The 111,600-nt window shown below is 37.8% G+C and overlaps 2 protein-coding genes and 1 long non-coding RNA gene across 4 annotated transcripts; 2 read left to right on the forward strand and 1 right to left on the reverse strand.

The window, feature by feature from the left end:
• Positions 1-1,138: 1,138 nt before the first annotated feature.
• On the reverse strand, positions 1,139-66,975 carry LOC105722369 (uncharacterized). Its single transcript, XR_010345112.1, has 5 exons — positions 66,884-66,975; positions 20,073-20,147; positions 16,159-16,283; positions 11,893-12,009; positions 1,139-2,054 (listed from the first exon to the last, which is right to left on the reverse strand). It is a non-coding gene; the product is annotated as an uncharacterized LOC105722369 (long non-coding RNA).
• Positions 24,076-24,632, forward strand: LOC135277434 (small ribosomal subunit protein eS10-like). The gene has a single exon (XM_064383471.1). It carries the CDS (start codon positions 24,078-24,080, stop codon positions 24,573-24,575), a length of 498 nt encoding a protein of 165 aa, XP_064239541.1. The 5' UTR covers positions 24,076-24,077; the 3' UTR covers positions 24,576-24,632.
• A 137-nt stretch (positions 66,976-67,112) lies between the features above and the next one.
• TSNAX (translin associated factor X) lies at positions 67,113-107,069 on the forward strand. 2 transcript variants are annotated; one of them, XR_002479654.2, is made up of 7 exons: positions 67,113-67,274; positions 67,707-67,811; positions 75,601-75,715; positions 81,116-81,246; positions 101,440-101,567; positions 103,665-103,829; positions 104,691-104,779. XR_002479654.2 is itself a non-coding variant. In XM_012459868.3 (6 exons), exons 1-6 carry the CDS (start codon positions 67,259-67,261, stop codon positions 105,066-105,068), a joined length of 873 nt encoding a protein of 290 aa, XP_012315291.1. In that variant the 5' UTR covers positions 67,113-67,258; the 3' UTR covers positions 105,069-107,069. The 2 variants fall into 2 exon arrangements, 1 of the variants encoding a protein (XP_012315291.1); XM_012459868.3 differs by lacking the exon at positions 103,665-103,829 and having other exon boundaries at positions 104,691-107,069.
• The last annotated feature ends 4,531 nt before the right edge of the window (positions 107,070-111,600 follow it).

Raw genomic sequence — 111,600 nt, forward strand, 5'->3', positions numbered from 1 at the left:
TTGAAGATGGGGAAAAAAAACCATGTTTGTCTGCTGAAAGGGAATCCTCATAAAAAGAATATCCAATATGACTTGTGAATTTCCTTGAAATGTTAGGATAACAGAAGAGGCAGGGGAAGGGAGTTAAAATGCAAGTCATCTCTTGAGGGTAGCCATAATTTGTGCTACAAAGGAACTGTGGTTGTGGTTGTGGTTGGTGATTGAGATTTCCCTTACAATTAATCACAAGTCATTTGTTAAAGAGCCTCAGTACACCATGTAATGTTTAATCTGCAGCTATTTCTTCTGTAGCTATAACACAAAGCAGAGATGCTAGTATTTCACCTACGGAGTTGTATATATTAGCAAGGTGGGTGATGTGTGTGTGTATGTGTGTGTGTGCATGCGCGTGCATATGTATATTCTTTTACATAAATACTTTTATATAGTCTGAGTATATTTATATAGGCATACCTCAGAGATATTGCATGTTCAGTTCCATACCACTACAATAAAGTGAATATCACAATATAGCAAGTCACACAATCTTTTTTTCATTTCCAGTGCATATAAAGTTACATTTACATATATTGTAGTATAGTAAAAGCATAATAGCATTATGTTCTTAAAAATATACATGTCTGTCCAGGAACAGTGGCTCACGCCTGTAATCCCAGCACTTTAGGAGGCCGAGGTGGGTGGATCACCTGGGGTCAGGAGTTCGAGACCAGCCTGGCAAACATGGTGAAACCCCCATCTGTACTAAAATCACAAATACTAGCCAGGCGTGGTGGTAGGTGCCTGTAATTCCAGCTACTTGGGAGGCTAAGACAGAAGAATCACTTGAACCCAGGAGGCAAAGGTTGCAATGAGCCAAGATCACGCCATTGCACTCCAGCATGGGCAACAAAAGGCAAAATTTTGTCTCAAAAAAAAAAAAAATTACATGCCTTAATTTTAAAATGCCTTATTGTTAAAAATGCTAATGATCATCTGAGACTACAGTATGCATGCAGATAGTTGAAAACCCACAATTCCTTTCAGCTCTAATAATCCTTGAGCTCATCACACCACCTAAAAGATACATGTTTCTTATTAAAGTGACAAATTGGAAAATACACAATATGCAGGAAATGGATTTTAAAAATGGTGTCAAAGAAGTAGACAAGGGCTAGATCATGTGGGGCTAACAAGTGATCACAGTACCTGTCATATAAGGAGTGCTACAATGACTTGTGCACATAGTTCTAGGGGCTTGCAGAAGAGTCACATCCAATCTACTTTGCAATGGTGCATGGTAGTAGCAATGGCTGGTAACAAGTGATCAAAGGGGGCTGCAGATTAAAGGGGGCTCCAGGTGGTAGCAAAGGCTGCTAACAAGTAATCAGAGGGGGCTCCTAGAAGGTCCAAAAGGTCAAATCTGTTGAGGAGAGAGTCTTGAAGAACAGTCAGGCACTAGTCAAGCTACCAAGAGTTCAACTCATGTCCAGTTCTTTGTAATGCCCTCCTGTCCTCCTGAATACTCTGTAGGTCAGACCACTCATATGTGGATCACTGGAGCTTTTTTTTTTTTTCAGTGTTTCAAACATGCTTCTTGGTCTGGAATGCAACTGACCTTCCCCATCTCTATCTAGACTATAGTAGCTATCTCCTGAATGGTCTTCCTGCTTTCAACATCTGTCTCCCACTTTCTTTTTAAATTCCTTCTGTTTGTTTTTACACTGCAATGTTAAAGGTTCAAATCTATCTCCCAATTTAAATCCACAATTCAAAACTACCATTTCAGAATTCTCTTTCTCAACACAGAAATTATACACTACTCCTGCTCTTATGACTAATAATAAACTTAGATGATTTCCCATTCACTGCTGCAGGATGAAGTTAAAATCCTTAGGGTGCCACACTGGAGCCTCTGCACACTGGCTCCACTCTGCTTTTCCAGTCTTAGCTCTTACCACCTCTCCCATTATCTTTGCATCTCCCATTATCTTTGCCACAAACAAGTGCATTTCTCTCATGCCTGTGTCTATAGTTTCATTCTTTATTCTTTCTGGATTCCTTTTACTTGTTTCTACCTGGAAGAAAGAGAGAGAGGAAGTGAGAGAGGGAGAGATTAATTAAATCGAAGGGTTTTAATAGAGTACAAAATGAGTACTTAATTGAAAACAAAACAAAACAAAAATTTTCAGCCTATCATAGAGAAGCCTACCATAGAATTCTACTAAGCATGTTATGAGGATTGGAAGAAATTCACAGATAGAGAAAATTAACAAATTTGGAGAAACTTAAACATAACCTGAACACTCTTCCTCTACAGGGGCTAAAAAAAAAGTAATTCCAGTAAACCATTCCTTACAGTAAAGAGATCTTGTGTTGATAAATGGAATACAGGACAGTTCAAGAAGTATATTCGTCCTCAATGTTCTTCCTGATTAAAGTCATGCTACATGCCATAGGGCCAAAGTTAAATTTGATCCAGAAAGTCTAGCCAACAATGTGGGAAATAACCCTGGACAAGAGTTTCTGTTTTTTTAAAAGACATATATCCTGGAAATGCAATTAAGAAAATTTTGGACTCCAGAAGATTTGAAAGTCTGGGAGTTTAGTTAACATTCTGGAGGAAAAACAAAATTTTAAAAATGTAATATTAAGAATAAATTAATAAACCAATAAACAAAAATATAAATATATCTGAAGAAGAGACGGGGTTAGGGATCCATGGGCTTGAAGCAGTCAGCCAAAACATGGTGAAATATCTGTTTGTCATGTTGAAACCAAGTTTGAATATTATGTAAAGAAATGGGACAAGATTTTGAAAAGACAAAAATTTACACAGATGTTAGCAGTAAGTATAAAGTATTCCATAAAACTGAAAAATATAAAAATATTCCCAATGAAGGTAGAAGTAATAAAGAGAAGGTAAAGTTTAAACAATTACTTGGGGGCCAAATCCAGCCCAACACATGTTCAGGATTTCTGAGCTTATGACATACAAGGCAATACTACTTTCATCTAGCGCTCTTTTTCTTTTCTTTTCTTTTCTTTTTATTGCATTTTAGGTTGTGGGGTACATGTGAAGAACATGCAAGATTGTTGCATACGTACACACGTGGCAGTTTGATTTGCTGCCTTCCTCCCCTTCACCTATATCTGGCATTTCTCCCCATGCTATCTCTCCCCAACTCCCCACCCCCCGCTATCCTTCCCCTATTTCCCCTCAACAGACCCCAGTGTGTAGTGCTCCCCTCCCTGTGTCCATGTGTTCTCATTGTTCAACACCCGCCTATGAGTGAGAACATGCGATGTTTGATTTTCTGCTCTTGTGTCAGTTTGCTGAGAATGATGGTTTCCAGCTTCATCCATGTCCCTACAAAGGACACAAACTCATCATTTTTGATGGCTGCATAATATTCCATGGTGTATATGTGCCATATTTTCCCTGTCGAGTCTATCATCGATGGGCATTTGGGTTGGTTCCAGGTCTTTGCTATTGTAAATTGTGCTACAATGAACATTTGTGTGCATGTGTCCTTATAGTAGAACGATTTATAATCCTTTGGATATATACCCAGTAATGGGATTGCTGGGTCAAATGGAATTTCTATTTCTAGGTCCTTGAGGAATCGCCACACTGTCTTCCACAATGGTTGAACTAATTTACCCTCCCACCAACAGTGTAAAACTGTTCCTATTTCTCCACATCCACTCCAGCATCTGTGGTCTCCAGATTTTTAATGATCGCCATTTTAACTGGTGTGAGATGGTATCTCAATGTAGTTTTGATTTGCATTTCTCTAATGACCAGTGATCATGAGCATTTTTTCATATGTTTGTTGGCCTCATGTATGTCTTCTTTCGTAAAGTATCTGTTCATATCCTTTGCCCACTTTTGAATGGGCTTGTTTGTTTTTTTCTTGTAAATCTGTTTTAGTTCTTTGTAAATTCTGGATATCAGCCCTTTGTTATATGGGTAAACTGCAAAAATTTTTTCCCATTCTGTTGGTTGCCGATTCACTCTAATGACTGTTTCTTTTGCTGTGCAGAAGCTGTGGAGTTTGATTAGGTCCCATTTGTCTATTTTGGCTTTTGTTGTCAACGCTTTTGGTGTTTTGGTCATGAAGTCCTTGCCTACGCCTATGTCCTGAATGGTTTTGCCTAGATTTTCTTCTAGGGTTTTTATGGTGTTAGGTCTTATGTTTAAGTCTTTAATCCATCTGGAGTTAATTTTAGTGTAAGGTGTCAGGAAGGGGTCCAGTTTCTGCTTTTTGCACATGGCTAGTCAGTTTTCCCAACACCATTTATTAAACAGGGAATCCTTTCCCCATTGCTTGTTTCTGTCAGGTTTGTCAAAGATTGGATGGTTGTAGATATGTGTTGTTGCCTCCGAGGCCTCTGTTCTGTTCCATTGGTCTATATCTCTGTTTTGGTACCAGTAGCATGCTGTTTTGATCACTGTAGCCTTGTAGTATAGTTTGAAGTCTGGTAGTGTGATGCCTCCCGCTTTGTTCTTTTTGCTTAGAATTCACTTGGCTATGCGGGCTCTCTTTTGGTTCCATATGAAGTTTAACGTGGTTTTTTCCAGTTCTGTGAAGAAGGTCATTGGTAGCTTGATGGGGATAGCGTTGAATCTGTAAATTACTTTGGGCAGTACGGCCATTTTCATGATATTGATTATTCCTAACCATGAACATGGAATGTTTCTCCATCTGTTTGTGTCCTCTTTTATTTCGTTGAGCAGTGGTTTGTAGTTCTCCTTGAACAGGTCTTTTACGTTCCTTGTTAGTTGTATTCTTAGGTATTTTATTCTCTTTGTAGCAATTGTGAATGGCAGTGTGTTCTTGATTTGGCTCTCTATAAGTCTGTTATTGGTGTATAGGAATGCTTGTGATTTCTGCACATTGATTTTGTATCCTGAGACTTTGCTGAAGTTGCTTATCAGTTTCAGGAGATTTTGGGCTGAGATGATGGGGTCTTTTAGATATACAATCATGTCATCTGCAAATAGAGACAATTTGACTTCCTCCTTTCCTATTTGAATACTCTTTATTTCTTTTTCTTGCCTGATTGCTCTGGCTAGAACTTCCAGTACTATGTTGAATAGGAGTGGTGAGAGAGGGCATCCTTGTCTAGTGCCAGATTTCAAAGGGAATGCTTCCAGTTTTTGCCCATTCAGTATGATATCGGCTGTTGGTTTGTCATAAATAGCTTTTATTATTTTGAGATACATTCCGTCAATACCTAGTTTTGAAGGTTTTTAGCATAAAGGGCTGTTGAATTTTGTCAAAGGCCTTCTCTGCATCAATTGAGATAATCATGTGGTTTTTGTCTTTGGTTCTGTTTATGTGGTGAATTATGTTTATAGACTTGCATATGTTGAACCAGCCTTGCATCCCCGGGATGAATCCTACTTGATCTTGGTGCATAAGCTTTTTGATGTGCTGTTGCAATCGGCTTGTCAGTATTTTATTGAAGATTTTTGCATCTATGTTCATCATGGATATTGGCCTGAAGTTTTCTTTTCTTGTTGAATCTCTGCTGGGTTTTGGTATCAGGATGATGTTGGTCTCATAAAATGATTTGGGAAGGATTCCCTCTTTTTGGATTATTTGGAATAGTTTCAGAAGGAATGGTACCAGTTCCTCTTTGTATGTCTGGTAGAATTCGGCTGTGAACCCATCTGGACCTGGGCTTTTTTTGGGTGGTAGGCTCTTAATTGCTGCCTCAACTTCAGACCTTGTTATTGGTCTATTCAGGTTTTCAACTTCTTCCTGGTTTAGGCTTGCGAGGAGGCAAGTGTCCAGGAATTTATCCATTTCTTCCAGGTTTCCTAGTTTATGTGCATAGAGTTGTTTGTAATAATCTCTGATGATGGTTTGAATTTCTGTGGAATTTGTGGTGATATCCCCTTTATCATTTTTTATTGCATCTATTTGGTTATTCTCTCTTTTCTTTTTTATTAACCTGGCTAGTGGTCTGTCTATTTTGTTGATCTTTTTGAAAATCAGTTCCTGTATTTATTGATTTTTTGAGAGGTTTTCTGTGTCTCTCTCTCTTTCAGTTCTGCTCTGATCTTAGTTATTTCTTGTCTTCTGCTAGGTTTTGAGTTTTGTTGATCTTGTTCCTCTAGCTCTTTCAATTTTGATGATAGGGTGTCAATTTTAGATCTCTCCTTGCTTCTCATGTGGGCACTTATTGCTATATATTTTCCTCTAGAGACTGCTTTAAATGTGTCCCAGAGATTCTGGTATGTGGTGTGTTCATTCTCATTGGTTTCGAAGAACATCTTTATTTCTGCCTTCATTTCATTGTTTATCTAGTCAACATTCAAGAGCCAGTTGTTCAGTTTCCATGAAGCTGTGTGGTTCTGAGTTAGTTTCTGAATTGGGTTCTGAGTTCTAACTGGATTGCACTGTGGTTTGTTATGATTTCTGTTCATTTGCTGAGGAGTGATTTACTTCCAATTATGTGGTCAATTTTGGAGTAGGTGTGATGTGGTGCTGAGAAGAATGTATATTCTGTGGATTTGGGGTGGAGAGTTCTGTAAATGTCTATTAGGTTTGCTTGTTCCAGGTCTGAGTTCAAGTCCTGGATATCCTTGTTAATTTTCTGTCTCGTTGATCTAATATTGACAATGGGGTGTTAAAGTCTCCCACTATTATTGTGTGGGAGTCTAAGTCTCTTTGTAAGTCATTAAGAACTGGCCTTATGCATCTGGGTGCTCCTGTATTGGGTGCATATATATTTAGGATCATTAGCTCTTCTTGTTGCATTGATCCTTTTACCATTATGTAATGTCCTTCTTTGTCTCTTTTGATCTTTGTTGCTTTAAAGTCTATTTTATCAGAGATGAGAATTGCAACTCCTGCTTTTTTTTCCTCTCCATTTGCTTGGTAAATCCTCCTCCATCCCTTTATTTTGAGCCTTTGTGTATCCTTGCAAGTGAGATGGGTTTCCTGAATACAGCACACCAATGGGTTTTGGCTTTTTATCCAATTTGCTAGTCTGTGTCTTTTGATCGGGGCATTTAGTCTATTTACATTTAGGGTTAATACTGTTATGTGTGAATTTGATACTGCCATTTTGATGCTAGCCGGCTGTTTTGCCCGTAAGTTGATGCAGATTCTTCATTGTGTTGATGCTCTTTACCATTTGGTATGTTTTTGGAGTGGCTGGTACTGGTTGTTCCTTTCTATGTGTAGTGCCTCTTTCAGGAGCTCTTGAAAAGCAGGCCTGGTGGGGATGAAATCTCTGAGTACTTGCTTGTTCGCAAGGAATTTTATTTTTTCTTCACTCGTGAAGCTTAGTTTGGCTGGATATGAAATTCTGGGTTGAAAGTTCTTTTCTTTAAGGATGTTGAATATTGGCCCCCACTCTCTTCTGGCTTGTAGGGTTTCTGCTGAGAGATCTGCTGTGAGTCTGATGGGCTTCCCTTTGTGGGTAACCCGACCTTTCTCTCTGGCTGCCCTTAGCATTTTCTCCTTCATTTGAACCCTGGTGAATCTGACAATTATGGGCCTTGGGGTTGCTCTTCTTGAGGAGTATCTTTGTGGTGTTCTCTGTATTTCCTGGACTTGAATATTGGCCTGCCTTCCTAGGTTGGAGAAGTTTTCCTGGATAATATCCTGAAGAGTATTTTCCAGCTTGGATTCATTCTCTTCATCACATTCAGGTACACCTATCAAACGTAGATTAGGTCTTTTCACATAGTCCCATATTTCTTGGAGACTTTGTTCATTCATTTTTACCCTTTTTTCTCTAATCTTGCCTTCTCATTATATTTCATTGAGTTGATCTTCAACCTCTGATATCCTTTCTTCTGCTTGGTCAATTTGGCTGTTGAAACTTGTGCATGCTTCACGAAGTTCTCGTGTTGTGTTTTTCAGCTCCATCAATTCATTTATATTCCTCTCTAAGTTGTCCATTCTCATTAGCATTTCATCAAATCTTTTTTCAAGGTTCTTAGCTTCTTTGCATTGGGTTAGAACATATTCTTTTAGCTCACGGAAGTTTCTTATTACTCACCTTCTGAAGCCTGATTCTGTCATTTCATCACACTCATTCTCCATCCAGTCTTATTCCTTTGCTGGTGAGGAGTTGTGATCCCTTGTAGGAGGAGAAGTGTTCTGATTTCGAGTGTTTTCATCCTTTTTGCTCTGGTTTCTTCCCATCTTTGTGGATTTATCCACCTGTTGTCTTTGTATTTGCTGACTTTCAGATTGGGTTTCTCAGTGGACGTCCAGTTTGTTGATGATGAAGTTATTTCTGTTTCTTAGTTTTCCTTCTAACGATCTGCTCCCTCTGTTGAAGGACTGCTGAGGTCCACTCCAGGCCCTGCTTGCCTGGGGATCACCTGCAGCAGCTGCAGATCAGTAAGGGTTGCTACCATTTTCTTCTTCTGCTATCTTTGTCCCAGAAGGATACCCACCAAATGTCAGTCTGATCTCTCCTTTATGAGGTGACTCTTTGGATATACGGTGGTCAGGGAGCTGCTTGAGGAGACAGTCTGTCCTTTAAAGGAGCTCAAGTGCTAAGCTGTGAGCTCTGTTGTTCATTCAGAGCTGCTGGGCAGGTACGTTTAAGTCTGCTGCAGCAGAACTCATAAACCCCTTTTTTTCCCCAGGTGCTCTGTCCCAGGGAATAAGGGCTTTATTTATGAGTTTCCATTGTGCTGCTGCCTTTTTTTTCAGGGCTTCCCTGCCCAGCAAGGAGGCAGCCTAGTCACTGTCTGCCTGCAGAGACTTTGCTGAGCTGCTGTGGGCTCCGCCCAGCTGCCGTGTGAACTTCCCTGCAATCTGTTTATATGGGTGTAGTTAGAACTGCCTCGGCAATGGTGGCCCACCTCTGTAAAGGTGGACTCTCTCTGTAATGGCAGGTTGCCTTGACAATGGCGGGTTGCCTTGGCAATGGCAGGCTGCCTCAGCAATGGCGGACTACCTCCGTAGTGGTGGAGTGCCTCGGTAATGGCAGACACCCCTCCCCCACAGAGCTGGACTGTCCAGGGTTCAGCTGTGCTTGCTGTGAAACTCTCAACTCAGAGCGTTTCCAATTGCTGTTTTTTTTGTGTGTGTGTTGGGGGGGATGGGACCAGCTGAGCCTGATCACCTGGCTCCCTGCCTCAGAGCCTTTTTTTTTTTAGTTGAATGGTCAATTCTCTCCCAGGCGTTCCAGTCACCTGTTGAAAAGGTGCCAGGATCTGTGTGATTTCCCATGCGGCGACCCACTGCACCGGCTGAAACAGCGGCGCTGAAATTCATGGTGCTTTTTCACCAGGGAATCTCCTGGCCTGGCTCCCTGTTTCAGTCCCTTTTTAATCAGATGAATGGGCAACTCTGCCTTCCCAGAGCTCCAATTGGCAGCTAAAAGGGCACCCAGACCAGTGTATTTTGTATGAAGAACCCCCACACCAGGGCGCCGGCAAAAGAGCCGTGCTGGCCAAAACAGCCGCGCTGGCGACCTGTGGGGCTCCTCCTCCTGGGAATCTCCTGGTCTGTGGGCAATAAAAATCCATCTGGAAATGCGGCGTCTACTCACCCTCTGTGCTTTCACCGGGAGCTGCAATCCTGAGCTGCTCCTAATCAGCCATCTTAGATCTTCCCTAGCACTCTTTTTCTTTTGGGATGAATGCTGTTGAATTTCAGTCACATGAGTAAGGGTTGACCTCAGGCCATGTGTAAGTGTTACAGCTAATAATCCAGGTGAGGTCTCAGCCGGAAGCCAGCATCAACAATACATGTGAGCAAGGAAAGTTTCAAGGCAACTCTAGCCCCAGTCTGACTGCATCAGAAATCCTGAATAAGAACCACCTGAGCTCAATCAAAGCTCCCCAACCATGAGAAATAGCAATAAAATGATAATTATTGTTTTTTTAAGCCATTAAGATTTGGGGTGATTAATTATGGAGGATATAGTGTGGAGCAGATTTTGGTAACTACAAGTGAGGTGCTGCCAAATAAAACATGGGAGCAAGTAGTGGGAGGAAGTTAGAAGTGCTTTGAGAATACTGTTAGCTGAAGTCTAATGGCCCTCAAGGAGGCTATTGGTAAGGGCTTAAAGAAAAGTGACAAAAATGTTATTCTAACATGTATCTGAGACAGATCTCTGTTTAAAAAAAAAAAAGTGTATTTTGCCAAGGTTAAGGGGATACCTGTGACACAGCCTCAGGAGGTCCTGATGACGTGTGCCCAAGGTGATCAGAGTACAGCTTGGTTTTATACATTTTAGAGAGACATGAGACATCAATCAATACATGTAAGATATACATTGGTTCAGGTTCAGTCTGGAAAGGTGGGACAGCTCAAAGTGAAGGCTTCCAGGTCATAAGTTTAAAATTTTTCTGATAGGCAATTGGTTGAAAGAGTTATTATCAATAGAAAGTAATGTCTGGGTTGCAAAAAGAGATGTGGAGACCTAGGTTTTATCATACAGATGAAGCCTCCAGGTAGCAGGTTTCAGAGAGAATAGATTGTCAATGTTTCTTATCAGACTTAAAGGGTCTGTTCTGTCAGTAATTCTGAAAGAAAGGAGGGTATAATGAGGCATGTCCAGCTCCCCCTTCCCATCATGGCCTGAACTAGTTTTTTCAGGTTAACTATGGAATGCCCTTGACTGAGAGGAGGGGTCCATTTGGATAGTTGGAGAGCCTTAGAATTTTATTTTTGGTTTACAGGAAGTTGGATGAAAGGAGATTGTTGTTATATAGTAATGGCAAGTTTGGTAGAGTTATTACCTGTGGAAACATGAAAAATGGATAATGTATCTATTGAACTGATGGATCCAGCTATTGAGATTTCCAGGCGGATGTCAAGTGTCACCTAGTTTCTTCAAGCTACTTATAATAAGGTATAGATAGAGATAAACAAAAGAAACACATTGGTACATATTAAGAATCAGCAAAATTTAAAATACAGCTGCAATATAATCCAGCAATTTCAGTTCTGGATATATATCCAAAAGAACTACAAACAGGATCTCAAAGAGATATTTGTCCACCAGTGTTCATTGCAGCATTATTCATAATATCCAGGAGGTAGAAGCAACCTAAATGTCTGCTGACAGATGAATGGATAAAACAAAATGCACTATATGCATACAATGGAATATTATTCAGTCTTAAAAAGGAAGGACATTCTGTCATGTTAGCAAGTAGACATATGTGCAATCAATCAGTCACAAAAAATACTACATTACTCAACTTATATGAGGTATCTAAAGTAGTCAAAATTATAGAAACAGAAAGTAGAGTGGTAGTTGCCAGAGGCTGGTGGAAGGAGGATGTCGGGAGTTTATTTGGCATATACAGAGTTTCAGTCATGCAAGATGGGGAGGTTTCTATTACAGTGGGCATCTAGTTGACAATATTACACTTGGAAATTGTTGGGAGGGTAAATTTTATAGTATGTGTTTCTTTACTACCATAGAAAATATATTAAAAATCAAGAACTTCCTAGGTTTCAACACAATGCTGTTTTTTATTTTCAAACTCTTCACATGAAAAACAATGTTAAAAATTAAGAAACGCTGATTTGCAGTAGCTTTGTAGGTAAAAAAATAAAAATTAAATTAAATTAAAACATTAAGAAATGGCTTTCAGACAGAGATCAAATCAAGAGCACTTTCAAGAAATTATGGTCTAGAGAGAAAGCCAAGAGTGTGACTGTACAACTCTTTAAGATCTCAGAAAGATTTGAAGGGTACATCACAGGCCTTTTTAAGTAGACAAAAGTCTTTATTAAAATCTTAAAAGCATGTCTTAAAGATCCTCTGAATTAAACAGTGAGACTTTTAAGAATCTTTTAATTGTCCTACAGCAACCTTACAGGGAGTCCAACATAAAAAGGGCTTATTTTTATTCTTATTTGTGAGGTGGCTTTTGTTGAATGAATCAAACCCCAATAAGAGTCTTAGGAAACTTACCACATTTTTAGAGAATTGCACTGATGAAAACATACTCAGCTTGGATTAAGAGGTACACAGACATTATAAAATGAAAGGCAGCCTTTGGATCTCTGAACTACTATGAGTAGACACAAGCTGAAAAAAAGAAAAAAAATGTACTCAGCTGCAAACACCAGCCATCTCTTATAGAAAAAAAAGAATGATTCACATAGAAGTTGCAAAAATGGTAGAGTTCCCAGGTACCCTTTACCCAGTCCCCAGTGATGATGTGTTATATAACCAAAGCACAATGATCAAAATCTGGAATTGACGTTGGTACATTGGTTTTTTTTTTTGAGATGGAGTCTCACTCTGTTGCCCGAACTGCAGTGGTGCGATCTCGGTTCATCACAACCTCTGCCTCACAGGTTCAAGTGATTCTCCTGCTTCAGTCTCCTGAGTAGCTGGGATTACAGGTGTGTCCTACCATGCCCAGCTAATTTTTTGTATTTTCAGTAGAGACAGGGTTTCACTGTGTTAGCTAGGATGATCTTGATCTCCTGACCTCATGATCTGCCCACCTTGGCCTCCCAAAGTGCTGGGATTACAGGCTTGAGACACCACACTCACCCAGTACAATATTATTGACTAAATTATGGACTTAGGTGTATTTCACCAGTCTTACATTTTTCATGGCATATCTTTTTAATCTCTCTGTAACTTTATATTTTAAGTGTATTTCTTATAGGCAACATATAGAGAAATCTTGCTTTTTGTCCGTCTAAAATCACTGTCTTTTAAATAAGTGCTTATTCCATTTATAATTAATGTAATTACTAATTGAATTAGTTTAAGTAACCTACCTTATTTGGTTTTTATAGTATTTTCTCTCATCTTTTTGTCTCTTCCTCTTTTGTGTAACTCATTATTTTGCGTGTATTATTTTTAATGTTTTGTTTTACCTCCTCTATTCACTTTTTAGTCATTCTTCTTTGTGTTAGTTTTAGAGTTTGCTCTAGAAATTTTAGTATTTTTCAGTTACCAAGTTCTGTCTTCAAATAATTTTCAACTTTATGAACAATGTAAGAACGTTACAACTACATACTTTTATTATCCACCTTCACCCTTTGTATTCTCATTATCTCATATTTTCCCTTCATATACACTATAAATCCTACAATTCATTGCCAATTTTTGTTTTAAAACATGAGTAATTTTAAAAGTAAAATTTTAAATAGATTTAAAAGATGAATATATTTTTGAACTTTTTCTTTGAACCACATATTACACTTTCTTCTTCTTGTCGTTTTTTTTTTTTTTGAGACAGAGTCTTACTCTGTCATTCAGGCTGGAGTACAGTGGCACAATCTCAGCCCACTGCAACCTCTTCCTCCTGGGTTTAAGAAATTATTGTGCCTCAGCCTCCCAAGCAGCTGAGATTACAGGCATGTGCCACGATGCCTGGCTAATTCTTATATTTTTTAATAGAGATGGGGTTTCACCACATTGGCCAGGCTGGTCTTGAACTCTTGACCTCAGGTGATCTGCCTGCCCCAGCCTCCCAACGTGCTGGGGTTACAGGAGTGAGCCACCATTCCTGGCCATATATCACACTTTCTAGCACCCTCTATTCTTTCCTGCTTATATTGGTTTCCATCTGGCATCATTTCTCTTCAGTCTGAAAAACTTGTAAGCTAACTCTGCTGAAGACAAATTCTCTCTGTTGTTTTTTGTTTGTTTGTTTGGTTTTTCTTGGAAAATGTCTTCATTTTGCCTTAGTTTCTGAAGGACATTTTCACTGGATATACAATTCTAGATTTAGTTTCTTTATTTCAGCATTTTGTCTTCTATTTTCTTTCATTGTTTCTGTGAAAAGTTATCCATTGTTTCCTGCATTTAGTATGTCAGTATGTCTTTTTTTCTCTCTCTCTTTCTAAGTGCTTTTTAAATTTACTTTTCTTTCTTTTTTTTTTTTTTTTTTTTGAGATGGAGTTTCACTCTTGTTGCCTACGCTGGAGTGCAATGGCACGACCTCGACTCACTGCAACATTTGCCTCCCAGGTTCAAGGGATTCTCCTGCCTCAGCCTCCCAAGTAGCTCAATTATAGGTGCACCCACCACGTCCAGCTAATTTTCTGTATTTTTAGTAGAAGTGGGGTTTTGCCATGTTAGCCAGGCTGGTCTTGAATGCCTGACCTCAGGTGATCCACCCACTTAAGCTTCCCAAAGTTCTGGGATTACAGGCATGAGCCACTGTGCCCAGCCTAAATTTACTCTTTATCTTTGTTTTTCAGCTCTTTGATTATGATGTGCCAGATATTTTTCTTTGGGGTTTGCTCAACTTCTTGGATTTATGAGTTGATAGCTTTCACTAATTTTTAGAGCCTAGCCAGTCATTATCTCTTCATTTTCCTCACTTGAATACTTTATATTTCCTGTATTTAAGTGTATTGATTATTTTTTCCCTTGTTATGTCCTGTTTGCTTTAAGGTCATCGAATAAACTCTTCTGATATCGTATATTTTATTTCTAATTTTTCCATTTGGTTCCTTTATTAAAAAAAATAGATTCAATGGCTGTGCTAAATTTCTATTCTTTGCATGCATGTTGTCCACCTTTTTCTACTAGATTGCCTAGCATTTAAAAATGGTTATTTTAAAGTTCTTGTCCAACCACTCTAATGTCAGGACCATTTCTGGGTCTGTTTCTATTGGGTGTTTTCTCTCTTATTTTTCCATCAGTTACATTTTCTTTCTTTTCCTTTTTTTTTTTTTTTTTGAGATGAGGTCTTGCTCTGTCACCCAGGCTGTACTGCAGTGGCATGATCACAGCTCACTACAGCCTCACCTCCCAGCCTCAAGTGATCCTGCTGCCTCAGCCTCCTGCATAGGAGGGATTACAGGCATGCACCATCATGCCTAGCTAATTTTTAAATTTTTTGTAGAGATGGAGTCTCACCATGTTGCCCAGGCTGGTCTTGAACTTCTGGCCTCAAGTAATCTTCCTGCCTTGGCCTCCAAAACATTTTCTTGCCTCTGTGTGTCTTGTGATTTTTGATTAATCTCTTGTGACTTTCTACATCCTAACAGGAAAAAGTCTGTAGCTTCCTTTCCTTCTTTATTATCAAAACAAACATTTTTCCATAGTATTATATATTCTTGCTAATCATCATTTTTAATGGTTGCAAAATATTTCATTTGATTATTCTTTCATTGTCAGACATTTAGTTGATTTCTCATTTTTCTCTCTGATTGCATACAGGATGATATGTATACAAATAGTAAAGAACAGGCCGGTCACGGTGGCTCATGCCTGTAATCCCAGCATTTTGGGAGGCCGAGGTGGGCAGATCACAAGGTCAAGAGATGGAGACCATCCTGGCCAACATGGTGAAACCCCATCTCTACTAAAAATACAAAAATTAGCTGGGTGTGGTGGTGTGTGCCTATAGTTCCAGCTACTCAGGAGGCTGAGGCAGGAGAATCACTTGAACAGGGAGTTGGAGGTTGCAGTGAGCCAAGATCACGCCACTGTACTCCAGCCTGGCGACAGAATGAGACTGTCTGAAAAAAAAAAAAATAGTAAAGAATAAAGTAAATGATATTTTTCGCTAGAAAACTGAATGTCCTTCCTTACGTCAGGCCACCAAAGCTGGGAACTGGATCAATCTATTCACTAGTTGAGCTGGATCAGGGCTTTGTTGCATCTTTAGTTCAACATGATTTCTTATATCTTTAGTTCACTATTGCCTCTAAATATTTTTATGGTAGAATTAAGACTTCCTTTTCTGCAGAGCTTGAGGTCTGAGCAATGGCAAGTTTCCAGAGATCTTTTTGTGCTTTATAGCTGGGTTATCAGTTCTTTAAGCAATGGGTGATCTTTTTCTCTGTTACAGCTTGGCCGCAGCTTTTGTGGTTATTGAGGAGTTATCTTTGTTCTCCAATACTGGCCCCAGCTTTCTATACCTCAGGAGATCTGTTTTACGTATTGCGACCAGTCTTTGCAGGACAGTTTCTTTCCACTCTGTGAAAACCTGGATTGTTTGAGCAAGATTTCTCTCAGCACTTTTTCTCTCCCTCTCCGCCCAGCATTTGGAACTGAAAGCTACAGGTATTTAAGTTGGACTTCTCTGAGCTCTCCTCCTCTGCCTCCCTCATTCCAAGGGCAGCTGCATTGCACTTAGAAGATGCTTTGCACACCTGAACAGATATCTGTCTCAGTGCTCCTATCCTGCCCAGTCATATGCATGCTATCCTCCAGCATTCTGTGAAAACTTAATGAAAGAGTTTGTGGGTGGGTACATACTCGCTATGTGGCTGGGAATCTTTTGAATTCTGATCTGTTGTGTCCAATCACATATGGCTATTATATTTGTTAACATTTTGGCTGGCTTCTCTTTGTCCACCAGGTAAGGCAGAGTCGTCTTCTTCCTGCCATTTCACCAGGGATAAGAGAAGATATTAACTCTTTCTCTTCTGTGAATACTCGTTGCCTTCTGAAGTTTAGCTTATTTAGGTTTCTTTGCATTCTCAGTTCTCTGAGAAATTTTAAAAATATTATTTTATAGCTTATCTGTCTTGCTTTTGGTGTTAGGATGAGAACGATGGTCTCTTGTGACTTTCTACATCCTAACAAGAAAAGGAAGTCTGCAGCCTCCTTTTGTTCACTTAACATCAAAACAAACACTTTCCCATATTCTTATAAACCCTTGCTAATAGTCATTTTTAATGGTTGCTAAATAGTTCATTGAATAGGTTAATCATTCTTTTGTTAGACATTTAGTTTCTAACATTGGTTTCCAATATCTCTTTTAAAAATGATGTTTCTGTAGACAATAAAAAGATTTTAAATGCCTACTCATGCATGATAGTGCATAATGAGAACTGAATTCTCATTAAAATTCAGTAACATACCTTGAGGTGGCAGGATGTGAGTGCTTAATAATACATTTTATTGGCTAGGTGTAGTGGCTCAGGCCTGTAATCCCAGCACTTTGGGAGGCCAAGGTAGGTGGATCACGAGGTCAGGCGTTCGAGACCAGCCTGACCAACAGGGTGAAACCCTGTCTCTACTAAAAATACAAAAATTAGCTGGACATGGTGGCATGTGCCTGTAATCCCAGCTACTCAGGAGGCTGAGGCAGGAGAATCACTTGAATCTGGGAGGTGGAAGTTGCAGTGAGCTGAGATTGCGCCACTGCATTCCAGCCTGGGTGACAGAGTGAGACTCCGTCTCAAAAAAAAAAAAAAAGGGAATTTATCAAAGCTTCTCTGAACAAAAATATTCATGATGGTGCTAACAAAGTACACTGTTGATTTTATCAATTTTATAGACATGCATTTAAAGTATAAAGCATTATATAAAGCATCTATTTTATTTGTCCACTAAGCGTCCTTCCTCCCTGCTTCTGGAGAAGGATGCTTAATGGACAAATAAAACAGGTGTTCCACTTGCAAAAGTCTATTAAAAATGTGTTTTCTAGGAGTAAAAATAATAGAACATGAAATGTAATCAGGGATTCATGTATGGATTTCAGAGGGTCCATATATTCCCTAAGAGATCACACATTATATGAGCATATTTTTATTTTTCTTAGAGATTTCATAACATTCACCAATTATCAAAGAAGTCCATGATCCTAATGTGGTAAAGAATCCCTGCCATGGAGCTGTTGCATTTAAACAGATTGTGAGCCCTTGCAGGTATCTTAAGAGCAATGACTTCACATATTTGAAAATAATTAAAGTACATTTCAACACTGAAAGTGTAGAACATGTAATATGTTATTAAGATAGCATGAACTAGCAGTTAGGCTAGGTTGGGATATTACATTCTTCATCAGTGGTTTTAAAGTCTATACAGCCAAGGCAAAACTGTCATTTTAAGTCTTCCTTCTTTTCCTTGCTTTCATATGCTTAGGCTCCAAGGTGTTGGTTTTTCCTAGGGCTAGGTTAGGATATGTGAGGGTCCTAACAATCTCATAATCTGCTGTTCATTCAATTGATACTGTTTAAGTATTATTCAATATTTGTTTAGTGTGGATATAAAGAAAGTATCATGTTCATCTTATAAACAATTTTTAGAAAGCAGATAACATCTTGAGAGGGATATGAAAACACAACTCTCTCATACCTAATAAACAGAATTACTTCATGCATTATTTGGTTCTACAACTTCTAATTGTAATTACAACTGCCAAGTTAATATGGTCATCAGGTGAGTGGTCTGGGAACTAGCATCCAGCCCCCAAGGTATGCTGTAAATTTGGCATGTGTTTATTGCAGAGATAATAGAGTTAGGCCTAGGCTGGTACAAACAAGAAATGCTTTACAATTTTTTTTTGTCTAGGAAGCTATCTCCTTTGATGAGAGCAATACTAGTTTATATTTTGCCAGTTATGGAAAAAACTGCTTGTAGAAACTTGGTGTAATTGACACAACAGTTCTAATTTTTTCCATTTTTCTTTTTTAGGCGGAGTCTCACTCTGTCACCCAGGCTGGAGTGCAGTGGCACGATTTCAGCTCACTGCAACCTCCTCCTCCCGGGTTCAAGCAATTCTCCTGCCTCAGCCTCTGGAGTAGCTGGGACTACTGGCGCGTGCCACCACGCCTGGCTAATTTTTTGTGTTTTTAGTAGAGATGGGGTTTCATCGTGTTAGTCAGGATGGTCTGACCTCGTGATCTGCCCACCTCGGCCTCCCAAAGTGCTGGGATTACAGGCATGAGCCACCGTGCCCAGCTCCAATGATGTTTTAACAAGGCTGTAGATTGAGGACCTAGGCAGCTGTCCTGCTGGTCTGCATCTCACTCCAGTTTCTACTTCAGAAAGTTCCCAGAAATAAATTATCTCCAATATTTATTAGTTTCAGTGCTCTAGTCTAAGTCCTCATTACTTCTGACTTGGATTATTTATCATAATAATAAAAGAGCTCTTTAAGATCCCCATCTCTGTGTATCCATCATGCATATCAATAGAATAATCTTAATATTAGTAATGTATTTGTTTTAATATTAGTTATTTGATTCATAAATTTAGTTTATAAATTGGCCTTTCCCACTAAACTGAGGTTCTTTGCTTTTTTTTTTTGAGACGGAGTTTCGCTCTTGTTACCCAGGCTGGAGAGCAATGGCGCGATCTCGGCTCACCGCAACCTCCGCCTCCTGGGTTCAGGCAATTCTCCCGCCTCAGCCTCCTGAGTAGCTGGGATTACAGGCACGCGCCACCATGCCCAGGTAATTTTTTGTATTTTTAGTAGAGACGGGGTTTTACCATGTTGACCGGGATGGTCTCGATCTCATGACCTCGTGATCCACCCGCCTCGGCCTCCCAAAGTGCTGGGATTACAGGCGTGAGCCACCGCGCCCGTCCCGGTTCTTTGCTTTTTATTTATCCATGTTTGCCTAAGACCTAGCACTGTGCTTAGTAAAATGACAGATGTTTAAAAATGTTTGTTGAATAATGAATGGATAAATTAATGGACCAATATTAAATAGTTGGTATCTATTTTGAAAAATTAAGGAAACAATATTACATAGTTGTATCTAATTTTGAAATGTTGGCAGACATCTTCCCTACTCCCTTTCTCTACTATACAAGCTAGTTTTCCTTTGTGTCTCACTAAAACCATAGACTTGGCTTTGTCTTACTTTCAGTATTCCAGAGTTAGAAACCATAACCCAGAGATAGAAGGTCATGGACAACTAATAGCCTGGATGGGGAGAAAGGCATAATCAGGAAAAGGGCACTGGCTTGACTCAGATCATCCACAAAATGAAAACCAACTTACAAGAAAGTAAAAATGAATTACACATAGTAAATTAATTTTTTTTTACTAAGTTCTGTAGTATCTTATTTTGACCTTTTTGGCTTTATTTATTCTTTATAATAGATAGCCATATTTTGGACTATTAAAAATAACCGATCTAGGATAACACCAGTGGGACTGTCAAAATTCACCATTTTATCTCTTAACTTTCCAGAATGGAATATAGCCAGGTTGCATTCCCTCACGTGGGATCCTGCAATATGCGCAGATTAGTCAATAAAATGTTTTCTGCCATTTATATCATCCACTCCAGAGTTAAGAACTCTATCTTACCAGTATTTTATTACAATAAAATATTTACAATATTACTTACACTATTTTAACTTACAATATTAATACCACCATTAATAGGAATAATAGCTTGGAACATATTAATATGCTTTTTTTCTCTTACTTTTCTGCCTTTGTGACCTTCTCCTTAGTCAGCTCAAGACATGATATGTAGGATGTCAGGGAATGGCAATTAGAACTGTTACAGAGGAATGCAAAAAGAAAACAAAGAGTTAATATTCAGCTTGTGACATTTAAGATGATATTTTACACAAAGGCAATAATCTTGCAGGACAGGCTTTGTCAAACAGAGGATTTTTCAAATTCCTTCATCTCCCCCTTAGCATATCTAGATCAAGGGCTGAGGAAAAGGCATCATAGAGTCTTAGGAAGGGGAAAGTAGAAGTGGCCTTTTGGTCTTGGGTATTGCGTAAAAAAAGAAAAAAAGAAGTAGGGAGATAGTGGGTTCTGACATCCCTTTTTCCACCTACCTGATCAAGGCCACAGCAGATTAAAATTGGTGGATGAGTTTGGAGACAGATAAAAGGCAGTTTTTAAACTTTCTTTAGCTACTCTTTGTTTCTGGATGCCTTGGGAAAAACTGAGACGTTCTTACAAGCCCCTAAGAGAGGACGTGGCAAGCAGTTAAGTTGAGAGCTAGTGGTCCTGCAACAGGGGGCTAATATGTAAAAAGCAGTCACAGCTGAGAAGTGGCCACCCTGGCCAGAATATAAAGGAAGACAGAGTAAAAATGCAGAAGAATCTTCAATATTAGTAAGGCAATGCAGAAGAATCTTCAATATTAGTAAGGCCAAATTATTCAGGGAGCTCTTTTAGCCTCTGACCCGGCTGAGAGATCCACAGCTACAAATTACTCTGACTGCAGACCCCAGGATGCTGCAAAGACAAGATGTACCCAGGAGGATGTGATTGTCATTGTGGAGGTCAGAGGAAAGAGTACAAGGACATTGTCGTTTCTGAGGAAGCTTTTCCTTTGTGGCCACAAGGCCACAGCCAGCATACATTTTTTTTTGTCTTGGAGAGAAGCAAGGAAAAAATAGAGAGGAAATCTAACATTGATTATTTTTATCTATAGAAATGAAAATTTACGGTTTAAGTTATTGTATCCGTTAACGACACTAGGCGAAAACTTAAGGTTTATGTCACATTACCCAGGCAATAGAGGCTGGTGAAGAACACCAAATCAGTTATAGAGAAAATTAAGCATTTTCTTTGTCCATGTGAGTTGTAGTGTGAATGAAATTTACAGACCCACCACACATGTCTACTTACACTTTAAAAGTTTTATAGTATACTCATCTTCTAAGCAAATAAGTAAACTATGAAAATAAATAAACCACACTATTTTTAAACATGACTTTTAGAATACAGGGCTCACAAGCCACAAGGCAACATGAAATAATGATAGTAGGTGGTAAAATCCAGTGTTCTAAGCACTTGAAGCTGGCCACTGTGAAGACAAGGATAGACTTTTATTTTTTTGAGATGGAGTTTTGCTCTGGTTGCCCAGGCTAGAGTGCAGTCACATGATCTTGGCTCACTGCAACCTCCGCGTCCTGGGTTCAAGCGATTCTACTGCCTCAGCCTCCAGAGTAGCTGGGACTACAGGTGTGCACCACCATGCCTGGCTAATTTTTTTATTTTTAGTAGAGATGGGGTTTCACCATGTTGGCCAAGATGTTCTTGATCTCCTGACCTTGTAATCCACCCACCTCAGCCTCCTAAAGTGCTGGGATTACAGGCGTGAGCCACCGCACCTGGCAAAGGGTAGACTTTTTCATGCTAAAGAATGGATTTTTTCACTTTGGGAAAAGAGCAGATATCAGTTATTTCCATAGACATTACAAATGCTTTTCCTCGAATTATCAAAACAAGTAACATTCTTTAATTTTGGGGAATTTTCAGTCTCTTCATTAGGCTCTTCATGAGTTTACAGACATTTGCTGGCGGAGGACAAGATTAAACAGGACCAGAATTTCTATTTCACATCAAGTCAATAATAATTCAAGAATTTATTACATGTAAGGTACAGGATCCAATAAAAAAAGACTCAATTTCTCTCTTAAAACAATAAAACTGATGCTATAAGGAAGCAGACAATTATTGTTAAAGGAATGCTATAGATAAAGAAGATAATAAAAGTTCCGAAAAGGGAATGCATCTTTAGCACTGAATATAGTCCTTAGCTCCTTTGCAACCGGTAAAGACTCAATTAACATTTATTGTTGAATAAATAAATGAGACTCACCTATGAGGTAGAGAAAAGATTATCTGAATAAGGTTGAATTTGAACAGGATTTTATAAGGCAGAAAGGACTTGAATATGAAAAATGAATGGGAAAGCCATTTGTAGGGGAAAGGTATATTTTCAAGGGGTAGAAGTACAGGGTATGTTTAATGAACAGTGATACAATTAGTTTAGATGGAAAAGGGACAACCTGAGTTGTGGGCAATACCAAGGAGCTTCAAATAACATGGGAATTTTCCTGGACCAGTGACTTCAAAGCTAACCTGAGGAGTTTAGACTCTCTATTACCAACATAGAAGCACTATAGAGACAATTGGATGGGTAATGTGATCAAAGGTGTATTTCAGGATAGTGAAACTACTAGCATAAGCAGAGTAGCAAGAGATGTAAGAAGTAGAGACCACTTATCGGGCTATTGCTATAGTATGTTCCATTCCTTTTATTGACCTTAAATTCCTTGTGGAGAGGAACCCCATTGCTGTCTTTTCAGCTCTTAACTGGATATCACAGGTACTAACTATATGTTCATTTATTCCTGATCTTGGGTAATGGTAATGGAAATGGAAAGAAGAGTGTATTAGTCCGTTCTCACATTGCTATTAAGAAATACCTGAGACTGATTTGCATTCTCTAATGACCAGTGATGATGAGCATTTTTTCATATGCTTGTTGGCCTCATGTATGTCTTCTTTTGTAAAGTATCTGTTCATATCCTTCGCCCATTTTTGAATGGGCTTGTTTGTTTTTTTCTTGTAAATCTGTTTTAGTTTGTTGTAAATTCTGGATATCAGCCCTTTGTCAGATGGGTAGGCTGCAAAAATTTTTTCCCATTCTGTTGGTTGCTGATTCACTCTTTTGACTGTTTCGCCGTGCAGAAGCTGTGGAGTTTGATTAGGTCCCATTTGTCTATTTTGGCTTTTGTTGCCAATGCTTTTGGTGTTTTGGTCATAAAGTCCTTGCCTACGCCTATGTCCTGAATGGTTTTGCCTAGGTTTCCTTCTAGGGTTTTTATGGTGTTAGGTCTTATGTTTAAGTCTTTAATCCATCGGATACCATCTCACGTCAGTTAGAATGGCGATCATTAAAAAATCTGGAGACAACAGAGGCTGGAGTGGATGTGGAGAAATAGGAACAGTTTTACACTGTTGGTGGGAGGGTAAATTAGTTCAACCATTGTGGAAGACAGTGTGGCGATTCCTCAAGGACCTAGAAATAGAAATTCCATTTGACCCAGCAATCCCATTACTGGGTATATATCCCAAGGATTATAAATCGTTCTACTATAAGGACACATGCACACGAATGTTCATTGCAGCACAGTTTACAATAGCAAAGACCTGGAACCAACCCAAATGCCCATCGATGATAGACTCGACAGGAAAAATGTGGCACATATACACCGTGGAATATTATGCAGCCATCAAAAACGATGAGTTCGCGTCCTTTGTAGGGACATGGATGAATCTGGAAACCATCATTCTCAGCAAACTGACACAAGAGCAGAAAATCAAACATCGCATGTTCTCACTCATAGATGGGTATTGAACAATGGGAACACATGGACACAGGGAGGGGAGCACTATACACTGGGGTCTGTTGGGGGGGAGTGTTGGGGACAGCAGGGGGTGGAGAGTTGGGGAGAGATAACATGGGGAGAAATGCCAGATATAGGTGAAGGGGAGGAAGGCAGCAAATCACACTGGCACGTATGCACCTATGCAACAACCTTGCATGTTTTTCACATGTACCCCAAAACCTAAAATGCAATTTAAAAAACAATAATAATAATAATAATAATTAAAAAAAAAAGAAGAAATACCTGAGACTGGAGTCCCAGCCCCGGACCCTACAGCTGCGGAGATGTTGATGCCTAAGAAGAACCAGATTGCCATTTATGAGCTCCTTTTTAAGGAGGGAGTCATGGTGGCCAAGAAGGATGTCCATATGCCTAAGCACCCAGAGCTGGCAGACAAGAACGTGCCCAACCTTCATGTCATGAAGGCCATGCAGTCTCTCAAGTCCCGAGGCTATGTGAAGGAACAGTTTCCCTGGAGACATTTCTACTGGTACCTTACCAATGAGGGTATCCAGTATCTCCGGGATTACCTCCATCTGCCCCCAGAGATCGTGCCTGCCACCCTACGCCGCAGCCGTCCAGAGACAGGCAGGCCTCGGCCTAAAGGTCTGGAAGGTGAGCGACCTGCAAGCCTCACAAGAGGGGAAGCTGACAGAGATACCTACAGACGGAGTGCTGTGCCACCTGGTGCCGACAAGAAAGCCGAGGCGGGGGCTGGGTCAGCAACCGAATTCCAGTTTAGAGGCGGATTTGGTCGTGGACGTGGTCAGCCACCTCAGTAAAATTGGAGAGGATTATTTTGCATTGAATAAACTTACAGCTAAAAAAAAAAAAAAAAAAAAAAAAAAAAAAAAAAAAATACCTGAGACTGGGTAATTTATAAAGAAAAGAGGTTTAATTGGCTCACGGTTTTGTTTTTTTTTTTTGAGATGGAGCCTTGCTCTGTTGCCCAGGCTGGAGTGCAGTGGTACAATCTCGGCTTATTGCAACCTCCACCTCCCAGTTTCAAGCGATTCTTTTGCCTCAGCCTCCCAAGTAACTGGGATGGCCGGCACAGCAACCCAAAGTGTCTGTCACTGGATGAATGGGTAAACCAAATGTGGTATATACATACCAGAGAATATTATTCAGCCTTACAAAGGAAGGAAATCTTGTCACATGCTACTAAGTGAAATAAGACAGCCACAAAGGATAAATGCTGCATAATTCCACTTATATGAGATAGAGAGGCCAGGCATGGTAGCTCACCCCTGTAATCCCAGCACTTTGGAAGGCCAAGGTAGATGGATTGCTTGAGCCCAGGAGTTCAAGACCGGTCTGGACAACATGGCAAAAGATCGTCTCTAATATATATATATATGTTTATATATATATATATATGTTTATATATCTATATATCTATATAGATATATGATAGAATAGTCAAATTTCTACAGACAGACAGCAGAATGGTGATTGCCAGGGACTGGGGAGAGGGGAAAATGTGGAATTGTTTAAAGATTATAAAAAAGTTCCAGAGATAGATTATACAACAATGTGAATATACTTAACACCACTGAACTCTACACTTAAAAATAGTTAAAACAGGCTGGGCATGGTGGCTCATGCCTCTAATCCCAGCACTTTGGGAGGCCGAGGCAGGTGGATCACCTGAGGTCGGGAGTTCAAGACCAGCCTGGCCAACATAGTGAAACCCTGTCTCTACTAAAAACACAAAAATTAGCCAGGCATGAGGCAGAATCCTGTAATCTCAGCTACTCGGGTGGCCAAGGTAGGGAGAATTGCTTGAAGCCGGGAGGCTAGTGACAGAGCGAGACTCGGTCTCAAAAAAATTGGCTGGGTGCGTTGGCTCATGCCTGTAATCCCAGCACTTTGGGAGGCCGAGGTGGGTGGATCATGAGGTCAGGAGTTCAAGATAAGCCTGGCCAAGATGGTGAAACCTTGTCTCTACTAAAAACACAAAAATTAGCCAGGTGTGGTGGTCGGTGCCTATAATCCCAGCTACTTGGGAGGCTGAGGCAGGAGAATCGCTTGAACCTGGACGGCAGAGATTGCAGTGAGCTAAGATTGTGCCACTGCACTCCAGCCTGAGCAACAGTGAGACTCTGTCTCAAAAAATATATTTAATAATAAATAAATAAAAATAAAAATAAAACAATAAAATAAAAAGTTAAAACTTTTTTTTCAAAAAAATTTGTATTATGTGTGTCTTACCGCAATAAATAATTATAATGACAAAAGAAACATGAAAGAATTTTGCAAATGTTTGTTAGTGTTGTTGGAGCTTTGCCAAATTTGGTTCCCCAAATAGCCCTCAGTAGGTGATAGTAGGGTTTCATAATAAAATCATGAATGTGATTTAACATCTTGGGGATTTCCAATGAGGTTCTAAGGAGAAACTTGCTTATATTAGATGACAAAACATGTATCTGACTTTTTCCACCTGTATATTCTCAAGTCACCTCTCCTTGAACAAGATGCTGGATTTTTTTTTTTTTTTTTTTTTTTTTTGAGACAGTGTCTTGCTCTGTCACCCAGGCTGGAGTGCAATGGCAGATCACAGTTCACTGTAACCTCCACCTCCCAGGTTCAAGCGATTCTCCTGCCTCAGCCTCCTACAGGTGCACACCACTGTGACTGCCTAATTTTTGTATTTTTTGTTTTTGGTGGAGACAGACTTTCATCATGTTAGGCAGATTGGTCTCAAACTCCTGGGCTCATGCGATCTGTCCACCTAGGCCTCCCAAAGTCCTGGGATTTCAGGTGCAAGCCAATGTGACAGGCCAAGATGTTGGATTTTTAAGTAGTGTTAACATTGTCCTGAATTCTGCTCTTCAATCTCTTGCAAGTTAAGGCAAGTAGGAAGGGGGGCATGGGTGACAACTCTCAACAGTTTACTATTGACTTTCTTTTCATGCCAGAAAAGCAGTGGATATACCAATATTTCAGATACTGATGTAAGGTCAAGGCCTTTCCTTTGAATATAGACCCACTGGTTACAATTCTATGTCATCTTTCTTGCACAAACTGCATTCCTAATTCATTTTTATTTCCAGTTTAAGTAATCCTACACAGGAATAAATTTAGGACAAATTTTATTATTTTATTTTATACATTTTTTATTTTTTACAATAATATAAATGGGATCTCATTATGCTGCCCAGGGTCATCTCAAACTACTGGGGTCAAGAGATCCTCCCACTTTGGCCTCCCAAAGTGTTGGGATTACAAGTTTAAGTCACTAAGCCTGGCCAACAAATTGTATTATACTGTCAAACTTTATCATACCATGTGTTTGCATATTTTCTCTGCTTATAAAACTAGTGAGACACATCACAGCAGAATTCCAGTTCTCTAAATATGGTGTAGCTGTTGTTATGTTAGAATGATAACATGATGACTAAAGCTGTGAGAACTGCCATCTCTGTTGCAGGGTCAGAGAAGTTTCCATAACATGTATTACATAAAGAAAGTGTAAACAGATCTTTTCCTTGTGGAAAATTCCACTGGGATGGTGACTTGTGCACACTGTGTCACCTCTTTCCAAAACCATGATTTTATTCATTCTTAAAGTGATTACTTTAAAAACCATTAAGTATTTGCATCAGACAGTCAGATTGGCTTACTCCAACAACTGAGTTCCCCAAACCAGAGCAAGCAAGCAATACATGGTGTTTTTAAATTTTTTTTGAACCATGTTCCAAAATGAATGTCTAAGTTCCATATCTGATGATAGCCAGATGGAGCTAAATGAGGTGGGGCGGGGAAGAAAAATGCTAGAAATTGGACTTACCTCCATGCCCTGAATTATACTTTTGCTACAGTTCAACAAAGACTCTGCCTGTGGAAGAGGCAACTGATGGGAGAGAATATGTTTGGAAAGCAGTAAAAGAGTAAAAGGATTACAAATTTAAGAAATCTTGGCTTGACCACTTATTAGTTATGTTAATTAAAGCAAGTTATTAAACTCTTCTAAACCTTATTTTCCTCATGAGTAAAATGATGATTCATTTACTTATTTATTCATTGACTTAACAGAATTGAGGTTCGGGGAGATGTTTACTGTGTACAGGAGTGTCTTGAGTGAAGCCACTTTTTCTTTTCCTGGTATCTAGAGCTCCTAGTCCCAGGAAACAGAGAAAGGCAGACATGCACGTATACACACAGTTTAAGTCTTCCAGGGAGAGTATAGTTAAATTAAATGTGAAACTCTTTGCTATATATAATCTTTTCACCCAAGTGATACTGATATACTTTTTTTCCATGACCTTCCACTTTAGATTTTTAATGCTGGAAAGGGGATAGTATATGAGACTAAGGAACGCACTTTTGAGTCCATCTGACAAAGATTCAAGTACCAGTACCAGTGTATTAAAGCAATGTGTGTTGCTATTGCAGATCAATCTCAAATTTTCAGTGGTTCAATACAATCAAAGCACCAACTTCTGTACTAGGCCCTGGAGCATATTAGCAAGCAAGACACATGTATCCCTATTCTCCAGTGCAATAATAATAACACTCATTTCATAAGGTTCAGTACAAAAATAAATAAAATGGCAATAATTGCTACAGTTATTGAGTGATCTCCATGTGCCAACTTTAAGTATTTTACGAAAATAATTTTTCAACCTCACACTAATCTTTTGAGATGGGTACTCTAATTACCCTCCTTTAGCAGATGTGGAAACTGAGGCAGAGAGTGGTTAAGTCACTTGCAGAGCTAATAAGTGGGAGACTGGGGATTTGAAACCAAGTAATTTAGCCCCAAAACCTGTTTTCTTACCTATGCTCAGGGTCAGATCCACAGGCATGTGACCTGTGCAGTCATACAGGGCTCTATACTTAGAAGTACTCTGCACTTAGCTTAATACTTTGCTGCTGCTGCCATCTTAAACTTATGAATGTTTTTTGAACATGGGGCTCTGTATTTCCATTTTGCACTGGGTTCTGCAAATTATGTAGCTGGTCCTGACTATGCTATGCTGTCATAGCAAAATAAAAATCAGGCATTTTAAAAGTTAGAACATGGAAGTTGTCAACTTTCAAAACTGTTCAGACATTATTTTATTTGTTTATTCCAATATTTTCTAATCTGTAATGTGCCATGAACAACAAAAGGCACAACAATCAAAAGATTACCTTTGTGTAGGCCCCAGACCAAAATGGTATGCTTTAGAACTTAACCAGAATCTCTCATTTGATCTTCCATAACAACCTTATATTAAAGGCAGCTTATATATTCTCGTTTTACAGTTGTGGAATTTGAAGCTTAAGTGATTTGCCCAAGGTCACATTGCTATTTAAAGTAAAATAGAGATTAGATTGCAGAAGATTTGACTCATGGTTGAGACCTTTCCCACCACTCTTTGTGGCTTCTAATTCTTGAAGTGTTATTATTGAGAACACTCAATAACTGTTAACAATTATTGCCATTATTTTATTTTTGTGCTGAGCCTTATGAGATAAGTGTTATTATTATTTCACTGGAGAATAGGGATGCATGTGTCTTGCTTACTAAAGAGCTAATGCAGCTTTATGAACAAGAAAACTATAGAGAAGTTTGATTTGCCAAAAATGTTATAGTAATTGTCATTATGAAGATTTGGATTTTATGGTACTTTGAGATGATGTAGTTTTCAATTATTCAAGGCATCTACAAAAGGAAAACCTCTTAACCACAGTTTACTGGGTAAAATACATTGAACAGGCTCATTTTTTTAATGGAACAATCCATGTTACGGCATCTGAAAGGGCAGGTTTGCAGAGACTGGCTCAGGAGAGTGGCTTAAGAAATGTGATTATATAAGAATTGCCAACCAATTATTACCTAGATGGTTGCTGGGTGGGGTTGTTGAGTGACATGGGAGGGACAACTTGAGGTTCTCAGAGAATCTTTCCTAGTGAGTTCCTGCTCAAGATATTCAGGGCTGATGCTGTGCAACTGGAGTCTAGGAGTTAGCCTTGAGCCTGTGACCATAGGATCAAAAGTGAGCAGGAGGATCTTGGACAAAGTCACTGTTTCTTAGGTAAGCTGAAGGACTTGGAGTTCCCACTTCCAGGATATACAGAATGGCACACATGCATTGTGCAGACACACAGACATTCAGGCTTCTGGGGAGCATACGATTAAGTAAAATGTTAAACCTGCTTCTGTATATTCTTATTGTCACAGTGAATCAGACACATTTTTTTCTTCATATATTTTTACTTTGGTCTTTTATTGTTGGAGACAGTATAGATTGCAGCTGAAAGTATGGCTCTTTGAGTTAGTCTGACACAGCTTCAAGGACCAGCATCAGTGTATTTTTTAATGTTAGCTGCTATTGAAAATAAATCTCAGGCTGGGTGTGGTGGCTCACACCGGTAATCCCAGCACTTTGGGAATCTGGGGTTGGTGAATCACCTGAGGTCAGGAGTTCGAGACTAGCCTGGCCAACATGGTGAAACCTTGTCTCTACTGAAAATACAAAAATTAGCCAAGTGTGGTGGTGGGAGCCTGTAATCCCAGCATCTCGGGAGGCTGGGGCAGGAGAAGAATTGCTTAAACCCAGAAGGCAGAGGTTGCAGTGAGCCAAGATGGCACCATTGCACTTCAGCCTAGGCAACAGAGTAATACTCCACCTCAAACAAAAAACAAAAAACAAAACTCAAAATTTTTGGAGGCTATAGAACAAGAAATCTTGTTTCTTGCTCATATCAGAGTCTAATGTTCCTGGTTAGGTGACTTTCCATATGGTCATTCAAGGACTCCTACCCCTAGGACACTGTGGCTTCGACCCTCCTCTAGGTCCTTGGTGTTCTCTCCATTCAGCTAGTGGATTACAAGAGAGAGAACACATGGGAAATCGTGAGGCATTTTTGTGGGCCAGTTCTAGCCAAGGTGTGCATTACTTCTCCATATGCTATTAGACAGAACTTAGTCACAGGGCTTCCCTGAGATGCAAAGGAGCCTGGCTTATGCAGTTTCTGGAGAGTGAGCCCTTTTTCAGCAATAGCTCCATACTATGCAAGCAAGCATGAGTCTATGGTGAACATTGTCATCTCTTCCACCACCACTTTGGCTGCTTAGCAACAATATGGCTTGGGTGAAGTTTCTCATCCTCCCTAAGCTTTAGTTTGGGATTTGTAAAGCAGGAATACAAATACAGTCTCAATGCTACATATCTGTTTCTGCAAGGCTAATTAGCCCATATGCAATTGATAAACGAGGACATGTTATCCATGAAAACAGAAGTGGCACTGCTTCATATTTGAGCTTTCTCCATACAGATTAACATTGTGTGCCACTGTATAATAGCAGCTGAATGCAAAGTCCACCAACACAGATGAGTCAGCCATGCATGTTTACCCCACATGCTTCCTCTGGGCTGAGTCCTCACCACATGGTCTATCTTGCAACTGCTTACTGCATTGTTTCCCTGACTTTTGCGCATTTTTACCTTGTCTTCATAACTCAGTAACAGCAAGCATTCCTTATATTCCCTTCTATTAAACTGTTTTAATTTTTTGACTTCTTATGAAATAATTACAGGCTGACAGAAAAGTTTCAATAACCAATACAAAAAGGTCTAATATATTCTTCACCTAGATCCCCTAAATGTTAACATGTTAGCACAATTGCTTTATCTTTATCTGTCTATATTGGTTTCTTTTCTGAGTTATTTGGATGAGTTACGTACATAAGACCCCATTAATGCATAATTCTTAGTTGTGTATTTCCTAAAAACCAGAACATTCTCTTATGTAACTACAGTATAATGACCAAAATCAGGAAACATACACTAATAATTGTATATATTTTGATATAATATTATTATTTAATCTATAGCCCTTATTTAAATTTAACAGTTTGTCCCAATAATGTCCTTTATAGCAAAGAAAAAATGTTTTTCCTGGTCCAGGATCACATGTTCCATTTAGCTGTTAGGTTTTTTTTTTTTTTAAATTAATAGAGTAGAAAGTACAGAGTTCCCAAATACCTCCCTCCTGTCTTCTCTCCATAGTTTGTCCTATTATTAACATCTGGCATTGGTGTGGCACATTTGTTATAATTGACGAGCCAATATTGACACATTGCTGTCTATTAAAGTCCAGAGTTTACATTACAATTCACTCTTTGTGTTATATATTCAGTGGGTTTTGACAAAGGTATAAGGACAAGCATCCACTATTACAGAACGATTTCACTCCTTGAAAATACCCTGTACTCCACTTCATCTTTCTCTCCCATAGAGCCTTTTTAGACTGGCCTATGCAATGTGTATTTAAGTTTCATCCATGTCTTTTTGTGGCATGAGAGCTCTTTTTACCTTTCTTGGCTGTGTATTTTTTGTCCCCTTTAATCTGAATGAGTTCCTTAGCCTTCCTTTGTCTTCTATGACTCTGACATTTTTGAAGAGTATAAGCCAGCCATTTCATAAAATATCCCTAGCTTCACTTTTTTGCCTCAAGTTAAAATGTCTTTATTTTTAGAAAGTCAAGGTGTCGTTTAAATTGTGATATTTTCATTATAATTGTTATCTAAGTACATTTGTTAATGTCCTAATTTATAAAGTTGCATTAGTTTTCAGCAACTTGTCTTAATCCTATTTTTTTCACATAAGTCTATTATTTTTTGTGTGCAGTTTTGCAGAAGGCAAATTTTTCTTTAAAAAGGATCAAAGAGAAAGTTGGGAACTGAAACTTTAAGATAGACAACAAGTAATAAATTTGTATTATTAAAGTTCCTGAAAAAGCAAACAACATAATGAAGCAGAACTAATATTTAAAACTATAATCCAAAAACCTTTCCAGAAATAGAAAGCTGAATCTATGCATTGAAAGAGCTCACTAGGTACATGAGAAAATGCACTCAGAATGAGTACTCAGTGCAATTTTACTATTATATGTCATAGAGGTAACTCTATGACATATAATAGTAAAATTAATAGGTCCAAAGATAGAGTCCTTAAAATCTCCAGGTAACAAGATCAAATATGCAAAGTCGAAAATTAGACTAGCATCAGACTTCAAAAAAACAATACAAAGTCAAACAACAACTGACAAACAATTTTTTAAGGCATTCACTCAAAGAAATTGTGAATTAAGAACTTTATTCAGCGAAGTTGTCCCTCAATATGAAGACTAGAGAAACAGCCTCAGTATACAAAAATGTAGAGAATTTTGTATCAGTAAGTCCTTTTTGAGGAATTTATTAGAGAATGTACTTTCTTCCAACCAGTAATGGCAGGGGAAACTTGAGTAAAAGAACTGATGCTAAGCATTTAATAATCTATGACTATACACATAATCTAAAACAAAGGTGGAGATGAGGATAAAACATTAACATACAAATGTTATATTTTATGATAAAGTAGAAAGAATGCATCTTAAAAGTGGGCAGTATAAGAAGAGAGAGAAAGGACAGTAGAAAAAGCTTATTATTTGAGGAGTAATAGGGATGTTAAGAGATACTGGAAAAAAAAAAACCAACCCTGATAAACCAGACAACAAAGGGTTAATTAACAAACAGGGGACCAAGACCACTGAAAATGATATAAACACAAAGGCAACCACTAAAATAAAAATATAAACTTTTCTAGAAAATTATAAATAAAATAGTAAAGAATACAAATCTCATAGAGAAACACAGGAAATATAACAAAATATAATAAAATGTTATGATTAATACCGAACATGTCAGTCATAGCAATGAATTTGAATAGGCTTAATTCTCCTATTAAGACAAAAAGATTCTCAGTTTGTCTCACAAAACTAAACCCCAGCTATATAGTAGATAGCAGACACACCTAAAACAAAAACATTCCGAAGTCTTTTTGTGAGCATAAAAGGATGAAAAAACCATATACCAGGCAAATGGAAATAAAGAGGGAGCAGGGCTAGCAATACCTACATCAGATAATGTCGACCTGGAAATATAAAAAACAAAAAACAAAAAAACAACTTCTTACTAAACAACTCTTGGCTGAAATAAGAAATACAAGCTGAAATACGTTATTTTAAACAAATAATAGTTAATAAAAACTACACATAAGAATCTATGGGATGTATTTAAAACAGTACTTAGAGAAGAATTCATTGCACTAAATACCCTTTCACTAAAAGTGAAAGGACAAACATAATGAATTGACTTTATAGTTTAAACAACTGAAAGAACAGTTTAAAGCAAAAGAAAATAGTAATGATAAAGGCAGAGAATAATGAAATAAAGTATAGAAAAACAGTAGCTCTAACAAGTCAAAATCTTGGGTTTTTGGAGGGGGAAAAATAAAATAGACAAACTACTAACTGAATAGATCAAAAACAAAGAAAGTATAATATGTAGAGTAAGAAGTGAAAAGGGAAAAATAACTTTTCAAACAAAAGAAAATTTAAAAGTCAGAAGAGACTACTTTGGTAACCTCTAGACAAATACATTGGAAAATCTGGATGAAGTGCATGATTTCTTACCGAAATATGTATTACCATAATTAGCTCTATTAGATTGACAAAATTTAACCTATTTCCATAGAAGAAATGAAGACAGTTATTAAGAAATGACCCCACAAAAAGACACTAGGCCCAGATGGTTTCACACGCAAATTCTACCAAGTTTTCAAAGACCAGAAAGTCCTAACAGCTTATAAATTATTTTAAAGCATGAAAAATGAAAGAAAATTTTCAAACTGTTTTTATGAAGCAGGAATAATATTAGTACCTAAATCAGACAAAAACAGTACAAAGTAAAAAAGACCCCTACATATATCTATATCACTTATGAATATCAATGAAAAAAAATTTAATTATTAGCAAAGAGAATCTAAAACCACACTAAGAAAATAGTACACCATTGCGAAGTGGGATTTATTTGGGGACTTAAAAGTTGGTTCAATATTAGAAACTCCATTAATACTCTTGCCCATTAGGGTTTTCTAGAGAAGCAGAACCAATTATATATATGAGTGTATATATACATGTGTATATACATATACATATATACACACAAACATATATATATACACATATATACATATATACATACACACATATATATACATAAATTCATGTGCCATATAATGTTTCTGTCAACAGAGGATTGCATATGACATTGGTCTTACAAGATTATAAACAACATTTTTTCCATACATTTTCTATATTTAGGTATGTTTAGATATACAAATATTTACCATTGTGTTACAGTTGCCTACAGTATTCAGTACGATAACATGTTGTACAGCTTTGTGGCCTAGGAGTAATAGGTTATGCCATATAGCCTAGATGCATAGCAGGCTATACCATCTATGTTGGTGTATGCATGCTCTATGATGTTTGCACAGTGGCAAAATTGCCTAACAACGCATTTCTCAGAACATATTCCCAGCATTAAGTGATGCATAACGGTATATATAAAGAGACTTCTCATAGGTTATTGGCTCCCATGACTGTGGAGGCTCAGAAGTCCCATAATCTGCCATCTGCAAGCTGGGACTGAGGAAAGCCAGTGGTATAGTTCCAGACTAAGTCTGAAGGTTTGAGAACCAAGAGACTCCATGGTGTAAGTTTTAGTCCAAATTTGAAGGCCTGGGTCCAATGTTCCAGCTCAAGCAGTCAGGCAGAGAGAGTGAATTCTCCCTTTCTCATCCATTTTGTTTTGTTTAGGCTCTCAACGGATTAGATGACACCCACCCACACTGAAGAGGGCCATCAGCTTTACTTAGCCTACCAATTAAAATGCTAATATTTTATGGAACACTTTTGCAGACACATCCAGAATCACATTTAACCAAATTTCTGGGCACCTAGTGGCCCGCTCAAATTGGCATATAAAATTGTCTCACAACCATATATCACATTAATAAATCCAAGGAAAAAACTCATGATTACATCTGTCAATGCTGAAAAAGCCTTTGACAAAAGTCAACACCCACTCATTACTTTAAAAAAGAAACACTCAAAATAGGAATTGAGACATACTTTCTTAATATGATATGGTATATATAGCTTAGTCTTTTAGTCAGTATCTTATTTAATGGGAAACCCTAGAGATGTTTCCATTAAGATTTTAATTTTTATTTTTTCTGGGTACATAGTAGGCATATATATTTATTGGAATTATGGTCTTTAAATTAAATTCAGCATGATTCTAAACTGTCATCTAATCTGGCTAGAATGAAATTCAGTGTGTCATTACTGCATTTCTACTATCAACTCTAACTGGCATCCGAGTGACTTGATTTGTTTCTATTAATATTTCTCAGAGAATAAACCTTGTATGTCCCTCCTAGGAATTCTGTATGGTTGTAGGTATGTTGAGGGGTAGGAAAAAGGAGGAAACTGAGAGGTCTTTCATACACACTTTCAACCCATCTTTCTATTTTTAGCCCTACACCTGACCTTCACTTTGCCCTGAAGTCTTAACCCTCTCTGTGATTTTGCAGAATGCCATCAACAAGCTCTCAGCTTGGTTCACTACCTCCTCTGTACACGTGATAAGTAGTGTCTTCCTCTACCATGCTAAATCAGTTATACTTACTTCCCTGTGCAGATTCTGAAAATCTGTTGAAATCTTGTATCTGCTACCATCTTCTTTCCTGATCTTTATTTTTTATGTTTATGAATTTTTATTCCTTTATTAATATTTTATCACTTTACTATTAATCTTAATTTTAATAAAGACTAAAGAAGGAAAGGAAATTTTTAAAAAATGTAGTCATTATCAACAGCTAGTGGTTATAACCATGATATAAATGTTAAGAAAATAATTCCTTGTTTCATCCAAGGAATTTAAATCATGAGAATACTCTTATTATGTATGACTATGAGGTTGGAAAAGAACAACCATCTTTGTTTCAAAATGACCAGAACATTTAGGTGATTTCCTCAAGGCCAAATTTATCTGTAAGATTTTTGTCCAAGAACAAAGAGTTTCTTTCCAGCTCTAATATTTTTGGGGAAAACCCCACAAGTTTTGTGCAAATAATAACATTTTTTAATTTTACGTAAGTTAATTGGTATGAGTCACTTCCTATCATGGATAGAATAAGTAAAGTCCCACTGGGATAACTGCTAGTATGTTCACTATGGTGTGTTAGCATAAACGTTTTGGAGAAAAAATGTGTGTCCTGACCTTGGTAAGGGAAATAAATTTGTCACATATAAGGTACCTCTATTCATTCTCAAGCAGTTGATTATTTCCTATTTTCACAGAAGTACTATCACTGTGATCCTCCCACCTAGATACTGACTTTATAGCTTTCCCATCTTTCACCATTCCCTCCTCCCTTCTCTCTGCCTGGAACATAAGACATTTCTTTCTGTTCTGTGAAATCACCAAGTTCCCTCCCACCTCTGGGTCCTTACATCTGCCTGAAATACTCTGACCTCTGGGGTCTTCTTTTGGTTTCCTCCACGTCCAAGATAGGATTGTTACTTCCCCCAGGGAATTTTTTTCTCAGCTCATTACAAAGAGAGTTAAGTGTTCCTATTGTACACCTTCATAGCTTTCAATATTTTTCCTAATGTAGGCTTTTCACGTTGTGTGTTGTGACTGGCTACTTATTTACCCATATCCTCTGATAAAATGTAAGCTCCAGAAGGCCCAAATCATGTCAATTTCCTCATAATATTATTCTAATATTTACTTTGTATTTATATATCTTACAATATAAACATATCTATATTACATATTTCTCTACAACCATGAGGTTGTTTATTCATGAGTAATAATTAAGACCATTTACTCAAACTATAGGCAGTCCTCCTTTTGGACAGTTCCAATACGCACAAATTCCATTTATTAGCTTAGTTAAATAACATCAGTTCTTCAACAATCTGGTTTAAATTTCAGTTACTATAAATATATTAACTGTGAGTAATTGCTTAAAATGCACACTTTGCTGCTAGTTCGTCAATCCTCAGATCACTAAGTAAATAACAGATGTACAGCATAATCATGATCAAATACATCACTTTTTTTCAAAGTCTATCAGAGGCTGTTCATATCGGTTACTGTGCATCTTCTATTCAGTTCACACTCAGACAACAAAGCATGTAGTCATGTTGTCTCCTGTCTTACAACGACAGACCCACGTGATAGTTCACAAAATTGGATAATTGAAGGAGGACACAGCCAAAGATAAAAGTGCAACAAAGTTTTCTGAAGAGATAGACTCTGAGGGTAGGGGGGAAGAAAAAAAAATGCTACAAAGAAAGAAAAGTGATAACATTGGAAGTGAAATTCAAATTACATATAAATGGAGCTACAGAAGAAAAAACTAACCATGGGAATGTTGACTTTAGCACCATTTGAGAGACTTGAGAAATGCTGCCATAGCCATAAATGAAGAAAGCAATTGTAACCAAAAGGATGATGTCCTAGAGGATATGACACCGCTTAAAAAAACCACGCCACACTAAAGGAACTCTCAAAGGCCAGTGTGGTGGCTCACTCCTGTAACCCCAGTGCTTTGGGAGGCTGAGGAGGGAAGATTACTTGAGGCCAGGAGTTAGAAACCAGCTTGGGCAATATAGCAAGACTCCATTTCTACAAAACAATTTAAACATTAGCTGGGGATAGTGGTATGCACCTATAGTCTCAGCTACTCAGGAGGTTGAGGTAGGAGGATTGCTTGAGCCTAGGAGTTAAAAGGCTGCAGTGAACTCAGATCATCATGCTACTGCACTCCAGCCTGAGCAACAGAGCAAGACCCTAAGGGACTCTCAGACATAATCTAACATGTTGAAAGTTCAGAAGATAAAATGTTGAAGCTGATCCAAACTTAGAAAGGAATATGACAATTTGCCAATTTGCCAAGGTGTAGCAACATACTATTTCATGTGAAAAGTTACACAATAAGAAGGCAAGAAGTGTTCCAAGCACTCGATTTTTTCTTTTTCTCTTCTTTTTTTTTGAGATAGAGTCTCTCTCTGTTGCCCAGGCTGGAGTGCAGTGGTATAATCACTGCAACCTCTGCCTCATGGGTTCAAGCAATTCCCCTGCCTTAGCCTCCCGAGTAGCTGGGATTATAGGCATATGTCACCGTGCTTGGCTAATTTTTTGTATTTTTAGTAGAGATGGGGTTTCACTATGTTGGCCAGGCTGGTCTCGAACTCTTGACCTCAAGTGATCTGCCTGCCTTGCCTCCCAAAGTGCTGGGATTACAGGTGTGAGCCATCGCACATGGCCTACTCAATATTTTTAATAAAGAAATACAATACTTTATTTTTCCATATTTCTAATTTTTAAATTATAACATGCTAAATATGAGTTATACTATTCTTCCATTTTGCTATGCATTTATATCTGACATTAGAGAGTTTTTAATATTTTGATAAACACTGTAATTATCACGGAACAATTGTAACTTTTCTGGCTGGGTGTAGTGGCTTGTGTCTGTAATCCCAGCACTTTGGAAGGCTGAGGCAGGAGGATCACTTGAGGCCAGGAGTTCGAGACCAGCCTGGCCAATATAGGGAAATCCCATCTCTATTAAAAATGCAGAACATTTGCTAGGCTGTGGTGGTGCATGCCTGTAATCCCAGCTACTCAGGAGACTAAGGCACAAGAATCACTTGAACCTAGGAGGTGGAGGTTGCAGTCAGCTGAGATCGCACCACTGTACTCCAGCCTGGATGACACAGTGAGAACCTGTCTCAAAAAAACTGTAACTTTTCCTTTTGGTTATTAAGAATGCTTTGTCTGGTTTCAGCTTGCACAGTCATTTTTAGGGTCCTGCATTACCATACAAAGCAAGGACTGGCTGGAATATAATGATAATTATTGCCCTTATAAAAGAGGCTTAATGGAGCCCTTTTGCCTTTCTGCCATGTGAGGACATACAGAAGGCATCATCAATGAGAAACAGGCCCTCACCAGACACCACATCTGCAGGCATCTTGATCTTGAAGATATCAGCCTCCAGAACTGTGAGCAATAGTCTTCTGTTGTTCATAAATTACCCAGCCCAAGATATTTTGTTATAGCAGTCTGAATGGACTAAGATAGTCTCTCCTGTTGTAAACATCCATTTGCTGTTTGTTGTTTTTGTTTTAGTTCTTGCTATAAAGTTCTTACTTCATATATTCAGTCAATACACAGGTACTGTTCCAGGTCTTTCTCTTGTTTTATGATGACCGTAGGTCAGGACAGCCACGTGCAAAAATATCTTGCATTTCATAATGATTGAACTTTCTTGTAGAAGCCAAATTGACAAAAGGAGCAGCTAATCCTAAAGAACGTCAGTTTGCTGATGTGGAATCTATCACTGGAACTCTAGTAACATCTATTCATAGCAGTCCCATGGTTGACACTACATTTGTGTTTGGGAGATTGCCAATAGGCAAAAGGGCTCCATTAAGCTTCTTTTATAAGGGCAATAATTATCATTATATTTTTATATATAATGATAATAATAATTCATTATCTTAGTCACATCTCAAAGACTCCACCTCTTAATACTATTGCATAGAGATTAGGTTTCAACTTAGGAATTTTGGAGAAATACAAACATTCAGATCATAGCAGAGGCATTACAAACTAACTACTCAATTCAAATGGTCTCCTTTCCCCCAGAATCTATTAAATAAAGCACAAGACAGCATTTTTAAATGGGTAAATAACCAAGATGGTAGGCTAAAAATACAATAGTAGTAGTTAGTATTTTTGACTATATACTATGTGTCAGGTAACACCATAGAAGCTTTATATGCTATCTTATTTGGTCCTTACCACAGTTCTGTGAAGTAGATGTTGCTCTACTTACTTCCAAAAAAATTTTTTTGAGACAGACTGTCACTCTGTTGCCCAGGCTGGAGTGCGGTGGCATGATCTCAACTCACTGCAACTTCCTCCTCCTGGGCTCACATGTTCCTCCCACCTTAGCCTCACACGTAGCTGAGACTACAGGTGTGCGCCACCATGCCTGGCTAATTTTTGTATTTTTTTGTAGGGATGAGGTTTTGTCATGTTGCCCAGCTTGGTCTCAAACTCCTGGGCTCAAACGATCCTCCTGACTTGGCCTCCCAAAGTGCTGGGATTGCAGGCATGAGCCACCAGGTCTGGCTTCCAAATCTTAATGAAAATGTCTTACCCAAGTCCCATACCAAATAAGCACTAGACATGAGATATGCTCATGGGTTGGCCCTGGCTCTAGACTCTACGATGTTTCTACATCTCCAAGCAGCATTTACTTGCATTTTTCTTTTGACTGGCAGAATCATGTATATAAGTACTTACATGGAGTTACAGTTGTACTTCAAAGAAAACACTAAAGTAAATAGATTTAGTCCTATCTATATGCCACCGTTTTTTTTTCCTTATTTATATCAAATCCTAAGGCTCAGCCTTTTTTTCTCTTCTTTCCTTTTTTTTTTTTTTTTTGCAGAGTCTTGCTCTGTCACCCGTGCTGGAGTGCAATGCCACAATCTCGGCTCACTGCAACCTCTGCCTCCCATATTTAAGCGATTCTCCTGCCTCAGCCTCCTGAGTAGCTGGGACTACAGGTGTGTGCTACCACACCCGGCTAATTTTTTGTATTTTTAGTAGAGATGGGGTTTTGCCTTGTTAGTCAGCATGGTCTCAATCTCCTGACCTCATGATACACCTGCCTCAGCTTCCCAAAGCGCTGGGATTATAGGCATGAGACACCACCCCTGGCCAGGCTCAGCATTTATATCGAGATTGGTCTCATTACATAAGGCACATGGTTGATAAATCTGAGTTCAAATGCTCCATTTCAGAGAACTTTACAAATAACAGGCATCAATTCATTTCTATAAAGCCAAAAACACATTTTTAAAAGTTAATACATTATGATAGTTTGTCCCAAAAACGACATGTCATTTATATCTTTACCAATAATGTAGGAATGTGTATTTTCCCTTCCTCTTAACAGCACTGGGTGTTATCAAACTTTACATTTTTTTGCCTATCTAATAAGTATACATAGTATTTTGTTTTAATTTGCATTTCTATAATTAAGAGGGCACTGTCATTGATTTATTATTTATTTATGTCTCTTTTCCAGAGATCTGTCTGGTTATATTTTTGCCCATTTTTCTTTTAACTTTTATTTTACTTTCAGAGGTCCATGTGCAGGTTTATTATATAGGTAAACTGCATTTCACAAGGTTTGGTGTACAGATAACTTCATCATCTGGGTAGTAAGCATAGTATCCAACATATTTTTTTCATCCCTTCCCTCCTCCCAGCCTCCACCCTCAAGTAGGCCCTTGTGTCTGTTGTTCCCCTCTTAGCATCCATGTGTTCTTATTGTTTAGTTCCCATTTAAAGTGAGAATACTCTGTATATTCTGTTTTGGGGTGGAGAGCTCTGTAGCTGTCTATTAGGTCCATTTGGTTGGATGTTGGCTTCAGGTCCTGAATATCTCTGTTAATATCTGCCTTGATGATCTGTCTAATATGATCAGTGGGCTGTTGAAGCCTCCCACTGTTACTGTGTGGGAATTCAAGTCTCTTTGTAGTCTCTAAGAACTTGCTCTTGAATCTGGGTGTGCCTGTGTTGGGTGCATATATATTTAGGATAGTTAGGTCTTCCTGTTGAATTGGACCCTTTACCATTATATAATGCTCTTCTTTATCTTTTTTGATCTTTGTTGGTTTGAAGTCTGTTTTGTCTGAAATTAGGATTGCAACCCCTGCTTTTTTCTGTTTTCTGTTTGCTTGGTAGATTTCTCTCCACCCCTTTACTTTGAGCCTATGGGTGTCATTGTGAGATGAGTCTCTTGAAGACAGCATACCACTGGGTCTTCCTTCTTCATCCAGCTTGCCACTCTATTCCTTTTAACAAGGGCATTCAGTCTGTTCTTTTTATAGTAAGATAATAAACCTTTGTTAGAGTTTTAAAATAACTGTTTTAACTTATTTCTCTTGTGACTTTGGATTTTTTTTGTTACAATGTTTTAGTATTGTTACAAATATTAATTATAATTAATAATCCCTTATTTTCCTTGACAATTTAAGATGTCATAGGCAATACTGGCATAACTCATTTTATTGCACCTCACAATACAGCATATTTTACAAATTGAAGATTTGTGGCAACCTTGCATCAAGCAAGTGTATTGCTGACAATTTTCTAACAGCATATGCTCACTTAGTGTTTCTGTGTCACATTTTGGTAATTCTTACAATATTTCAAACTTTTTCATTATTATTATATCTGTTATGGTGATCTGTTATCAGTGATCTTTGATGTTACTATTGTAACTATTTTGGGGCATCACAAATTGTACTCATGTAAGATGGCAAATTTAATTAACAAATGTGTTCTGAATGCTCCACTGATCAGCTATGCCCCCATCTCTCTCTATCCCTTCAGGCTTTCCTGTCCCCTGAGATCTAACCTACAATAGCCTCTATGTGTCCAAGTGAACAGAAGATTTGCACACTTCTCATTTAAATCAAAAGCTAGAAATGATTAAGCTTAGGGAGGGAGGTATATAAAAAGCTGAGATAGGCAGAAAAGTAGGCTGTTGTACCAAATAGTCATATTACAAATGCAAGGAAAAGCTCTTGAAGGAAATTAAGTGCTACTCCAGTGAACACATGAATGCTAAGAAATTGAAATAGCTTCATTGGTGATACTAAGAAAGTTTTAGTGGTCTAGATCGAAGATCAAAGCAGCCATAGCATTCCCTTAAGTCAAATCATAATCCAGAGTGAGGCCCTAACTCTCTTCAATTCTAGGAAGGCTGAGAGAGGTGAGGAAGCTGCACAAGGAAAGTCTGAAGCTAGCAGAGGTTGGCTCATTAAGTTTAAGGAAAAAAGCAATTTTCATAACATAAAAGTAGGAGGGTTGGGCATGGTGGTTCACACCTGTAATTCCAGCACTTTAGGAAGCCGAGGTGGGTGGTCAGGAGTTTGAGACCAGCTTGACCAACATGGAGAAACCCTGTCTCTACTGAAAATACAAAAAAATTAGCTGGGCGTGGTAGTGCATGCCTGTAATCCCAGCTACTCAGGAGGCTGAGGCAGGAGAATTGCTTGAACCTGGTAGGCAGATATTGCAGTGAGCCAATATCGTGCCATTGCACTCCAGTCTGGGCAAAAAGAGTGAAACCTCATCTCAAAGAAAATAAAAAAATAAAAAGTAAAAAGTGAAGCTGCAAGTGCTGCTATAGATGCTGCCACAAGTTATTCAGAAGATCTAGCTAAGATAATTGATGAAGGTGTCTACAGAAAACAACAGATTTTCAATGTAATAAAACAGCCTTCTCTTGCAAGAGACACCATCTAGGACTTTCACAGCTAGAGAAAGGTCCATGCTTCAATTCAAAACTTTAAAGAACAGGCTGACTTTCTTGTTAGAGGTTAATGCAGCTGGTGACTTTAAGTTGAAGCCAATGCTCATTGATCATTCCAAAATTCTAGGACCCTTAATTAAGAAATGTTAAATCTATTCTGTCTGTGCTCTATCAATGGAACAAGAAAGTCTGGATGACAGCACATCTGTTTACTGCATGGTTTACTGAATGTTTTAAGCCCACTGTGGAGACCTACTGTCTAGAAAAAAAACCTTCCTTTCAAAATATTACTGATCATTGAAATGTACATGGTTAACCAAACAATGATGGAGATGTACAAAGACATTAATGTTTTCATGTCTGCTAACACAACATCCATTTTGCAGCCCAAGGATTAGGAAGTAATTTTGACTTTCAAGTCTTACTACTTGAGAAGTACATTTCATAAGGTTATAGCTGCCATAGTTGGTGATTCCTCTGATGGATCTTGATAAAGTACAATGAAAATCTTCTGGAATTAATTCACCATTCTAAATGTAATCAAGAACATTTGTGATTCATGGAAGGAGGTCAAAATACGAATATTTACAGGAGTTTGGAAGAAGTTGATTCTAGCCTTCATGGATGACTTTGAGAAGTTCAAGACTTCAGTGAAGGAAGTAACTGGAGATGTGATGAAAATAGCAAGAGAACTAGAATTGGAAGTAGCAATCTTACGATCAAACTTGAAAGGATGAGGCGTTGCTTCTTACAGATGGGCAAAGAAAGTTGATTTTTAAGATAGAATTTACTCCTGGTGAAGATGCTGGGAACACTGCTGAAATGACAACAAAGGATTTAGAATATGATATAAACTTAGTTTATAAAGTACCAGCCAGGTTTGAGAGAACTGACTTCAACTTTTCAACTCCAACTTGAAAGAAGTTCTACTGTGGGTAAAATGTTATCAAACAGCAGCTCATACTTCAGAGAAATCTTTTATGAAAGGAAGTGTCAATTAATGTGGCAAATTTCACTGTTATCTTATTTTTAAAAATTGCTACAGCTGCTCCAACCTTCAGCCACCACGACCCTGATTAGTAGCCATCAGCAGCCATCAGTATTGAGGCAAGACTCTCTACCAGAAAAGAGATTATGACTCACTAAAGGCTCAGATGATTATTAGCATTTTTAGCAATAAAATATTTTAATTAAGGCATATACATTGTTTCTTTAGACACAACGCTATTGCACACTTCATAGACTATAGCACAGTATAAACATAACTTTATTATGTACTGAAAAATCAAAAGCTGTGTGTGACTTGCGTTATTACTATATTAGCTTATCATGGTGGTCTGGAGCTGAACCCACAATATCTCCAAGGTATGTCTGTATTCTACTGATTATTAGGCACACATCTTTTGGACATTTTGAAACCTCTAAAATCAGAATATGCCTTAAAATTGATAACACTTTATTTCTGCTGTCAGTTGAAGCACTTGTTATTGCTTGTAGCTACAAAAACTTGTTCATAGTTGAGAATATTTACCTCATTTCAGCTAACTTATTCTATAGCTAAGGGAAGGGAATTCAGTGGAACTTGGTTCAACTTCACCACATGCACACATAAGGAAGCCACTATAACATCATATGGTTTTTACATACAAATATGGTAAACTACATTTAGAGAATTCTCAATATTGCTCTATTCTTATGTTTCTATAATAATACTACCTGACATTTATGAATTATTTGTTGAACGCATTACTGGGTTTCATTAAGCATAATCTTATTTTTGCAGTGACATTATTATAAAGTTCCTTCTTTTTGGCACTATCTTTATCAAGTTTGGGCATGATATTATTATAATTTTATTAATATATTAAAAGTATTATTTCTTATGTAAATATCATTAAAACAGGTATAAAACAATTTATTATATGCAATCCTTAAAGTTTGTAATAAAAAATGCTGAACCTAAGGGCATGAATGAAAGTCATAAAATAAGAATGGCACAACATTTTATTGCATTCTAGAAGGAGTAAATGTAATAAATCAGGAATCTGTAGCTATATAATACTTCAATTTACATTCAGTTGATACTATGGTTATTTAAAGGATCTAGAATGATTTAAATCCTGGCAAAAAGAAGTGGAATGCCTTTGCATTGCATTTCCAATTTCTAACTTTCAGAATTATCTGGGAGGTATGTGATATATTTATGTATATTAACTCAATATGCATATCTGTAACATAAATTTTCTATATATTGATATGTGTATGTTCAAAGGAGAGAGAAAATTTTGTATTCCATTCTTTACTGGAAATCAGAACACATTAAAATAAATGTTTATTAAGTAAATGTAACTTTAATGGTTCATTGCAACTATCATTTAAGCATCTTTATGTATCAGACACTTTCCATACATCATCTCACTTGATTAGCATCATTACACAGATGAGGCTCAGAGAGATAAAATTATATGCTTGAAAGCATAAGCTTTAACTTGCTGGCAGCATCAGTGCTCAAAAACAGGCTCATTTAACTCCTGAAGCTATGCTATTTCGCTCCACATTTTGCTCCACAGTGCCGCCTCTAAACATGTCCTACTCCAATACAAGGACATACTTTGGCTGCTAGTGACCATTTCAGATATCTATATTTGAATACGGAATGTCTGGGACTGTGTAAACCGTAAGAGCCATAGATTTTCTTGTTATACAGGTACCTGTTAATCACTGAGAACCAAGAAAACTCATTGTGAAATACCAGGGATGAGAAACTACATTTTCAGTAGACTTGAAAGCAGCACAAAGTATGGCAGAAACTCATACTTTCACAGGCTTATTTAGGCACTTTCAAAAGAGTGCTGTTAAAAATTAAAGGTATTTCATTGATCTCACATGCCAGATAAGAGAGCATGTCTGTTTTCTTTCTCAGAGCTCTCAACGGTCTCACCAAAACCAGAGGCAGATTTGAGATTAAGATCGGATGTTCTCCAGGTAACATTAATCTGTCCATCATTCAATTCTGAGTCAAAGCAACAGTATGACACAGACTCCTAAACTTGTGTAAACTCCAGTGTGCTCTGAGGCAGGTCCAACAGCTTTGTTCCATGCAGTAGCGGGTGGAACCTTTGGACATGAAACATGTAATATCCATAGAAAAGTTGCAGGGGAAGTTTCTGCTTGGTTCATGTCATAATAGAGTCATTTGTTTTGCCCAAACAAGTTGATTTATTTAGGGATTTATTGACTTACCCTGGCCAAACATGTTGATCAAACCTGCTCTGAGCCCAGCAGAAAAAGACCATGCAGTTTAACAGTAATAGAGACAAAAATAAAACTCGTTTGAAGTCAGGTAGCTTGACTAATCATGGAAGGAATTTGTTCTACACTTGCACACACCCTTCATCAGAACTTACACTTAGACTCTTTCATCAATTTAAAGTTAAGAATGGCAGAGACTTTCCATTACAGATAGTTTTGTCAGTGCTTTTCAAAGTATCTCATGACAGAGTTAAATATAGATCAAAATCAAGTCAATATACAGTTACCAAGTTATGTGCAAGGACTATGCTTTAAAGAGAAAAACAACAAAAAAGAAAAAAGACATCTCCTGCATTTAGGGGGTTGGTAGGGGTGCTTGGTCTTTCTATGAAGCCCTCTTTCAAAGAGTATAAATACACGGTACTCTTCTAAGAGACAAACTGATCTTCTAAATGACTATATCTTTCCAGGTATCGTTCATCCAAAACACAATGTTTGGCAATCAAGTTTATCTTTGAAACTTTGAGAAGAGAAGAAGGCTTAGAAAATTTCTGTCTCCTGACAAAAATGTAACTAGCGCAGACTGCTGGCTCCATCTCACCAAGTCAGAAATGAGAGCAAAGCAAGGATTTGATGACTCAACATAAAAATTGTGAAAAACCTCAGTATAGACTAAAGGATTCATTATCTCATGTGAGGAAGGGGATGGCCAGTGGAGAAGGCCTTAGCCTGGTGAGGAGAATGGCTTGGGGTGAAGGGCCAAACAGAAGGAAAAGGATAGTCTTTTAAATTCTAACCCTGCTTCTCTCTGACATTGCCCTTGGAAGACCATCACGGAAGCAATTGCTGGGCCAGCTGGTACTCAGGATAATACCAGGGCAGACTGAAGCCCTGTAGAGGTGAAGAGAGGTACTGATGAAAGCAGATGCTAGCTGATCAGACTTTCTCAAGCACTCACACCTGCACCCTCTCCTTCTCCAACCACCAAGACTTGTGCATTACACTCTAAGAAGAGTCTTTCCCCAGTGCAGCAGAGTCTATGACTTGAAGAGAAAATCCCTGTTCAAAGGAGTTTGCCTGTGTAGTAGCAAGAAGCAGGGCTAAAATCAGCCCCTTCCTGATCCCTGTGGCTCTCTGCCCTGAAAACCTCATTTCTTCTATTACTTTACAGTCACCAAGAGAAATACAAACTAGGCCCTGGGCTTTGACCCTTCCCTAATATATATAGCTATATATAGTTAACTGGAAAAACAACAAAACTGAATTGCATACACTACCTGAATTTTGAAAGCAGAATTATTGGTATAGAGAGTCTCTAAATTAAAAAGAAGCAATCAATATCCTCACAGGAGATATTAGTAATATGAAGCTGGTACAAAAGATCAAAGAAAGAACAAGTAGAAATAATAGATGTGAACAATATAATAAAGAGCACAATAAATAATACTAACTAGCATTTACATATTATTTACTAAGTACCAGGTAATGCTCTATGTGCACTTCATATACAGTACCAATACATTTAGCTTCCACAACAATCCTCCAAGGTAGGTACTATTATTATTTCTACTTTTCAGATGAGAGAACTGAGGTACCAGGTAAGGTGGATCATGCCTGTAATCGCAGCATTTTGGGAGGCTGAGGCCGGCGGATCACCTTAAGTTGGGAGTTCAAGACCAGCCTGACCAACATGGAGAAACCTTGTCTCTACTAAAAATACAAAAAATTAGCTGGGCGTGGTGGTGCATGTCTGTAAACCCAGCTACTCGGGAGGCTGAGACAGGAGAATTGCTTGAACCCGGGAGGCAGAGGTTGCAGTGAGTTGAGATTGTACCATTGCACTCCAGTCTGGGCAACAAGAGCAAAAAACTCCGTCTCAAAAAAAAAAAAAAAAAAAATTGAGGCACAAAGACGTTAAGTAAATTGTCCAAGGGGAAGAAGCTAGGATTTAAACAGATATTCTGGTTCTGTGAAATAAATAGCAGATAGATAGAGCTAAAGCAGGAATTAGTAAGCAAGATAAATAGAAGGGAGAAGAGGATAAAGGTAAGTGAAATGAAGTGTAGAAGTGCCAACATCTGGAAAATAAGAGAAAAGAAACAAACTAAGGGGATAAAATATTTGAAGCTAATGGTGGTAAATTCTGTGAAATTAAAGATGGAAGACTCTAGATTTGAAGGACTCAGAGAAGGCTAACAAGGAGAGATAAGGAAAAACCTATACCTAGATATAATACAATGAAATGTAAAAATAGCTAAGACAAAGACAGCATTTAAAAGCTTGTTTTTCAAAGAAACAAGAATTAGATTGACACATATTTTATCGGAATGTTAGACACAGGAAAATAATGAAGTAATAGAACTGCTGAAGAAGCATTTTGTGCATAGAATTTTATATTCAGCCAAACTCTCATTTAAATGTGTGTAATAATAATATTAAAGATATTCTCAGGCATACAACAGGTTTGTCACACAAAAAGCTGTTTAAAAAATATTACAGGAGGCCAGGTGCGGTGGCTTATGCCTGAAATCCCAGCACTTTGGGAGGCCAAGGCGGGCGGATCACAAGGTCAGGAGTTCAAGACCAGCCTGGCCAACATGGTGAAACCCTGTCTCTACTGAAAAATACAAAAGTTAGCCAGACGTGGTGGTGGGTGCCTGTAATCCCTGCTACTCAGGAGGCTGAGGCAGGAGAATCACTTGAACCCGTGAGGTTGAGGTTGCAGTGAGCCAAGATTGTGCCACTGCACTCCAGCCTGGGCGACAGAGTGAGACTCCAACTCAAAAAAAAAAAAAAAAAAAAAAAAAAAATTACTGGAGAAGCAGTCAGTTGAGAAAAACTCAAGGAGATGCTACAACAGATAGAAAATATAGAGAATGAATTGATAATTTGATAAAAAGGAAGGGCAAACATTTTTGAAAAACATTTTTTAAAACCTCACAACCAAAGTTCTATCTATAAGAAATGTGAGAAGCTAAAGTACTTGTCTGAGCAAAAGATACAGATATGGATAAGCCTAAGAAATCAGTTCAGTTGGGTTAAGAAAAGGACAATCATCATAAGAAAAAAAAATACCAAAAGGATAACTCTTAAACCAACAGAAGAAAATTTGATGCAACCAATGAAAAATAAGAAAGAAAATTTGATCCAACAAATGAAATATAAAAAGACAGTACTAGACTGAGTACAGTGGCTCATGCCTGTAATCCCAGCATTTTGGGAGGCCGAGGCTGGTGGATCCCTTGCCTGGCCAACAGAGTGAGACCCTTTCTCAAAATAAATAAATAAGTAAAACAAAAATAAAAAAAAAAATAAACTGAAAACTTTTACTAAAGAAAAAGAAGTTCATGTTTAAAGGAAAAACAGTTCAGTTTATAGGAATACACACACATACACACACACACACACACACACACACACACACACCCCTCATGGGCTATTTTGGTGTTAAATTCCAACAACATTTCAGGAAGAAATAATGTTAGTTTTATATAAAAATTCATCCAGAGAAATAAAATATGGAAAGAAGAATCACTCCCCAATTTGTTTTATGAAACCAGCATTGCCTTGATACCCAAACCCAAAAAACGACATCCAAAGAAAAAAGAAAGAAAGAAAAATTAAAGGACACTTTTTCTTTTTGAGACAGTTTTATTTCCATCATCCAGGCTGGAGTGCAGTGGCACAATCTTGGCTCAATGTAGCCTCAACCTCCCGGGCTCAAGCCATCCTGCCACCTCAGACCCCCAGGAGCTGGAACTATAGGCCCGAGTCACCACACCCAGTTAATTTTTGTATTTTTTGTAGAGACAAGATTTTCCCATGTTGCCCAAGCTGATCTTGAACTCCTGAGCTCAAGCATTCTACCCATCTTGGCTCTCAAAGTGCTGGGATTACCGGTGTTAGCTACTGCGCCTGCTGACACTCTCTTTTGAAAAGACAAATGCATAAATCAAGACTTGTCATAAATTATATGTCTATATACTACACAGTTTAAATTACTTTAACTTTATAGTAAGTCTTGATATTTAGCATAGCAAATATTAAACCAAGCTTTCACTACAGAAATAAACAGGAATTTATAGGCGCTCATTATCCTTTTAGGCAAAGCTATATTTGCTTTGCTATTGTTTTTGTTTAGAATTTTTGCAACCATTTCACAAACAGAAACAAAAACATTTAAATTGTTAATGGAAATTTCAGTTCTCTTTAGTCTCTGGCTACTCCAAGTACTGCTGCTGTGAATGTTCTTTTATAAGACTCTTGGTGTGAAAATGTACCAAGAGTGAAACTGCTAGGTAATGAGATACACACGGGTTTAACTTCAACAGATAATGACAAAATGTTTTACAAAGTGATTGAACTTCACTTGTAGAGGGCACATGGGCTTAGATGGTCACAGGAAATGACATTTTGTCATTGTGTACCATGGGCTGCTATCTTCTCATCTTGGAATGTAAAACAGGACCCTTTGCTTTCATCTTTTCCTCATGACCAGTTCTGTGTTTTCTACAGTTCCCTGTGGTCCACTTTGTGGTTACAATTTCTGAATCATTTTAAGTTCTTGTGTGGCAAGCAATAGAAATGGACTCTAACTCAGGTAATAAGAAAGAATTTATTTGAGGTTCTGACGAGCAGCCAGCATCAAAATTAATGATGAACAGTTAGCCCTTGGGGAGAACAGGAACCAGTGTAGTTTCAGGGATTTTATCCTCGGGAAGTCAAGCAAATGACTCAGCTACAATCATTTTTCCTCCCAGGGTGTGTCTGTTTCAAAGTCAAATTCCGTGAGAGATAATAGATTGATTTAGGATTATATGGCATAAAGAAGAACAAGTGCCTAAAGGAAATGATATTGAGCATGGCAAAACAACATATTACCTAATATAATAACATCATAACATATAATAATACATTCTAATATAAGCACTTTTGGAAAAATAAAAAAATCCAGAAAATGAGGAGGAGGGGAACCTACCACATCCCACTAACCAAAGATATTCACTGTTGTTATTTTTCTAAATAACGTTTTCCTCAATAGATTAGGAAAGCTGCCACAGACAATTTGGAACAATTCAAATGTATACAGAAAATTGAAAATACATAGATGTAAACAATCTTTACATTTTGGTGGTATCCATGCCTTTATTAAAAATCTTAAAGTCAGCTGGGCACAGTGGCTCACATCTGTAATCCCAGCACTTTGGGAGGCCAAGGCAGGTGGATCACCTGAGGTCAGGATTTCGAGACCAGCCTGAGCAACATGGAGAAACCCTGTCTCTACTAAAAATACAAAAATTAGCTGGGCATGGTGGCACATGCCTGTAATCTCAGCTACTTGGGAGGCTGAGACAGGAGAATCGCTTGAACCGAGGAGGTGAAGGTTGCAGTGAGTCGAGATTGTGCCATTGCACTCCAGCCTGGGCAACAAGAGCAAAATTCTGTCTCAAAAAAAAAAAAAAAGAAGAAGAAAAAAAAACTTAAAGTTAAAATTTTTTTCTGGCTGGGTGTGGTGGCTCACTCCTGTAATCCCAAGACTTTGGATGGCCAAGGTAGGAGAATCACTTGAGGCCAGGAGTTTGAGACCAGCCTGGGCAATATAACGAGTCCCTGTCTCCATAAAAAAATTTTTTTTAATGAATTTTAAAAAGATTTTTTTTCTAATCACAAACATAATACATACTGATTATACTGCAAAAATATACACAATGTAAAGCAAACATCTATGTATGAATTTTTTAAGGCTCTTGACATATACATACAAATTACTTTGCAAAATGGTTACAGAATTTGGATTCCATTCAGCAATATGTGTGCATGTATTGCTGAATCCTTATCATTGATTTTACTGGTTTTGTTTTGTTTGGTTTTTTTTTTGAGACAAGGTCTTGCTCTGTAGCTCATGCTGAAGTACAGTGGCGTGATCATGGCCCACTGCAGCCTCAATTCCCCAGGCTCAAGCAATCCTCTCACCTCAGCCTCCCCAGTAGCTCAACCACCCCACTAATTTTTTAAATTATTTGTAGATACAGGGTCTCACTATGTTGTTCAGGCTGGTCTTGAACTCCTGCACTAAGCTAGCCTCCTGCCTCACCCTCCCAAAGTGCAAAGTGCTGAAATTAGGTGTGAGCCACTGCACCCAGCAGATTATACTTAATATCATTTTCTGTGCATAGCTAAAGAAGTTAAGTATGATTATACTTTGTAATTTATTCACTTAGCATAGTAATATAAAAATTTGCCCACGTGTTTCAAGTTCTTGGTACTTTTTTTTTCATATTACACCACATAGGTAGATCATGATTTGGTTCATGCCCTTACTGTTGATATTTAGACAATTTCTTGATTTGCTGTATGAATGATAGAACTTTTAACACCTGAAGACATTGCAATATGTTACTTTAAGTTAACATGATTCTCTTGATGAGTGGACCAAAGCAACGTCCTATGGGATAGTGAATATGAACAAAATCTCTGCAGACTGAATTCTTGCACAAAGCTGTTGAGCTGACAGCCTTGACATAAGAAGTGAGTATGTTCCGGTGGCATCCCTGTGAAGTAAAAGTAAACTACTTCTGATGTTCCTCTCATATCTGTGGAAAGAAAAATGAACCAGGTAGATCAACGTCCATAATTTCAGATTCTAGGGCTGTGCTGTTGATTTACTTGAGAAAAGAGACTATATCTAGAACACTTTCAGTTGGAATCACTGCCTAATTAATACTCCAACTGTCCAAGACTCATTTTGCACTGGCCAAAGAAGGAAGTTAAACAGGGATGTGCTAAGAATAGTCATTCCTGTTTCTTACAAGTCTTTGATGATGGTAATAGCCTCAGATTTCTCTAGGAATGTAGTATTGCTTTGGCTTTGCCTTTTGATAAGAAGAGCTTCAAAGACTTCCACTTGGTCCTTCCTACAATTATATATATTTCACAGATCAGAAGGTCAATGTGAAAATTCTGCCAGTTGTAGAGGACTTGTATTCTAACTATATATTTATTTATTCAGGAAGTAACAATAGAAAGGGCTAAAAGATGCATTGAGTGCGCCATGAGGAATTAAAAAAAGAAAAAGCAGCAACCCTGTTCATCACCTAATCCCAATAAACTCCCACACTCACCAGTTGACCATAGCAGCTTCCTGACTCCCAGTTAGTCTGTGCCATAATAACCCTGGTAAATGAACTCAAATCCCTAAGTGGAAGCCTAGGAGGATAATTTAAAGAATGTATTAGTGATGTTACTGCTGGCGTCTTCTTCAAGAGTATCTTACCATGCTTTTCTTCAAAGAGCTCTCAGTCCTGCATTTATTCAGAATGAGAATTAGATGAGGGACAGTATTGTTCAACCATGGAGGCTTATGTGAGGCTCTATCTGCTAGGAACTTAGTGGGCAGTTTGGTTCTAGGGTCTAGGTGATCTAGAACCATTATGATTATTACTCCTACCCTGTTGTCTATTATAGTAACCATGCCCACCTTGCTTTTTAAGTTCTTATCCCATAAACCCCATTGAAACCAAAGAGCCCATTTCGATGGCAGAATCACCTATTTGTACCTTCAGACTACTAAAAACTGTCCTCTTATTGGATATAGTTAATGATGGCTGAGTAGACAGATTTGATCAATTCATTATAACATTCCCATATTTATATTTAGTAGAAAGAAATTTCTTGCAACATTATTACATTTTGCTGTGGCTACCATTGAGTCCTGTTTTCAGAAAATTGAATACATAAACTACGAGAATCACTCCCATCTGCTTGAACATCTTTCAGTAAAGGTGTTTCATCTTAAATTATTCCCCTTTCCCTAGTTTATCAATCTAAGAATGCATTATCATTGATATTCTTCAGGTTCTTGCCATACAAATAAACAAAATTGCTTTGTTGTATGAGCCATATTCTTTAGAGTTTGACTTTATAACTGACCTTCATGTGACTGAATCAATTGGCGCTAATTGTAGATACAAAGGCAAATTAGTGACAGAAATGGGACATAAGACAATTTGGCTACCTCCTACAAGGTAAGTGTCTGAGGCAAGGTCATGATAAGATCTTCAAGTAAAACAAGAACAGCCTCACTAGATGTATGGGTTGGGAAATTCCAGCTTGCAAGGAATGCTCAGTGGAGTTTGGAGTAGTCTAAGTCACCCAAATTCTCCTCTATTTCCTCATTTCAATTCTCAGGGTCTTCCACTCTGCCCCAGTCACTGCACTATTTTTGCATGAGATCTGATAATGCTGCAAATGCAACTTACTCTGCAATTTTACAGTCCACAGATTCAAATTTTGAGTTTGATTTTGTTACTTCAGTTCTGAGGCTAGTAACCTAAACGTTTTCTTAGCAGTTAAAGACAGCTCTTGGTTTTCTGGAGCCAACAATTTTTTTTTTTTAATTTTTGAATTTTTTTGAGACAGAGTTTCACTCTTGTTGCCCAGTCTGGAGTGCAGTGGCGCCATCTCGGTTTACTGCAACCTCCGCCTCCCTAGTTCAAGCGATTCTCCTGAATCATCCTCCTGAGTAGCTGGGATTACAGGTGCATGCCACCATGCCAGGCTAAGTTTTTATATTTTTCATTTTTTTTTTTTTTTTGAGACAGAGTTTCACTCTTGTAGCCCAGGCTGGAGTGCAAAGGTGCAATCTCGGCTCACCACGACCTCCATCTCCTGGGTTCAAGCAATTCTGCCTCAGCCTCCCGAGTAGCTAGAATTACAGGCATGAGCCACCACACCCGGCTAATTTTGTATTTTTTTTTTTTAAGTAGAGATGAAGTTTCTTCATATTGGTCAGGCTGGTCTCGAACTCCAAACCTCAAGTGATCTGCCCACCTGAGCTGCCCAAAGTGTTGGAATTACAGGCATGAGCCACCACACCTGGCCAATTTTTTGTATTTTTAGTAGAGACGGGGTCTCACCATGCTGGCCAGGCGGGTCTGGAACTCCTGACCTCAGCTGATCCGCCCACCACTACCTCCCAAAGTGCTAGATTACAGGTGTGAGTCACCGTGCTATGCCGGAGCCAACAATTTTTATCTTAAGCCTGTCATTATCTTTCTTTAAAGTTCGGCAGCACTTAAGGAACCATGCTACTTGCCCCCCAAAACCTTCCTTCAACAGGCACTTCATTATAGTTGGCATAGGAAATAACAAAAAACTCTTTTGCCTCCATATTCTATAATCTACCTGGGAAACACTTTCATTGAATCCTCAGTATCTTCAGATTCAACTAAGCTCAATAGCCACTTCCTTGAAAATCTGTGCCTTGAAATTCTTCTTCATAACACTTTCTATACCAATTAAGAGTTTTCATTGCAACTTTACAATCCTTTCTAGTTAATTTATCAGAAAAGGGATTTATTAAGGGATTTCAACTGATCTAAATAGAAAAAGTCATTTTGATAAGAGAAAGATGCTGTTTACCTAAGTACAACTCTTGAAATCTATTCATGTGATTTTATACATAGAGATTATTCTGAAAATGCAGCTGTTAGCTCCCCGCAAAACGACAAAACAAATTTATGAAGTAAAGTCTATTCCTCATTGCTAATTTCTTTAAGGGCTAACAGTTCCTACCTGACTCTGGTTTCATTAGCATTTAAAAATTTCTACGAAAGTCATCAGTGAGGTCCTTAATTCTCTGTATCTATCAGTTATCTACATGCAGATATCTTTTTGTCTTCTGTTCAATCCAAAGTTTATGATATCTATTCTTAGGCACCCAGAGAGGTTCAATTTCTTGGAAAATTCCTCTTTAGAAATGAATTTTTGTATCACTCAATGGAAACAGAAATAAAACTCTCCCACAGGCCACTATTCCCTGAGTTCAAGATCCTCTTAGTTCATTTCTATCCTAGCTCACGGTCATTATTTTCTCCATAATTATGGACAAACAACAAATGTAACAACCACCATTATACCACAGATACAATTGCATGGTAAAGAAAAGGGAAAAAATGTTAATGTAAGATGCAGCAGGCAAAGAAATAGAGGCAGAGCCTAGAGTTGTTTGTACAGCTGGTCTTGAGGCCATAACTGATATTTTCCTCCCCTACCACCTATTTTATGTTTTGCCTATCTTTGGCTCACACTGAAGCTGTTTGAAGTTCTTTGCCTGATGGGGCAACACACACCTTTATTTCTGCAGGGATTGAATCTTTAGTGGTCCTGTCTGCAGTGGGTTGCTATAGTCAGCCGATAATTTTCACCACTGCACATGGTACACAACAAAGGGCCCTTGGGGATCTCTTGTGGTCCAGCTGTACTTCTCCCAGCTTCTATTGTGAAACAGTGATCCTGTTTCCTTTCCTTTTGGTAGCCAAGGTCAGTTAGCCCTGCACAAGGTTTCTTAGTTTCTCAGCTGCCACATTATTGACATTTGGGACTGACAAATTCTTTGTTGTGTGTGGGCGGTTGTCTTGTGCACTGTAAAATGTTTAGCAGTATGCTTGGCTTTTATTCACTAGATATTAGTAGCAATCCTACTCCCACTCCTCAGTTTTTTAGGACAGCTAAAAAGTCCCCAGATATTGCCAAACATCTGAGAGGAGAATCACCTTTTGCTGAGAACCACTGGGTTAGCAGTTTGAGGAGCCCTAAAGAGACAAATGAGGGTCTCAAGCCACTGTTCCTTCGTGAATGCTCTTCTTCCTTGTTCTATCACTTCTTCACTTGCAAAGTCTATGCCTGGAATGGGAAGATCCATCAAATTGCAGCCATACCAGAAATACTGATGGTCAATTTACCAGGAGAGTATGAAGGGGTGATTCATTCAAGGAAGGGATGCTAAGCAGAATGGCATATAAGCAATAAACTTGTCATAGAAAACTTGAGCTCTGTAGAGAAGAAGGAAAAAATCACCATGCCCCAATATTCAAAAACAGTTAATATTTTTCTAAATAATGCTTCCACCTTTATAATGTAATTTATTATAAACAATTTGGAAAACATAAATAAAAATTATACTCATAATTTTATCAGAAAAACACATATTTAACATTGAGATATATTTGCTTCAAGTCTTTACAACCAAAGTTAAAACCTTTATATTTTATTGTAAAAGTAATAGTTGGTTATTGTTATATCCAAGCATTATAGGAATACGTACCTTAGAAAGTATATGTTCTCTCTATTCCTGAACCCCAGATATAACCACTGTTAACATTTTGGTGTATTCCTGCCCATATTCTTTTCTACATGTAACCCAAATTACATGTTAAAAAATTCATGAATAGATTCCTACTCTAAATAATGTTTTGCAACTTGCCCTTTTTTCTGATGAGATATCCTGAATACCTTTTAATGTAAATATGTAAATTTGCCTCATTCTTTTGAAGTCAGTATCTTATTCCACTGAGTATAACCTAATTAATTAATTTATTTATTTATTTTTGAGATGGAGTCTCATTCTGTCACCCACGCTGGAGTGCAGTGGTGCGATCTCAACTCACTGCGACCTCTGCTGCCCAAGTTCAAGCGATTCTCCTGCCTCAGCCTCCCAAGTAGCTGAGATTACAGGCACCTGCCACTGTGCCTGGCTAATTTTTGTAGTTTCAGTGGAGATGGGGTTTCATCATCTTGGCCAGGCTGGTCTTGAACTCCTGACCTCATGATCCAACCACCTTGACCTCCCAAAGAGCTGTGATTACAGGCATGAGCCACTGTGCCTGGCTCCTAATTTATTTAACTAATGTATTGGTGGACATTTAAATAATTTCCAATTTTTAGGTATTATAAATAGTGATGCTAAGAGCATCTTATATATATGGGTATGTAAGATATTGTTAAAACTAATACAAAAGAGTAAAGGCCAGTTGCAAAATATAAGAATATTGTAGGCCAGGCACGGTGGCTCATGCCTGTAGTCCCATATCACTGTACTCCAGCCTGGTGACAGAGCAAGACTCTGTCTCAAAAAAAAAAAAAAGAATATTGTAGAAAGAGGAGGGGAGGGGTATGTGGCTTTCCAGAGATTGAGCCATATTATAAAGTTATAGTAATTAGGGCAATGTGCTATTAGTAGAAGGGTAAGCTAACAGACCACTGGAACAGAACAGGAAACCAAGAGACAGACCCATGTATAAATGGGATATATAACCACTGTGTTGTTACAAATCAGTGGAGAAATGATAAAATATTCAATATGTGGTCCTAAGACAATCATTTACCAATATATAGTACCAATTCCGAGTGGCTTTACCACCTAAGTGGAAAAAGAAAAGTTTTTAAACTTTTATAGGAAACTACAGGGTAATACTTTCATAATTTTGATATAAGACAGAATTGACCAAACAAGTCAAAAAATATACAAATTTAAAAGACTAATACATTTGATTATATTAAAGATTTTAAAACTTCCTTTCAACCAAAGGAACAAAGTTACTATAATAAAAAGGTAAGCTACAGATAGGGATAATATATTTGCATATCATTTATTCATTCATTCAACAAATATGTATTTTTTTCTTTTCTTTTTTTTGAGACAAAGTCTCACTCTGTTGCCCAGGCTGGAGTGCAGTGGTAGAATCTTGGCTCACTGCAACCTCCATCTCCTGGGTTCAAGCAATTCTCCTGCCTCAGCCTCCTGAGTAGCTGGGAATACAGGCATGTACCACCATGCCCAACCAATTTTTGTATTTTTAGCAGAGACGAGGTTTCACCACGTTGGCCAGGCTGGTCTTGAGCTCCTGATCTCCGGTGACCCACCTACCTCAGCCTCCCAAAGTGCTGGGATTACAGGCGTGAGCCACCGTGCCCGGCCTCATTTGACAAGTGTGTACTGAGTGTGCATTATGTGCAGATGCTATCCTAGGCAGTGGAGATATTACAAAGAATAAAACAGACAAATCCCTATTTACATGGAGTTTGCTTTCCAGTGGAAAAGACGGTGAGTAAAATGTACAATATGTTATATATATGATTTTAAAAAAACATGGAAGGGAGATAGGAAGTGACAGGAAGGACATGGGCTGCCATTTTGGATAGGATGGCTAGGAAGGTGTGCTAGTTTTCTATTGCTACTATAATAAATTATTACAAACTCAGTTGGCTTAAAGCAACACAAATCTGTTATGTTACAGTTTTGGAAAAGGGATTTACTGGGTTAAAATCAGGGTCAGTAAACCTGGGTTTCCTGAGGTTCTAGGGGAGAATTTGTGTCCTCACATTTCCTAGCTTTTAGCGGCTCCTTGCATTCCTTGGATCATGCCCTCTCCACCTCCACCTCCACCCCAGACAGCAATCTCATCACTTGAATCTGTCTTTATTATGACATCTCCTTCTCTCTCTTGCCTCCCCCTTGCACTTATAAGGACCCTTGTGATTATACTGGGCCCTCCTGGATAATCTAGGATAATTCCCACCTCAAGATCCTTAAATATAATCACATTTGCAAAGTCGCTTTTGCCATTAAGATAACACATTGACAGGTTCTGGGGATAAGGATGTGGACATCTTTGAAGGCCATTATCTGGGCTACTACAGAAGGCCTCAATGAGGTGACATTTCTTCATGAAGGAAGAAGGGAGCAAGAAATCTGTGGGAAGAATAATCCAAGCAGACAGAGTAGATGGTGCTAAGGCCTTGAGGCAGGACCATGCCTAATCTGTTTCTGAGCAGAAAAGAGGACAAAACAAAGTTAGCAAATAGTAAATAAAAGGTAATGGAATGGTGGTGAGGGCCCCATTACGTAGGGCCTTGTAACAACTGTGACCTTTACTCTGAGGGAGATGAGAGTCCTTGAAGAGTTTACTTATTGCAGTGACATTACCTGATGTATGTTTTAATGGAATCACTCTGCCTGCTATGTGGAAAAATAGTTGAAAGTTAATCAAACTTGTAAGTGGGAGACCAGTGTATCAATGATGTATTGTTGCATAACAAGCTATCCCAAAACTGAAGAACTTTAAAACAACAATTTATTATTTTCATGATTCTTTGGGTTGGCTGGATGGATTCTTTGCTCCACAGTGGGGATTGCTGGGTTCATCATGCAGATGCATTCAGGAGTGAGTTTGGCTGTGACTGGTATGTCCAAGATAGCTTCACTCATGTGTCTGGTGCCTCAGGTGGGTTGTCTGGAAGGAATGGGCAATCAGAATCCCCACGTGGTGGCTCAAAGTTCTAAGAGAGCTGAAGTAGAAGGTGTCAAGCCTCCTTAAGGTCTAGGCCTGGAACTGGCTCAGCATCATTTCTTCAAATTCTATTGGTCAAATCAAGCCAAAAGGCCAGCTCAGTTTCAAGAGGGGAAAGGGACTGCATCTCAATAAGGAGATCGACATCTGTATATAGTTAGGAGGATATTGCTCTATTTCAAGTGAGAGATGACTGTAACTTGAGTTAAGGTACTAACAGAATTTAGGGAGACTGGTTGTAATCGGAATATGTTTTGAAGGTAGATCAAGCTGCCATAATAAAGTAGCATAGACTGGGTGGCTTCAACAACAGAAGTTGATTTTCTCAACAGCACAAGACTGGAAGTTGAAGATCAGGGTATCAGCATGATTGTGTTTTGGTGAGGACTCTCTGCCTGGCTTGTAGATAACCAAGCTCTTCTTGCTCTGTCTTCAAATAGCCTTTCCTTGGTGTATGTGCATGGACAGATAAAGAGATCTTTCCTTATATAGCCACTAACTCTAATGGATCAAAACAACACCTTTATGACCTCATTTAACCTTACTTTTCTCCTAAAAGTCGTGTCTCCAATTATAGTCACACTAAGGGTTAGGCTTTAACATGAATTTGGGGAGGGTGGTCACAGTTCAGTCCATAGCAAATAGGATATGGAATGTGAAAGAAAGAGGAGTCTAAGATGACTCTAGGTTTTAGTCTGTTCTGTTGGAAGAATAGAAATTAATTGAAATAGGGAACACTGCTGAAGAAGTAGGTTTTGGAAGATGGTTATGTTCAGTTTTAGACATGTTAATTTTGAGAAGCATGTTAGACACTCAAGAGAATATACTAAGTAGGTAATTTGATATGAGTTTGGACTGAATATATGAGTTTTCTAAACTGATGATATAAAGTGGGGAAACTGTTAGATTATAGATGGCATTTAAAACCATAAGAATGGGTTCAACAAGAGAGTAAGTGTAATAGAGAAGATAGGAGGACTTCTGGAGCAATTCAGTGTTTGGGGAGGTGAGGAGAAACCATAAAGGACTAGAAGAAGTGGCTACTTAGGTATCATAGAAGGAGAGTCAAGAGAATGTGGTTTCTAGACACAGGGAATGATGACTGTTTTAAATGCTGCTTCAGGGTCAAGTGAGATGAGGAGTAAGAATGGACCATCAGATTTAGCAATGTGGAAGTCACTGCAAAATCCCTAGATTTTGACAAGAGCAGTTTCTGAGGAGTGGTGGGTGAGAGCCTGATTAGAGATAGATCAAGAAGAATGGGAGAAGTAGAGATAGTAAATGTTTGTGTCCTCTATGGCAGCAATCACATTGTCAGGAATAAACCAGACACAGAAATATTTGTTGAAATATTGTCATACCTAAAAAGTACTTTACATACTTTTTCATTATGGAGTATTAAAATAAACTTAAGCCATATTGTTTAATGCTTTTCCCTAATAATAACATTGAATTATCTATATATTTACATGTATACAGTAAATGTACATATATATACGGTATATTTATAAGACTTGAATGTTTCCTATTGGTCTTTTAAAAACTTGTTTTAACAGCTTGATTAAAATATAACTCACATGTAATTCACCATTTAAACTGACTAATTCAATAATTTGTAGCATATTCACAGATATGTGAAACTATCACCCCTGTTAATTTAAGAACATTTCCATCACCACACAAAGAAACCCCACATCCTTTAGCTGTCACCCCTCCACCTCACTGTTCCATAGCCCCCACCCTAAGCAACCATGAATCTACTTTCTATCTATAGATTTGCCTATTTTGGACTTTTTGCATCAATGGAATTATACAATAAGTGGTCTTCTGTGACTGCTTTCGCTCAGCATGTTTTCAAGTTTCATCCATGTTGCAGCATGGTTAGCACTTCATTCCTTTTTACTGCCTAATGATATATCATTTTGTTTATCCATTTATCTACCAATGAACATTTGGGTTATTTCTACTTTTTGGTTATCGTGAGTAGTGCTGCTATGTACATTTGTGTTCAAGGTATATAGTTAACAGTGGAATTTCTGGGTCATGTGGTAATTCCATGTCCAACTCTTTGAGGAACTGCCAAATTGTCTTCTAGAGTGGCTGTACCATTTTACATTCCTACCAGCAATTGATCAGGGCTCCAATTTCTTCATATCCTCACCAATTATTGTTTTCTGTCTTCTTTTTAAATATAGTCATCCTAGGGGATTTGAAGTGACATCTCATTGTGGTTTTTATCCATCATTCTTTACTTCTTCAATAACAGCTTCCCTCTCCTGTGTTATAAAACTGGAACATCCTTTTCTCCTACTACATCCTAGTATTGCTTGAAAAATAAAGCTGCGAATTTATTTACAATAAAGGTAATGTGTACACTTCACAAAACCACTTTGGATCCCATAGATATCTTTTAAATATTATGGTTACCTTTTAAAGAACAGAAACTCTAGATTCTTACAATTCTCCATAATCTCTCCTATCCCAGGATTTATTTATGTAATAACAAAATAAGGGAAATGCTGAAACAGATAATCTCTTAATTATCTTCTTCTCTTTACTTGATTACGTGATTTTTTTTTTTGAGATGTTGTCTCGCTGTCGCCCACCTGGAATGCAGTGGCAAGATCTTGGCTCACTGCAACCTCTGCCTCCCAGGTTCAAGCAATTCTCCTGCCTCAGACTCCCAAGTAGCTGGGACTACAGGCACGTGCCACCACACCCGGCTAATTTTTTTGTTTTTATTTTTAGTAGAGATGGGGTTTCACAGTGTTAGCCAGGATGGTCTCGATCTCCTGACCTTGTGATCTACCCGCCTCGGCCTCCCAAAGTGCTGGGATTACAGGAGTGAGCCACTGTGCCTGGCTATGATTTTCTTTCAATATCCAAAACCAGTTTTTGAGGTTAGGTCTTGCTCTGTGGCCCAGGCTGGAGGTCAGTGGCACAGCGTCGGCTTACTGCAACCTCTGCCTCCTGGGTTTAAGCAATTCTCCTGCCTCAGCCTCTGGCGATTACAGGTGCAGGCCACCATGCTCAGGTAATTTTTGTATTTTTTAGTAGACACAGCATTTCACCATGTTGGCCAGGCTGGTCTCGAACTCCTGACCTCAAATGATCCACCTGCCTTGGCTTCTCAAACCAGTTTAGATATGTGATTTTAATCTAAGGGTGACCAATGAGAGGATTTATGAACTGAGTAACAACAGTGCAATTGAAAGGCTTAGTGCTTTATTCAGAGTCAAATACAGGCAATTAGAATGCAACAGGAGGCCAAGGCACAGTGGCTCACTGTAATCCCAGCACTTTGGGAGGCCTAGGCAGGTGGATTACTTGAGCCCAGGAATTTGAGACTAGCCTGGGCAACATGGCGAATCCCCGTTGTCTCCACAAAATACAGAAAACAAAAAAAATAGCTTGGCTTAGTAGCATGCAGCTATAGTCGGAGGATCACTTGAGCCCGGGGAGGTTGAGGTTGTAGTGAGTGAGCCATGTACTGCGTCCTAGGTGACAAAGTGAAACCGTGTCTTGGAAAAAAAAAAAAAAAGCAACAGTAACAAGTAAAAACAACACCAGAGGTGAGATCTTACTAAAAATCTTTACCTTCCTCTCCCTGACTTGGGGTGGTAGTCTTCCTTTAAAAAACAAACAAAAAACCGTTTGCCAAGTACCAAAACTATGTGTTTGAATTTGAAGCAATAAAACAAGGAGACAGAGAAGGGATGCAGGTTGCTACAGACATTGAAATCTGTTTCCTGAGGAAGGAGTAGCTACAAGTTGGGACACCTGGGGAAGCCTGGGGTAAACGCAAATGCAAATAAGTGCTGGGAAAGTGCTCCTGGGATTCACCTCCCTTAAATACTTTCAGAAGTCTTTATAGGTTGTGAAACTTAGTGTTCTTATCATTACAATTATGGGAAAAAGTAGAAAGCAGTTCAGGTAACATAGCTGTAGTTGAACAGGCTAGGGGAGTAGTGGCTGGAGAAAGAAAAGAAATATAGTTGATCCAGGTTTTGGAAAGTTGAGATCTTGCTATTCCAGGAGAGTTAGAAAAAAAATACCCTTTTCTCCAACTATGATACAGTAAAGTGAGTATTGACTCTGAAAGTGTTCATAAGTACTGGCTTCCTTGGATCTAGAGGGAGTCACATTAAAGTGGCTAAATTTGTATCAGAGTTGCCTTTTTTTTTTTTTGCATGGTCAAGTTATTTCTAAACAGAGTAGGGCGAATACTGGTAGATCAGACGTCACTCAAACTCGTGAGAATTATCTGTTCAACATCTGCAAAGCAAGTAGCCCAACAAGCAGGGTCCCCAGGAGCCTACTTTATCCTCAAGAAATCTGCTCAATCAATTCATGTATTCGCAGAGCTGCAAAGGTATGAGTGGTGATTACCTTCCTGCCACAGCAGACTGTGCCTTGTAGTTACTGCCATATTCTAGCCAAGTTATTTCATTTACTGTTCTTTTGTTCCTAAATTAACAAGAAGACTGTATGTACAACACATGACTACAATATAGAGATTATTTAGAGAAAGCTTAAAATGTACTTGTGTTTTCTCTACTAGGCCTAGGGCACCCCACTTACCAAGCCTTGGCCTGAGTTTCTCTCTAGGGGGTGCTGAATTGCCACCTACTTACCCATCCTGATGCCAGGAACATGATGCTTCAAGAAACATTGATAGAGGCTTACAAGACGCAGGATCACAGCGCTGAGAAGCACTGGGGCTAGGGTGGGCACAAAGTCTAGATATGACAGTACCTACCCATAATGAAAGGCCCACAGTTTAGTGGAACACACCTGCTATTACCTTTCTCTCTGTCGTATTGTCTGAGAGAGCCCTGGTGGGAGAGGAGTATGGTATCTAATATTTAATTGAGCATTTATATGTGAAAGAACGTCTTCACAAGCCTTAACTCCTTTTGTCCTCAACCCTATTAGGCGAGTACTATTCTATCCCTATGTTACAGATAAGGAAACGGAGGCACAGAGGTTGCTTACTTCATCAAGGTCGCCCAACCACTCTGTGGAGGCAAACTGAACACAGGCTGTTTGGCTTCTGAGAGCCAGTGGGGAGGAGGGGGAAGCGAAGCGACAGAGGTCGGTGGAGGAGGGAGAAAGCGGGAGACGGGCAGGGGAAAAGGTGGGAGGAGACTCGAAGGGCAGGCCTTCATGAGAGAAAACAGTACTAACACCATCCACTGATCGACTCGCATATGTCCATCCCTTAAAGCGCCTGGGAAAGTTAAAAAACTCCTAGTTCTGTTAAGTTTCTCCCTGGATCCTGAAAAAATCTTCCCAGATGCCCCGAAGAACTCGAGGGCTCGCTTCTTTCTCACACCTCTGGCTGGGGCTCCAGAGGTCCCGCTCCCGCGGACGAACTACAACCCCTACGATGCACCGCGCGCGAAGTTGGGCCCCCCGCTAAGGGAAGGGTAAGTGTCCCGAAGGTGCCTTCAGAAAATAATTACGAACGTTTTTGTCGCTTTCCCACGATCACACAGATCTCAGCTCCAGGAGGACGCATCGTCTTCTTCTTAATAGTGCATGCTGTGAGGCGTGTAGAGTCGCTCTGTCTTCAGGCACAGCAGAGGGCGGCCGCGAAAGCGCGCGCGCGCGGGGGGGGGGGGGTCCCCCGACCACGCGAGGGGCGGAGCCAGAGGCGGTGGGACCCCGGACGCAGGCCGGAAGTAGGCGAGGGGCGACTTCCGGCCACTGCGTAGTAGTCGGACAGGCTGCAAAGGGCGCCTCCGCAAACTGTTTTCCTAGGCTCGGTCGGCCTGCACCTTGCGCTTTCCTCTCGCTCCAGGTCCTTCAGTCTCCGCTCGTCTCACCGTAGGCTGTGACGACATGAGCAACAAAGAAGGTGGCGTCCTCGACAACATGGGGCTTTATTTATCCAGAGGGGGAGGTTCTCCAGTATTTTTAGGCGATTTCCCCCTTTTCACCCTTGAAGGATGCCTTCGTCCCTTGCAGACTCGGGGGCGGCAGCCCTGGTTCTCTCCCCGGCCGGATTGGCCCTGTTTACACCTCCCTTTTTCTTAAATCTTCGAGGTGTAATTTTATCCTAGTTCAGTAATTACTGTAATGCCAGATCAAAGCACCAGTTGGTGGAGGCTTGGATGGTTTGCTTGGAAAGGCCTGGGCAGCATCTCTGTCGGTCTGAGGAGAAAGCCTCTTAAGTCGAGGGCCCTGTGGGTATCTGGTTTTAAAGGGAGGAGGAGGTTTGCCTATGTTCTGTTTTGCAAACTCTTGGTGATGGAAGATTTCTCTGACTTTTTTTTCTTCTCCACATAAGGATCAGGAGGGTTCAGGAAAAGGAAGCATGACAATTTCCCGCATAACCAAAGAAGAGAAGGGAAGGATGTTAATTCATCTTCACCTGTGATGTTGGCCTTTAAATGTAAGTTCTCTGCAATGTAAGTTGGTGAAGGGGAGAGAACAAAATTATTTAGCCATGGTTATGCGCAAGAAAACAGTCCCTAAGAATTTCCATGTGAAAATTTAGCTGGAGGTTTTGTGATGGTGCTAGATCTACCCTAAAAGTCTGGATTCCAAAGGCCTTCACTTTTATGCCCCATTAAGAGAAACATTAATATTAGTAATCAGATAAACATGACTTAAACACAAGAAACATTAAACATTAGCTAATATTAGACATGCCACATACTCAAGAATTATGTACCTGGTATTTACTCATGTGTTATATGCTAAAATATATTTTCATTTAGTGTGTATTTGTTTCTTCTACTAGACTTGAAGATAGGGACGGTATCTTTGTTTTAACTTTAACACTTTGCACAGAATGGGAGCTTGTTATCTATTAGTAAATCTTGTATATCTATAGACACGTATTTTCACAGTCGCCTTTTCTCAGCATATTAACTTGGGCAAGTTATTCCTCATTTCAAAACAAAACAAAATCCCCTTCCTTTTGTCCCCTTTTATCCATTATCCTTTATCTTATATTTCTGTGATTAAGGAATCTGGGAAGGGCTTAGCTGGTTGATGATTCCGATTTGCAATCTCCTGAAACCTTGATTCCGAAACCTAGATTGGGGTGGAAGGATCCGCAGCTGTTGACCGTTTGGGCCTTTTGCCTGCAACCAGCTCTCTGTTCTGTCCACATGGACTTCTTGTGCTGCTTAGGTGTCCTTGGGTGTAGTATCTGGCTTCCTTCAGAGAGAGAGAGAGAGAGAGAAAGAATGTGCAAGAGTGCAAGGAGGAAACCATAATCTCATTATGTCTTAATCTCAGACATCAGACACTGTCATTTTTGTCACATTGTATTTGTTAGAAGGGAGGCAGTTAACTGCCTCACTTCCTCAGACAAAAATGGAAAAACCAACAACAACAAAAAAAACTGCCTCACATTGAAGGGGAAGGAAATTATATCCCACCCTTTGGAGGGAGGAGTCTCAAGTGATTTGTGGATATGTTTTAAAACCATAGTATCTACTGTGATCTTCAGAAATTTGAGACACCTGGCTGTAATTGAATAAAAAGCATAGGGGTACAGAAGGTGGAGTTGCTTCTAACTTGGTGTCCTCATTACCCATCTGCTGAACTACAATTTTCTTTCTTTTTTTTTTTTTGAGACGGAGTTTCGTTCTTGATACCCAGGCTGGAGTGCAATGGCGCGATCTCGGCTCACCGCAACCTCCGCCTCCTGGGTTCAGGCAATTCTCCTGCCTCAGCCTCCTGAGTAGCTGGGATTACAGGCACGCGCCTCCGTGCCCAGCTAAGTTTTTGTATTAGTAGAGACGGGGTTTCACCATGTTGACCAGGATGGTCTCGATCTCTTGACCTCGTGATCCACCCGCCTCGGCCTCCCAAAGTGCTGGGATTACAGGCTTGAGCCACCGCGCCCGGCCTTTTTTTTTTTTTTTTTGAGACAGTCTCCCCCTCTGTCACACAGGCTGGAGTGCAGTGGCATGATCTCAGCTCACTGCAAAACCTCTGCCTCCAGGGCTCAAGCTGTTCTCCTTCCTCAGCCTCCTGAGTGGCTGGGAATACAGCTTTGTGCCCCCATGCCTGGCTAATTTTTAAAAAATATTTTGTAGAGACAGGGTTTTGCTATGTTGCCCAGTCTGGTCTTAAACTCCCGAGCTCAAGCAATCCTCCTGCCTCGGCTTCCCGAAGTGCTGGGATTACAGGTGTGAGTGAGCCACTGCTCCTGGCCTGAACTACAATTTTCTTTAAGACGTAGCTCAAGTTGCTTCTTTCCTGTGAACACATTCTGATTTTTCTTTCAAGCTGAATTGGTGACTAACATTATGAAATTTTTATTGAGCATCTGCTGTGTTCTGGCATGTATTAGTAGTGAACAAGAAACGTGGTGTCTGCTTTCCCAAACCTTTTACATATATTTGTTACAGCATGATTACATTTTATTTGTTTACATCTCTGTCCCTTATACAGACCTGAGCTTCTTGAGGATAGGAACCGTACCTTATTTTGTGTTGATAGTATCCGACTTAACAGTGGTCATTAATACAGCCATAATAAATAATGAATACATACTGATTATCTTGAAATATTAGGCAAAATCCTGACCTAATTATTATCTCAGTAATAAAAGACCAGATGTATTTAGGTCCTTGTCAGCTACTAATTTAGTTAATAGTTTAAATAAGTTCTTGTTTCTTTTCTGGTTCATGCAGTATACCTGATTTGGTGGGTGTTTCCTATGGGCCAGGCAACTTTTGGGGCTGTGGAGTGAAAAGACTTCTGAAATAAAGGCATTAAGAGAGTTAAGTGGTTAAAGGGTATTTCAATGTATAGAGCTTGAAAAGTTCAGAAACTTTATACTTGAAATTTGCTAAATAAATAGGTCTTACATGTTTTTACCACAATTAGCTGGGCATGATGGCTTGCACCTGTAGTATGCTTATAGTCCTAGCTACTCCGGAGGGGCTAGGGCAGGAGGACTGTTTGAACCTAGAAGTTTGAGGCTGCAGTGGGCTGTGATTGGACCACTGCACTCCTGCCTGGGTGACAGAGTCCCTGACTCAAAAAAAAAAGAGGTTAACTGTGTGAGGTGATGGTTATGTTAATGAGCTTGATAGTGGTAATCATTTCATAGTATATATCAAAGTGTCACAGTATGTACACTATATATATATATACACACACACATATACATACACACACACACACAGTTTTTTTTTTTTTTTTTTTTTTTTTTGGCGATAGCACCTTACTCTGGCCCCAGGCTGAAGTGCAGTGGCATGATCTTCATTCACTGCAACCATAGCCTCTTGGGCTCAGGTGATCCTCCCACCTCAGCCTCCCCAGTAGCTGGGACTACAGGCATGTGCCACCATGCATGGCTAATTTTTAAATATTTTCTAGAGACAGAGTCTCACTATGTTGCCCCTGCAGGTCTTAAACTCCTGGGCTCAAGCGATCCATCCCCCTTGGCTTCTCAAAGTGCTGGGATTATGGGCATGAGCAAACATGCCCGGCCTTAGGATTTTTAACTGTCAATTATACCCCAGTAAAGGTGGAAAAAAAGGCAGGAATTTAAAACAGGAAAAAAAATTTAATAAATTTGAAGAAAAAGTGTAAGTTTCTTTTTTTGGAGATATTTATATTATTAATATATGTGGTTAAAGTAATTTTTAAAACTTTAACTTTTTGTTACATAAAAGTAATTTTTGTTTAATTACATAAAAGTAATTATGTATCACTTTGTGATAATCTCTTGTTTACTAAGTTCCTTTTTTACAACTTGTACAGTATTCCCATTGTGAGACTGAGTGGTAAAACCTAGTTAAATCATACCTTTATTTAAACAGGAAAATATTTTAGTTACTCGAAGAGCCTTTTTCATTTCCATGTAATTTAGAAATAGATGATTTTATTCTCTTCATTTTTATAAAGTATATGATAGTTGCTTTCTTACATATAGAGACAGTACTTTTAGGTACAGACTGTTTCTGCCTTCCCAGTGGCTCATACCTGTAATCCCAGCACTTTGGGAGGCTGAGGTGGGTGGATCACGAGGTCAGGAGTTCAAGACCAGCCTGGCCAAGATGGTGAAACCCCATCTTTACTAAAAATACAAAAATTAGCCAGGCGTGGTGGTGGACACCCAGCTACTCGGGAGGCTGAGGCAGAGAATTCCTTGAACCTGGGAGGCAGAGGTTGTAGTGAGCCGAGGTTGCGCCACTGTACTCCAGCCCAGTCAGCAGAGCGAGACTGTCTCCAAAAAAAAAAAAAAAAATTTAAATCATTTCCCTGTTTTTTTCCATTCATAAGATTTACCAAGTGTTTTGGAAAAGTTTAACACAAAAGCTTACAGGTCTGTTGGAGGAGATTTAAAAGGGGTTACATGGAAAGTCTTTTTTTTTTTTTTTTTTTTTTTGAGATGGACTCTCACTCTGTCACTCAGGCTGGTGTGCAGTGGTGTGATCTCATCTCATTGCAACCTCTGCCTCCTGGGTTCAAGTGATTCTCCTGCCTCAGCCTTCCAAGTAGCTGGAACTACAGGCGTGTGCCACCATGCCTGGCTAGTTTTTATATTTTTAGTAGAGACAGAGTTTCACTATATGTTGGCTTGGCTCATCTCGAACTCCTGACCTCAAGTGATCCACCCACCTCAGCCTCCCAAAGTGCAGCGATTATTGGTGTGAGCCATCACACCCGGCCCAGGAAGGCTTTAATGAGAAGCACTAGCTTCCTGAGAAAATTTCATGAGATGGTGTAGTTTGTTCAACTCAAACTTAAACCCAGGATCTTTAATGTCTGAGCAACCACTTTGCTATCAAAGTTTGAGTTAATTGCATTAAAAGGGGTTGTCAGATGAATATTCTATTGTTGAATTATCTGAGTAAAGAAATATTATCTCTTAAAATTTATTTTGATATAATCTCAAATTTTAAAAATTGGAAGACTAATGGAGTTGGAAAAATAGAACAGAGAACTTATATATATCCTTGACTTAGATTGACCAACTTTTAACATTTTGCCACTTTGGCTTTATTATTCTCTTTATATATGTAAATTTATATGTCTAAACATACATTTGTTCTAAACCGTTTAAGAACAAGTTGCATTCATCATACCCCTTTACTTGTTAGTACTTCAGAATATATTTCCTAGGAGGAAGATTATTCTCTTGTATAACTATAGTATTGTTACCAAGTTCAGGAGATTTAACACTCACACAATACCTGAATCTACAATGCATATTCTGACAGTTGTCTCAATAATGTTCCTTCTAGCTTCTTTTCTCTCTAGTCCAGTAATCTAGGACAGGATCACATGTTACATTGTATTGTCTCCTTTTAATTTTCTGTGATACGGAACAGTGTCTCAGTCTTTGTCTTTCATGACAGTGATATTGATTGAAGAATATAGGTCTTATTTAATAGAATATTCCTCAACTTAGATTTGATTAATATTCTCTCATGATTAGGTTCGGATTATGCATTCCTGGCTGGAATACTACATAAATGATGACTTTTTTTTCTTTTGGAGGGTATTGCAAGGGACTAAGTAATGTAAGGCTTCATAAGGAGTTTGGAGTTTGTTAAATGTAATGCAGAGTCATTAGAGAGTCTTAAAAACTAAAGTATATTTTAGAAATGTCACTCTGGCAGTTATAGAAAGGCAAGGTGGGCAGAAGCAGACCAGGCAAGAGACTATTTTGTAGTACAGGTACCGTAAAGTATTTGTAAGGTAACTTAGAGATAATGAAGTAATAAAGTAACTTAGATTTGGATGACAGTAATGAAGCTGGTAAGACAGATTCAACTGTGCTTTATAAAATTAACATATTACTATTAGTAATTTATATTTTATTAATTCCAACTGCATTAGCATACATTTCAAAAAGTAATAGCTAAGCAGCAAAGTAGTAAGACATTATTCCGTGTTAGGGGCAGTGTTTATTGGGCACATGGATTTGCAATTCCTTTTCAACGATTTCTTAGTTCCCAGGAGATTGCATACCCCTGGTCACGTTTATCTCAAACCGCAACAAATGCTCTTATCCAGTATGTTATACTGCTTATGACTTCAACAAGCAGTTCAATCAGAAAATGTTTTATGAACATCTGCTGCTAGACACAGATCTATGCTCTGATACAGTGGTGAAACAAGTCAATTTACAAATAAATAACAATATAATTTTAGCTAGTCAAGGATAAATATAAATCAGTGAAGTATGGTAAGGAATGGAGAGTAAGGGAGGTGGGAGGCAGGTGATTCTTAAGCAGTCCTTGAGCAGAATATTTGAATGATGAAAGTGAAACGTGAGATGATTAGAGGGAATAGTGTTGTAGAGAGAGGCAGTAGCAAAAATAGAGGTATCAAGAAAGGTGCAAGCTTAGAGAATCAGGACCAGCAAGAAGACACAGTCTGACTGGCTGGTGAGCTAAGGGTAGGATATGAGGCAGGTTAATGTGTTGGAGGCATGAATTTACTATGTAAACATTCTAGATTCTGCAGATTATTTTTTCCATATGTAATGTAATCTTTCTGTATACTCCCAGTTGTTGTACTGTTTTATTAAATGGTACTTATATATGTAACATTCTGTATGTATAGTTTTGTGTTCTAGAAACAGTTTTCCTTCAGTTAAATTTATTTAATACCTTTTGCTCTAAGTATATTCACAAAATTTTAGATGTAGTCTTTTAAACAATAATAAGTAATTATTTTGTTAATTGTTAAGAATTTTAGTAAGGAAAAATTTTGAGGCTAAAGCATCTGATAGTAGTGTAATAAAAGCTTTTATTCTTTTAAAAAACTTAAACCACTGTTTTTGTTTGGCAGCCTCAAGTTAGGCTTTCTGTAAAAAGTTTACCAAGGTAAAATTCTTTGAGTCTGAATATTCAAGACTAAAACAAATTAAGCAGATTAGATGAAAGTTAAGTTAGCATAAAAGGTAAGCAGATTGGCAATTATATGTAATAGATATAAATAAAAGTATTCCATTCAGTAGTTTCCTGACCATTAAGTGCTGATGCCATACAGGTAAGGAGAAAACAGTGACTGTAAGGAATCAAAGTCCTGACATATAAGGAGACAAATGTGTGAACATTTTCCTGAAGGCGAGACATGTTAGAATTGTGAAAATGCTTTGTTCTGTAAGGAAAAGGAGGTATGAAAGTGGGGAGGAAATCTTTTCTTATGTAATATTATATTATGGGAGATTTGTGTTCATAGCAGTTTGACAGGTTGAAGATTAATTTCTATGTGGGAGTGTTGAGTCTTCAAATTTAGTGTATAAGAACTGGACACCAGAGCCTGCATTCAGCCTTTCGTCGTTCTCAGGAACTCTTCTTCATTTTCTCCTACTTTCAGTTCTCTTCCTAGATTTCTAACATCCTGACTAATCCAATTTTCAGGTGACTTTTTCCCTAGCCTAATTAAATTTTGATATTTCTCAGTGATCGTTTTTAGATGAACTCTGCCACAACTTTCTATTGATTGCAGAACTACTTTATGCATATAAAGAACTTTATAACTAGTTCTTTAGTTACAACAAAACTAACTTAAGTAGTGGTTATCTATGTTCAGTCATTTTCCCCTTTACTATCTTTCTGAAAATAGTTGAGTATTTCTCAAGTGTATTATGCTTATGTATGCAGTATTACTACATGGTAAAACATAAAGTAAATTTGAGATTATGTACATTCTAAAATAAATGGGCTAACTAGATTTTTACACAATATTTAAGTGTAATATTCATAATTTGAAGATTTTTTAAAAAGATACAATTCACATACTTTGGCATTCATTTTTAAGAAATTTGTTTCATATTCATTTTAATATATATGTGCTACCTTACTACAATTGACAGATTTTTGAAAAATCATCAGGGATTCAGGAATTTGCAAGCTTCTGTGCATTGTTGACATTTACAGAAATTAACAGTACTTAGTTTTAAAGGTTTAGAAATGTGGGAACATTAAGTGGACCTCTCAAGGTACTTTAACGCTGTTAGTGATGTATAACTAGGGTGTTTGACAGTTAAGAATACTGGAGTCATTAGGTGCTAGAGATTATTTATAATGTTCATCTTTTTGTATTTTGAGAGTGTCATTGCCATCGTGTTCTGCTTCTGAATGAAGTCAGGTGACTAGTCATTGTCTACATTTACATTGTGACATGCATCTTAAAAATATTGTTTGGTAGGCTTTGAATATAGAGTATATATGTTCATAATAATGTGTTTTTAGCATTTCAGCAGGAACTTGACGCAAGGCATGACAAATATGAGAGACTTGTGAAACTTAGTCGAGATATAACTGTTGAAAGTAAAAGGACAATTTTTCTCCTCCATAGGATTACAAGGTGAGTAAGCATCTTTAAAATTTATTATAGTTTGATACTAGCTGTTAGAATATTCTGTGACTTTGAATGTCAGGATTAGAAGACATTAGTAGCAGGTACAATTTAAGAATTAATATTTTAATAACAATAGGTCTCAGCTGGGTGTAGTGGCTCACACCTATAATCCCAGCACTTTGGGAGGCCAAGGTGGGCAGATCACTTGAGCTCAGGAGGTCAAGACCAGCCTGGGCAACATGGCAAAACCTTGTCTGTACTAAAAATACAAAAATTAGGCAGGTTTGGTGGTAAACTCCACCCACGCTCCTGGGAGGCTTGCTTGAGCCTGGGAGGCAGAGGCTGCAGTGTGCCAAGATCACACGACCGTACTCCAGCCTGAGCGAACAGAGCCAGAACCTGTCTCAAAAAAAAAAAAAAAAAAAAGTCTATAGGGTTGGGTGGACTTAAAAATAGGAAAGAAAAATTCTTACTTTCTGAGCAGTTAAGGATTTTGTGTTCTGTTAAAATTATTCATTAATATATAGGTATTGTTTGTGAAACTATATTAAATGATTGTTAGAGCCTATTATATTAAAGCTTTATTTGGATGATATGTGTGAAAATTTTAATATTAGGTAAAATCTGCATAACCTATTTTCTCATTCATTTTTGAACTCATTGCAGTCTGGCTTTCTGCCTCACAATTACTGAAATGCCCTTGTGCCTTCATATTATTGTTTTACATTTTTGTAGCATATGATACTGTTGACTACTTAATTCTTTTTTGGAAGTTCCTCTGAGTTTTGTGACTTTTATTTCAATTTTTTTTCTCTAGGACTTTACTATTTTATTTTCCTACACAGGCTTTGTGTATTTGATAGACTTTGTGATTGCAGGTAAAAGAAGCTAGCTTAAACTAGCCTAAGCAGAACAGAGAAATTAATTATAAATAGCCACTATCTTATTTTATGCACTATTTTTTATTATAGTTGTCATATTATTCATAGTTTTGACTGGTAAACTGAGAAAATGATAGACTTCAGAAAAGTTAGAACTTCTAAAGATTCAGCACTATCTTATGAGCAGCTGGGTATCTCCGTCTTCCATCTTTGGTTCTTTGTTTGTTTCATAATTCATTTGACCTCATTCCTTTGTCTTTCTGTTTTGCTAGAGGTAGAAAAATATCTGCCCTACAACCCCCCAGCTTATGTTTTCAGTCTAGCTCCTGAAGACAGATTATTACAAATTCCAGATGCCTCCAGAAGGGTTGATTGGCTTTATACTGTATATCATAGAACGAGTGTAGGGAAGACCAAATATAATTTATTAGCTTTTCATTATTGAAGATATTATTGGCTGGACGTGGTGACTCTCATGCCTGTATGGGCAACATGGCAAAACCCCATCTCTACAAAAAATACAAAAGCTAGCTGGGTATGCTGGTGTGCACCTGTAGTCAGTCCCAGCTGCTCAGGAGACTGAGGCAGGAGGATTGATTGAGCCCGGGTGGTGAAGGCTCCAGTGAGCCGTGATTGTGCTACTGTACCTCAGCCTGGGTGACAGAAGAGACCCTGTTTCAAAAAAAAAAAAAAAAATACAGAAGTATTCCATTCAGTAACATGAGACTTTTAAGATAATTCTCACGTTTCAATTTTTATTTCATTAAATGTAATCTAATTTACCATACATAGATTTATTGAATTATGACACTGTTAATATTTTCTTTTTCTTACCTCTCTAAAATTAGTTTTTGTTTGTTTGCTTACATTTGTTAGATAGCTTGTACATAGTAAAGCTTGTATTATGGAAAGAAGCAATACTGTTCTGATTAAATTTGGATACTTTTTTTTTTTTTTTTTTAGCACTTATTGCAATTCTAAAACAATTCTCATCAATATTCAGCAGTTAAAAGAAATAAAAGCATGCAGGTTGAGTATCCCTTATCCTAAATGCTTGGGACTAGAAGTGTTTTGGATTTCAGATTTTGGAATATTTGGAGATAATGTATGGGTTGAGCATCCCTGATCTGGAAATCTGAAGTGCTCTAGTGAGCATTTCCTTTGAGTGTCATGTTGCTAAGAAAGTTTTGGATTTTGAATTTTTAGATTGGGATGCTCAACCTGTAGTAGGAATATGACAGGAGACCTTAATATTTTAGAAAAATCTATGTTACTGTATAAAGTCATCTTTTAAATATTTTTCCACCAAAAAATAATAAATGCTCATTATAGTAAACTTAGAAAATGGTAATCTTTAGAAAAATGACAAATGACAGAAAAGTAAAGCTACTCAATGAAGAAACAAATTAGTCCGTAATACCCAAAGATAACCTCTATCAACTAGCAGACTTCTTATTTTATGCACTATTTTTTATCATAGTTGTGATCATATTGTTCATACAGTGCATTTTGTGTGTGTGTGTGTGTGTGTGTGTGTGACAGAGTCTCACTCTGTTGCCCAGGCTGGAGTGCAGTGGTGCCGTCTCAGCTCACTGCAACCTCTGCCTCCCAGATTCAAGAGACTCTCCTGTCTCAGCCTCCTGAGTAGCTGGGATTATGGTCATGCACCACCATGCCCAGCTAGTTTTTGTATTTTTAGTAGAGATGGGGTTTTACCATGTTGATAAGGCTAGTCTCGAACTCCTGACCTTGTGATCTGCCTGCTGTGGCCTCCCAAAGTGCTGAGATTACAGATGTGAGCCACGGTGCCTGGCCTGTTCATACAGTTTTGACTAGTAAACCGTGAAAATAATAGACTTCAGAAAAATTAGAAACTTTAGAAATATTAGAAACTTTAGAAATATTAGAAACCAGAAAAGTAAAAATACTTTATGAAAGGGGCTGGGCGTGGTGACTCATGCCTGTAATCCTAGCACTTTCGGAGGCCAAGCCAGGTGGATCACTGGAGGTCAGGAGTTCGAGACCAGCCTTGCCAACATGGTGAAATCCCATCTCTACGAAAAATATAAACATTAGCTGGGCTTGGTGGCCGGCACCTGTAATCTTAGCTACTCAGGAGGTTGAGGCAGAATTGCTTGAACTCGGGAGGCAGAGATTGCAGTGAGCTGAAATTGCACCATGCGTTCCAGCCTGGGTGACAGAGCAAGACTCTGTCTCAAAAAAAAAAAAAAAAAAAACTTTATGAAATAAATGATCCAGTCACAGTACACCTGAAAAACTGTTAGTGAGAAGACCTCATGTATTTTAACTACAAAATTATTTTCTTTAATAGACACAGATAACTCCTTCAGTGAGCTTCAGTAGTTTGTCTTTTAAGGAATTTGCCATTTCCTCTAAGTTTTGAAATTTATTGGTGCTAATTTTGATTTTGATTTCATTTTTGACCCAAGAGTAATTTAAGTATGTTATTTTGTGTCCAGATATTTTGGGGGTTTTCCAGACAACTTTCTGGTACTGATTTCTAATTTAATTTCATGTATTAGAGAACATACTTTCTGTAATTTGAATCCTTTTAAATTTATTGAGCCTTACTTTTGGCTCAGGATACGGTCTATCTGGTAAACGTTCTGGGTGCACTTGAAAAGAGTGTGTATTCTACTATTGTTAAGTGTAATGTTCTCTAAACACCAATTAAGTGTTGTTCAAGTCACTTATTTCCTTATGATTTTTTTGTATACTTTTTCTGTCAGTTATTGAGAGAGAGAGAAAGAGGATGACATCTCTTTAGGATAATTGTAGCTTTGTCTTTCTCCTTGAAGTCCTATCAGTTTTTTCTTCAAGTATCTTGAAGCTCTTTTATTTGGTACGTTAATATTTAGGATTGTTACGCATTTGATGAATTGACCCTTCATCATTATGATGGTATCCCTGGAAGTAGGCTTTGCCGGAAGTTTTATATTAATATAGGTACTCTGTTTTCTTTTGATTAATGTTATCAGAATATATATCTTTTCAGCCTTTTATTTTTAATCTATTTGTGTTTATATTTAACATGAATTTCTTGTCTCTCTTGGTTTTTAAAAATCTATTTTGAAAATCTCTGCTTGTTAGTCCAGGTGTTTAGACCATTTACATTTAATGTAGTTATTGATATAGTTATAATTAAATCTATTCTCTTCTTCCTGCCTTATTTTGGATAATTTTTTATGATTCCATTTTATCTTTTTTGTAAGCTTATTAGTGATGCCTTTTTTGTTTTTGTAGTGATTGTTTTATGGTTTATAATATACATCTTTACTTATTGTCAACTATTTTCACTTTGTACAATACTGTGTTCATGAAAATTTGTGCATATAAGAATCGTGTTTTCACATTGCATGGTTTTGTGGTAACAGTTACTTTGCAAATGAAGGTCACAGTGTTGATGTGCCCAAGTTTCAGTTAACACAGTACCATGCAAAGGAAGGACTATTTATGTATCACTTACCATATGGTATTAGAATCTTATACTTCCTTTTCCATTTTCCTTCTAGCTTGGCCTTTTGTGCATTGTTGTGATTCATATTATTTCTACTTTTGTTATAATTTCCACAATGTGTTACGATTTTTACTTTAAGCAGTATGATTTAAAAATAAGAAAAATTTTATCCACATTTACCATTTTTGGTGTTCATGCCTTTGTGTGCAGATTCAGATTTTCATCTGGTATTATTTTCCTTTTGCCTAAAGAACTTCCTTTGATATTTTTTGTAGTGTCAGTCTGCTGCTGATGAATTGATACTTTCTGGCTCTGTGAACTAAGGGGATTGTTCTGCCTGCTCATTTTGGGCAGTCTTTCTAGCCTTGAATGGTTTCCTTGCCTGCCTGCACTGATCAGTACTCAACTGGAGACTTGAGGAGATCGCTTCTGTAAATCTCTGAAGATCTCTGTTTATACAGCTTTCTCCTCATTGTTACTCTGCTTTGCAAATTTTAGCTGTCTTGATCCCCTAAAACACCCAAATCCTTTTCTACTCAGACTGCCTCCCAGTCTCCACCTAAGTTTCCTGTCTCTGTGCTGTCACTTGGAAACTTTCCAGGCAATAAGATGGGGCAGTCACAGGGTATATGTTGTTCTCCTCCCTTTCCCCAGGGATCACTGCTCCATGCTGCCTGTAGTCCAGGGTCTTTAACCATTGTTTTCTGTATTTATTTTTTCTTTTTAGTTGTTTAAGGTGAGAGGATAAATCTAGTTCATGTTACTCTGTCCTTACTGAAAGCAGACATCTGTATGTCGTATTTTTCTGCACAAAATTTTTCTTATTGTTATATTACACATATTGTTTTTGTGTACTTTTTTCACTTAACAGTGTGTTAATAGCATTTTTCATGTTTTCCATACTGTTAATAGTTTTCAGTAGTTCCTAGTTAGAAGAATCCAAATGCATACAATATTTAGCCCTATGTTGATATTTAGATTATTTCAGTTTTTCACTATTAAAGCATCTGGCTGATATTCTAAAAGTTCCCAATATCTTGATCGTAGTGCTCCTGATATGGAAGATATATTGACTGAATCAGAAATTAAATTGGATGGTGTCAGACAAAAGATATTCCAGGTAGCCCAAGAGCTATCTGGGGAAGATATGCATCAATTCCATCGAGCCATTACTACAGGTAAGTCTAGATTTGTTTCAGGGGAGAGAGAGAGATATATATATATGTGTATGTGTGTGTGTGTGTGTGTGTGTGTGTGTGTATATATGTATATATATAGTGTGATACATGATTAACATGTTAGTTGCATGAATTTTAAGTGATACCTGGTGAAATAATACTGGCTTTAAAGAACTCAGACATTGTAGTAATATAGAAGTAATCCAGAGGCAAGTTGGCTTTATTATTTTTTAACACTGTAGTAATAGTCATTGATTGATTTTAATAAAGTATTTGAGAACATAGACTTAATATGATGAACTTTATTCTTGAGTATGTATAGGATATGTTCAGACAGGGTACATCTCATTTCTAACTACAGGTAAATCTCATTGATGGCTCTAAGTTTCTGTTTCAAATAGGTTCATGAAAGAGAATGTTGCCAGATGAAGCCAAGTATCTTATAATATGACTCCATATCTGGGTGTTTTATATTCACTTAAAAAAATTTCAGAGTATACTGGATCTTGGTGATTATCATCATTTTCAAATTAATTGAATAAATGTATAGAGTGCTTGGTTCTTTCCTCTTCTTTTTTTAAATGTGGGCTCATTAATAAGAGAGGTACTCTATAATTCAGATACAGGTTGAGTATCCCTTATCCAAAATGCTTGGGAACAGAAGTGTTTCAGATTTTGTTTTGGAATATTCACAGTTTACTGCTGAACATCTCTAATCCAGAAATCTGAAATGCTCCAATGAGCATTTCTTTTGAACATGACCTTTGAGTATCGTGTCAGCACTCGAAATGTTTTGGATTTTGGACCATTTCGGATTTAGGATTTTTGGATTAGGGATGCTCAATCTCAGTACCCTAAGGTTTGCAGGAAGACTGGGAAATGAGTTTATTTGGTATCTTTTTAATATGTATATCCAATTTTAGTCCAACATTTATAATTTCAGCACTTGTTTTTTTCAGAAATGTTGAAATATCTTCTAATGTGGGTAAGAGAAGTTACCAGCATACATCAGTTAAAACTGAGGGTGCATTGTTGGAAACTGAAGTGTAAAACAGTTCTGTGAGGAGTCATTGTAACATATTACCAAATGAAATACAGTCTGCCATCATAATTTATTAATATCAAGGGTTTATTTGATTTTTAAATAATAGCACACATAATAAAGATGACTTCATAAATTTAGTTTGTTATAAAGTGGCACAACCTTAAGTTGACAGATTTGGCTGGAGTGGGAGAGAAGATCAGGGGTATTGGTGGGAAGACGGGTGAAGTAAAAGGTAAATCAAGCTTAGCAGAAAACATGAGAATATCCTTTTTTTTTTTGAGATGGAGTCTCGCCCAGGATGGAGTGCAGTGGTGTGATCTCGGCTCACCACAACCTCTGCCTCCTGGGTTCAAGCGATTCTCCCACCTCAGCCTCCTGAGTAGCTGGGATTATAGGCGTACCCTACCATGCCCAGCTAATTTTTGTATTTTTAGTATAGATGGGGTTTTACCATGTTGCTCAGGCTGGTCTTGAACTCCTGACCTCATGATCCACCTGCCTCGGCCTCCCAAAGTGCCGGGATTACAGGTGTGAGCCATGGCGCCTGGCTGAGAATATCTTTATAGTAGTAGCTGTGACCATACTACAGATAGATTCATAGCAGGAAAATATTTCAGACAGAGTAGTTCTCCTATGCGTAAGTTAGGTATGCATGTGTAATTATTAGGGCTACTGAGTGGTAGTGTTGGTGGTGGTGGGGAGCGAGTTAGGTCTCTTAGTTTCTGGAACCTGCTTGAACTGATGAAGCAGTACAGTCTAAATGTCTGTAAAACAGAAATCCTATTCTACAGCTTTTCCAAAGTATCCTATTAACTTGAATGACTAAAGGCAAGAGTTTGAATAACTTCCATAATCTTTATCATTTTTTCTATCACATCATCATATAGTATGCCTATCTTGTAAAAATTCATGACAGTTAATGAATATAATAAAAGCTGATCACAGTATTCTCACTTTGGACTTCAACCTGCTTAAAACTTGTATTTTAATAAAAATTCATATATTTTCCCCACAATTTTGGTGCTTCATGTGTGAAAGATGATATGTTTTTTATGTTTAAACTTCTCAGTTCCTTATTAGTGCACAATTAGGCTCTACTAATTTTGACAACATCAGGTTCCCCAGATATCTATGGGACATTTCAGATTTGCTGTATGTAGCCCAGTAGTTCTATTTCTTATGTCCTCATGCATCAGTGCGTGAAGTATAAAGAGTTTAAATAAGGGCCAAGACCATATAGATGATATCAAAAGCAACCTAGAAAGCTGTACGTTGTCTTACAGAACAGAGATATGGAGGAGAAAAAGGTGAAAGAGAAATATTCAGTAGAGTATTTTCTAAATCAGTAAGGAAATGTTGTCCTCTTGGAAAGATAGGACATTAATGGGAATGCTCTTTATTCAAATTTTCCTACTTCACTGTATCATTGGAGGATTATTGTAAGCACAATGGTCTCTCTTAGGTTTTCGTTTACGACTTGTAAGTTTTCTTTGAAGACTACTAATTCATGGATTAAAATAATTTTCTGTATCTTTAAAAAGTCTTTAAAATGAGGTTCTTTGATTGAAGCAATAAATATGTTTTTCTTAAAGTTAAGGAATAAAGCAGTCAAGTAAAGAGGTGTCTAGGACGGAAAATTTTGCTGACATATTTTATTTGATAAAATAAGGTTATTTATAATTGGATTAGCGTTAACAATATGATGCTTATGAATAGCTTGCTGCTTGTAATTGTTAAATGCTTGTTTTGGTGTTACTCCAAATAGTTGTTCTTTTGACTTGAAGATAAAACAATTCTGGCAATGAACTAAAGGAGTTCTATGCTTTTCCTCATTAAGAATAGTGCTAATGGCACGCAGAGCATTTCCCTAAGGGATACTTGTGTGAGCTTTAACATTGAATATCCTAGTAATTGAACAACAACAAAACGTAAGGTCTGTTTTCTACACATTTCTTATCAAAGTAGATTACAGATGGTCCCAAGGGATGGTTAAACAAATGAACAAATAATTAGTTACTTGAAATAAGTCACTTAAAAATTTTGTGTCCTGTCATTTTTTTTCCCTCTTGTTGAAAAATTAACATTTGGGGGGAAATGTCCTCCATTTCAAAGAAAAAATATTATTTTTTTCTTTAGTTTATATCACTGATAATGATAAGAATTGTCATTTTTTGAGACATCTTAGTACACAAAACTAAGTTTATATCCTAATTAATATTTTAATTCTTTGATCTAAGAATGTGAATGATGGGTAAAGTGGGTGTTTGGGGCCAGTTATGTTTTTATCCGCCATTCTTTATATTCACAATCTCATTGATTTTTGCAGTACCTCTAAATCATAGATAATATTTTACCACTTCACAAGTGGGGAGATTGAGGCTCACAGAAGTTATGCTCAGGGTCATAAGCTAGCATGTGGTGCTATTGGTTTCTTCCCACATGGATTTTATTTACCCTTTGACTTTACAGCCAGCTCCTAGTAAAGGCTTTATTTTGCTTACCTCAAATACTGAGGTTTTCCTCGTAACCCAGCACACACTGTGCCCCTTTTATCTTAGCACTTTTTAACTTCTAATGTGTAATCTGTTTATGTATTATATTTCTTCATTATCTCTCCTTCCTTACTAGAATGCACACTCTGTAAATCTCTACAAAGATTTCATTCTTGTTTTTCAATTTACATATCCCAGACACCTAATAAGTACTCCGTAAATATAAACATTGAAAGAATGAAGAACAAAAGTATTTTTAAAAGGCTTTTCTTTTTTGTTCAACTATATGCTTTATCTGATGATTTGCTTTCACAAGTTTATATTTTGCTGTGTTTTGTTTCTTCCAAAAGAAAACACGTTTCCAGGGACTATTTCTTAGATACATTAGCAGGAATAGGATCAATGTTAATATTTAGGGAAGTTCCAAAGCTACTATATCAGTTCAGAGAAATTTGATGTAGGTTCATCATATTGGCAAAATTGTGAATGATCGCTGGAAAAAATGAACTAGGATATGAATCTCTGTAAGCTTTTGGAATAACAATAGGAAGAGTAGTGGATGGAATGATATAGCTAAAAATTGAATTTATCTGTTTATGAGTGATATTAAGAGAGAAGTGCCAGAGATGTTGGCTAGTTAAGGTAAAGCTAAGTGCAGAAACAGATAAATAAACTGTGACATTGCAGTGGCTTAATGAAATAGAAATTGAATCTTTCTCTCTTGAAGACCAGGCTTTGTGGTGGTAGTTTGAGTGTGCTCTACCCACTTAGTTATTCACAGACCCATGCTCTCTGGGACTCTGCTGTTAATGAGTACATGATTTCCAAGATCAGCCAGGGCATCAACATAGAGCTGACAGAGTGGAATGGGGGATGGTGCCTGAGGGTTTTATGCACCAGCCCTGGAAATGTCATAGAGCATTTCTGCCCACATTTTATGGGCTAGTTACATAGCCACACCAGCTTTAAGGATGAATGGGAAATATGGTCTCTGTGCAGGCCAAGGAAAACAAAATATGTTTGATGAATAGTTAATTTTTCTCTGCCTGATACGGTAACTTGATGTTCTTTTGATGTAATAGAAAATTCAGGTATATGCCTATTGATGGATTTAAAATTTTTTTCTGAATAGATTTTTCTTTTGTTTGAAAGTGTTCATTTGTCTAATCTGAAAGTGATTTTTTAACTGGTGAGAAGACTTCTAGTTCTACTACCTCGTTTTGTAAATGAGGTGAGTGACAGTATTGCAACTGGAATCTGTTTTGTTTTATCCACTCTGAAACACTTTCTGCTAGACTATTACCTCTCTGATAGCTAGTATCTAGTGCTTTAACCTGTTTTATCTAAAGCCAAAGGTTTTTTCTTGAAAATCTCAGATTCTGTATCTTCTTAAATTACATAAATTACATCTTTTATGTAACATAATTATGTAAAATAGATACAGTTCATGGTTGCTGTAAATGTCAGATGATTCAGTAGGCATTTTTGGGTGACTGTTTCAATCACAATTTAGTAAGTGTGTATTTTATACTGTGAACTTTTGTGATGACTACTATGACCATGGGAAAATCTGTCTATAGGCATTTTCTGGGTTATGAAAGCTCGGTTTATAAATACTCTTTGTAGATAAATGTCTAGTACACGCTACTTGGACCGTCCAAGTGTATGAAGGTCTTTTAGTCCAATTTCTCTTATCATTTCTGAGCATTACCATTCCTTTTCTGAAATCTTATTTCAGAAGGTTATTCTTTTGACTTAAGGTCTGTCAGTTGATAAGGATAGGGCTAAATAGGCAACATGGAGAAGAAGAGATACTGTTTTGGACATACTGCACCAAGTCAGAGAGACCCTTATTCCTTGACAAACTCTTAATTTATCATGGCTTAGTAGGATAAAAATAGTGTTCTGTTAACATAGTTTGCTAGTACTTCTTTTTTTTTGAAATGGAGTCTCCCTCTGTCACCTAGGCTGGAGTATAGTGGCGTGATCTGGGTTCACTGCAACCTCCTGTCTCCCAGATTCAAGCGATTCTTGTGCCTCAGCCTCCCAAGTAGCTGGGGTTACAGGCAAATGCCACCATGCCTAGCTAAGTTTTGTATTTTTAATAGAGATGGGGTTTCATCATGTTGACCAGGCTGGTCTCAAACTCCTGACTTCAAGTGATCCGCCCACATTGGCCTCCCAAAGTGCTTGGATTATGGGCGTGAGCCACTGTGCCCAGCCAGTTTGCTATTACTACTTAGCAAACCAAAAAGTATCCAAGAATCATAGTATGTATTGAACTAGGATAACATTTTGGAAGAACAATAGCCCCTTTTAATTGTGAGCCAAAAAAAGGGAAAAAAAATCCAGGGAAGAAAAAACCATTGCTTTCTTTAGAGACATTATAAAATGTTGTCTAACAAAAATTAATGCCAGTAATTCTTATTATATTCTTCTCATGGTTTGGTATAAAGGGCTGTTATACCAGACACTAATACATTATTCTATATAAAACCTACTATGTAAACAGATGCCTGCGCTTTACAGATGAGAAAATTGGAGCACAGTAAAATGAGTAAACTTATCTCAGTTCACACTGCTTGCGAGAGACCAAATTAGCTTTAGAACCTAGGACGTCCTCACTTAAAGTCTCTGCTTTCTGTTTTGGCATTATATTTTATTTGGAGGGAAGCTAGAGGCGAGAGGTGAGGCAGCTGTAGTGGTCCTTCTTGGTGTGAAATGAATAGGGCCTCAAGTTTGGTGTTAGCAGTGGGAATAGAGAAGAATGGGCATGTTTTTCGAAGACGGTTTATTTTTAAAAAGTATAAAGAAAGGGAATAGTCTGGGGATGCCTTTGGGTTTCTAGTTTGGCCAGCTGGATGAATAGGAATGTTATTAAGAGGAGAAAACAGGAAGGTAGAATGGGTTTTGGATAAGATTAATTGGAAATCTTAGAACATACAGGTTGCTGCCTAGGAGGCAATTTGATTCATAGGTCTAGAGAACTCAGGATGCAAGTCTAATCTGCAGTTACAGCCTTGGAGTCATGAACTCATAAACTGTGGCTAATTTTAAAGACGTGGATAAGATTGTCTAAGGAGAGTGTAAAGTGAGAATAAAACCAAAGGCTGGTAACCTTAACTAAAGGAAATACAATACAGTATTTAATGGAAAGGATCCCTGAGTAATCAAGACTTGAGGATGGGATCCAGAGCTTAAACCTTGTATGAGAGGACAGCTCCCTCTTCCCAGTTGGGCAGTTATGGATGGCTGTAGAGGTAGGGAATTGAGAAAATTCTTGCTCCGTCACTTGCATTTTCATGTCACGTGCTGAGAAAAAAGGGATGTGATGGGGAAATAGTATGGAATTGATGGGAGACTGGAGATTTAAGGATGACTCTGATAGCTCATGCCTGTAATCCCAGCACTTCAGGAGGCCAAGGCAGGCTGATCATGCAGTCAAGAGATCGAGACCAGCCTGACCAACATGGTAAAACCCGTCTCTGCTAAAAATACAAAAATTAGCTGGGCGTTGTGGCACACACCTGAGGCAGGAGAATTGCTTGAACCCAGGAGGTGGAGATTGCAGTGAGCCAGGATTGCACCACTGCACTCTAGCCTGGGCGACAGAGCAAAACTCTCTCTCAAAAAAAAAGAAAAAAAAAAAAAAGAATGACTCTGAGTATAATGGGGATGGGAACTTAAGCAGGAACATTTAATAGTTATCATTATTCATTTTTGAAAGTTTACCTGAACAATAAATATAATCCTTTCTGTATAGCAATAGAAATAAATGAGGCAGAAAGTTAGATTAATTCATGGTTCGGGTTTTGCTCTTTATTTGGCAACAGGATGACAATGGGAGAAGTAGGATAAGATAAGCGGCCTGCATGTTTGTAGTTAACATAGAAATATATCTGTGTGTGTTGGGAAGTAGTATATTATGAATTGTGATTAGTAGTAAAATTAATAATACAAATTTCAATGCCTGTGATTTATGTCAGAAGCCAAAGGTGCACTGATTGCAAGATACTATATTAGTTTGCTAGGCCTGCCATAATAAAACACCACAGACTGGGTGGCTTAAACAGAAATTTATTTTCTTGCAGTTCTGGAGGCCTAAAGGCTGAGATCAAGGTGTTGGCAAGTTTGATTTCCCCTGAGGCCTCTCTCCATGATGTGCAGATGGCTGTCTTTTCCCTGGGTCTTCACGTGGCTGTGTGCAAACATCTCTGTTGTCTCTGTATGTCTTAATCTCTCTTTACATCACCAGCCATACTGGATTAAGGAACCTCAGTGTCCTCATTTAACTTAATCACCTCTTTAAAGACCCTGTCTCCAAATACACTCACATTCGCAGGTACTAGAGGTTAGCGCTTCAACGTATGATCAGCATATTTGGGGCATCCCAGTTCAGTCCATAGCAGATATTTTTTGGTTTGTGCACTGCAGCTAGAGGATGAGCTACAAAAGTTATTTTTGAGTAGAGGGACTGGACTGAGGATTTGCTTTTCAGTTAAGTCCAGGGGTGGGTGGGGGTTTTGTGTTGTGCAACTCAGCTGTGGCCTTTTTTTGTAAACCCTCAAAAAGAGGTGCCTTAAGGGAAGAAGCAAATAGTGTCTGATACCAGGGATATAAATAGGTATTTATGCAGAGCATATTCTCCTAGGCTGCAGTAATAATCTCAGGTGGGTTCAGAAAGCATTGCTTTATTTGAGGCATGGCCCTCTGGTGGAGAGGGAAGTGGCTGTCTCTGCACATAAGGGAAAGAGTCTGGGGGAAGGGAGCCTTATTGATAACCGTCACAGGACAGCAGGCATACCAGAACATGAACAGATTTTCTTTCTTCCTTCCTTTTCCTCTTCTACTTCCTTCATCCCTCATTGGTTGGGGGAGAGAGTATGATGAGAGAGGAACAGAGATTAAAGGAATGGTAGAGGGAATTGGAAGCTGAGAATGGAGGCAGGCCTGTGTGAATCTCCTACCTTGGCAGGAACCCAGTTGCCTGATAACTGTCATTTTAAAGGAGGAGGTTATAGGAAGAGTTTGATGATATTCTCCATATCAAATCGTGGCTCAGACAAGGGAAGTCAAATCAAACAAAAGCCCTTTCCAACAGCATCTAAAAATTAAGAAATGATTTGAGAATTATTGGAATGATTTGAGGGATAATCTGTTATATTTTATATCACTTGTTAAGCAGTTCTATGATAAATACAGTGTATTAAGAAAATAAAAGAATATATTTATATTCCTGTTAAAATATCTTAAATATTTTAAGGGACAAGGAATTTAAAAGTGCAGACAAGAGTTATTTAAGTGATTACTATAAGGATTGAACAAGATAAGAAGAGAATGTGATCCTTTGGTATTAGGAAAGTCAATTTTAGAAGATCCCCAGATTGGTATTACCTTTTCTAGTCTGTCGAGTCTCCTTTTAAGAGATAAGACTTGCTCAGTGACGTGAAGTAGAAAGAGATAGACTTTGCCATCAGACAGATCTGGACTTTAATATTCCTTAGTTCTGTAACCGTGGAACAAAGTGTACAACCTGTTTGAATTTCAGCCTTTTTTCTTTTAGCATGAGAACATTAATAGCTACCTCCTGGATTTTTTTGAAATTAAATAAAATACGTGTATGGAAAGCATTTCTTATTTTGTTTGGCATCTAACCATTAACAAATGTTCGTTCCTGACCCTTCTCAAATTTAGCAAAATTAATCTGTAATATTGTACTAAATTTTAAAATTTTCATTTTGGATAAAAACTAGTGGCACCAATTTGCTCAATACGTGTTCTTCAGTGCTAATGTAAAAACCCTGCTTAGGGCTGGAAGTGGTAGCTTATAACTGTAATCCCAGGACTTTGGGAGGTCATGGTGGGAGGATCAGTTGAGACCAGTCTGTGCAGCTTAGCAAAACCCTGTCTCTACAAAAATGTAAAAAAAAAAAAAAATTAGCTATAGGCATAGTTGCTTGCCTCTTTAGTCCTAGTTACTGGGGAGGCTGAGGCATGAGGATCACTTGAGCCCAAGGAGTTTGAGGCGGTAGTGAGCCATGATTATGCCACTGCACTCCAGCCTGAGTAACAGAGCAAGACTATGTCTCTCTTTTTTTTTTTTTTTTTTCTTAAAAAAAAAAGACCCAGTCTGGGCGTGGTAGCTCATGCCTGTAATCCCAGAACTTTGGCAGGCAGAGACGGGTGAATCACCTGAGGTCAGGAGTTCCAAGACCATTCTGGCCCTATATGGTGAAACTTCATCTCTACTAAAAATACAAAAATTAGCTGGGTATGGCAGTGGGCACTTGTAATCCCAGCTACTCTGGGAGGCTGAGGCAGGAGAGTGACTTGAACCCAGGTGGCGGAGGTTGCAGTGAGTCAAGATTGTGCCACTGCACTCCAGCCTGGGCAACAGAGCCAGACTGTGTCAAAGAAAAGAAAAAAGAAAAACCTCAGACAAAATCCAAATTAGTGGAATTCTATGCAGAGTTTACTGTTGGTGGTATAAGTACACATACTTTACAAAGCTGAGGCATATAAATATATTTATTTTCAGTGTACAATTCATGTATTTGAAAGTAGATTTTTAGCAGAGTGGCCTGTGAAGCTAGTATGAAGTGATTTCACTTTAACATTTCAGTGATTGATTTGGTGAAGCTAAGTTGTTTAAAAAATTCATGTGGTACTCAAAGAAATAGTTATTAAGTGTTATTTTTAAAAATTGAGATGTTATATACCAAGTAATTAACCCTTTTAAATTGAACAATTCAGTTGTTTTTACTGTTTTCACAAGGTTATGTACTTATTACTGCCTAATTTCAGAATATTTTCATCATGCTCAAAAGAAACCTCCCACCCATTAGCAGTCATTCCCCATACCCCCTTCTCCTAATATCCGGGTTAGCCTCTGGTAACCACTAATCTACTTTTTGTCTCTATGGATTTGTCTATTCTGGATATCTCATATAAATTGAATCAAACCATATATGGTCTTTTGTGTCTGATTTCTTTGAGCATGTTTTCAGAGTTCAGCTATGTCATAGCATGTATCTGTATTTCATTCCTTTTTAATAACTGAATTATAGTCTGTTTTACGGATATACCATATTTTGTTATCTGTCATCAGTTGGTGGACTTTTGGGTTGTTTCCACTTTTGGGCCTTTGTGAATAGTACTGCTGTTATTATTTGCCTACAAGTCTTTGTGTGAATATATGCTTTCAGCTCTTTTGGGTGTATATAGTTAGCAGCAAAATTGCTGAATTGTATGTTAAACAATTTCTGAAAAAGCATTAAAAACCGAGAAACAAAGTTGAGACATGTGAGCTTCAAATTTATAATGAAACCTCTGTCATATCTGTTTGCCTTTATATATAGTTTTTGATGGAGAGTTGGACTGGATGTATATTGCTTAAATATTAAAGGAATAATTAAAAATAATCCGAAGCCTTTAACTAGGTTTCCCTGTTATATGTTCTAATAGGGGAACAAGAGAAAACAACAATTTACATAAAAGCAACCTACAGACTTCTCTCTTACTGGCAGCTGATTCTGTAAATAATTCTAATTGGATTTCATCCAAGGCAAAGACAGAAGGGGAAGGCATTGTTTGATGGAATATGGCAGTAGGCTGAAAATTTTCACCTTGGGGATTATTCACTGAAAATAGCGGATGTCCTCTTTATCAAGTTGAAACATAACTTGTTTAAACATCCTTTTACCTACATGTGACCAAAAATGCTTTTCAGTGTTTTGGGCCAGATGTCCTTGAACTTTCTCCACGTTATAGCATGAAACCTAATTTCTGTGGAGCAAAAATTACCACCTCATCTCTGAAGTAATTTTTATTAACACATTTCAGGGACAACTTATATGACTAGATATACTTGAAAATTAAATATCTGATGCCTACCCACATTTAATAGAGATTGACACCACATATAAATTTTGAGGTTCTTACTCCATGTTCTCTCTTTTCCCTATTAAAAAATAAATCAGGACCTCAAATTCTGTCCTTCATCAATTTGAACTCTAATCTTATTAGAAAGTATTATAAATTAAGTACAACTGGATCTAAATAATTGATTACCAAATTTTAAAATATTTTTGTTCGTTGAGGCACTTACAGTTTCATAGACCATGGTGAGGAGAAACCGGGAGAGATTATTAGAAGGAATTTATAGTAAACAGTTGAGTCTTTTCTACATATAACAGTTGCTGTCTTTGGGAGCGGGCCAAGGAGCAAAGTTGTCTGGGCATTATCCCCACCATTAGAGCTCTAGGGTGCAAAATAGGTGGTCAGACAGCTGTAATCTAAAACTGACTGAAACATTTAATTGAAGTACAAGTTTCATATAGTGGCAATGAAGAAACTAGTACTGCCTTGATTGGGGTGTATTTAAACTGTTGTTGTAGGTAGAGAAAGATGTGAGAGGGAAGGCATAGTCACAGAATGGTGTAGAATCATGGAAGTATATAGTGTGTTTGAAAGACTACAGAATAAGGTTAAAACATGGAGAAAAGCTGAACTGGGAATTTAGGGGGGAAAGATGTTGAGAAAAATGGATATGTTTTATATGGAGATGACTAAAGAAGACGATAAGGTGGGAAGGGCGTGAGCTTTTGAATTATAGAAACTTTCACCATTTACTGTGTGACTTGGCTGAATTTCTTAACTTCTCTGTGCCTCGGTTTATTTATTAAGGATAGTAATACAGGGGCCAGGCGTGGTGGCTCATGCCTGTAATCCCAGCACTTTGGGAGGCCGAGGCGGGTGGATCACGAGGTCAAGAGATCGAGACCATCCTGGTCAACATGGTGAAACCCTGTCTCTACTAAAAATACAAAAAAATTAGCTGGGCATGGTGGTGTATGCCTGTAATCCCAGCTACTGAGGAGGCTGAGGCAGGAGAATTGCCTGAACCCAGGAGGCGGAGGTTGCGGTGAGCCGAGATTGCGCCATTGCACTCCAGCCTGGGTAACAAGAGCAAAACTCCGTCTCAAAAAAAAAAAAGATAGTAATACAGTAATACAGTCTATAAGATTATATTGAGCATTAAAAAGATGGATGTAAATTTCCAGATCCATACATGGTACAAGTAGTAGACATTCAAGACCTAGTAAACTATTACTTTTAAAAAGTTCTGTTGAGGGCTTCTGGGTGATACCCCTAAATAATTGAAAGGAGGGACTTACAGGTTTGAATAGTCATGTTTACAGCAGCATTATTCACAAAAGCCAAAAGGTGGAAGTGACTCAGTTGTCTATCTACAGATGAGTAAATAAACAAAATCTGGTATATGCATACAATAGAATATTATGCAGCCTTAAACAGGGAGGAAATTCGGACATATGTTACAACATGGATGAAGCTTGAAGACATTATGCAAAGTGAAATAAGCCAATCACAGAAGGGCAAATACCATATTTGTCACTTACATGAGGTACCTAGATTAGTCAAAATCATAGAGACAAGAAAGTAGAATGGTGGTTGCCAGAGGCTGAGGGGAGGAGGGATGGGGAGTTATATTTAGAAATGGTCTAGAATTTCATTTTGGTCTAGAATTTCATTTTGGAAAGATTAATAAAAGAATTCTGGAGATGAATGCTAATAATGGTTGTTCAACATTATTAATGTATTTAATACCACTAAACTGTATCCTTAAAAATGGCTGAGCTGATAAATATTATGTTTATTTTACCACAATAAAAAATCAGAAAAAATAAAATGAAACTGTGCTAATTTTTTAAAAAGTCAAATTCTGACCACTTCAGCTCTTTAAGCAAGGTAGCATAATTAATTTCGTTGGGAACAAATGTTGCTTACTGTATTGCGCTATTTGGCTTACAGATGAATGGAGAAAAAAGCGTATCTTAGAGTTTGCTCCTGCTCAAGGAAAGACTGAAGCTCCAGTTTTCCAAGGTCCTCTGTGATACTTAAGGATATTGTCCCAGGGTAGATGTTCGTTTGTTGAGTAGAGTCCTTAAGGAGTTTTTGGACATGCAAGAGTAGAAATGGAGCTAAGTTGAGGGTAGGAACCAAAGAGCCTTGCATAGTAAAAGATGAATAATTTTAAATTTCATAGTTCCACAATGGAAGAGGGGAAATAATTGAAAATAATAGGCTATCAAAAAGCTAAGTAGTATTTTTTAAACTACTCCTGATTCTGAATCAAAGTTATTGAACAAAGATGACAATTACAGCAGACAATTGTAAAATACCATGTGTTTGCCAATGGAAAAACAAAACTTTGTCCACCTTCATTAGTTGTAAAAAGTTGTTTCATCCATGCGTTAATTCAAAACATGGAAAATGGTTTTAATGAGTTTATTTTTAAAAATAATTTGTAATTCGTAAAATCAACTAGGTACAACTAAATTTCAGGCCTGGGCCTCGTTGTAAAAGTACTAGATGCCATGATCTCTGTGGTACTTTTCAAATTTAGAGTTTTTTGAACTATTCTTCCACTGAAATATGAAAAAAAAGTACCTTAATGAAACTAAACTATATGGCAGCCATACAGAAATGCTATTTGCTTCTGTAACAAGGTACTGCTGAATGATACAGAATATTGGTAGTATCTTATTGCTGAAGTGTTTGTCACCTTATTAACAGCAACATATGAAATAATACTAAATTCAACAGATAGGATAAACAGCGTTACATTGGGCGGGGTGGAGAGAATAACAGCCCCCTTCCCATGTAATGCTGTTTATCCTATTTGTTGAATTTAATATTATTCAAGGCTCAGGAAAATACGTGTGTACTGCCTTCAACTGACACAGTCTTAGTTTTTTTTTTTTTTTTTTTTTTGAGACAGAGTTTCACTCTTGTTGCCCAGGTTGGAGTGTAATGGTGCCATCTTGGCTCACTGCAACCTCTGCCTCACAGATGCATGCAGTTTTCCTCCCCCAGCCTCCCGAATAGCTGGGATTACAGGCATGTGCCACCACTCAGCTAATTCTGTATTTTTAGTAGAGACGGAGTTTCTCCATGTTGGTCAGGCTGGTCTCGAACTCCTGACCTCAGGTGATCCACCCGCCTTGGCCTCCCAAAGTGCTGGAATTATAGGTGTGAGCCACCGTGCCCGGCCCCAGTCTTAGTTTTTATATTGTCTCCCTCCCTTCCTATTGCCATGTATAAGACAAGCACCTTGCCAGTTGTGTTTGATTCTGACATTTGAAGCAGCGCTATTTTTTTGCTCAACATGCATGCAGATAGATGTTTATGTACCCATCTTGGAAATGTAAACCTTTGTGAGTTATAACTTAACTAGAATCGTTTGAGGCTGATAATGTAAGTGGGGGTGAATTTAAGCTACATTAATGGTTTGGCCCTGTATTCTGAGAGCCATGGGAAGTTATTTGGGCTTTAAGCGGGAGTGATGTGGTCATAGTTACATGTTAAGAAGGCAAACAGTCTGCAGTGTGAGAATGGATGAGAAGAGGTCAAGAATAGATGGGAGGAGACCAAGAGGTGCTTAGAATTGGCAAAACAGAGAGAACCAGGTTTGGAAGGAAGATACTGAGTTCATTGTTCGAAGTGTTGATTTCGAGGTATCTTTGATAAGGATGTCAAATATTGGATTGGATATGTGTGCTTGTAGGCCAGAGATGTGAAGTTTAGGGACAGCAGAGTTACTTGAAACCAAGTGTAGATGAACTGGAGGAAACCTAGGACTAATGGAGGCAGAAATTTAAGAAGACATGACGAGAAAGGTAGAAAAATGGGAAATCAGGAGATGATGCTGTCAAAGGAATCAAAGGAAGACTTGTTTAAAGAGGGGAAGTGGCCCAAAATGCTGAATGCTGCTGAGATTAAGATGAAAAAAATGTCCATTAGTCTTATTTATTATGATAATCTTAACAAGAACTATTTTGGTGTAGAGGTGGGCCCAAGCTAGATTGAAGTAGGTTGAGAAGTGTGAGATGAAGTTATTGAGGAAATGTTGCAGCCAACTACATCAAGAAATTTAGCTTTGAGGCAGCGGAGGGAGATGGAGCAATAGTTGAGAGGAAGGATAGGATCCTTGGATAGGAGAGATGTGAGTGTGTTTCAGTATTTCTATAAGCATCCAGTATAGAACGTAAAGTGGGAACACCTAGTACATTGAAGGGAGAATTGATGTGAAGCTTCCAGCTGGTACTGAATCTTGATTCCTGAACCTAATACAGTAACTAACCACAGAAAATGGAATATCTTCTTTAGGTAATAGGGCTGAAGGAGAAGTAATACCATTATTTATTTTCCTAATTCCCTATCGTATTCATCAGGGTCCAAACAGGAAACAAATGGAAATTAGGTAGTAATTTGAACAACATACAAACTTATTAACTGTGTAGGGGATTGTAAGAGGAAAAGAGAACTCTCAAGAGTACTGGAATATCAGATAGAGTGAGCAGCCACTACCCCTAGGGTGGAGGCAGAGCACCCAAGGAAGAAAATTTGGCAGAACCCAACCCTCACCCTTCACAGGATGAGATCTAGACCTTGCTGGAGAGTGTGGGCATGGCCTATTGGATGGCAGAGACGTTTGCTGAGCTGTTGTGCTGATGGAACTCTCTAGGAAGCTAGGAAGCTGTCCATGGGGAAGTGCCATGCAATGGAATTTCCTGCCCAAGGAGGTGGCTTAATGGTAAGCCACTCTCTGGAGTACAAAAGAAGCTATCCCTAGGCAGGTGCTACATGCTGCTGGCCACCTTGAAGTGCTGGCTGCCCCACACTCAGGGGGCTGTGAAGAGAGGCACAGCAGAACCAGGCAGAGAGCTCTTTCCTTTACTGTTCTTTGAGCATGTAGCACCCTCTACCAACAAAACTTAATATATTGCCAGATGGCATCGAAGACATGTTTTAAGCGTCCACCTCCTTTATCTGAAATAATGGACAAAAATTGACAAGTGATAGATAACACCTATTACTGGTCTTTTAACTTAAAAAAAAATTTTTTTTTTTTTTTTTTTGCTGTAATGACTAACATCCTTGTACATAAATCTTTGTGCATATCTCCTTGTTTAGCTCATAAGAGGCTAACCACATTAGAGCATATTTAGAGATGTGATTATTGATCTTTAAGTTTTGCTGTTTGCTTTTGTGTGCATGAAGTATCTTTAGGAGGAAATAAGAAATAGAGATTTTCTTTAGGGAGGAGAACTGGGTGGTGTCACCTATTCATAAAACTAAAAATTCATAAAATTAAACGATGTCATCTGTTTTGTTAAACTTAACCTTGCTAGTGTTTAATTTCACAGAACATTACAGTTTATCAAACAAATCGTCCCTTCTGACCTACACTTGGACATCATTTGCAGCTCTGAATGAGTCAGGATATTTTCATTTAATTACGTTTCCTCGTAGTGCTATCAAAACCAGGGTCATCCATTTTCCTTGGTATCCTTGACCTTTGCCTGGCATTTGATGTGATGATCCTACAGCTGTTAGCCTCCCCAACACTGTTGCCACCAGACCAGATGTGTAGTATCAAGGGGGGGAGATTCGTGAGTAGCAGGACTCTGTCATAAAAAATGTTACAGAACTTAAATATTATGATCCTGTTATAATCAGAAATATATTCTCTTGCTATTTTTACAACAAAGCCTTAAAAAACGAAGTTTCTTAACCTAACAATAATTATAATTAAGAAATACTTTTGGCCGGGCGTGGTGGCTCATGCCTATAATACCATGGCTCATGCCTATAATACCAGCACTTGGAGAGGCCAAGGTGGGCAGATCACGAGGTCAAGTGATCAAGATCGTCCCGGGCAGCATGGTGAAACCCCATCTCTACTAAAAATACAAAAAATTAGCTGGACGTGGTGGTGGGTGCCTGTAGTCCCAGCTACTTGGGAGGCTGAGGCAGGAGAATTGCTTGAACCTGGGAGGCAGAGGTTGCAGTGAGCTGAGATCACGCCACTGTACTCCACACTGGGGATATAGCAAGACTCTGTCTCAAAAAAAAAAAAAAAGTATTTTTTTCCTGTACCACCTTTTAGATTAAGAAATAATAAAACAATATTGAAAATTTTGGCTATAGAATATAGTTGTTTTGAAACACTTGAAAAAGTATTTATAGTACTGTAGGCATGTAACAAAATTGCACTTTACTCTTTACATTTATATAAACATTTAAAGTATTTATAGTTACATTTTGAGCTTTACTAAAATTTGCTTTTCAATTCAAGCATTGTTTATGTGTTGTACAAAATTGTATAGCTTTTTTTTAAACTTAAAGTAATTTATAGATTCAATGTTATCCCCATCAAGCTACCAATAACCTTCTTCACAGAACTGGAAAAAAACACCTTAAACTTCATATAGAACCAAAAGAGAGCCTGCATAGCCAAGACAATCCTAAGCAAAAAGAACAGAGTTCGAGGCATCACGCTACCTGACTTCAAACTATACTACAAGACTACAGTAATCAAAACAGCATGGTACTGGTACCAAAACAGAGATACAGACCAATGGAACAGAATAGAGGCCTCGGAGGCAATACCACACATCTACAACCATCTGATCTTTGACAAACTAGACAAAAGCAATGGGGAAAGGATTCCCTGTTTAATAAATGATGTTGGGAAAACTGGCTAGCCATGTGCAGAAAGCAGAAGCTGGACTGCTTCCTGACACCTTACACTAAAATTAACTCCAGATGGATTAAAGACTTAAACATAAGATCTAGCACCATAAAAACCCTAGAAGAAAACCTAGGCAAAACCATTCAGGACATAGGCATAGGCAAGAACTTCATGACTGTAACACCAAAAGCATTGTCAACAAAAGCCAAAATAGACAAGTGGGACCTAATTAAACTCCAGAGCTTCTGTACAGCAAAAGAAATCATTAGAGTGAACCAGCAACCAACAGAATGGGAAAAATTTTTTGCACTCTACCCATCTGACAAAGGGCTAATATCCAAAATCTACAAAGAACTAAAACAGATTTACAAGAAAAAAACAAACCCATTCAAAACTAGGCAAAGGATATGAACATACACTTTTCAAAAGAAGACATATATGAGGCCAAGAAACATATGAAAAAATGCTCGTCATCACTGGTCATTAGAGAAATGCAAATCAAAACCACATGGAGATACCACCTCATGCCAGTTAGAATGGTGATCATTAAGAAATCTGGAGACAGATGCTGGAGAGGATTTGGAGACATAGGAACACTTTTACACTGTTGGTGGGAGTGTAAATTAGTTCAACCATTGTGGAAGACAGTGTGGTGATTCCTCAAGGACCTAGAAAAAGAAATTCCATTTGACCCAGCAATCCCATTACTGTATATATACCCAAAGGATTATTAATTGTTCTATTATAAAGACACATGCACATGTATGTTCATTGCAGCACTGTTTACGATAGCAAAGACCTGAAACCAACCCAAATGCCCATCGATGATAGACTGAACACAAAAAACAAGTTTGTGTTCTTTGTAGGGACATGGATGAATCTGGAAACCATCATTCTCAGCAAAGCAGAAAAGAGTTACCTAGTCTTAGATCCATTTTGAAATATGAAGAGATAAACAGTATTTTGACACTTTTACCTACATTACTTAAAGTGGTTTTGCCTATTAAAACTTTAAGAAAGATCCAAATGATTCTTAATTTTATGTCTCATTTATTTGAATCATTGTATTTTGCTGGTTAACAAAGCAAAAATTAATTTGTATAATTTTTATAAAAGCCTATCAAAATTTATATAATAGGTTTTTCTTAAATCCTTATTAAACTCTTAAAAAATTTTTTTCTGGACAGTTGAGGTGGGTAACGCCTGTAATCCCAGTTCTTTGGGAGGCTAAGGCAGGCAGATCACCTGAGGTCAGTTCAAGACCTGCCTGGCCAACATGACGAAATCTTGTTTCTACTAAAAATACAAAAACTAGCCAGGTGTAGTGGTGGGCCCCTGTAATCCCAGCTACTAGGGAGACTGATACAGAAGAATTGCTTGAACCCAGGAGGTGGAGGTTACAGTGAGCTGAGATCATGCCATTGCACTCCAGCCTGGGCAACAACAGCAGAACTCTGTCTCAAAAAAAAGAAAGAAAATTCTAAAAATCTTTTGTTATTTCTCTGCAGGAAAAAGTAGAATTTTAAGACTAATGACAAATGATGTAGAAAAAAGAAACTGAATACATTTACATATGAGCTGTCACAGGAATGTTTGCTATATGTTCAGTGCCAGTTCCCACCATCTGTCCCCAGGCCATTCTTGTGTTTTTGAGACGGAGTTTTGCTCTTGTTGCCCAGAATGGAGTGCTGTGGTGCAGTCTCGGCTCACTCCAGCCTTTGCCTCCCAGATTTAAGTGATTCTCCTACCTCAGCTTCCCTAGTACCGGGATTACAGGCACCCACTACCACGCCCGGCTAATTTTTGTATTTTTAGTAGAGATGGGGTTTCACTTTGTTGGCCAGGCAGATCTTGAACTCCTGACCTCAAGTGATCCACCCACCTCAGCCTCCCAAAGTGCTGGGATTATAAGCATGAGCTACCACGCCCGGCCCCCAGGCCTTCTTTCTATTCCAAGTATCTAGTCTAGTGCTAGCATTACAGTAGGCATCCATTAAGCTTGTTTTTGAGCTAGATCATGATCAGTTTGAAGTTTCTAAATATGACATTCTTATTAATTTAGTGCTTATTCTTAGTAATGTTCTTTGTCGTGTTTTTAGGACTACAGGAATATGTGGAAGCTGTCTCTTTTCAACACTTCATCAAGACACGATCATTAATCAGTATGGAAGAAATTAATAAACAGTTGATATTTACGACTGAAGACAGTGGGAAAGAAAATAAGACTGTGAGAACTTAAAATTTATTTCACATTTATTATATAATTTATATCACAGTGTGATGATTCTGGTAGATTTACTGGTTTATAATGCTAAGATTGAGATGGGAATGTTTTTTCTAAAGTGTAGTTCTGTAGATTCTCAACTAGGAAACGGTATTTTTAAATATTTCAGTTAGTGGATAGAACAAGAACAACTATGGGCATATTGAGAAAGTAATGCTCTTCACCTAAAGCATTTTGGAGTGACTATTGTAAATCCTCTTTTGGTTTTACTATTTTTTCACGTGCCCTTTATAAGCACTATCTTATTTAATTCTTTTATTAGCCTTATGTGGTAAGCATTATTACTCTCATTTTACAGAGAGAAAAACAGGCTTTTAAAGAGTTTAAGTAACTTACTAGAAGCCACACAACTAAAAAGTGTGGCAGAGCTAAGATTTGAAATTAGGTATTTTGAATCCAAGCTTGTGCCCTTGTCCACTCTGCCAGTGCTTCTCACAGTGTGCTACAGGGATCGCTCATATCAGGTACCTACCTCAAAGGGTTGTTTTAAAGGATTTGACTTAAAGGTTATTAATTTGGCAATATGTAGCACCTGACACGTAAGTGCTCAGTAGTTTGCTGTTATAGATTAGTTTTTATATAGTGAGAGCTGTTAATCATTTACTCAGTTCATAATGTTTGTATCTGAAATTGATGTAGTTTTTCTGAATTAAGGAAAAAAACTTTTGCAGTTTGACTTTTAAACAAATACTGTTTTTTTCCTTCTGGGTTTCAAGATATAACATTCAGGCAATAAGGTAAGCTATACTGACTGACGCTTTCTGAGATACCAGTACACTTAAAGATCAAATTAAATAATTTTAAAATTTTTATTTCTTTTTGTCTTTTTGAAATTATTTTTTAAAACACCAATTATTCAGGATAGGTAGGTAGGAGATGGAAGATGCTGTAGAAATTATATTTTCTTGAATATCAACTAAAATATTAATACAAATGAGACTAATTTGGCATGACAGGTATAACTTTAAGGAAGCCATGTATTTTCTTAACTTTTTAAACTATGTGAAGTTTATTAAGGAGGAAATTTATTTTGAGAAGTAAAATTTCTTCGTATTTTTTATTCCTCTAGTGTAGAATGAATTACACAAAGAAGAAAAGTAGGCATATTTGACCCTGCTTCTTACATAATATTGAGGAAGTTACTACACTTCCCTTTAAAGTTTTCTTTAATATCAAAAGGAAAATATTAGGGAAAAGGCCAGAAAATTTAGAATCAAAGTACTGTTTTCAGGACTTAGGTACTAGATTATTGTAAGATTATGGGGCTATAATATTCATATACACATTTCAAATTGTTAAGACTATCTTCATAAATAACTTTTAGTGCTAAAGATTCTTGGTGCTTGGTGCTGAAATTTCTGGGAATTTGATTGGAAAAGGTATTTTGCTCTGACTTGCCTGTTAGGAATATTGTCAAAAGTATTTAGTTTTTATTAAAAAAAATTCTTATTGTGAAGGATTTCAAACATGCAGAAAAATAGAATGGAAACACATAGTGCCACTAACTAGCTGTCATATTATCTGTGATGTTTCTTGGACCTCACTCCTTATGCTAAGTGATGAGGACGTTGCACCAGATGGTCTCTGAAGAGTCCAAACAATATATTAGGATTCATGTATTAGATACATAGCAAAGAGTGATCTTAATAAAACTATCTCCCTAGTCTCAGCTTATATTTATGTAACTTCCTTTAAACTTTACTCAAAAGAATTATCTCATTAGCTCCTCAAATGCACAATTCTTACTTGCACACCTTTGTACTTCTCACTTCCTAAAATGCCCTTTGATGTAATTGCAACTTTACTTACTCTTTTATACATGCAGTCTTTTAATAACAATTTAGTCATTGTCTCTACCAGAAAGAATTTAATAGGGGGAGATCAATGTGGAGAGAGACTTACATGATGATAGTAATCATGATAGCAGCTGGCATTTGTTGAATATTTACTTCATGTTGGGCATTATGCCAAGAACTTGGTAAATGTTATTTAATCCTTAAGATAAACCTCTGAGGTAGGTACTGTTATCCCATTTTACAGATGAGGAAACTGAGGTTTAGAGAGATGAAATAACTTGCCCAAGGGCATACATCTTATGAAGCAAGGTCCTGGAAGAGGTGGGAGGAGATGGGTCAAGGTCATTTGGAAGAGTTAACCTCAAACAAGAGGAGGGACAACTCATCATCTGAGACTGGAGGATAGAAGGTAAAGATGGGTGTGGATATAAATTTTTTTTTTTTTTTTTTTTTTGGTAGGGATAAAGGCAGTTGCAAGAGATTGTGCTAGGGTAAGCTGGCAAATGACCAGGTCAGTGAAATTGGGCAAGATTGTCTACTGAAAGTGAAGAGGTTTGAGACTGAGGAGAGTGGTGAAAGGTTTGAAACAGTGTTTGAAGAGGCTGGAGAGAGAACCATCTAATCATAAGTAAAAGGATTGGAGAGTAATTTGTAGCGGTACAAACTCTACAGTTGTGATTACCATTTAACTCAGTGACTGGTAGCCACCTGAAGCAGGGACTAATGAGTAGATTTTAGCATTGATTAAAGATTCTATTTTTGCTGGGTAGGTGCAAGTAGAAAATACAGCAGTCAAAGGGAATTGAGTATACAGTGAGAGAATAATAAATCATGATGGGCAGTGCTGAGTAGGGAAAGACAAGAGGCCAGAAAAAGACTAAACGACTTAGGAAAACATGAATGGATCGGAAACTTGGAGGGCTGTATGATTTTTCGTTTAAGTAAGTAATTGTTGTGCAATAAAGTCATTAAGCCTTAAGAATTTTTTATTGTGTACGTCAAGTGAAGTTGGAAATAGTTGGTTTCATAATGATATATTTCAAAAGTATCTTGAAGTCATCTGGTTTAATTCACTACCCAGGGCATGGATTCCTCCTATCACATCCCAAATGGTTATTAAGCAAAATAGATTTATTTCAGTTAGAAAAAATTATGACTAATTTGCTGTTGATTTTGTACTTCTATAATAAATGCAATACATGCTATATTAACTCTTTTTCATGGTGTACTTTCTTTGTGTGTGTATGTGTGTTTTTTGTTTTTTTACCAGCCTTCCTCTGACGCACAGGATAAGCAGTTTGGTACTTGGAGACTGAAAGTCACACCTGTCGATTACCTTTTGGGAGTGGCTGATTTAACTGGAGAATTGATGCGGATGTGTATTAACAGTGTGGGGAATGGGGACATTGACACCCCCTTTGAAGTGAGCCAGTTTTTACGTCAGGTTTATGATGGGTTTTCATTCATTGGCAACACTGGACCTTATGAGGTTTCTAAGAAACTGTATACCTTGAAACAAAGTTTGGCCAAAGTGGAGAATGCTTGTTATGCCTTGAAAGTCAGAGGGTCAGAAATTCCAAAACATATGTTGGCAGATGTATTTTCAGTTAAAACAGAAATGATTGATCAAGAAGAGGGCATTTCTTAGAATGACATTACTCTCATTCTTTTGAGAACTCCTAAGAGACCAATTTGTAAGGCTTATTTAGTATTTCATTTAACTTTATTGTGACTTTTACATAGAAACATATTCAGTTGTACTTGTTTTAAATTGTATACATGCTGTACATAAAATTAGCCAAATGAATCATTTCTTATATCTTAAGAAAGTTTGCATACAGATGTTTGCATATATGCCTTTTTGAATTTTTGCTGGTTAACCTTTATCATTTATCTTTTTAACGTGAACATCCTTCAGAGTGCACTTTTTGCCATAGCCCATTTTATTATTTACTTTGTCTGAAGTTTGGAGTGATAATTTTTAGTGGAAGCAATTTGTAATTTAAGTTGATTTTATTATATATAGAAAAGATTTTTTAGTTAAACTTGTGGACTTGAGCTTCCTGTTTAAATTTCTTGTTAATATTGTGCCAAGCCTCAAAAGTAGGCTTATTCCATGGAACAAGAATTAAAAATGAATAAGCTATCAATATATAATTTAAGTACAAGTTTAGCGTGGGCACAGTGGCTCATGCCTGTAATCCCAGCACTTTGGGAGACCAAAGTGGGCCGGTTCACATGATCAGGAGTTTGAGACCAGCCTGACCGATATGGTGAAACCCCGTCTCTACTGAAAATACAAAAATTAGCCAGGTGTGGTGTCATGCGCCTGTAATCCCACCTACTCAGGAGGCTGAGGCAGGAGAATTGCTTGAACCTGGGAGGCGGAGGTTGCAGTGAGCTGAGATTGTGCCACTGCATTCCAGTCTGGGCACAGAGCAGTACTGTATCTCAAAAAAAAAAAAAAGTACAAGTTTGTAAGGTATTATAGTAAAAATTCACATTTTGGCTGATTTTAGGTCATTTAAAATTTATATAAAACAACCTTCCGTAAAAATTGACAGATACCCGGATGTTCCTTTCTCCATTTTTTATCACAGAAGGTCTGATAGAGAATTGGAGCTAAATTATAATATTTTTGTTGGTAAAGTTAAGTTGAATTATATACTTGTACATACAATGGAAATGCTTTCAATGGTGATTATTAAGCAATTTTTGTTTTATATTAGGCATGTTTGGAGGCTTTCCTATTCTAGCATTTAAATTTAAATTTTATTAAAATTAAATAATTTAAATCTAGCATTTAAATTTAAATAATTTAAGTCTAGCATTTACATTTAAATAATTATAATGAAGTTTTGAAATACTAAGTTAATCCAGACCTTTAGTTGTCCCGTGGTGTTGATAAAGTTGCCAAAGAAAATGTATCATGTACAATTCAGCAATAAGACAGTTGTCAACACAGTTGAGAATAACAATGGTAATTGCTAGTAATATTTAGAATTTGGAATTTGCCTACTGAACTAGTTATAGATTACTTGTGATGTGAAACTGACTTGAGCATGACAACCAGACATTTCCAGTTGGTTTTGTAAGTTCTGAGAATCTAGATACTGGGTTTTATTTTTTGAAAGATTAGCTCTGTTTGTAAGGGCTGATTCCTTGAAAATGTGATTTTCCAAAAAAAAAAAAAAAAAACCGAGAGAAAATAAAACATGGACATGCCTAGTAAATTATATTTGTTTGTTTGTTTGTTTGTGTTAGTGAGGGTTTTTTGGTTTCTCAACCTGTAGTCAACTCACTACAGGTGAGTTGGTGCCATTGCTACTGAAATATCTCCACAGTTCATGTAATACTAACTGTGGATGTTATGCCAGGATGGTAGAGGATCTAAACATACTCCTAGTGTCTCACTTGTAAAATGCTTACTATGGTGGCATCATGTGTGGTAATGTTTTTCATCTTTAATAGAAATATTAAACCTATTAGAACATCTATTCTAAGATATACTGCTGAAAGTCCCATTACATACTACCAATTGAAGTTAAATTTATAATGTTAAAAGTACAATAATAGTGGATGGCTAAATGTTTTACAGATGGTTAAAATGGAAGTCTTTTGAATAAAATATTACACTATAGAAATTAAACTTATTGTTTGATCATATTGAGAAATAATGAAACTGTTGTAGAATTTTTGGTGAAAACAAGAAACCTAATATAGACTAGCTAAATAATGGGGATTTACTATTTCTTTAAAAAACCTAGAGGTGGGGGGTTTCTAATTTTGTTGACTCAGTTGCTCAATGATGTCCTCAGGGACCCAGAATTCTTCCTGCTGTCTGTCATTATGCTCTCCTCAAATCAACTCCATTATTGATTGCAGGTAGTTGCTGCATTTCCAGGCATTATTTAGCAGAAGAGGATAGAGACTTCCTTGTGCTTTTATGAGTGAGAAAACCTTTTCCATAAACTCTCAGGGAAGACATCTCTTAACATTTCATTGACCCAGATTGGGTAACATTTACATTGCTCTACACCAGGAAAGGAGTTTATAATATTAATACATCAGTGGATTTTTCCCAGGGGGGAAAGGCAAACATGATAAACTGATTCAGGGCTTTGCTATTAGAGAAGGGGACTTTGGGTAGGCAGTCAACTCACTACAGGTGAGTTGGTGCTGTTGCTACTGATACATCTTCATATTTCATGTCATACTAATATTGTGGGTGTTATGCCAACTCCAAGTGCCTCACTTTTAAAATGCTTACTATGATGGCATCATATGTAGGAATGTTTTTCATCTTTAATAGAAAAACTCGTTCTAGGTCATACGGTAAGTTGCTGACAAAATTCTGAAAGAATATTGGGTAATTTCTTTTATAATTTCTGGCAGGTATTACATCAGTAAATTTTTTTTTTTTTTTTTTTTTTTTTGAGACGTAGTCTCTCTCTGTTGTCCAGGCTGGAGTGCAATCTCCACTTCATGGGTTCAAGCGATTTTCCTTCCTCAGCCTTGCCAGTTGCTGGGATTACAGGTGTGTGCAACCATTCCTGGCTACTTTTCTTAGTAGAGATAGGGTTTTCATCATGTTGACCAGGTTGGTCTTGAACTCCTGACCTCAAGTGATCCTCTCGCCTCGGTCTCCCAAAGTGCTGGCGTTACAGGTGTGAGCCACTGTGTGCGACCTACATCAGTGATTTTAAAAATACACATTGAGAATCCTGGGGCTTTTTGAAGGTGACTCAAAGATATTTACATTAGATTGGCAGAACAGATTTTTATATTTGATCCAAACCCTTTATTGTCTACATAAGACTTACTTTAGATCCAGACACACAAATAGATTGAAAGTAAAAGGATGGAAAAAGATATTTCAGCAAACAATAACCAAAAGAGAGCTAGAGTGGCTATATGAATATCCAGCAAAATAGACTTTAAGAAAAAATTTTTTTTTTTTGCTAGAAACATTATATAATGATAAAAGACTTAACCCATCAAGAATACATGACAATTATATATATGCGTGTATGTATACATCTACACACATTTCTAGCAGAGCCCCAAAATACATAAAGCAAAATTGAAGTGGAGAGAACTAGACAATTGACCAGTAATCATTGGAGACTTCAATACACTTCCAATGGCTAGGACACCATGACAGAAGATCAGTAAGAAACAACTTTGTAGACCAGTTGGATTTAACACACATATATACAGAATGCTCCACTGAACAGCAGAATACTTGTTTTTCTCAAGTGCATATGAAACATTCTTTGCAAAATTTCAGACCACAAAACACAGCTCATTAAATTTAAAAATATTGAAGTAATACAAAATGTGTTCTCTGACCACAATGGAATGAAACTATAAATCAACAGAAGGAAATAGGTATAATTTACTAATAGGTGGAAGTTAAGCAGCGAACTTCTAAGTGACAAGTGGGTCAAAGATGAAATCATAGGGAAATTAGAAAATACATTGGGATGAGTGGAAAGAAAAACTTGATATACAGTAACATATGGGATGCAGTAGAGTTCTGCTCAGATGGAACTTTATAGCTTTAAATGCCTGCATTTAAAGAAGAAAAGGTTTCAAATTAATAACCTAAACCTCAACCTGAAGAAATTAGAAAAAGAGCAAACTAAACCACAAAACAAGCAGAAAAAAAGGTAATAAAGATTTTAGCAGAAATATTAAATACAGAATAGAAAAACAATTGAGGCTGGGTGTGGTGGTTCATGCCTGTAATCCCAGCACTTTGGGAGGCTGAGGCAAGTGGATCACCTGAGGTCAGGAGTTCGAGACCAGCCTGGCCAACTTGGCAAAATCCTGTCTCCACTAAAAAATAGAAAAATTAGCTGGGCGTGGTAGTGTGCACCTGTATTCCCAGCTACTTGGGAGGCTGAGGCAGGAGAATCTCTTGAACCCAGGAGGTGTGGAGTTTGCAGTGAGCTGAGATCATGCCACTGCACTCCAGCCTGGGTGACACAGCAAGACTCCATCCAAAAGAAACAGAAAAACAATTGAGAATAGTAACAAAACCAAAAGTTAATTCTTTGTAAAGATCAACAGAATTAACCTTTGGCTAAACTGATCAAGGAAAAAAAAAGACTCAATTTATTAAAATCAGGAGTGAACAAGGGGATGTTATTACCAACCATACAGAAATAAAAAGAATTAGATTACTGAGAACAATTGTATGCTGAAAAATTATATAACCTAGATGAAAGGGACAAATTCCTGGAAACTTGCAAACTAAGAAAAATGATTCAAAAAGTTGAAAATGTGAATAGGCCTAGCCTTTAAAAAATAGAGATTGAATTATGATAAAAAAACAAAACAAAACAAAACAAAAACTTCCCAACTAAGGAACGGATCAGGACCAGATGGCCTCACTTTTGAATTCTATCAAATGTTTAAGGAAGAGTTAACACCAGTCCATCTCAAATTCTCTGAAAAAATAAGAGAAAACACTTTCTAACTCATTCTGAAGTTGATAGTAACTTCATACCAATGCCAAAGATATAAGAAAACTACAATATATTCCTCAATAATATAGTTATAAAAATTCTCAACAAAATACTAGTAAACCAAATCCAGCCACATATAAAAAAGATTATATACTATGACCAAGAGAATTTCATCTCAGGAATGTAAGGTTAGTTCAACATGAAAATCAATCTACAGTGTATGTGTAATGTAATATGTATAGTGTATATTAATGGCGTAAAGAGGAAAAACGTGGTAATCTCAAAAGACACAAGTAAATTATTAAAATATAACACCTTTCCATGATACAAACAAAGAATAGAAGGGAAGTTCCTCAATTTGGTAAAAGGCATTCAACCCACAGCTAGCATTACAGTTAATGATGAAAGACTAAAAGCTTTTCTAAGATCAGGAACAAGATGGATATCCAATTTTATTCAACATTGTAATAGAGGTTTTAACCAGGACAGTTGACAAAGAAATGAAATAAAGATTATCGATATTGGAAAGGAAGAAGTAAAATTATATTTAGAGATAACGTTTTACATATAGGAAACCCTAAAGAATACTCCAAAGAGGGCTAATTCAGCAAGATTGCAGGATATGAGAGCAATATACAAAATCAGGTGTATTTCTATATATTATAATTAGAAAGATTAAGATAATTTCATAATAGCATCAAAAATAAACTACATTGGAACAAATGTACCCCAAGAAGTACAAAATGGTACACTGAAAGTTACAGAATATTGAGAAAGATATTTATGCCTAGTGTTACATTATTGGAACGCTAAGTTCTTGGGAGTTGTATTCTGCTCAAGGTCATTGCCAAGGTCTGATTTTTCACACAAAAATTGCAACCTCCAGTATACAGATCTAAATAAGAAGATTAAAGATCTAAATAAAAAGGCATGCTGTTCACAGATTGGAAGATTTAATATTCAGATAGCGGTACTCTCCAAATTGAACTAGAGATTGAATGCAATCCCTACCAAAATTGCAACTTCACTCTTTTCAGAAATGGACAATCTGATCCTAACATTCATTTGGAAATTCAAAAGATGCAGAGGTCAACACAACCTTTAAATGAACATGAAAGAGTCACACTTTATGATTTCAAAGTTTATTACAAAGTTACAGTAATTAAGACAGTATGGTACTGACAGAATATACATGTAGATCGGTTAAATAAACATGAGAGTCTAGAAAGAAATTCATGTATATGTAGTTAATTTATTTTATTTTGAGACAGGATCTCACTCTCTGTCACCCAAGCTGGAGGGAAGTGGCATGATCATAGGTCACTGTAGCCTCGAACTCCTGGGTTTAAGCAGTCCTGCTGCCTCAGCCTCCTAAATAGCTGGGACTATGGGTGTGTGCCACTGCACACGCAGCTATTTCTTTTTTTTTTTTTTCTTTTTTTTTTCTGAGACAGAGTCTCGCTCTGTCACCCAGGCTGGAGTGCAGTGCCGCAATCTCGGCTCACTGCAACCTCCGCCTCCCAGGTTCAAGTAATTCTCCTCTCAGCCTCCCGAGTAGCTGGGACTACAGGCACATACCACCACGCCCTGCTAATTTTTGTATTTTTAGTAGAGACAGGGTTTCACCATATTGGTCAGGCTGGTCTTGAGCTCCTGACCTCAGGTGATCCACTTGGCTCGGCCTCCCAAAGTGCTGGGATAACAGGT

The sequence above is a fragment of the Aotus nancymaae genome, unplaced genomic scaffold (assembly GCF_030222135.1).
Source record: "Aotus nancymaae isolate 86718 unplaced genomic scaffold, 86718_ANA_hifiasm-v0.15.2.pri h1tg000032l_0, whole genome shotgun sequence".
In the NCBI taxonomy this organism is placed as follows: domain Eukaryota; kingdom Metazoa; phylum Chordata; class Mammalia; order Primates; family Aotidae; genus Aotus; species Aotus nancymaae.

Coding starts and splice junctions, on each gene's coding strand:
- LOC135277434 (XM_064383471.1), top strand. CDS start 24,078: ATGTTGATGCCTAAGAAGAACCAGATTGCCATTTATGAGCTCCTTTTT.
- TSNAX (XM_012459868.3), top strand. Junction 75,716..81,115: donor CTCCTCCATAGGATTACAAG/GTGAGTAAGCAT, acceptor TCTTGATCGTAG/TGCTCCTGATATGGAAGATA. Junction 101,568..104,690: donor GTGGGAAAGAAAATAAGACT/GTGAGAACTTAA, acceptor TTTTTTTACCAG/CCTTCCTCTGACGCACAGGA.